This window comes from Hevea brasiliensis, chromosome 14 (assembly GCF_030052815.1).
Source record: "Hevea brasiliensis isolate MT/VB/25A 57/8 chromosome 14, ASM3005281v1, whole genome shotgun sequence".
NCBI lineage: Eukaryota > Viridiplantae > Streptophyta > Magnoliopsida > Malpighiales > Euphorbiaceae > Hevea > Hevea brasiliensis.
In genome coordinates this window covers 18,315,881-18,444,635 of record NC_079506.1, presented here as the reverse complement: position 1 = coordinate 18,444,635, position 128,755 = coordinate 18,315,881, and the positions used below count along the sequence as shown (strand labels likewise).

At 33.0% G+C, this 128,755-nt stretch overlaps 6 protein-coding genes, 1 long non-coding RNA gene and 1 pseudogene across 7 annotated transcripts; 5 read left to right on the top strand and 3 right to left on the bottom strand.

The window, feature by feature from the left end:
* Nucleotides 1-2,307: 2,307 nt before the first annotated feature.
* On the bottom strand, nt 2,308-7,525 carry LOC131172816 (probable LRR receptor-like serine/threonine-protein kinase At1g53440). The gene is made up of 6 exons (XM_058134353.1): nt 7,400-7,525; nt 3,410-3,554; nt 3,134-3,294; nt 2,955-3,068; nt 2,729-2,873; nt 2,308-2,576 (listed from the first exon to the last, which is right to left on the bottom strand). The coding sequence occupies exons 1-6, from the start codon at nt 7,523-7,525 to the stop codon at nt 2,308-2,310; spliced, it is 960 nt and encodes a 319-aa protein (XP_057990336.1).
* A 1,591-nt stretch (nt 7,526-9,116) lies between these two features.
* Nucleotides 9,117-11,322, bottom strand: LOC110638670 (L-type lectin-domain containing receptor kinase IX.1-like). The gene has a single exon (XM_021789286.2). The coding sequence runs from the start codon at nt 11,292-11,294 to the stop codon at nt 9,261-9,263; it is 2,034 nt and encodes a 677-aa protein (XP_021644978.2). The 5' UTR covers nt 11,295-11,322; the 3' UTR covers nt 9,117-9,260.
* A 14,902-nt stretch (nt 11,323-26,224) lies between these two features.
* On the top strand, nt 26,225-27,522 carry LOC131173150 (uncharacterized). The gene is made up of 3 exons (XR_009143386.1): nt 26,225-26,311; nt 26,760-26,817; nt 27,390-27,522. It is a non-coding gene; the product is annotated as an uncharacterized LOC131173150 (long non-coding RNA).
* A 3,930-nt stretch (nt 27,523-31,452) lies between these two features.
* On the top strand, nt 31,453-33,142 carry LOC110665671 (F-box protein CPR1-like; annotated as a pseudogene).
* A 29,245-nt stretch (nt 33,143-62,387) lies between these two features.
* Nucleotides 62,388-63,821, top strand: LOC131172815 (uncharacterized). Its single transcript, XM_058134352.1, has 2 exons — nt 62,388-62,672; nt 62,721-63,821. The coding sequence occupies exons 1-2, from the start codon at nt 62,388-62,390 to the stop codon at nt 63,819-63,821; spliced, it is 1,386 nt and encodes a 461-aa protein (XP_057990335.1).
* A 510-nt stretch (nt 63,822-64,331) lies between these two features.
* LOC110656171 (uncharacterized) lies at nt 64,332-65,689 on the top strand. Its single transcript, XM_058134905.1, has 3 exons — nt 64,332-64,362; nt 64,446-64,763; nt 64,852-65,689. The coding sequence occupies exons 1-3, from the start codon at nt 64,346-64,348 to the stop codon at nt 65,678-65,680; spliced, it is 1,164 nt and encodes a 387-aa protein (XP_057990888.1). The 5' UTR covers nt 64,332-64,345; the 3' UTR covers nt 65,681-65,689.
* A 976-nt stretch (nt 65,690-66,665) lies between these two features.
* Nucleotides 66,666-68,013, top strand: LOC110656172 (uncharacterized). The gene is made up of 5 exons (XM_058134351.1): nt 66,666-66,683; nt 66,805-66,915; nt 67,022-67,090; nt 67,196-67,300; nt 67,415-68,013. Exons 1-5 carry the CDS (start codon nt 66,666-66,668, stop codon nt 67,886-67,888), a joined length of 777 nt encoding a protein of 258 aa, XP_057990334.1. The 3' UTR covers nt 67,889-68,013.
* Nucleotides 68,014-74,250: 6,237 nt separating this feature from the next.
* On the bottom strand, nt 74,251-115,545 carry LOC110638674 (probable LRR receptor-like serine/threonine-protein kinase At1g53440). The gene is made up of 24 exons (XM_058134904.1): nt 115,388-115,545; nt 113,737-113,866; nt 106,706-106,774; nt 106,326-106,397; nt 106,163-106,234; nt 106,010-106,081; nt 83,271-83,342; nt 83,020-83,091; nt 82,854-82,925; nt 82,655-82,726; nt 82,479-82,550; nt 82,311-82,382; nt 81,305-81,373; nt 81,161-81,223; nt 80,884-80,961; nt 80,628-80,671; nt 77,598-77,986; nt 76,233-76,416; nt 76,002-76,130; nt 75,788-75,903; nt 75,485-75,701; nt 75,167-75,404; nt 74,941-75,091; nt 74,251-74,683 (listed from the first exon to the last, which is right to left on the bottom strand). Exons 1-24 carry the CDS (start codon nt 115,482-115,484, stop codon nt 74,474-74,476), a joined length of 2,832 nt encoding a protein of 943 aa, XP_057990887.1. The 5' UTR covers nt 115,485-115,545; the 3' UTR covers nt 74,251-74,473.
* Nucleotides 115,546-128,755: the final 13,210 nt, after the last annotated feature.

Here is a 128,755-nt window from a genome sequence, read left to right as displayed (position 1 = left end):
AGTCTCCTCTATAGTTGTATTTCTTTTTGGTAGAGCCCATGTATGTTTAGATTTTATACTTTTTGTTCATTGTACATAAACACATGATGTATTCCATTTTGAGATTGTAATATAAACTTGTAATTTATTATCTATGAATTTCTATATGAATGCAGTAGATGATATTTTTGAGATCTCATAAATAACTGTGAATGAAATGATAAAAGAGAATATGATATGGAAATGTGTGAAATGAATATGGACATGTTAACAGGTGATTAGTGGAAACTCGTCAGATACTAATAAAACAGGGGAGGCTCTGTCTGCGTCTCCACAGAAATAAGATATATATATAAAAAAAAAATTCTACACACAGAATACATATTTTAAATGACATCAAAAGTTTACAATAGATATGATAAAACAAGATAGGATGCTTCAGCACCGAATGTGGCACTTCTTGCTCGGCTATACAGTAGACGGGTAAGGGGCGTCACAGAAATGGATTTTGAGGTATTTAAAGGGCACTATAGATATTGGTTTGACATTTAACAGAGCCAAGATGAGTAATTTAGTTGTTAGTTATGTGGATTCAGATTTTGTAGGGGACCTAGAAAAGAGGAGATCTTTGATAGGTTATTTGTTTACTCTCTTTGGAAGTGCTATCAGTTGGAAGGCAACATTGCAAGCTACAGTTGCTTTGTCTATCACAGAGACTGAATATATGGCTTTAGTAGAGGTAGTAAAGGAAGCTTTATGATTATAAGGTTTGGTGAGTGATCTTGGGTTGATACAGAACATGCCAACAGTGTTTTGTGAAAGCCAGAGTGCAATACATCTTGCAAAGAATTAGATATACCATTAGTGAACTAAACACATTGATATCAGATATCACTTTATTATGGACATGATATCTCGGGGAACTGTAGTTATGCAGAAAATCTCCACATATGATAATCTAGCAGATATGATGACCAATGGAGTCTCAGTCAGTAAGTTTAGACATTGCCTACAAAGTATTTGTGGTTATTTTGTTGATGATAGAGGGAATTCAAGCTAAGAGTAAAATTTTTATTTTTATGTGGCTTGAATTTTGGATATGTCTTCATAGATTCGAATTGTGACTCTACCAGAAAATTTTGTATTGCCACCCGATTGGGATAAAAAGTTGCCCCTGTGTATAGATCAGTATAAATATTATAATATTCTACCTTTTGCGATAGAGTTATGAGATATTCGGAAATACACCGGGGTTAGGGTTTGAGAGTTCTGAGTGATTATATTTTTCTCATTTTTTCATCATAATTAAATTTTTTTTCTTTTGTCTTGCCCGTGGAGATATACCTTATGGTCAAACCACGTTAAATACTATATTCTTCTTCTTCTCTATTCTATATTATGTGATTGTGTAATTTTTGTTTGTGCCTTAGAATTAGGTGCTTGTTTTAACAAATTTTTTTCTTACCCTAAAAATCAATCAAATAAAACTCATGGAATTCAACACACTTCTCCACTTCGTGAGCTCTCTATAATACATTCCATACAATGGTTTACGAACTACACATATATATAGACTACTAAAACCTATTCTTTTTAGGAATCTAATTATTAAATTTCATAATTTAAATTCTATTAAACTTTCTAAATAAATTATACGTCCTAAACTAATTATACTTCCTAATTCCGATTGAATTTGAACTCTAATACACATATATTTCCTTTATTTCATTTAATTTTTTTTTTAATTTTTTCGGCTACAGTTGTAGGATATTATTTCATGGGGAAATAGTGGAAATAAAAGAAAGGAAAAATACATATATATATATATATATATATATTAGCGTCTATGAATAATATATTTCCAAATTATTGTGTAAATCAAAAAATATTGCTAATTAGAACACATTCACGCACGTGCATAAAATCCATGCCAACGTCATTAGAGAAAATTCACACAGAACTAATATTAATTAATGTATAACATAAAGACTTGTCGGTATGTGCATGTGTCTAACTCCTACATATGATTATTATTCAAAGGAGAACAACAGAATTATTATCTATATTAAATATAGCTCATATATATATATATATATATATATATATATATATAATAGTTATTTCTGATTTATAATTTTTCAAATAACAGATAAAGAATGAAAGTGACAAAGATTTTAATATTAAAATTGCTTTTCTAATAAGTGCTCGTTGAATATGATTGATTTTCCAATTGTAATTGAATTATGCTAAGCCTCACTTATCTTGTCAAGGAGGAAATCATTTTCCCCGTTTCGCGCATGATCTGCACTGATTTTCCCACTGACAATTTCAAGTAGAACAACTCCAAAACTGTAAACATCTGCTTGCTCTTGCTTTGATGATAGACACGAATGGATCTTCCTCACGGCAAAGCCTTGCTAATCCGATGTCCGATAACTTAGCAGTGTAAGATTTGTCAAGGAGAATATTTGCAGCTTTTATATTTCCATGAACAATGTCAAATCTTTTTTCTTCATGTAGATACTTCAAACCTTTTGCTATCCCCAAGCATATATCATGTCTCACTTTCCAATCAAGAATGGTTCTTGAATTTGGATCTACAAATTCATCAAGAAAGTATTTATGCTCAATTTTGCAACTTAATTAAACACAAATTTTATATGCTATGTTTTCTTACCGAACAAGGTCTGATGTAGGGAGCCATTATCCATATACTAATATATTAGCCGATAAAGGCCTTTCTTATCACAATAGCCATCCAACAATTTAACCACGTTCTCATGCCTCAATGATTTCAGGCTGAAAATTTCACTTTTTAATTCATTCTTCTCTTGCTGATTTATGTCAGGAGAAATCTTCTTCACTGCTAATTTAATTTCATCAGGAAGTTCAGCCTGCATGCAAAAGAATATCTCATCTCAGCTTAAAAAATTAATTTTCGTGAGACTACAATTCTTTATGAAGTCATTCATTACCTTGTATACTATCCCATAACGCCCTTTTCCAATCTCCATTTTGGAGTTAAAATTTCGAGTAGCATCTATTATTTCTTGGAGGGTGAAAGATTTGCCTTCTATGTGTATTTCTGTCTACACAAAACAAAAGATAGAAGAAGAAAATTATTGCATTACTTCTTTCAAAGATATTGGTATACATGCATGCGTGCAGTGTATAGAGTCTCACTTTGTAGCTCTTTGCTTTTAAGGCAGCCCATTTTCCACATGAATGCCAATACAAGCAATGGAGTTAATACAGCACCTACAACAATCCCTGCTATTTGTCGAGGAGAGAGCTTCTCTCCGCCAACTTTGAAGTCTGAAAACAGCAGTGGAAGTAAGCAAGAAGTTTTTTTTTTTTTTTTTTTCTCACCAATTGTGAAGTTTAAGGAAATGTAATTAAACTTTGATAATTTATTTAATTATTTATTTACTTGGGGTTACAGCAATAGCTGATATAAGAGGTCCATTGAGAAATGGCGGATATAATGGAGATGTTCCTTTGCCGGCCCAAAAGAAATGAATCTCCAATAGATTATCATGTACAAGAACAGGTAACTCCTTGGGTATCTTACGAATCTTTTTCAATTAGTTTCACATTCATATCTATTGTGGTTGATGAGTTATAAATTTTATAAAAAAGTAATGTGATTCTGTCATTGAGAAAAGTTACCATTTGTGTAGACTATTCAGCTGGGGTTTTGTTTGGTCTATAAATTTTATAATCTTGTATAATATTTTGGCTGTCTTCTGTAATTTTTCATGATTTATAGGCATGTCTAACTATTTTTCAAAAATTAGAATTCTTATTACTATCAATCCACCAGAATTTAGGAATTGAATATTTATGCATGCTCTTCTGTGTTTTTGGGTTCCAATTGATATTGATCCATTTTTCTATGTTCTTTTAATTCAAGAAGTATTATGAAGTGTTTGGATTATGTTAGAAGAACTAGACCCTTAGGTAACTATAACTAATTAGGAATTTTTATCTCTTAGGAGACTAGAGCTAGAATCCAATGTGATTTGTTATTAATATTTTCTTTACTTCATTTATTTTCTTTAGTTTCTTTATTTTTTTATTGCAAGTAAAATTGATAAATAGCCCTAAGGTAAGTACCAAAGAGGACATTTGCGAAAAGCTTATGTGAAGCTAAACGAGAATAAGTCAGGAATATCATTGTCATACTAGAACAAAATGCCCTTTTTTTAAGAATAGTTTGCCCCAATGACAACTGCAATTACAGCAAGTAAGTAACCCTAAATTCCTAAAATAACTATTGGCATGAAATTATAGTAATAATAAGATTTTTTTGTTAAAAATTAAAATTAACGTTATTTTTAATTTAACCAATTTTTACATGTAATTAAGTTAAATAAATATTTGGTAAATTAAAATTAATCTTGTTTGTAAATTAAATTAACATTGGCATATAAAATAAATTTAATTTAATACTTAGTAATTGTAAAATAAATTAGCATATTAGAATCTTTTTTAGGTTGTGATTGTTTGGGCCTTATGTGATATTAGAATAAATTACACATGTACATAATTAATTTAGTTTAATTATCCTTAGGGTAACTTAGTACAAAATTAGTTAATTAGGTTAAATAGAAACTTAGGGTTGTTTGAAATTAAATTTATTTGTAAATTAAATCTTAATAATAAATTAATTTTAGTCATCTGATAAATATCATTTAAATAATTAATAACCCCATAGATAGAAATTATTTGTGCATAAAAATTGTTTGTGAATTACTTGCGTGTATAGGATTAGAATTGCATTTTTAAGATAAAGTTTAATAGAGGAATAATAAACAAGACTTCTAGAAATATTAGTAGAGGATTGACACTCGAATTAACAAGTTTAGACAAGGCATAAAAGTTGCCTAATGCCTTCCTCTTATGTATCCACTATCTCAAACTTAGACATTGGGCTATGGTAATGATGATTATGGAAACTCTGCAAGGAGTAAGTTGTCATCAATGACCTTTGGTAAACACTGAATATGTCTCAGTTATTACTTGGGTGACGACTCCTATTTATCCATACTTTCGTGGCATAAATCCTTAGTACCGTGGTAGTGTTATAGGAAGATGGTACTTATCAGTAGTTCAATTTTATTACAATTGTATGAAGTGCATGTTTAAAAAATGTTGTCTAAGGAGGTGGTACTTAAGTGAGACCATTGTAACTTCATCATCTTTCTTGAATATTACTGGTGCATTTTTATATAATTCTAGTAGATGATATTTCACCTCATGCCTTACTATGATCCTCTATCCTCCAGGTGCACTTTCTTATCTGTAGAGAAATTATTCTATGCAACTATTGAATGTACAACAGATAAATTTTAACTATTTATTATGAAAGGATCTATGTAGAATGGACCATGATCAATAGCTATAATAAAATCATTCTATATATAATGGTTGTATCATTGAAAGTATTTAGGGTTGGTGTTCACGTTTGTCTAAGGCCGAAGAAGATGATTGAAGGCTGCTACACTCACCAAAAATGGTCAGTCAATAGTTGTTTGACCAGTAAGCACCATCCTTCTCTTTCTCTTTTCCTACTTTTGCTTTTTCCCATTTGATTCAAAATTTCTATTTTATTATATAATTTCTTTTCTTTCTAAGGCAATTGATTGAATTCTCTCTACTCTCCCATTGAGAAGAACAAAAAATACCCAAAAAAAGTTATAGTAATATGAAAATATCTTATTTTTTGTATAGTAATTATATGCATCACATTATAATTAAAATAGTATTTAAAAGATTATGGTATTAGTCATTATAGTTGTGAAAGTAGGCTCATCCTTAGTTTTATCACGATCGTAATGACTAAAGGACTATTATAACTAGTTTTGTTGCTATAGTTTTTCATTCCAAATAATCAACACAATCTAAATTTCAAGGCTAAATAAAAGATGTCATCAAGTGTAAAATAAATGATCATCCATTTTTTATTCTTTCGTTTTATAAATTTCGATATCTTATTTTATGAGAATCGATTCTTATTTTCGCTATGTTATTTTATGAGAATCAATTCTTATTGAACTTCAAATTACCATTTAAATGGTAATGGTGAGTCAATTTGGGCCTAATTATATAATTTGAGTTTAAACTTTTAATTTTAAGATTTGCAAAACCTTAATGTGAGATCTAGATGCAAAAATGGTTTCTAGATAACAATAATCTGAGGAAGCAACAGTTGAGAAATTGAAGAAAACAGCCAGCTAAGAACTATTTGATCCCGCCGAAACAAAGGAAAATATGCAGGATTTTGGGTATCATTTTCCAGTGTTCGTAGGGGAGGAGAGGAGTTATCGTCAACATGGGATACAAGATTGTAGCCATGCAAAAGAGGAAGAATTTGAGCCTTACACAGGAGGTTATTTGTTGACATAAGTTTGATGGTCAGATATTGTGATGGGTTGGGAAGAGAGGACAAACTACCAAAGGAGTTAGTCGCCCAACATGCTTGCGAAATGATCATTAGTGAAATATACAAGTGCAGATAATAACCATAAAAGATGGTTACAGTAGATATATAATACAAATCGTAGATATACACGAAAATGATAAATACAAGAAAGGATAGATACATTTTTTCTAAGTTATTTTTTTATTATAAATATTAAATTATGTAAATCTTAATAGTAAATATAAATAAAAGTATATAAAGCATTAATGAAAAAAAATTACAAAAATATTATGTATATCATAAAGGAAAATTCTCGATTACACCAAAATGTATAAGCTATTTTATACGCCCAACCAATTAAAAATTAGGAAATCATATTTTGTAGTTCGACCTATCATGTTTTATAATGAGATCTATTATGTTTTATGGTAGGATTCATCAATATTTTAATGATGTTCCGATTATTCATTGGATAGGTGCTTATGCCCTGGTGTGGCAAGAAGTTCTATGTTTGTAATGGATTGTTACGAATTTTGACTATTTATGTGTCTTTTTTTTATATCTATTTTTGTATAGAAATACTTTGCAGAGACATTGGTTATTTATTTAATTTTAATTTGTAATTATAAAATTAAAATTATTTAAATGTCATATATCTCATCACTTATGATTTTAATAAAATATTTAAATAATTTATATAAATAATATATTGAAATAGAAGCATAAATATTATTTACATATAACACTGCTTTTTTGTTTATATAATTTAAAGAGCGAAAATAAAATTTACTAATTATAATTTTTCTTTCTAATATTCAGGAAAAAGAAGCTATTTGCTATATATATAAATTTTTCTTTTTCTCTTCTCTTCATTAATCTTGTTGAAGGTTATTAATTGAAATTATTCTACTTGTAATTTAACCTTTTCTTTTTTAAGTATAATTTCGGAAATCAATGCTGTCGTGATTTGCGACAATCATTGTTGGATTAACTCACTAGGAACTCGTCCTCCCCATCAAAAGCGATACCCAAGTCCCTTCTAAACTCAATAGTGGCTTTAGCTTCAGAGGTAAGATTTAGGGAACGAATGGCACCATCGTTAGAGTATAAAAGGGCGTTCATGCGCCCTATATCACTATCTGTAACAGTCTACGATGGGCCTGCAATGCTTTCTTGTTCTTCTGAATTCTTGTCGTTTTAAGAAGAGCAATGGGCGAGTTACTTAAATTAGTTGGGCTGGAGGGTGCTAAGAGAGCAATGGGCTCATTGTTAGTGATGGGCCTTTTACATGCAACCAGTTCAGCTTCATTACCACCAGATATACCGTGTGACCCGCCAAGTCACCAACCCCAAACTTCACTTCCTGAAGATCTTCAACATGCAAACTAGGGACATTCTACAGATGTCGGCCTTGAGATCATCTCCCTTTCAAAATCATTAGCTTTGGCTAAACAAATCTGCATATCTCTAAGAATATCTGAGCTGGACTCAGCAACAGTGTCCTTGAATGTCTCGCACGAGCCTTCGGCAACAAAATGGTGTACTGCACAATTGAGGATATCGTCCACCCTGTTCCCTACTGCTCTCCTCGTGTAAAGGAGTGTCGCAGACTAAATTAGCAGCTGGGTCTTCAAAAGTTGCATATAGACATGATTGGAAGATGCGACGGCATTGGAATTCGAGAGCCCAATTTAGCTGGAACGTTGGAAGGACCCCTCAGAGCACTGCTCATCGGATCCCTCAGAAGTTTCTTGTTCATCGGCGCAATTCTGAACAGAGGATCGAAAGATCGCAAGTAAGGGTGGGTCTTCAATTTCGACGATGTTGTATCTGAGGCAATCCAAGTCCATAGAAATTGATTTATTGACAGGCGCAGGAGAATCAATTGGGATAAGCAACCTTGCACAATCAATTATTGATTTGATATGGTGGATATGTGAGTTGCCACGTAGGACCCCCAAAGATTCCCAACCAAGAAAAAAAAATTTCTCATTCCATATGTGCAGAGGGATTCCATGGAACCTTACCCAGAATTGGTGGAATTAAGCATTGGTTCCCATGGAGTGAATTCAGAAAACCATTGGTACAGCCAAGCCGATTGAACATCCTTGAAAGTGTCCATGATCAAAATTGAATCGAAAGTCAACAGTACTTGGTCACCACCCATAGGAAATATTTTAATCGAATGAACACCCTCGGTAGCGAAGTACAGTGACAAATGTTCGACTAGAATAGGGTTCAAAACGGTAGCCACCAAAGAGGAAGAGAACCACTCTTCGTTTATCTCCAATTCGTCGGCTGATTGCTTGTACCTTAAACCCGAAAGGTTTTTGCTGGATCCCATATTTTGTGGTAATTTGCTAGGATAAACATCCAATCTAGCCAAAACCTCTTTTCCTGTTTGATACTGTGAAGAGCTTCCTACCTCGGCTTTAACGTTCTGTGCATTTCGGTTGGCCAGTTCTTTCGGCCTATATTCAATAAAATATTCTTTATTGAAATCAAAAGCCTGTTTTTGCAAGCATTCATAACCAACTAAAAGCTTGGAAAATAAATTTAATTAATGTCATGAATTTTATTTATAAAATTAGTCGCATATTTCACACACCCAAAAAAATTTATATTCATTATATTGAATTAGTTATTCATATCTAATATATTTAATCCATGTATCTGAATATAAAACAATTAATCCATCCTTTAGAATTTGAAATTAAAAAGGATTACATCTGTAACAAAAATTAAATTAATGGACGAGAGTTGACAAAATAATTAAAAACATCAATTTTCTCTTATTTAAATGATATATAAGTTAATGAAAAAATTACAAATTAAAACTAAGAAACTAGGAGTTAGTTTACCGACCCACGGGAAGAGATGAAGTGGAGAGTAAAGGTTCTGTGGAGCTAGTTGAAGAGGTTGGCACATCATACTTTGGAACGGGCATCTTTGCAGGAAGATTTGGCAATGCTGCTTCAAAATTAAGAACCTGTAATGCTTGCCTCATCGATGGCCTAAGATTGAAATCTGGGTGAGCACACCACAGCCCAACAGTTAACAAGCATTCCATCTGTTCTACATTGAAATCCATGCCCAATCTCCTATCAACAACATCAAGAACCCTTCCATTTCCATATGCTTCCCATGCCCAACCCACCAATGAAATCTGAGCCTCTTCATTACTTGCTTCCATTGATCTCCTCCCACATGCAATTTCCAGGGCAACCACGCCAAAGCTGAACACATCTGATCCCTTACTAGCCTTCCCTGTACTAATGTATTCAGGTGCCATGTAACCAAACGTTCCGGCTAACCCTGTTGTCTTGAGGCCTAGCTCATTATCCATGAGCCTTGCCAAGCCAAAATCTCCAAGCTTGGTGTTGAAATTTGAATCCAACATCACATTGCTTGATTTAATGTCTCTATGCACTACACATTGTTCCCATTCTTCATGGAGATAGAGCAGAGCAGAGGCTAAACCAAGTGCTATATTATACCTTGCTTTCCAAGATAGCATATTTTCTCTTTTGAAGAGATGAGAATCAAGACTTCCATTAGGCATGAACTCATAAATAAGGAGGAACTCACCCTTTTCATGGCACCAACCCACAAGTTGTACAAGATTTTTGTGCCTCAATTTGCTAATGATCTTCACTTCTGACGTGTACTCCTTTCGTCCTTGTTTAGACGCTTTAGAGACTCTTTTCACTGCCACACTTAAATCAGACAAGTATCCTCTATAAACTCCTCCAAAACCTCCTTCCCCAAGTTTCCCTTCTTCTGCAAAGTTATTTGTGGCTCGAACCAATTCTTCATAAGAGAACCTCTTAGGCCCTGTTCCTTGCTCGAATTCATGATCCATGGAATCATCTGATTCAACATCTTCTTTCTTCCTCCTGTTTCTCCTCCAAGAAAAGATCAATATTGAGATCAACCCACCAATTGCAGCAAGTCCACCAGCCACACTACCAATTATTATACCTATGCTCTGCCCACCACCTCCCCCGCCTCCGCTTCCAACATCTGGCTTGGATGAAATTTCAGTTGAATTGAACTCCCATGAAAGAATATTATGTATCTCTGTGCTAGCACCAGTTGAAGATGAAAACCCAACAGTGACCCATTCAGGCAAAACCTTAGACAGATCAATTTCATATGAAAGGCTTGAATCCTTCCCATTGAAAACTGGATTATCATCGTAAGTCAAGAACAAACTCAAATTTCTTGTTTGAGAATTATAAGTGATCCACGCATTAGCCTCGGATCCATTTTTAATACTTCTACTCCAAGTAATGTTGGCCACTGACTTGATGGAGTTGACATTAATTCCTACATGATTATCATTGGGATCATAATCGTTCTTATAAGTATCAAACTCAACGGCTACTATTGCTTTTCCTGTAGTGTTGAAAGAAGAACAATTGCTGATCAGCGCAAGGCACCCTCCCCAAGCATCATCTGGAACTTGAGAGCCATTAGGAGCGAGGAAGAAGGCCAACCCATCGCCTCCATTTTGACGTGAAAGCGTCGATATATTAAAGGAAAAATGAGTAAGAAAGTCTGCAAATTTGCCTGTAGATCCATCCCAGAGGTGCATCTCTTGGGAGTACACAGCTCGGCCAACACTATCAATAAGATTAGAGTCAGCTCTGTTTCTGGTGAGTGATATAATTCCATCGATGTGTAAAGCATCGCCGGTTAAGTTCAGGTTTTGAGAGTTTGAGAAATTAGGGTAATCGAATGAAATTGCATATGAAAAAGGAAGATGCAGAAATAACAAAAACCAGGGTGAGAAGTAATGGAAACCAAAAGTTCTGAATCTGATAGGCATATTGAAAGAAAACGATAGGAACAAGAAAAATTTTGAGACTTCAAACATTGAAACAATCATATATATTCATTAGCATTAATTTTATTAACTTGTAAAATGGGAATTTCTTGGAAGAAATGTTGTTTCCAGACACCATGACAAATTCAAAGGCTTGGAAGAGGGGAAAAAAAAAGAAGAAATATTTGACCTACCACTTTTGACATGTTCAATTATTAATGCAAGATTTTGTGCAGAGAATGGATCAAGTTATTGTTGCTGTTGCTGTGCATATCTAATTATTAATTTAATTGTGTAATATTATTATTTTCAAATATAATATGTAAACTTTTTATATTTATATTTTAAATTCATGAATAATGAAGTAAGTATAAATAAGGTGTTTTTAGTGTTTTTATATATATATTAAAAAGTTTTAACTATTCTTATTGAAAAAATTAATTGCTCCCTCTGTCTAATTTCAATAGCTTTTTAAAATTTTTTACAGAAATTAAAGAAATAATTAGATAGCATCATTTTTATAATAAAAAAATATTAATAATTTACTAAAGTACTCTTACAGTATTATTGAAATATAGATAAGTGTTAAGAAGAGATAAATGCATTGAGAATAACAATAAATAAAGATAAAGTTAGAAAAAAATTAATTTTTTTATTTTCTAGAATAATAAATAAAGTGAGATAATTTTTTTTTTTTAAAATTATCGATTACAATGGAACACTGAGAGCAAGTAATTATTTTGAAATTCACTGATTTTGGCATTAAGAGGCAGTGTTGGGTCTAAAAGATAGGATTTATATCCTGCTTTAATATATGCAAATTAAGGAACAATTTTTATAAATTATTATTTCTAAGTTTGGAAAAGTTCAAATGCATTGAATAATGAGAAATTTTTATCTAATGGAATATCGAATCCTGCCCAAGCAAAAATTCCAACATTTTTTCAAAAAATAAACCGTGTGGACATCATGATTAAGCACCGAGACAAAGTTAATTAATTCATCATAAAAAAACAATTGGGCATTTGCATTTCTTTTTCCTTAAATAACAATGTTCTGACCCTATGAATCAATAGTTTATTTATCTTAATTTATTCTCTTTATTCACTTTTATTTATTATTTTCTAAAAATTATTTTATTTATTTTAAAAATTAAAAATATTAATTATATATATGATTTTTTAAAATTTATTTTACTATTTTTTTCTCTTTTTATAAAATAAAAGATAAGTCAAATAAAAAATATTTTATCTGACTTAATTACTTTTTTTTTAATTGCTATAAAAAATTCTTAATTGACATATAAAAATGGACGGTAGAATATTATTTAATTTTTCAATTAAAGGAGCTCAAAGTCAATTATACGGGAATAGTATTAATTAACTATATTACTTAATATATTAATTAGAATTCATTGAATTTGCCAATTTGACGAGCTACAGTCTTATGGACCACTTCAATCATAATGATTGAGCCTGTTGATTTTATCCAATTTCAACCTAAATTAGCATTGAATTTGACAATTTGACTAGCTACAATCTTATGGACCAGTTCAATCATATGATAGAACCCGTTGATATTATCCAATTTCAACGTAAAATTAGCATTTCACTTGATCATAAGTCAAGAATATCTTTGGCCATCGGTTCAAGCCTAATACAATTATATATATAATTTTATCCTTATTCTACCGAATATAATAATATATTAATTAGGCAAGTGAAATTTGAAGAAAGTATTTACTCTAACCTATAAAAATCAGTTTAAAGGCACATAATGTTAAATTTATAAATATTTAAAATTTTAAATAATTATGTGTTTAGTTAAAATATATATATATATAAGTGACTAATAAATAATTGATATGTTTGATAAAAAAAATATATTATAAACACATTTATTATTAAAATAATTAAAATAGATATTAAATGAGGTTGTGGTAAAATTTATTAATATAAAATATAATAATTAATTATTACTTTTATTATCATATATATATATATATATTAATTTATTTACCATTAGAGAAAATTTATAGAAAAATAAAATTTAAGGTCCTTTATATTTAGATATTGGTATTTTTGAAATAATTATGAATTTGAATTTTATACTTAAAGTGAAAATTTTAATGCACTTCCCTGATTCCCCACAATCTTTATTTATTTTTATTATTATTTTAATATATCAGAATAAAACACTTTTTTTTAATAAAATGGAGGCAAAAGGCATAAATTTGCCACTTTAAATTTAAAATATTTACCTATTAAAATTTTGAAAATTTTTTAAATAATTAGAAATTAAGAATAAAAATAAAGAAAAAAAAATCAAGAACCAATGCTATCATCCTAGATACTACACTTTAATGGACTTAAGCTACCTCAAACATGATCTCTTTCCACTAATTTTACTAGAAGGAACACATAGCTTAGCAACGGAAATTAACAATTTATTTAATAAATTTTCAAACGGATTTAAAACGAGCTACAATGAAATAGTTTCCATCACTAAATTCTGCAGAAAAGAAAAATCAAAATTTTGGATTAGTCAAGTTCGGATATTGGTCTGTTCAAGTTATTTTTAATTAAGATCTATTGAAGATCGAAAATGATAAGAGATCAGTACGAAATAAATAGAAGGAACTACGTTACTCAGCGAAACAAAAATGTTAAAAACTAAGAGTTTGGGGGATCAACCCTAACTTGTTCATTCGCATTCAGGTCTTGAGACCCACAAACCCTTTCGTCCTCGCTATCACTCTCAGTCCCTTTACTAGGAGCTAGTTTTTCCAACCAGGTGAAATCTTTAATGGGATAGCATTTGATCATTGAACCCAAAGATTCAGACTGGGAAGTGGACTAATCATATAGTCTACTCCAAAACCCAATCTCTAGTAGGTCGAATTCACCAGATCCAAACCCGATCCTAAGTAGATCGAACCTAGCCACAAACTAGCTCAAGTAGGGCATCAATTCATGTCTAACCATCTCCAAGCTCATAGAGATCGGTAAGATCATTAGATCATCTCTGAGTTCATAGAGATTGACCGTCTAACTAGGTAGTAGCTCAGATGATTACAAATTGATAATCAAGAGACTAGTGCTACAAAACTGAGCTCAAAATGATATGGCCTCGAAACAAATGTTGTTTTTGAGTACTGTTGACGTGATCCACCTCGGAAATAACATAGAATAACTCTGTTGCATATGGCAAAACAAGAGCTTGGGATTGGCTAAAAGAATTCTGGGATTATCACTAACTATCTCCTATCATTGTATATATAGGCCTCCAATGTCACACCTTACCCCTCCGTAAGACATAACATGATCCCGTAGTATACCTAATGAATTATCGAATTTCGCCTATCGATAACCCATTAAATACACTAAAAGGGATTTTAAACAAATTCAATTCATTTTAAATTGGAAAGTAATGTTAAAACATTATTAAAAGCCTTTAAGTGGGGTTTATGTCATAAGTGAATATTTTGGTTAATTCGATTTTTCCGTAAATTTTATAAAAATTTTGGCAGAGTGCTCGCTGTAATTAAAGAAAGCAGTTCTTCAAAATCTGAAAAGAAAGCACTTCCAATATTCATTTCACAACCCCAACTCCAAAAAATCCTTAATTTAACACAAATTCATTTCAATTAACACAACTCCATACATTTTCAATACTCATCAATTCTTAATTCAACACATTTGAAATAAACACCAAATTTCTTTTATTTAATTTGATTTACATACACAAGTCTTAGTTCAAAGGAAAGAAAACTGGAAATAATATTATTATAAATTTTATTGTACAACTGCTCAACTAATACAAAAGAAATATTTATATCAAAAGTAATTACAAGGGTATAAACAATATACCCATACAAAAATCCTCAAAATGTCCTCCTGTCACCAGAACAGCTCACTCTGCTGCTTTATCCTTTCCTCTATCTACGACAGCAAATAAAAGCCATCGCTGAGTAACTTTTACTCAGTGGTGCACAATAAAAATTTAAAATAGCTAAATATAAAAGCATACATTGAGAAACACATTTTTAAGTCCTTTCACAATCACATTTCATGAAATTAGTGTCAACTTTTACAATACCATTTCATTAAAATAATTTATAAATCACAATGTTGCCAATCAATACACAACTTAGGTCATGACACAAAATTTCCGATCAATGCCGTGTTGTACACCACGACAAATCAATCTAAACCCTACTAATCGAAATCAACGAGGGAGGTGGCTAGCTAGCTATATGAGTACTCATCTGATCTCAACCTCAAACTGGCAAGCAAGAGAGGGAGGAACATAGTGTATCTCAACCCCATAAATGGAGGAGGAATAAAATGATACTGTCATGCTAAGTGTGAATCCAAAACCAAATTCAAAATCAAGTTACTTAAACACTTCATGCAAACACTAAGCAATTTTCATTTCAATTTCCATGTGCAAAGTAGTCAACACAACATTTAACAATGCCATAATAAACACAATTTATTTACAATATATATTCAAAAGAGTTTTCAAGTAGAAAAAGAGAAGTTAAAATTTTATTGTGCACAAACCTCTAATGAGTCACCTCTCTGCCTTAACTCACTTTTTTCTTATCTTTCTCAGTGTCTTTTTCTACTGAAACACACAATTTAAAGTGTTTCAATACTCATTAAATTTATTTCTAACTAATAAATAACTCAACAACTAAATTTTATAGACTTAATCTACCCCATGCAATTTATAACATTTTAAGTCCTTTGCATTTTTGGTTATGGTAGTGATTACTATTCATTTCACTATTCAAGTAAAAAATGTTGACTTTTTCATCTTTAATAAGTGTGTTAGTTCTAATTAATCCCACATACCACATTTTGGGTCACAATTATGTTGGCATTGATTGCCAATTGAATTTCTAAGCTCCTTAAGTGAAATTCCAAAAATTCAATTTTGGGTCACTTATTTCTACTGTTCATTGGACCTTCTACTATGGGAATTTAGCTGACTTCCCTTCATTAAAGTTGTTCCTTAGTGTCCTAGCTTTAATTTCCTTTTTGAATAACTCCATTTGGAGTTTTGTACCTCAAGTTATGGCCATTTAACTATAACTGGCCAGATTGACTACAGTCCAGATTTCTAGGAAAGTTTTAGGTTCTGGCAGATTTGGTGACCCAACTTTGGGTGGCAAATCGATTTGGTTATGGTCAGAATTTTGGATTATATTCTTCATGAAAGTTGTTCTACTCTATCATAGCTTTCTAATGGTATAAAAATAAGGTCATTTGGACTTTTCTACACTAATTTATGACTATTTGAACAAGTACTGTTTATATGGTCAATTCTGTACAGTGGCAGGGTACCTAATCCGGATTTAACGTAATTTTTCACCCACTTTTGGTCGGTTTTAGGGCAGGGTTTCTATATGAAAATTGTAGCTTTGGGTCTTAATTTTCATCTCCAATTGGCCTCACACCAATTGGAGCAACAGAATTTCAATTATGGCCATTTAAATTGACCATGGTCAGGCTGTCTAGATTGAGGCAGCTTCACCTACAATCCCACTTCAATTTCCATGCATTAAATCAACTCCCAAACATACCAATTGACCACTTTAAACATCAGTTTGGTCAATTGACATCAATTCACTAATTCCCTAAATTTTTCCCCAAAACCCTAATGTCAAGAACCCTAATTTCACCAAGTAGCACAATTAATGAAATTAAAGTACTCAAATCACATCTACTACCTCAATTGAACTTGTATACATGATTAATTGAAATAAAACACATCATCTTCCCCAACATCCCATGGCTGCCGAATTCTCTATGGTTCCTTAACTTGTCATTTTGTTTCAATTTTCAACAATTCTCTTTCACTTAAATGCCTACTCATGAATATAGGAAGAAAATTAGAAGGATTTTCTACTAACCTCTTGTATAGCTTTTCAATCTTCAAATCCCTTCAAGTTTCCTCAACTTTCTTTCTCCCACACTTCTTCTTGGAGTTTACTTTGAAGGTTTCTACAATTTTCTATAAGGGGTTTAGAGTAGAATTTAGGGTTTATAAAGCTTGCAAGGGTGTGTTAATGGAGGTTGGAGAGGAAGTGGTGAGAGAGAAGAGAGAGATGGGAGACGGGTTGAAGATGAGGAAAAGAAGATCAAATTTTTTTTTTCTTAATTTGTCTTTTAATTGTTAGAAATTATCCCAAAATTTTCAATTTTTAAAATTAAAATTTATTGCATTATGCTTGTGTCATGCATGATGTCATAACTCTTTTAAATTTTGGAAATTTCTTTTCCTTTTTCATTTTCTTCCATACACCTCTTCAATTTGAATTAAATTTTCAATATTTTAATTTCTTAAATTTTAGTGGACAATTATGCCAAATGTAACACCCCAAATTTTATTATTTATGAGTATTTTTGGTATTTTAATTTTATTTGAATTTTAGGAATTTTTTTGAGATTTTTCGGATTTTAAAAATCGGGTTCGATTTTCCGAAAATATAAACTTTGATGATTTTTAAAAATTAATTTAAAGACCACGTGGCAAAACTAAAAATATATTTGGAGTCTACGTATTTTTCTGAGTTTTCGGGAATTTTTTCGGAATTTTTGGACCTCGTTTTCGGTCCCGAGGCAGAGTAAAAATTCAAAATTTTGTATTTCGAATCGAACCGGCCGAATCAAAACGGACCGGATCGGACTGGTCGAATCGGACCGGTCTCTTCTCTTTTTCTTCCTCTTCCTCCCGCGCGCGACGCCCTCTCCTCTCTTCTCTCTCGTTTCTCTCTCCTCCCACGGCCACCGCCTCCCTGCGTCCTCCTCGCGGCGCCACCTCCCACTGTCCCAGTGGCACGCCGTAACGGCCGGAAAACGCCGCGCGAAAGTCCCCTGCGCGCGCCGCGCCGCTTCAGCTTCCTCGGCCAAATCCGGCCGATCCGGCCACCGATTGGACCGGGTCTTGTGTCCAAAACCATCTACTCGGTGAGAGCTTTCCATAGACACCAAGAACGCCGAAATCCATCGAGCGGATTGTCCGATTTTAGCTCGGGAAGATTTTAGCCCATTTCGACTTTTGGGCTAGATTTCTCAAAAACCGTGAATCCCACGAGAAAACCGAGGCCACCAGCACGCTCCATTCGTCGAGAGCTTCGCAACGACATAAATTTCGAATTTTTCCGACACCGTTTTTTGATGGGTCCCACGGAACTTTGCAGTGTATTTTCGAGCACCAAATGAGCTTAGAAAATTCTGAAAAAATTTATGTACTAACCCCCGTGTTATGGGCTTCGTGTAGGTATCCTCGATTCGCGGAAATTCGGCGATTGACCGGTTACGCAAATTTGGGCGAATGCACTGTTCTGGAAAAGTCTCCGAATTGGGCCGAGGTTTTGGCTAGCCCCCCATAGTCAGACATCCCGAGCGCGCTCCCGAAGTCGGAATCGGCAAACGTAAACCAGAAACTTGTTTTAACGTAATTTTCTAGTGATTAAATAGGATTAATAATCCATAAAATATTCGTTTTAGCTTAGAAAATTACGATTCTTTTTGCTATAGCTTAGGAATATTGCTAAGGCCCGCGGGGCATAGTTTTATAATTTTTAGAGCTTTTTTGGGGTGTTTTTGCAAAGATGATCTATAATAAGTAATAAATTGAATTTTTGCGTAGTGTGATTGATGATCGATTTGATGGGCCTGGGAGGGTGTGATATGATTGAGCTGATATATGGATTGTGAATATAGAAGTGCGTTTTTAGCCCTTTTGCAGGTTGGGTAGGTCCTAGGTATAGGGGAGACTCTGCCGGATTTTCGGCACGACTTAGGACGTAATTGGTCTTTTCTTTGTTTGTATTGAGTCAGATTGTATTAAATAAATGTAATATGATTGTCAGGTGAGCCGGGACAGCCTTCTTCTTCCGCCCAGCCGCCACAGTGATTGTCGTCAAGTCTGTGAGTAAAATATTAATTTTAATTGTAATTTCGATATTATTATATGTTTAGCATGCCCATGCATCACTTATATGCATAAATTTATGTAGTTAAACTCTAGGCACGATTTATGATGCATTGATAAATGTTAAAGTGCCATGTATGTTGTTGTGGTAATTTGGAGCAGTGTGCGTGCGTTGGCGTGCGTGTGATGTGGTGTGGACTATGGATAGGACGGGTAGACACGGCTTGAGTTCTTCGCTGGGACCCGGTCCTTCGGGGTAGACACGGCTTGAGTTCTTCGCTGGGACCCCGATTTGGTAATTAAGTGGAAGTCCGAGCTGAGTTCTTCGCTGGCACCAGGTTGGAATTAAGAGAGTCAGATAGGGATCGGCTCCCATATATTATGAATGATGTTACAGGGTGCGTGAGTGCTCCAAATTACCTTTTTGATGCTATGATGTGAATATGATGTTGATGTTGCATTTCACTCTACAGGTTGCATTAGTTCAGATAGTTATAGAGATTATAGTTAAGATTGATATTTTACTCTGAGTCGAATGCTCACTCTGCTCAAAATTTTTTACAGGCCACAGGAGGATATTTTGTTCTGGGTTAACCTGCTTTTCTACCTCGCAGGTTGTTTATCAATATTGTGTAATTTTAATTACTCCTAGAATTTCCGCATGTGTTAGCAGTAATTATTTGAATTTGGTCTGTAATATTATTATCATGTTAGACCTGTAAACTTAATATTCTATGTCTGTTTTGATGGATTGGATGAGGGAGCTGAGCTCCCATTTATTATTATGTTGATGAGTATGTGGAGGGTGAGCTGAGCTCCCCAATGGATTGTTTATTGTGTTTACAGGTCGGGTGAGTCGAAAACTCCCCGTTGGAAAGTCCATTTTATGTCAGGACTCAGTAAGTTTGTTTTCTTGAAATTGGGCCCAAAAGTGCATTAGAGTTGGGTTAATGAACAGTTAGGCTTACTACGGGCCTCGGGGCTTTAAGTCGCCAGTCCTAGTGCCGGTCCGGCCCATAGGTTGGGTCGTGACAAATGTGGTATCAGAGCTTAGGCTCCAGATTCTTAGGGAATGTTTGTCTAAAGTGTTGGGAAGAGTCTACTAGGAGTCACATGCGGAAATATAGGGTCCACATTCGTCTTGCATTGTCATCTTTGCTTCTAGTTTCTGCTCCATATGTTATGTATAAATATGAGTCTATAGAGCTGTGTAATGAGCAGTTTTGAATTTTTGTGGGCTAATGTTGCTGAATTTCAGGAAAATGCGTAGAAGCAGGAGAGCTGCCACGCACTGAACCGGATGTGCCCGACGAGGTGTCGACAGATGAGGCGCCGCCCCAGGAGGCGGGGTAGGAGGCCTAGAGCTGCTCAAGTAGAGGAGCAGCCACCCCCAGTACAGGATCAGTCCTTTATGGCACAGGGTCCCATGGACCCCATGGCAGCTACTCTAGCTGGTCTGCAGAGAACCATCGACATGATGGCTCAGTATATGGTCCATCCTCCACAGCAGCAGCAGTCCACCGCACCAAGAGAGGAATCTTACAAACAGATCATAAATTTCAAGAAGTTGGTGCCTGGTACCTATGATGTGTCAGACGATGCATATCGGTTTTTGGATTCTCGCAGACGTGCAGAAATGCAATCTGATTGACTGATAGAAGATTGATAGAGTGTATGCAGCACGTCATGGGACCCATGCCTAGACAATGGATGAATGACTACGTGTTACCCCGGATGGAGGGTTTGACATGGGCTCAGTTTGTGGAACTGTTCACCAATCGGTTTGTGCCAGAAAGCTTCAGAGATCAGAAACAGTGGGCCTTTGAGGCCCTAAGACAGAATGGCAGTGCAGAGATGAATATGCTGCTGCACTTCGAATTGAGCAGATATGCCCCTACAAAGGTAGCTACGCTGAAACTATGAAGGTGAAGAGGTTCCTAAAGGGGCTTGACAGGAGATATGCAAACCTGGCCATGATGTCTGATCAGTCTTTTGATGTGGTGGTTGATCAAGCTAGACAGATTGAGATCAGTTATGCTGTAGATGACAGCGGAAGAGCAAAGAAAAACAGAGCAGAGGGTTCTTCAGGTGTTCCCCACATGGGGATTACGGATAGTGGTGGCCAAACTACTTACAGAGGAAGAAGCAGAAATAAGAGGAGTGGTTTTAGACACAAATCGAGGGTTCGCACTGAGTACGGATCCAAAGCGGTGGTAACGATTCAGGCACGCAGCGATTCGCTCGTTCAGGATCCTCTTTGGCACCGTGTGCACAGTGTGGAAGAGGACATTCAGGACCTTGTTTGATGGGATCAGGAGTATGCTTCAGGTGTGGCCAACCGGGTCACTTTGCTAGAGAATGCCCCGTTTTCAGTGAGCCGCAGATGGGGTCACAGGGTTCTGTTGCAAATGTTCCTCGCCAGTTGTATCCGGGTGCTTCCAACATGGCAGTGCCGATTCAATGGCCAACAGGCCGAGGACAAGGGGGCGTGGATTTGGAGGCGGTCAGAGGTAGAAGTCGATCGTGGTTACGCCACTCGGGTAGGGGTCAAGCTCGAGTTTTCACCCCGACCCACCGGGATGCTCAAGCTTCAAATGCGCTTGTGGCGGTATTCTTCTCGTCTTCTTATGAGGCTCGCGTTTTGATAGATCCAGTGCTACGCACTCATTTGTCTCCCTGTGTTTGCCATGAGGTTGGGTAGAAACCCTACAACTTTAGAGTGCCCTTTGTCGTTAGCTACCCCACTTAGTGACAACATAGATGTAGACATGGTATTTCCGGTAGCCCAGTGGTAGTGGATGGAAAGATCCTCCCAGCAGACTTGGTTCCTCTACCAGTAATGGATTTCGATGTAATCCTGGGGATGGATTGGTTGGCAACTCATTATGCCACCTTAGACTGCAGGAACAAAAAGGTATACTTCCACATACCTGGTGTGGAAGAGTTTAGCTTTGATGGTGATAGGAGCGTGGCTCCATATAATTTGGTGTCAGCAATTAGTGCCAGAAAAATGTTCAGGCGTGGATGCCAAGGGTATTTGGCATTGGTGAGAGATACATCTGTAGAAGGTGTCAGCATGGAAAATGTTCCTGTTGTCAGAGAATTTATGGATGTCTTCCCAGAGGAGCTTCCAGGGTTGCCACCAGAAAGGGGAATAGAGTTCTGCATTGATGTTATTCCGGGTACAAACCCCATATCCATGCCACCTTACAGGATGGCACCAGCAGAATTGAAAGAGCTGAAGGAGCAACTACAGGAGCTTTTGGACAAGGGTTTCATACGTCCGAGCACTTCACCCTGGGGTGCTCCTGTTCTATTTGTAAGAAAGAAGGATGGGTCATTAAGGTTGTGTATCGACTACAGACAGCTGAACAAGGTGACTGTGAAGAACAAGTATCCACTTCCTCGGATCGATGATCTGTTTGATCAGCTCCAAGGAGCTAGATTCTTTTCCAAGATAGACCTGCGGTCAGGCTACCATCAATTGAGAATCAGGAATGAGGACGTGTCCAAAACGGCTTTCAGAACAAGATATGGTCATTATGAGTTCTTGGTGATGTCTTTTGGACTCACTAATGCACCAGCAGCCTTCATGGACTTGATGAACAGGGTGTTCAAGCCATTTTTGGACCGTTTTGTCATCGTATTCATAGATGAAATTCTGGTATACTCTCGAACCGAGGAAGAACACGTGTGGCACTTGAGGATGGTGTTGCAGACCTTGAGGGAGCACCAGCTATACGCCAAATTTTCGAAATGTGAATTTTGGCTAGAAAGCATCTCATTCTTGGGACACGTGGTTTCTAGTGACGGTATTCAAGTGGATCCCAAGAAAATTGAAGCTGTAACTGATTGGCTTAGGCCTACAACAGTCACTGAGGTGCGAAGTTTTCTGGGTTTAGCTGGCTACTACAGGCGTTTTGTGCAAGATTTCTCCAGGATAGCGGCTCCCCTAACTAAGTTGACCAGGAAGAATGTTCCATTCATTTGGACAGATGACTGTGAGGCGAGTTTCCAGAAGCTTAAGGAGTGTCTAACCACTGCCCCTGTGTTGACACTACCTGTGAGTGGTGAAGGATACACCGTGTATTGTGACGCCTCCAGAGTTGGCCTAGGGTGTGTTTTGATGCAGAATGGAAAGGTAGTGGCTTATGCTTCAAGGCAGCTGAAGAGGCATGAGCAGAACTACCCCACCCATGATTTGGAAATGGCGGCTGTAGTCTTTGCACTAAAAATCTGGAGACACTACCTGTATGGTGAAGTGTGCGAGATATACACCAACCACAAGAGTTTAAAGTACATCTTCCAACAGAGGGACTTGAACTTGAGACAGAGAAGATGGATGGAGCTTCTGAAAGACTATGATTGCACCATCCAGTACCACCCTGGAAAGGCCAATGTTGTGGCAGATGCCTTGAGCAGAAAATCTTACAGCGCTTTGGCGCACATTTAATTCGAGAAGAGACCATTGATTCAGGAGGTACATGAGCTGATGGATCAAGGTTTAATCCTAGATCTTTCAGATGAGGGGGTATTGTTGGCTCACTTTTCAGTGAGGCCAGACTTGAGGGACAGAGTTAGAGTTTCCCAGCACAGAGACCAACAACTGATGAAGATTATAGAAAGAGTACAGCAAGGTGAAGGTGGTGAGTTTGGATTTGCCAATGATGGCGCCCTAGTGCAAGGTTCTAGGATATGTGTGCCCAATGTGGACAACCTCAGGAATGAAATCATGCGAGAGGCACACTACACACTGTACAGTGTCCATCCAGGTTCCACCAAGATGTACCATGATGTGAAAGATAGCTATTGGTGGAATGGCATGAAGAGGGACATCGCAGACTTTGTGTCCAAGTGCTTGACTTGTCAGAAGGTGAAGTTTGAACACCAGAGACCGTCAGGGAAGCTGCAAGAGCTCCCTATCCCAGAATGGAAGTGGGAAATGATCACTATGGATTTTGTGACTGGGTTGCCTCGTACCACGCGAGGATATGATTCGATATGGGTAATTGTAGACCGCTTGACCAAATCAGCTCACTTCTTACCTGTAAAGACTACATACTCTGTGGCACAGTATGCCCGGCTCTACATTCGAGAAATAGTCAGATTGCATGGAGTTCCGGCTTCCATAATATCTGACAGAGGGCCCCAGTTCACTTCTCGATTTTGGAGAAAGTTGCAGGAGGCACTTGGCACACAATTGAACTTCAGTACAGCTTTCCACCCTCAGACAGACGGACAGTCCGAAAGGACAATCCAAACACTGGAAGACATGCTTCGCATGAGTGTCTTGGATTTTGGAGGTCAATGGGATGAGCAGCTAGCTTTGGTGGAGTTTGCCTATAACAACAGTTATCACTCCAGCATAGGGATGGCACCCTATGAGGCATTATATGGAAGAAAGTGTAGGTCTCCTCTGTGTTGGACAGAAATGGGGGAAGCAAGGGTGCATGATGTAGACCTAGTGCAGTACACTTCAGAGGTAGTTCCTTTAATCAGGGAACGACTGAGGACAGCTTTCAGTAGACAGAAGAGTTACGCAGACCCCAGACGGAGGGATGTGGAGTTTGCAGTGGGCGACTATGTATTCCTGAAGGTATCTCCAATGAAGGGAGTCATGAGATTCGGAAAGAAGGGCAAGTTGGCACCTCGGTATATTGGACCTTTTGAGGTTACGGATAGAGTTGGAGCAGTTGCCTACCGGTTGGAGCTACCACCCAACCTTTCTCACGTTCATCCCGTGTTTCACATCTCCATGCTCAGGAAATACATTCCCGATCCTTCTCATGTACTGCAGCCGGATGTGATAGAACTAAATGAGAACTTGACATTTGAGGAGCAACCTGTAGCCATAGTGGACTACCAAGTAAGACAGCTAAGATCCAAACAGATCCCTATGGTTAAGGTTTTGTGGAGGAGTCAGTCAGTGGAAGAGTGCACCTGGGAGTCAGAGCGGGACATGCGTAGCAAGTACCCTTACTTGTTCAATGTATAATCATGTACTTTATTCTGCCTTGTGTAAAAATTCGAGGACGAATTTTCTGTAAGGGGGGAAGAATGTAACACCCCAAATTTTATTATTTATGAGTATTTTTGGTATTTTAATTTTATTTGAATTTTAGGAATTTTTTTGAGATTTTTCGGATTTTAAAAATCGGGTTCGATTTTCCGAAAATATAAACTTTGATGATTTTTAAAAATTAATTTAAAGACCACGTGGCAAAACTAAAAATATATTTGGAGTCTACGTATTTTTCTGAGTTTTCAGAAATTTTTTTCGAAATTTTTGGACCTCGTTTTCGGTCCCGAGGCAGAGTAAAAATTCAAAATTTTGTATTTCGAATCGAACCGGCCGAATCGAACCGGACCGGATCGGACCGGTCGAATCGGACCGGTCTCTTCTCTTTTTCTTCCTCTTCCTCCCGCGCGCGACGCCCTCTCCTCTCTTCTCTCTCGTTTCTCTCTCCTCCCCTCCCCTGCCGCCGGCCAGCCGCCTCCCCTGCGTCCTCCCCTCGCCGGCGCCGCCTCGGTATCCCGGCCCGGTAGCCGCCAGAGCAGCCGGAAAGCGCGCGAAAGTCCCTGCGCCGCGCCGCTTCAGCTTCCTCGGCCAAATCCGGCCGATCCGGCCACCGATTGGACCGGGTCTTGTGTCCAAAACCATCTACTCGGCGAGAGCTTTCCATAGACACCAAGAACGCCGAAATCCATCGAGCGGATTGTCCGATTTTAGCTCGGGAAGATTTTAGCCCATTTCGACTTTTGGGCTAGATTTCTCGAAAACCGTGAATCCCACGAGAAAACCGAGGCCACCAGCACGCTCCATTCGTCGAGAGCTTCGCAACGACATAAATTTCGAATTTTTTCGACACCGTTTTTCGGTGGGTCCCACGGAACTTTGCAGTGTATTTTCGAGCACCAAATGAGCTTAGAAAATTCTGAAAAATTTATGTACTAACCCCCGTGTTATGGGCTTCGTGTAGGTATCCTCGATTCGCGGAAATTCGACAGTTGACCGGGTCTGCAAATTTCGGGCGCATGCACTGCACGAAAAGTCTCCGAATTGGGCCGAGGTTTTGGCTAGCCCCCCATTGTCAGATGTCCCGAGCGCGTTCCCGAAGTCGGAATCGGCAAAGGTAAACCCGAACCTTGTTTTTACGTAATTTTCTAGTGCTTAAATAGGATTAAAAATTCATAAAATATTCGTGGTAGCTTAGAAAATTACGATTCTTTTTGCAATAGCTTAGTAATATTGCTAAGGACCGCGGGGCAAAGTTTTATAATTTTTAGAGCTTGTTTGGGCAGTTTTTGCAAAGATGATCAATAATAAGGACTAAATTGAAATTTTGCGTATTGTGATGGATGACTGATTTGATGGGCCCAGGAGGGGCTGTGTGATATGATTGAACTGTTGATATATGGATTGTGAATATAGAAGTGCGTTTTTAGCCCTTTTGCAGGTTGGGTAGGTCCTAGGTATAGGGGAGACTCTGCCGGATTTTCGGCACGACTTAGGACGTAATTGGTCTTTTCTTTGTTTGTATTGAGTCAGATTGTATTAAATAAATGTAATATGATTGTCAGGTGAGCCGGGACAGCCTTCTTCCTCCGCCCAGCCGCCACAGTGATTGTCGTCAAGTCTGTGAGTAAAATATTAATTTTAATTGTAATTTCGATATTATTATATGTTTAGCATGCCCATGCATCACTTATATGCATATATTTATGTAGTTAAACTCTAGGCACGATTTATGATGCATTGATAAATGTTAAAGTGCCATGTATGTTGTTGTGGTAATTTGGAGCAGTGTGCGTGCGTTGGCGTGCGTGTGATGTGGTGTGGACTATGGATAGGACGGGTAGACACGGCTTGAGTTCTTTGCTGGGACCCGGTCCTTCGGGGTAGACACGGCTTGAGTTCTTCGCTAGGACCCCGATTTGGTAATTAAGTGGAAGTCCGAGCTGAGTTCTTCGCTGGCACCAGGTTGGAATTAAGAGAGCTGTATAGGGGATCAGCTCCCATATATTATGAATGATGTTACAGGGTGCGTGAGTGCTCCAAATTACCTTTTTGATGCTATGATGTGAATATGATGTTGATGTTGCATTTCACTCTACAGGTTGCATTAGTTCAGATAGTTATAGAGATTATAGTTAAGATTGATATTTTACTCTCTGAGTCGAACGCTCACTCCTGTTCAAAAATTTTTACAGGCCACAGGAGGATATTTTGTTCTGGGTTAACCTGCTTTTCTACCTCGCAGGTTGTTTATCAATATTGTGTAATTTTAATTACTCCTAGAATTTCCGCATGTGTTAGCAGTAATTATTTGAATTTGGTCTGTAATATTATTATCATGTTGGACCTGTAAACTTAATATTCTATGTCTGTTTTGATGGATTGGATGAGGGAGCTGAGCTCCCATTTATTATTATGTTGATGAGTATGTGGAGGGTGAGCTGAGCTCCCCAATGGATTGTTTATTGTGTTTACAGGTCGGGTGAGTCGAAAACTCCCCGTTGGAAAGTCCATTTTATGGCCGGACTCTGTCCGTTTGTTTTCTTGAAATTGGGCCCAAATGGGCCTTAGAGTTGGGTTAATGAACAGTTAGGCTTACTACGGGCCTCGGGGGCTTTAAGCTGGCCCAGATCCTAGTGCCGGTCCGGCCCATAGGTTGGGTCGTGACACCAAAAGTCACATCTAAGGGTGAATTGACCAAATTGCCCCTTACCGGTCTGATCCGTTTCTCCAGTAACATTTAATATCTTTCGAAACTCTGGTTCAATTATTTGAGCTGGTTCTTGGTTATTTTCTATGGTTTTCATAATACCCTTAGCTTCGCAATAATTCTTAGGCCTAGGCTGCCACAATGTCTCACTCGAAAATAGAGTAGCGACTGACCTCACAATCACTTCCCATTTCGGTTACCCATCGCTGTGGCCTCGACTCATTTAACCCATTATACCTTGTTTTCTTGTTTTCTATTTTACTTTCATCCAATTGCTATTAATTTTTGTTTGTGACTTTTCTAGGTAACTTAAATATAGTTTTAAACCTCTTGACTGTCCAGACCGACACCTGTCACCGGAACAGTGAAATGTACAGGATTATGCATGTAGGGGTGTTACATCCAATGCCTACGACAGGTATGCTTTACATTCTCTCACAATTCTACTATTTTATGGTCAAAACTTTCACAGCACTCTCTAACTTGAATGTTGGAGTAGTTGCCATTAGACCACCAACCTCACTTTCTTTGTGATTTCAGGCAACCCAAAACCCATCTACTAGCATCCGGTAACCCAAGGAACCATGGCAATATTATCTACCTTTATGATCCACATAAGAAATTAAACCACCAAACATCAATGGAGGAAAAGGCTACACTAATAAACTCTATTAATAGAAAATCATTATCTATACTTAAAGATTAAAAAATCTTTCATCAAAAGAAATCAACAATTTATATTGTATTTCAAACTGCCCAAAAACTCATCAAATAAGGTAAAAAATAAACAAAATCTTGCTAACGACAATAAAATAGGATCTTGGGAGAGTAAGACCTTAATATTGGGAAAAAAAATTAATAAAACGATAATAAAATAAACAAAGAAAATTATTCTGGGTACCCACTCAAAGCAGAGAATAAAAAAGAAAAGGAAAAGAGGAAAGGAGAGGAGAGGAGAGAAGGAAAGGAGAGAATAAGCCACTAAAACTTTAAAACAAATATGTAATTGATGGCTTTTCGGTGGTGACAATTTTGACTTGTTCTTTCATTCAGGGAGATTCTTTTCTTAAGAATTAAGTTAAGCTTATTCGATATTAATATTATACTAGCTATTTAAAATACATACATATATATATATATATATATATATATATATATATATATATTATCATGTTCATCTAAAAATATTAATTATTGGATTCTATTTGATTCAAATGATGATTAGCCATCCTGGTTTAGAATTGATGGGAAATTCTCATATTTGTCCGCTTAAGGATCCTATATCTAATATACAAGTTAGATACTGCTTGCCTGGGTGCTTGAGGAACTTCACTGTTTTTTTCTGATTATATAATTTACGAATGCATATATTCCTTTTCTTAGCAAATGGACTTCATGTTGAGTGATTATATAATTTCTGATTAGTTTGATAATTCTTTTGTATTTTTATAATTAATTGTTAATTAATCATTCTACCTCTATTTTTCCTTTATTCTTAACTAGTTTTATCGCTATAATTAATGATATTCCTATGATTTTCACTAGTTTTACTTTTTAACTTATTATCATTTTCTTTTAATAGGTTAAAAAAAAAAAAGTAAACCGTGAGTTAATGTTATCTTTAATGCATTTTTCTAATATAAATTTAATTTATCATGGACATAAGTTGTATAATAAAATTTACATATAAATTTTATATATTTACATTTTAAATTTATAATAAATTAATTCTAAGTAAAAATTCCTTATTTTTAACATCATCTGTCATGATAATGCTTATCTAGTGCCTAGATATGCTCATGTTGTTAGTAAACCACTCTTTTTGTATTGACTAAACCACGTTTCTTTCTTTTTCATTTTTTATAAGCAATTATCTTATTAATTTTAGGAATAGAATTCAAGAAAACCTTAGCAAAATCAATTCCAATTAAACTCAATCGATAGACTGTCCTGATACACCTATCTTAGTAATTTATCTACTAAGGGGAAAAACTTGTAACAAGATTGCATGACAAACAGACCCTAAGGGGGAACAGAGTCTGAAAACACAACATAAGACACTTGTGGAGGAAATTCCTCCATCCAAATGACTTCTCCGACATCAAAACTGAGAACAAGGAGCAACTCTGTGAGAGATCCAACAGTATTCGAGTCATAAGACAACGATGAAATATCGCCAAGGAATCTGTCTCTAGGACAATGTTTTTGAAACCAGCCTCCAATGTTCGAACGAGACCAAACAAGGCAGCTTCTGCTCCGGCATCATCAACAGGGAGAGCTGAAGCTAGCTTATAACAGCCAGTCATTAAAACATCACCGCCAGAATTACTTACAACCATACCGAAGCCACAGAAAACATCTTCATATCTGTGTTAAGTTTCACCATATCAGGTGGTGGTGGCACCCACTTGACATTCTCCCGGGACAGTGTTAAGGCCTTCGAACCACCATTAAACTGCTTGAATTCTTGCAATGGCGTTTTGTATTTTACTGATATTGTCCTCAAGTGGGATCCCAACAGTTCCAACTATTTAAACTTGTAATATATATATATATATATATATATATATATATATATATATATATATATATATATATATATATATGTTATTTGAACAAGTTAGACAATAAAAAATAACTCCTTTTTTTATCAATTTAATAATTTTGTTTTATTTTTTGAGAATCGATGTTCATTAAATTTAAAATTACCATTTGTAGTACATTAATTGTTTTTCATTGAACTTTAATTGCATAATAAATAGATAAATAATCGCCATTTTAAATTCCTCAAGTGGTGGGCCAATTTGAGCCCAATTTTATTATTTGGGTTTGAACTAAGCCTATTGTGAAGGCATTGGACCAGCGAATGTAATTCTTAGCTTATTGTGTTTTTTTATCACTTGTTCAAACCAAAAGCAGATTTCATGGCTCTGTTTTCCTTTTGTTCTCTCTAATTTACAAGAACCTCTTGCCTACATCTATCCAATGAATAAATGATACATTATTAAAATAATGGTGAATCCCACTATAAAATGCCCTCATACAACTAAGAATGTTCCTCTATATATATATATATATAATTGGATCAGGTTCTTCTTCACAGAATGGGACAGAAGCAGGCCATGTGAATGGTCTTCATTACATGGCTTGGTTGTGTAGCTTTCTGTTGACTTTCCAAATGCCCCATCAATGATCTATACGCATATTTCAAATGATTTATGGATTTTTTTTTTACTTAGATCCAAGATATAAAATGCATAATAAAATTCATTTATTAAATATATGAATTTCACATAATTATATCTTAAATTTATGATAAATTCGATTTAGATAAAAATTTCTCATGATTTATACCTTCTTCTGTAGGCAATGCCAGAAAGCCAAATATATCATAAAACACTTGAACTATTAGGGAATTGTCTATTGCACATATGAACTAATATCATGACCGATTGAACATTTGAACTCAAAAAATTAATTATAATAAAATACAAAATTGCATTAGCGAAGAAATGCGAGAAACACACACGATGACATGTCGATTGATTGCCAAATGGCCAAAAAATAATCGAACATGGTATTTGGTCATATACTTACACCTTAATGACGTTGGATAGACTCGAATGACCCCGGAGCCATGTAAGTTCTGGGACTAGCCATGGCAAAAGATATGGTGCTGGACACGGCGATAAGAGATTAGGTACTAATTCCTCTATCGATGTTTATGGTCGCCATTGGCGTCCTCCGTTACCTTGTATCCAAGCTCATGTGCTCCTATCAAGTCCTCTGCTACTTCATCCTCTATTACCAATGCTGTTCTCTGAAGGTGTTATCTTCACATGCGTTCCACCATTTGTCCATTCCTCCATTCTAAGCAACACCATTCAAAACCTTATCCATTAGGTTCCCACCACCATGTTTCCTACTTTCTCTTTGCTTTTCCTTTAAGCCAAACACTCTCACAAACAGAAAATATGGCCAAAATCCCTCACGATATCATCAATGACATCCTCCTCCAGCTTTTTGTCAGGACTGTCCTTCGCTTTCGATGCCTGTCCAAACCTATATGCTTATTATTGATAGCCCAAATTTAATCGACCTTCATCTCGCCCATTACCTCCATAGCAGATCCAATCTCTCCCTCATTCTCCAAGATTGGAATATCTATACCCTCGATTTTGATTCCCTCGATGTTGTTGCTTTTGCCATCGCATTTGTGGAATCCCTCGACCACCCTTTACATGTCAATGATAGAGCTGAAGCTGTCGGTTCTTGTAATGGATTGGTTGCGTTGTGAAATTCTTAGCAAGATATCACTTTGTATAACTCGTTAATGAGAAAGTTTAAAGATTGTCAATTTTAGAGATTAAGCCACTTAATAGGTTTTTGAAAACTGGCTATGTGTTTTATGGCTTCGATTATGATTTGATTAATGAAGACTGTAAACTAGTTAAAATGGTTACTGACGTTGGGCACGATGATAGATATGTGTCTTCTGATTATGATTACTGAGATGAAGATTTATAGTTTAAAGAGTGACTTCTGGAAGAGTATAAAAGACTTGCCTTATTATCTTAGGTTCTTGCATTAACCATTTTACCAGGTTTTGCATAGGAGATGATATGGTGTTTTTGCTTGTAATGCTCTGCATTGTGTTTTGCCTCACTATCTAGAACTAGGTGTGAAAAACTCCATTATTGCTTTTGATATTGTGGCTGAGATTTGTCATGAAGTGCCCCAGCCTGAGTATGCCAATAACAAGTTAAATTTTCATGTTCATATGGGGGGTCTTAGAGGCGAGGTTATGTGAGAGGTGTAGTTATGAATATCTGTGTTAATTTGTGGGTAATGCAAGATTATGGAGAGAAGGATTCCTGAAGTAAGCTGTTTTCATTTCAAACAACTAAATATATTAGTGCTTGTATGTTTTCTGAGGCCTTTGGCTTATTCAAAAGATGTGGATAAGATGCTATTAGAAGTGAATGATCAAAAGCTTGTTTTTATGATTGGAATAGGAGAATTGTTAGAACTGTGAAGATTAGGTGTAGTTTGATATCTTTTGGTGCATAAATGTATGTGGGAAGCCTTGTTCCATTTGATAATGGTGGTGAACAGAGCAGAATCAAGCTATTAGGAATATGCAAGTGTAAAATTTTTACATCGAAAAAAGATAGAATGAATGACAGACATATAAATAGGAATGACCCACAAACTCATTGCCTTAAGGTTTTGGGTTAGATGTGGTGTCAAGTCAATAAGTATGTTCTTTCACAAGGCCTATCAAGAAGGATTCTCTTTAGGCGCTTTTGGCTTCCTATATCTCTAACAAATGGTATCAGAGCTGATAGTTCGACAAGGACGAGTACAGAAATAGTGGTCAATGATTCCCGTAATACTCTGACACGTGGATGGAAGAGTCAAGAGACTCTAGTAGGCCCAATGGAGCAGGAAGGTACTCATTTGGAGAAGAACAGACTAATAGAGTGAGGACTCTTGATACACGTGATAGTAGAACACGTGATGGATTTGGCGTGACTCTTATAGGTGTATGCTTGAGTGGGTTTGGTGAAGTAATTGGGCTCATGGTGACACCGTAATAGTTAAGAAAAAAGGCTCTCATTTGAGGGGAATAGGCCTAATAAGTCCAATGTAGAAGAAATTTACAATTGAGATGGAGATTTATTGGGAATATGCAAGTGTAGAATTTCACATTAGAAAAAGATGGGATGAGTGAGAGATATATAAGTGAAAAAGACTCATAAACTCATACCTTAAGATTTTAGGTTAGATGTGGTGTTAAGCCCATGAGTGTATTCTTTTACAAGGCTTATAAAAAATGATTCTACCTACGCACTTTGAGCTCCCCAGATCTCAAGCTCAAGAGATGAAGAAGAGAAAGACAACTCAACTCAACTCAACTAAGCATTTATCTAAAAAATTTGGGGTCAACTATATGGATTCTCTTTCTCCAATCTAAACGATTTTGGGTTAAATCCTCAGAAATGTGTAATGATTCTAGGTCATGTTATACTACTCTCCTCCAAGTCAGTTTAAACCCACCCATTTTTTTCTTTCTATCCTCTAACCTAATGTGTTCTACTTGTCTAACTGGAGTTTCTGTATGTCTACGCTTCACATAATCAAACTACCTCAATCTCCCTTCTCTTAACTTATCCTCAATTAGCACAACTCCTACCTTTTTTCTAATACTCATTACGAACTTTATCTAATCTAGTATGGCCACTCATCCATCTTAATATTCTCATTTCTGCAACTCTTAGCTTAGACACATTCGTGATTCGCGACAACCTTGAATTATTATAAAAGATAGGCAAAAGCATAAACTTTAAAAAATTATATAAAAAAACAGTTATTCTATATAATATATTTTATCTGAGATAATAATTTAATTACATGTGGACATGTGTATATATGAGTCTTAACCAATATATATATATATATATATATATATATATATATATATATATATATATATATATATATATATATAAAGTTTATAATTATCTTATTATTTTTTTTAAAATAATAATAATTATATATTTATTTATATATCTAATTATTATCCATTTGTTATTTTATGTCAAATATTAATACAAAATTATAATAATATTATATAATTTCTCGTAAATTCACCGTTACATTTTTAAATGTTTTAATTGCACGCTTACCTTTTTTTATGTCCAATTAAGTCCTTTAGATTTTTTTTTTCTTCTTATTCTTCGTTTTAGCATCCCTACCGCCTACGATATTCAATCAAGTTATTTCTATTGCTAATTTTAATTTATTAATAATTTATATTTAGAAATTTAATAATTTTATAAAATTTAAATCCAAAATCAATTGATTTCTAATCAAATCCAATCCCTTCACAAATTAAATTATATGCTACCTAAAATACCTTTTAATATCCAGCCATAACCACCTAAACTAAAATGTAATAGATTTTAGCGTATATAGTTGAAAATTAAAAAAAATATATAATAATAATTAATGAGTTTTCAAGGTTCTAAGAAAAATGGTTGAAACTTCCACCTTGTTTAAGTTTTTCTGCATTATTTTATTGACAGAAGTAAAAGTCTAAGTGAATCAATCGGTTTACAAATTTAATTGTTTATATTAAGCAAGCAGAAACACCCCATTTAAGAACACTATAAAATAAACTATGTTAAAGACAATAATTGTATTACGTAACACGAAGTTTACAATTAACGAGTGTACTTATAATAATGTTTATAAATTATATTACAGTAGCATAAAAATATATACTGAAAAATCAACCCCTGTAAAGATGGAGGAGGTGGAAGAGAAATGGCAGGGATCAAAGTAATCTGATCATCTCCTCCATCATAGCACTCCTGAGCTAATTCATCTGCATCTTCATCTACTCTTCAATCTGATCCCTTTGTTGCACCCTATAGTACCTCTCATCACCGATCTGCTGCTCCAGGTCTTTAACTTGCTACTATAAAGCAGCATTCTGTGCATCGGACAATAAAAATGACTATGTAAAAGAAGTTGAACCACCATAAGGGTAAATAGATGATGCTTCAAACCCAAGACCATACACCCTCTGTAACACCACGATTCTTAAAGCAATAAAAGTGGATGTATTTCTATCATGGTTTATAAGGATGAGAAATAATTATATATGTTTAGTTGGATTATTGGTAATATGGATATATTAGGGAATGCTTTGATTGAGATTTGGTATGAGGTGTTTGAAATAATATTTGTGTGCAGATATAAGCTAAAAATTTGTATATGTTAATATAATTGTTGAGTTGTGAATTTGAGTTTTATGATAGGAAATTTAGTTTAATTTTAAAAGGAAGTGCTATCGAAATTTCATTAAATATTTGATATGGTAAATGAAATTATGATTGATTCTAATTATAGTTATATTATTAATTTCTAGGAGGAGTTTTTGAGATTTTGATTTTAAATGGATGAAAGAGTGATATCTGTGAGTTGCTACCTATTAGTGGTATTACAATATATAGTATAAATTTGCTTTTTAATTAATTCTTGGTCATTTGAAAACTATGAATTGTTTTGATATCATTCTTATATTCCAATTATTGATTTCTCATAGTTATTTAATTTGATTCCAGGATATAGTTGCTCATTCATATTTCATGCACATAAGTAAGTCTATAAAGAGAGTTAGATGTCATGAGATAGAGGAAATATAACAAATGGTGATAAGATTAGTAGCATGTCATGGTGAGACAGCATCAAAGTTGAGCATATATGATTAATATTTTAGAGTTATGAGAAATATTATGAGATTATGAATTAGTATGATGATCGTTTAGCTACTTTGGGTAACAATAATTTGATTCAACACAATTATGTTATGGGAGTTTATGAGATTGATGGGTTATGATTTTGAGAACCATGATATACCTTTGTATCACTATGAAATATATGAGTTACATTTAGTATATTTGTTTCCATTAGAGGAATGCCAACAGTCTATTTTATTGCAGTAGTAAATTGCTGCCCACAGAGAAGTAGAGCCACCATTGCAAGGTTAACATACCATGGATATGATTTTGATATCTATTTCGATACTATAGAGCCAATTATCGATATTATTATATATGTAAGAAATATTTAGAGACTAGAAATAGTATAATTTGAAATTAATATGAAGATTCTATAATTACATAGCATAGGAACATAGGAACATGTGCTTGTTCTGTAATGGATGCTTATGAGTTATGATCCCTTGCGCCTTTCTTTTCTTACTTTTTTATTATTATTATTATTATTATTATTATTATAAAAGTGCTTTGCAAGACATTTGGCAGTATATTTTAATATAAATATATAATTAATAAAATTAAAATTATTTAAGTATCACATATCTCATCATTTATATTATTTATATATAAAATTTGTTTTGTGATTTATATTATTTGAAGTGTGAAAATAAAATTTAGTAATTATAATTTTGTTTTTAATATATTTTAGCTATTTGCTATGCAAATAATTTTCTTTTTCTTTGCTCATCATTCATCATGTTGAAGGTTATTAACTGAAATTATTCTACTCTATAAATTATATTTATTTTTTATTTTTTCTAATTATTAAGCAATCATATGATACAATATTATTTTGTAATTAAAAATTTAAAATTTTTATACCTTTTAAGAATTTATTAAAATATAAAAAAAAACAAAAACACATCTGGCCTTTGGATTAAAATAATGGAAAGCTTTCAAGAATAAGACGTGTCTATTTTCCAATGGATAAGAGGTGCGTTTGAAAACAACAGAACAAAGCAAAGTAATTTAACTCTTTCCTTTTTAATTATATTTCGGATATTGTTCTTGTCGTGATTCGCGACAGTATTGAATTTTTGCTATTTTACAAGATCCCCCACGGCCCCACCAATCAGAATAAAACACAGCAGTATTGAATTACTGTTTAAATTAAAATTTAATTTATTTTAATTTAAATTTACATAAATTATTAAATTATTTTACAAATTAAAATGACCGATCAAGTCAATGTTACAATCTAACTACTTATATTTATCCTTCTATTTTTATATTTTTATAATATAAAATTTATAATTTTAACAAATTTCACTGTCTCCATTTAAAATGTTGAATTTTATAAGAATTCAATTGAATTAATTTTTTTTGTTTCTCATATTTAAAATAAAAAGTATTTAATTCTTTTTTATTTATAAAATTTTATTTAAAAAAGTATATAATTCATATATAATTGTATGAAAATTCTTTTTTTATTTAAAAATAAAATATGAAATTTGTTGCAAATTTCTAAAGATTTTATTGCAGATTTCTCGTCCGTCAAAAGTTTCAAAACATTTTATTTTTTAAAATATTATTTAGCAATTGAATAGAAATTTATTGCTAAATTTGTAACAACCTTTTAGTTAGATGCAAATTCCTAAATTTTCTTTTTTAAATTCATTCCTAAATTTGGAATGTACTTTTAAGTCATTGCAAATTCTAAAATATTTTATTATTTTTTTAGCAACGGAATAGAAAACTGTTACTAAATTTACTCAGATTGACCACGTAGACCTAAATACTAACTAACTTAAATATTAACTACCAGTATAACCTAACTTAATTCAATTGAAAGCATATTACTTATTTAGTGGATTCAAATTCAAGAACTAACTGCCGCAACAATTATTAATTATCACCACCTAGAAGAACTAAACAAATACATAGAATAAATATGTCAATCAAATTGAGGATACTCTTGATTTCCATTTTTTAAAAAAATAATTAATACCAGCTATATTTTTACTTTTTTTCAATTTCTTAGAAAATTAAGAGATCGAAAACTCGAATATTAAGTGAATAATATGCCTTTAACAATTGAATTAGATCAAGTTAACCTTTCAAATAATTACTAATATAAAATAAAAGGGATGAAAGGAAAATAAAACCTCTTGACTTGTCTGTTTTATGAATAGAAAGTAGAAAAAAAAAATGCACTCAGAAAATTGATTGAACGCGTTGTCTATATATAAGGGGATCGTAAATTCCAGCTAATTAAGCTATTCAAGTCACTAACATTAAAGAAGGAATGAAATAAAAATTATAAGTAAAAATTAATAAAAGAAATTAAGATTACTTTAGTTACATTGCTTAAAAATTAATTAGTAATTATTTTATATTTGTAATTATTTGAAAGGTTAACTTGATCTAATTCAATTGTTAAAGGCATATTGTTCACTTAATATTAGAGTTTTCAATCTGTTAATTTTCTAAAAAATTGAAAAAAAGTAAAAATATAGCTGGTATTAATGCTAGGAAAGCAAAAGGAAACTTCATCAAGAATAACAAGAACTGACTGGCGGGGACAGCACAGTTGATTTCGTCTTCCCTCTCTGATTTATGTTAGCACAGAATTAATTAAGAGAATTTTTTTTTTAACAAAAAAATTTTTGACAATTTAAGGATCATAAGTTAAGCATAATAGAATCTTCATAGAAGAAAAAAAAAAAAAAAAAATATATATATATATATATATATATATATATATATATATATATATATATATATATATATAAAATTATAATTATAAACAATTAAAACCTTCAGTTTAGAATTTGGATAAAGGAGAGTAATTTTTTTGGATAAAGGAGAGTAATTTTTTGATTTCTTTTTTAATTTGAATGATTAAAGAAACATTTTACAACACTGCTCCTCTGAGACTTGTTATCTTTATGATCCATAGAAGAAATTAAATCACTAAACCTCAATAAACAAACTGACCAAATGGAAGCTCCGTAGCTCGTTACCTTGTTTGTCAATTTTTCATTGTTTGGAACATAGCTAGAACTTTGTTATTTAATCGAGTAGGATTGTGCTATATGATAAAATCAAGCTGTTGCCTAGCTCAAGAGGTGTATGGATCGAGTCAAAGCTGAAATGATTATTAATTATTCATAGGGAATATCTACCTATATAATTACTTGGAAGTTGAGACAAACACCCAAATCAAAATTACTCTTTTTTTTTCTTAAATTAATTTTATCTATTCATTTACAATGGAAAGATAATGACAAAAACAAAAGTTAGCCATGAGGAAACAAATCTTCAGCTAAATAAGCAAAAAGCTAATAAGAAGAATCGTTCGAAGAAGGGGTTGACCAAATTACCAAAACAAGATCAATAGAATGACTCTTATGTGTTAGAGTATAACAACAAAATTAGTCTTTCGAGCATTATGTGCAACTAAAAATTCTTAGTCCTTAGCTACAATGTCATGGCAATCTAAAATAACAGATATTAGTAGGATGAGGGATAACATCACCTGAATTCATTGGTTGAACCATGCTAAAGGAAAATTATAGTATACTTTTGGTGTATAAAAATAATATTCTCTCTCTTAAATGTGAATCCTCCATATAATATGAAAGTAGGCCTGATGCTACTAGAAGTTCCTGGGATGTGGTCCTAATGCCACATAAGCCTGCAATAAAGAAAAAGGATGAGGTGGGTGGCCTTTTGGCAAGTCACTCTGACGCTCAAGTCAGAGAACTAGATATAAAAATATTGGAAGAACTGTAATTAGATTTTGAGAATGAGAATACGTGTCTTTATTTCTGGTTACTTAGTTAGTATTTATAGGCCTTTTAGAGAAAAAGCCATTGCTTCATTTATGAAGATAATCTTGACTAATATGCCGAGATGGTCTCCATAAAATTTGCTCTTGTTCACTACTGGCATGACTATTGCTCGATACATGAGATCCAATCTTGCTTAATTACTAGCATGATTATTGCTCAATATATCTTTTGCTCACCTTATTGTGCGATTGAAAGTATTTTGTTCTGTCTTGTTTTAGTCCCTAATGCTTTGTTTGGCTCACTTAATCTTTTGACCATCTAAAATAGTGTTTGATCTTTCTGATTGCTACGTTAGAAATTTGTGTAGAATTTTGACTATTTGACTTAGATTTTGGTGAGTAGTATCATTTGTCTCCCCTCCTATCTTTATAAATATATAGGTTTGTTTTGTTGTTTGTCCAGCTGGGGTATGACATGTCTATTGTGTGTGTTTCTTTTTGGCTATCATGTTTACCCCTATGGACAGCTGTCAGGCATGCCTTAAGCAATCTTTTAGATGTGAGCTGTCATTATTGAATTTCTCTTGATATGTGAGAAGGCAATCGATGTGACGGTTCATATTTCAAAATCATTTATTGTCTCCTTTTCTTTTCTATAAAATCCTTGTTTCTCATTCTTTCTTTTTCAGTTCCTTGCTTGTCCATTATCTCCTTTGTAATTTCTGGTGGCTTTTCTTGTTGTTCTATCTTTGGCGTTTTAGTACTCTAGTGAAGGTATTTCTTTTTCTTTTTCCTAATTTATTCCTTTGTGTTCTTTTTTTTTTTTTTTTTTTTTTTTTTTTTGAGAATGAGTGATTTGAGTGACAATGGTGATTTGAGTGCTACCCCTAGTCACCAGCCATCATCTACTGCGATGATTCTAGTACTCGTGAACTATTCTCCGAATCTGACCAAAGTCTGGCAAAAGTTGTGGACGCTCCAGAAACTATGGATCCAACTATCACTAGTGCCTCTTATGCTTCTGTTGTTCATCCGATTTTAAATGGAAAGGCAAGCTTCTCCAGTCCAAATGTGCCGAGAAGGGTTTCTGAATTGCAGTCCTCATTATTTAGGTGGGAACTTTTGGATTTCTTAAAGTCTTATGGGATAGACACAAAAAGATATCAGCTCTCGCTTGTCAGTACTCATGGATAAGCTGAGAGCACTTTTCTTCACCCTATTTGGGTGGTAGTTTATAAGGAATAGTTGAAATTTGGCCTACAGTGACCACTCGACCCCCTAGATATAAAAGTTTTAAAGTATTATCAATTGTTTGTTCCTCATATGCATCCAAATTCGAGAAAGCTTCTTTTTTGGTTCTGAGCATTGTGCCGCAGGACAAGGTTGCATGCATCTGCTTGAGTCTTTTCTACTTTCTTCCAATTGAACATTTAGGAAAGCAAGGAGTATTGGCATTTCCATGCTCGGAAGGGTGTGGGTTTTTTTGTTGGTCTTCCATCCTCACTAATGAAGTGGAAAGATTGATTTTTTATTCATTAAGGACACCTTTGATAAGCACTAGGGTGGGATCTAGACATCTTAGAATTGTGTGGCGAATAAGAAAATTGGGAAATTGAGACTAAATGCCAAGGAAAAGGCAGTGGTTAGGGAGATAAAGGCCATTATTTTTTAGGACAAGATATCAATTAAAGTGTTGCTCGAAGCTAAGGCTAGATGGTGGGAAACTACCTACGTGATCGGGGATCCCGTGGCGGCCAATCATTACAATAGCTACCACTTGAGGGGAAATACTTTTGCTTTTCTCTTGATCATTTTTACTTACTAAAATTCTTTTCTTTTTGTAGAGATGGGCAGCCGAGGGAAAAACATCAAACAAATTATCTGAAAAAAGAAGAAAGTTGTTCATCTGGTGGAGGATGCCTCTCCTTTGGATCTAAAAAGGGTGAGAGTTAATCCTTCATCTTCACCCCCTCAAGCATACCAGCCCTAGAAACTCAAGCTTCCCGTCTAAAGCTCGAGCATACTACCATCGCTCCTCCACCTCCTTCGCCACGCAAATAATTGGTTGAGTATGTGTTATTTAGTGAATCAGTTATCGATAATTTGAGACTTGCCAACTGGCTCGCTAAGAAGTATACGCTTCTACTGGATTAAGCTTGATTGGAGGGGGAGCATGATGATGACTTGGCTTTGCACTCAGTGTCTCTGTTACTGGAGCAATTAGCGTGCACCCAAGTTTTAAGGGAGAAAAATCGGGCATTGTGGGGTCCTGTCTGTACCCAAGAAATCGAGCTAAATATGCTTGCTGATGCTGTGGCTACTTCCAAGAAAAGAACTAAAGATTTGGAGGGCGAGCTTTAAAAAATGAAAGAAAAATTCTTTGCTCTTTAGGATGAGTTTATTGCTGTTCGAGAGAGTCACTAAGCTATGCAAGTTTATTTAAATAAGAAAATAGAGGCCTTGGAGGGGGAGTTAGCTACCATTGATGACCAAATAGCATAAATTTATTTTAAATCTCAGAATAACATAGTCATTGAGCTACATAAGCATTATCTAGGAGATGACTTCTCCTAGGTTGAAAACCTTGGGGACTTGGGGGGAAGAGGGGGGGAGGGGGAAGAGGTTGGGGGGGTTGGGGGGGGGGGGGGTGGTGGTGTGGGTGATGATGTAGGTCCCTTTACCTAATACTTTTGTAAACAAAATTTTTTTATTATGAATGAATTATCTTTCTTTTCTTCTCATAGCATTGTTGCTCATCATAATAACATGAACTATGAATCCTCATACCAGTAGGTCGAATAAAAATGGTAATGGTTTAGGGGTTGTATTTACCTAATAATGATTTTGATTGATCAATCTTTGAACTAATCTAAACAATTGTTATATGTTTGGAAGGATTTTGTGACTTATTAGGTTTTTTCATTGTAACCAAATAATTAGTTGAAACTCAGGGACATAATGAATTTTGTTCTTATTCTCACTTGAATTATCTAATAATTAATCAGGTTTTCATCATTGACTAAATTATTCTTAATAGCCTAGTGGACAATCACCAAGGACGAGTTAAGCACCCTTGGTTTATTTAGCCAGGCGAATTATCATTGTGGATGGGCTAATCATCTTTAGTTTATTTAGCCTGGTGAATTATCGCTATGGATGGGCTAAGCACCCTTAATTTATTTAGTTTGGCAGACTATCACCGTGGATGGGCTAAGCACCCTTAATTCCAAAGAGTTTAATAAGGAATTCTTTTATTGATAGTATTTGCGCAGATTACAAATATTCCAAGTTTAGGGCAGTATTTTCCCATTTGTCTTGGCTAATTTATGGGTCCCTAGGTGGATAACTTTGGAGATAACAAAGGTCCAATCTAATTGCACCTTAGCTTTCTTGCCTTTGTTAATCCTTCTATGACATCATCTCTTTTAAGAACTAAGTCTCCAACAATAAATGCTCAGTTTTTTACCTTCCTGTTGTACATACTGATCATTTTTTGCCTATATTGTGCTATTCTAACAAAGGCTATTTCTCTCAGCTCTTTCGCTACATCAAGATTAGATCATAGATCTTCCTCTTGTGAAGCTTCCTCGGGGTGCTCTGGTTGGTTAATGGAACATTGACTTCTACTCGTATTACTGCCTTTAAACCATATACAAGTGAAAATGGCGTTTCTCTAGTTGCTAATCTTGGTGTAGTTCGGTAGGCCCATAAGATGTTCGATAGATGGTCAGGCCATGCCCCTTTTGCTTCGCCTAGTCGTCTTTTGAGTCCATGAAGAATTATTTGGTTTATGAATTTGGTCATTCCGTTCATTTGCGGGTGATAAGTCAAGGTGAAACGGAGGTCGATTCCCCACTCAGTACATAGCTTCTAAATTTTTTGCTGGTGAACTATGTGCCATTATCTGTTATGATGACTTTGGGAAATCCAAACTTGCAGAAAATATTTTGTTTGACAAAGGTGATTACTCGGTCTACTGCTACATGCTATGATGCTTCAGCCTCCGACCATTTGGTAAAGTGATTGATGGCAACAATGATGTATTTGCGGGATCCTGATGCAATGGGAAATGGTTTGACGATGTCTATGCCCCATTGGTAGAAGGGCCAAGGGTTGCCAATTGCTGAAAGTTTTTTTGCTAGCTACCGAGGAATATTACTGTCACACCCTACTCCTCTGTAAGATGTAACATGATCCCATAGTACACCTAATGAATTACCGTACTTCACCTACCGGTAACCCATTAAATATACTACAAGGGATTTTAAATCAATTTTTGTAAATTTTAAATCATTGATTAAAATCTGGTGTTATAAAAATTTTTTAAAATTTCGGCAGAGTGACGGCTGTATTTTGAGAAAACAGTTCTTCAAACCTGAAAAAGAAAACACTCCCAATATGTTTTCTCAAATACAACTTCAATAAACTTCATTTCATCTCACAATTCAATCTCAATAATCAAATCATTTCATTTTCAAACCAACCTCATCATATAAGAAACATTTCATTGATTACAAGACTCAAAAATTAATATTACAAAATTGTACAGGTAAATGAAATCTCAAATTTACATTTACAATAATTTACATTTAATTACATACCAAAATATTTTACAAGATTTTTTGTACAACTGCTCAAATAATTTACATACATATATTTACATGCATACATCAAAACCTACGTATATGGGTATACCTATGATATACCTGGAGCTTATATGAATGTGTCTTCAAAGAAGCTTACTCAATTTCTCTATGCTCTTTTCACCTGCGACAACATACAAAGCTATTGCTGAGTGGTGAACTCAGTGGTGCACAACTATAATTTAAAATATAATACAATATACCTTAACAAAAATTACAGCAAATAATTTGGAAATCTGGATACTCATCAAATTCCAAAACTCAAAATATTCATTGCCAATAAAATAAATCATTTGTATAAAATGACTTTGATTACGAAATTCAATTTATCAAATCATAACTAACCATTTAAGGTAATTCCAACAATTTATTGGAAATAAAGATTAATTCCAATAAAATCAATTATACATAAATCCCATTTGAAATCGAAATTCTTTACTATTCAATAACCATTCTTTATCTCGAAAACCATTCTTTATCTCAAAAGCCATTCTTTATCTCAAAAACCATTCGTTATCTCAAAAGCCATTCTTTATCTCACTAACTATGCAAGACTAATCCGAAAGGGTCATCTTCGGGGTGATTCTAACTCCCTATGGTTGGGGAGGTCGAATCAAATTCTAACTCCCTATGGTCGGGAAGGTCGAATCATCGTGCACAGTACACATCACAATAATGAATCTTCCGAAAGGGCCATAACATAAAACTTAGATCTAACCTCTAATTAGAGGAGAATCTAAGCCTGTGCACGTACCATGGTAATCAAAACACAACTAACTCCATTGTCTTCTCAACAAATGAGAGAAACGGGTAATAACCTAGTCAAGCATCTATAGTGAGATATAAAACAATATCACAATTCTTTTAGTGAGCATAAATCACAATATAATTCGATTTAAAGTCAATTCCAATATCCAATAATTTTTTTATGCTCATCACAATTCAAATCATAAATTTGCATTTTTCCATGCAAATTGCCCATCACAATTCAAAACATGTTCTATCACAATTTTTCAAAACATAATTTATTCAATCCACAACAATGCTTAATACTTGTGGAAATATCATTTCACAAAGCTAAATTCATACATACTATAACAATTTCAATAATCATTGAATTAAATCCAATGATTGTTAAACATAATACATAAGAAAAATATGTCATTTAATCATATGAAATATTCAGAACAAAATCAGTTAAAAACTAGTTGTGCACAAACCTGATTTGAGTGTCTCCTAGGCCTTGACTCAATGTTCTTTATGCTTCTCAATATCCTTATCAACTGAAACACATAATTTAAAGTGTTTCAATACTCAATGAATTTGTTTCCAACCATAAAATCCAATATCTAAATTTTCTTGGTATTATTCCCTTCAATTCATTTCATTAGTCAACTTATAATGTTGACCCTTGATGCACTCTAAGTGAGTCAATTATAATGTTACCAATATATTACATTTTATAGCCCTTTAGTGTTGGTATATGTTACCAATTTCATTTCCAAGTGTATTGCATTTTATTGTAATTTACTGGATTTCGGTGTACTATTTTGACCTAGCCGGACGACATAGTTTCCTCAGTTTTCGGATTTCGGTCCAAACTACAAACTTGTAGGTTTATGTCTTATTGCACGCGGAGCAAAATTTCAGGTCATTATGAGTTATGTAGACCAAGATATGGTCAATTTACCAATGCTGGACAGAATGCACTAAAATGGTAGGCTTAGGTCATTTTTAGGTCATTTTCACTTCGGCCAGTTTTGGTACCCGAACTTGTGCAAGCTATTTGGCTTGGTTCTGGCCATTTCTGAGCTTTGGTGTCTTCATAAGAATTGTAGATCTATGTCTAAAATATTCATGGTAAAAATTTCAAGTCAATTGGACCTGTTTTGAGTGAGTTATGGTCAAAAAACTAACTGCTGCTCAAATGGTCAATTTTCAGGCTTTCAAGTCACTAATCCGGATTTGGTCATTTTTCAAGTCACCTTCTAGGCAGAATTTAGGTAAGCTTCCTTCATGAAAGTTGGCACATTTTGTGGCTAGTCACACACTTAAGGTTCTAAGCTAAAATGTATACTACCCTATTACACATTGTTCATCACTTACCAATTACACATTCTATACTTACCAAGTTAACCTTCATATCAATTCTGATTTAGTACCATACCATTAGCACACATTATATCACATTTTGGTCATTTTTGGCAGCTTGTAACCATTCTCAATATACACATTATAACTCAGAATTTTCAAAGTCAAATTACAATAATTTAACCACATGAACATACCTCATTTACATGTCTAAATCCAAACAATTATACACATACACATGCTGCCACCATAAGCACCATAATTCAACAAACCATTCCATGAAACTACCCATTTCTAACCACACTTTAAAGTTGCGAAATTACCCAATTGAACATATCTCCTTCAAATTGTTTCAAACCATAATTTAAATTTCTAAATTTTAATCAATTCAATTCCTATCACTTCCCATACATATATCCATATCAAACATCATCTTTAAACTCATCTACATCATTTAAACACATCAAAATCCCATGAATTTCTTGGCTGCCGAAATGAAGGGCTCACCAAATATACATTAATTTATTCAATTTCTTCACAAATCAACTAACCCAAAGCTCAAAACAAGATCTAATGAAAAAAATGGGGAGATTAAGCACTAACCTCAACTTGAGCTTCACAAATCCATGGAATTTCCTCTTTTTTTTTTTGCTGCCCACATACTACCCATGGTATGAGGGCCACTTTTAATGATGGGAGTTTGAAGAAATATGGCTTGAATCATGGTAGATTTGAGCTTATGCATGAATGGCCATGGAGGAAGCTTGGAGGAAAATCACATTCGGCAAAGAAAAAGAATGAAGAAGAAGATGAATCTTTTAGTGGAAAAAAATCTGTCCTAGTGGTCCTTATATACTCCACTAATGCCCCACTAATCACAATTAAAAATTTGATTAATTTAAGATTTCCTTTAATTGTAATTATGCCCTCCAATTCCCTTAAATTACATGTTATCTTGAATTTCATTTTTCATTAAATTTTCAAAATATAATACCACTTATTTTTCATGGACATTTAGGTCAAAAGTCAACTCTAGGTGTCAAATGACCAAAATGCCCCTCTTTGGGTCAAATTCAGACTTTTTCGGTAACACCGATTTAATCCTTGTCCCGCTGATTTTCTTAAATTTTCGTTTTTATTTGTACTGACTTACAAATTTTTCTTGGACATTTCCAATGTCAATTATACCTCAGTAGACCTTTACTTATGTCCCGAAAATATTTTCTCAGGTTTCCCGCGGTCCAGGGCTAGTCAACGGTCCTCGCCGTAACTTCCTGGTGCGGTCACCCATCGCTACGGGTTCGGCTCATTTAACTTAGTCACATTTTATTTCTTTTATTTTTTCTTAATTTTTCTCATCGCATATTTCATTATTTTATACTTCCTCACTGTCATTACAATGTAGTTCCAGACATTCTGACTTTTCGAGGTAGGCATTAGCCGTTGGAACAGTAGGACGTACTACCGAACATAGGGGTGTTACAATTCTCCCCCCCTTAAAATAAATTTCGTCTGCGAAATTTTACCCAATAGCCGTCTTACAATATTCACACGTTTATTTTCTCTTTTCTATATGATCGTATAATCTTCTTTCCTCTGAATTTGTATAAGACTTTTAACAATCTAATATAACATTTACTTTGTTTATACAACACTAATCTTTTCTTACTATCGTTCCTTCTAATATTTCGATTCATGTTCCCTTCTTGAAAGACCATTGAGGTCATGTTAGAATTACTTATCTAATCATGGGTCCTTTGACTATTCTAGTTAACAATATTACTCATATTCGTAACATTTTTTTGTTATATTTGAACCAGCTATTCAAATTTTTACTTCCACAACTCTTTTATTTATCAATATTCTATAACTTACTTCCTTTTGTACTGAACTATAACCTTTTGATAATCTAATTTTTTAGTTTTAACTCCCTAAGTAGGATTTCCAAACTCATTTCTAATAATAAAATTTTATCCTAACATAACTATACCAATACAGATGCCATTGGCAACTATTCTCATCTTGGTGTATTATCGAGTAGTACGTAGCTCTACACAATAATCTCAAGTCAGTACTGTAATCTGCAGCTTACAGTATAAATATCAAAAACATTGCATAGTTACTATGATACATCCCAATAGATCAAATTTTCCTATATTTTATCCTTTTCGAATTTACTAATATTCAAATCTTATTCTGATTACAATATCCATTAACAATTACTAACAGTAATATCTTTGCCCTCATCTAGAGCAATTCTATTACTGTAATTTACTTTTACGTCCTCTTGTCTTACATTAAGTAGGCTTGCCGTTTAGTTTTATAATTTATGGTGTGTTAGAAAATACCTTTCGTCGATAAACTCTTCCATAAATAATTTCACTTATTATCACATTCTTTATCTTAAAGGACTAATCACTAATACATCAAAATTTATTCCCCTGTAAAGGAATAACAACAGAATATATAGTTCTAATACTAACATACAACTAAGTAGTGTTGGGATCAAACAAAAATAATTAATTGTTTCTTTCAAAAATTAAGAACTTACCAGCAGCTACATCCAAAGTTTCTGTTCTTTCCCCTTGGCACATAGTGGACACTCTAACTGATGCGCTACTATGTTCAGGTTGATTCACTATGTTATGGTTGTGAGGAGTACCAACTCTATTTCTATCTCGACCTCTACTAACTGTCTGTGAACTTTCGAGAGTAGATCGAGGTACTCTAGTACAATTTCTAACAAAGTGTCCAAGCTTTCCACAATTGTAGCAGGCTTCAGAGGCCTTATGACAAATACCTCCATGTAGCTTACCACAAATATGGTGGAAACGGGCAGAATAGGAACTTCTGGTTGTTCGACGACTAGATCTTGGTGGTCTCTACCCTGATGATCTGCCTCTGTCAGATTCCTGAGCTTGGGGCTCCTCAAATTCTTTTCTCTTCCCCAAATTACTACTCGTGCTCTGACCCATAGGTTTCTCCCTCTTCCCTATTTCACATTGCCCTTGTGGGGGTTGGGTTTGTGCTAGAGCTTGAGCTGACAGAGTATCAGCCATTTGTTGAAAGAAAGTGGCCATTTGTGCAGTAATTTGTATCGGTAAAACTGGTACAGTCGGGCCTTCGACACTTTATGGAGCTGGAACCTCAACTTGTACTTCTGCCATCACAAACTGTTCTATTGTCTTATCCTTCTCTTCCATATCTTTTCACAGGATTTTCTATTCCTGTACAACCAACACAAGGAGATTTCTCTCCATTAGATCATATTTATGATGTAAATGCACTATATGTATTAAACATTTGAGCAGTTGTATTTATCGGCAAAAAGATTTCAAATTCACAGTTCGAAATTTACTTTAAAACCATTGCTCTGATACCACAAAACATGTCATACCCTACTCCTCTGTAAGACGTAACATGATCCCGTAGTACACCTAATGAATTACCGTACTTCGCCTACCGGTAACCCATTAAATATACTACAAGGGATTTTAAATCAATTTTCGTAAAATTTAAATCATTGATTAAAATCTGGTGTTATAAAAATTTTTCAAAATTTCAGTTGAGTGTCAGCTATATTTTGAGAAAACAGTTCTTCAAACCTGAAAAAGAAAACACTCCCAATATGTTTTTTCAAATACAACTCCAATAAACTTCATTTCATCTCATAATTCAGTCTCAATAATCAAATCATTTCATTTTCAAACCAACCTCATCATAAAAGAAATATTTCATTGATTACAAGACTCGAAAACTAATATTACAAAATTATACAGGTAAATGAAATCTCAAATTTACATTTACAATAATTTATATTTAATTACATACCAAAATATTTTACAAGAGTTTTTATACAACTACTCAAATAATTTACATACATATATTTACATGCATACATCAAAACCTACGTACATGGGTATACCTATGATATACTTGGAGCTGATCTGAATGTGTCTTCAAAGAAGCTTACTCAATTTCTCTATGCTCTTTTCACCTGCGACAGCATACAAAGCTATCGCTGAGTGGTGAACTCAGTGGTACACAACTATAATTTAAAACATAGTACAATATACCTTAACAAAAATTACAACAAATAATTTGAAAATCTGGATACTCATCAAATTCCAAAACTCAAAATATTCATTGCTAATAATATAAATCATTTGTATAAAATGACTTTGATCACGAAATTCAATTTATCAAATCATAACTAACCATTTAAGGTAATTCCAACAATTTATTGGAAATAAAAACTAATTCCAATAAAATCAATTATACATAAATCCCATTTGAAATCGAAATTCTTTACTATTCAATAACCATTCTTTATCTCGAAAACCATTCTTTATCTCAAAAGCCATTCTTTATCTCAAAAACTATTCTTTATCTCAAAAACCACTCTTTATCTCAAAAGCCATTCTTTATCTCACTAACTATGCAAGACTAATCCGAAAGGGCTATCTTCAAGGTGATTCTAACTCCCTATGGTCGGGGAGGTCGAATCATCGTGCACAGTATACATCACAATAATGAATCTTTCGAAAGGGCTATAATATAAAACTTATATCTAACCTCTAATTAGAGGAGAATCTAAGCCTGTGCATGTACCATGGTAATCAAAACACAACTAACTCCATTGTCTTCTCAACAAATGAGAGAAACGGGTAATAACCTAGTCAAGCATCTATATTGAGATTTAAAACAATATCACAATCCTTTTAGTGAGCATAAATCACAATATAATTCGATTCAAAGTCAATTTTAATATCCAATAATTTTTTTATGCTCATCACAATTCAAATCATAAATTTGCATTTTTCCATGCAAATTGCCCATCACAATTCAAAACATGTTCTATCACAATTTTTCAAAACATAATTTATTCAATCCACAACAATGCTTAATACTTGTGGAAATATCATTTCACAAAGCTAAATTCATACATACTATAATAATTTCAATAATCATTAAATTAAATCCAACGCTTGTTAAACATAATAATAAGAAAAATATGTCATTTAATCATATGAAATATTCAGAATAAAATCAGTTAAAAACTAGTTGTGCACAAACCTGATTTGAGTCGCTCTTAGGCCTTGACTCAATGTTCTTTATGCTTCTCAATATCCTTATCAATTGAAACACACAATTTAAAGTGTTTCAGTACTCAATGAATTTGTTTCCAATCATAAAATTCAATATCTAAATTTTCTTGGTACTATTCCCTTCAATTCATTTCATTAGTCAACTTATAATGTTGACCCTTGATGCACTCTAAGTGAGTCAATTCTAATGTTACCAATATGTCACATTTTATAGCCCTTTAGTGTTGGTATATGTTACCAATTTCATTTCCAAGTGTATTGCATTTTATTGCAATTTACTGGATTTCAGTGTACTATTTTGACCTAGCCAGATGACCTAGTTCCCTCGGTTTTTGGGTCTGGGTCAAAACTACAAACTTGTATGTCTATGTCTTATTGCACGCAGGGCAAAATTTCAAGTCATTCTGAGTTGTGTAGACCAAGATATGGTCAATTTACCAATGCTGGACAGAATGCACTAAAATGGTAGGCTTAGGTCATTTTTAGGTCATTTTCACTTCGGCCAGTTTTGGTACCCGAATTTATGCAAGCTATTTGGCTTGGTTCTAGACATTTCTGGGCTTTGGTGTCCTCATAAGAATTGTAGATATATGTCTAAACTATTCATGGTAAAAATTTCAGGTCAATTGGACCTGTTTTGAGTGAGTTATGTTCTAAACACTAACTGCTGCTCAAATGGTCAATTTTTAGGCTTTCAAGTCACTAATACGGATTTGGTCATTTTTCAAGTCACCTTCTAAGCAGAATTTAGGTAAGCTTCCTTCATGAAAGTTGGCACATTTTGTGCCTAGTTTCACCTGCAATTGGTCTCATACCAATTGGAGTCACACACTTAAGGTTCTAAGCTAAAATGTACACTGCCCTATTACACATTGTTCATCACTTACCAATTACACATTCTATACTTACCAAGTTAACCTTTCATGCCAATTCTGATTTGGTACCATACCATTAGCACACATTACATCACATTTTGGTTATTTTGGGCAGCTTGTAACCATTCTCAATATACACATTATAACTCAGAATTATCAAAGTCAAATTACAATAATTTAACCACATGAACATACCTCATTTACATGTCTAAATCCAAACAATTATACACATACACATGCTGCCACCATAAGCACCATAATTTAACAAACCATTCCATGAAACTACCCATTTCTAACCACACTTTAAAGTTGCGGAATTACCCCATTGAACATATCTCCTTCAAATTGTTTCAAACCATAATTTAAATTTCTCAATTTCAATCAATTCAATTCCTATCACTTCTCATACATATATCCATATCAAACATCATCTTTAAACTCATCTACATCATTTAAACACATCAAAATCCCATGAATTTCTTGGCTGCCAAAATGAAGGGCTCACCAAATATACATTAATTTATTCAATTTCTTCACAAATCAACTAACCCAAAGCTCAAAACAAGATCTAATGAAAGAAAATGGGGAGATTAAGCACTAACCTCAACTTGAGCTTCACAAATCCATGGAATTTCCTCTTTTTTTTTTTGCTACCCACATACTGCCCATGGTGTGAGAACCACTTTTAATGAAGAGAGTTTGAAGATATATGGCTTGAATCATAGTAGATTTGAGCTTATGCATGAATGGCCATGGAGGAAGCTCGGAGGAAAATCACATTCGGCAAAGAAAAAGAATGAAGAAGAAGATGAATCTTTTAGTGGAAAAAAATCTGTCCTAGTGGTCCTTATATACTCCACTGATGCCCCACTAATCACAACTAAAAATTTGATTAATTTAAGATTTCCTTTAATTGCAATTATGCCCTCCAATTCCTTTAAATTACATGTTATCTTGAATTTCATTTTTCATTAAATTTTGAAAATATAATACCACTTATTTTTCATGGACATTTAGGTTAAAAGTCAACTCTAGGTGTCAAATGACCAAAATGCCCCTCTTCGGGTCAAATTCAGACTTTTTCGGTAACACCGATTTAATCCTTGTCCCGCCGATTTTCTTAATTTTTTGTTTTTATTTGTACTGACTTACTAATTTTTCTTTGACATTTTCAATGTCAATTATACCTCAGTAGACCTTTAATTATGTTCCGAAAATATTTTCCCGGGTTCCCCGCGGTTAAGGGCTAGTCAACGGTCCTCGCCGTAACTTCCCGGTGCGGTTACCCATCGCTACAGGTTCGGCTTATTTAACTTAGTCACATTTTATCTCTTTTATTTTTCTTTAATTTTTCTCATCACATATTTCATTATTTTATACTTTCTCACTGTCATTACAGTGTAGTTCTAGACATTCTGACTTTCCGGGGTAGGCATTAGCCGTCAGAACAGTAGGACGTACTATCGAACATAGGGGTGTTACAATTACTGTATTCCTAGCATTTCTGTACCAACTCTTTAGTGTCCTATACTATGGTGGCCTAGAAGAATCCTTGCTTGAATGCTTTCTTGGCAATCGTTCTTGCTCCCTTATGGGCGCCACACAGTCCTTTGTAGATCTTAAGCAAGATTAATAAGCCATCTTCTCTGTTGATGCATTTTAGCCATGGTTAGAGGTAGGATCTTCTGTATAGCCAACCATTGAGTATGTTATACCTCGCTGATCTTTGCACTATCTTTTTGGGTTTAAGTTGATTTTCTACAAGTATACCTTGGTCGAGTTAGCAAAAAATAGGTGTCATCCATATCTCTCCAATTTCAATTGGAAATGTTTCTTCCTTTCTATTTATAATTGGTATTGCTATCTCTTCTAAAGGGATGGGTTAGGAAAAGTGTTGTTTGCCTACTACTACTGTAGCCAGACTATCACCTTCTTGATTTTCCTTCCTTGGTATTTGGAGGATGTTTACATCTCCTCCATCTTCTTCGATTTGTGCTAGCATTTCTTGGATATGTAACTCATATTCCCAAGTTCTAGTCTCTTACTTGGAAATTTCCCTACAGTTGATTAACGATGAGTTATGAATCACAATAAATGTTAAACTTCTGGGCTTTTACCTCTTCACTAATTTGCAATGCCATGAAGATAGCTTTGTATTCAGCTACATTGTTTATTGCTTCACTACAAGAAAATATCAGAATAGAAACCGAATTTAGAAACGGATTTATATCGGTTTATAATTTGAAACGGATTTTGAAACGGAAATCTGGTAGAACAACTTAAATACATTAAAAACCAAATAGCAACTGATTAGAAACCGAAATTAGAAACGGAAACTCGTCGGTTTCTAAATTATGAAGAACATTTTGATGGCAAATTTAGCAACTGTTTATAAACCGATTACAAACCGATTTTTGAAACCGAATAATTTTCCGTTTCTAATATTTGTCATATTAGAAACCGAATATATCGGTTCCTAATTTCTGCACTTTAATTTAGAAACCGATTTCATTCGGTTTCAAAATAAAAGTATTATCTATTTATATTTAGAAACCGATTCGTATCGGTTTCAACATTCATATTATTTCCATTTTATTTACTAAAAATTAAAATCTGTATAGAAACCGATTCCTATCGGTTTCAATTTTCCTTTGTTATATTTAGAAACCGATTTATTTCGGTTTCAAAAAAAATCTAATCATTAATTTTATTTATTAAATTTTAAGGATAAATTAGGAACCGATTCATATCGGTTTCTAATTACCTAAAAATTTAGAAACCGATTTATATCGGTTTCAAAAGTAATGTAATTTCTATTTTATTTACTAAATTTTAAAATAAAATAGAAACCGATTCCTTTCGGTTTCTAATTACTCAATAAATTTAGAAACCGATTCCTTTCGGTTTCAAATTTTACTTAAAACGTTAGAAACCGATTCCTATCGGTTTCTATTTTCTTTTATTATATTTAGAAACCGATTTATGTCGGTTTCTAATTGAAAGTAATTTAGAAACCGATTGTTCGGTTTCAAATATTAAATTGTTCTCTAATTATATTTATAATTTCTATATTATTTACTAAATTTTCAAAATAGAAACCGAATATTATAGGTTTCTAATTTTCAACGATGCTTAGAAACCGATAACTTTCGGTTTCAAAATTTATCGATTATATATTTGATTTAATAAATTTTAAAGTAAAGTTAGAAACCGATTTCTGTCGGTTTCAAAATCAATGAAATTTTAAAATAAATTAGGAACCGATTTATATCGGTTTCTAATTCTTTTAGTTATATTTAGAAACCGATAGCTTTCGGTTTCAAAAATTAAAGTGTTATCTAATTATTTTTATTTAATTTTAATTTTAATTATATAGAATTATATTAATTTTATTTTCATAAAACTATAGGGGATAATTTAATTTCAAATATATATATTATATTAATTTTTTTTCAACTATATTAATTTTTTATACCATTCTAGAGAAATGTCTTTCATAAACTTACGCTATTAAAATAATTTAAATCAATAATTAATTATATTTATAAAAATAAAAAAATATTTACAAGTAAATACTAATTTAATACTAGCTCCATTCTATGTCAATAATTTTTAAAATTTTTTATAAGAATTAAAAAATTATTGGATAAATATTTTTATAAAAATAATATTAAAAATTAATTAAAATTTCTTTATAATATCATTGAAATGTAAAAATATGTGAAAAAAATAAATATATTGAGAATAATAATAATTAAAGTAATGTTAAAAAATAATTAATATTTTCATAATTTTATAAAATAACAAATAAAATAGAAATTTTTTTTTTAAATGAGAGTGCTAAATTACATAAAACTACGTAGTTTTAAGGATAGGTGACCTTAACAAACCTAAAACGCTCCTCTGTTCTTCATTGCCGCCCCTTGCTTCTTAAAGTTTCGATCACTCCTAGACGCGACGCCCTCAGTTGAACGAGTGTCTTGCTGTCAAGCTTGCTGTTGCATTCCTTCACGAAGCTCATCGTTCAAATTTTGTGCATTTTTACCTCTATTTTCAAGTGAAGCTCCTGTAATTTTCTATTTCCCTCTCTCTCACTCTCTTTTTTTGTTTATTTGTTTTTTTTTTATTCCTTCTTTCTGCGTTTATTCCTTCTCCTGTAATTTTAAGTGAGGTCCTTAAAATCCATTTATTTGTTGCTCATATAATGTCTTCTCTTGGAAATAATTTCCTAATGCTAATTTCCACAAAATGCTAAGTTGAAATGAGTTTCTTTGGTCGTTATTGCTCTGAAATCTACATAATGGGGTCGGTGGTTATTAGGGTTTTACCACTTGATTTGAATTAATAGCGTGAAACACAAGAAGGCTTTGTTTCCTTTTGTGTGGATGCCAAATTGGCTATGATGTCCAGGCCTGTATTTTGTTTGTATCTTTGATGTCAAATTGCTTTAATTATCATTGATTTTATTTGTAATTTGGAATTATATTTAAGAGTGATGGGTAGGCAAAGCACCATGTAATGTGTTGTATTGATGCTATGGTCCTGCATAAACTTGTGCTTTTTTATGCTATACTTGTGAGTTGTTCTGTATGAAGTAAGAGGAGGTGGATTGAGATGTTAATTTGGATCTTGTAGGTGCAGGAAATAGCTATGAGGGGAGATATTGCCAGGTTGTGGAAGTAGGATGGTATATTCTTGGTGAAAATCAACAACATGTTGGACCTTATGCGTCTTCCGAAATTTGCATGGTGAGTTTTATATATTTTGACCGAATCTTTGTTATGCATTATTGAGATATGAAGTTTTGATATGTAGTATGTTTGTATTGTTTCTTGTTTTTCTAAAAATTGTTTGATTTTTTTTTATTTGAAACTTGAATAAATAATATATTGTAAAAAACAACCTACTCTCTCCTTTGTTTTGTCTTTGGGTTCCCTCCTTTCTTAAATTCAGTTCTACTTCTACCAGTAATCAGTAGCATGGTTTCAGGACAATTGTTCCATCTGTAACTTGTTCATTTGGTCTAATGAGCTGTTGAAACATCTACTTTGCTTTTTCGTACACTGCATGCATCATTTCTTAAATGGATACATCTCGAAAGCACACTTGTATGGTCTCAAGGAAGAACAGATGGCAACCATTGTCGTCAATTCTGAATTGATATCAAGAGTTTCTCAACAGGAGCCGATTCTACCACACAGTGAAGATTTTTTTTCGGTGAAGATTTTTTTTTTCTTTTTATTGTTTTGAACTTTGTTTATTATGTATATATGTGAGCCACCATGTACATCTTTTAGGTTGTTTATTTACTTTTCATAACCATATGTAGTTTTTCCATTCCATCTCCTGAATGGGGATTCTTATCATGAGATGTTTTGTCCAGCTCGATGCCTTAAAAATGATAATGAGTTGGAGCGGCATGAAGTAAGAAAGGAGGCAAAAGGAAGCACTATCGGTTTGAAAAAGGATCTCCTTCGGCAATAAAGAGCAAGCTAATTGTTCATCTGCAGGTGTGAAAGGCTTTTATTTTACTCCTCTAACCTCCAAAAAAAAATAAATAAATAAATAAAAAACACCACAAAAAAAGAAATTTCTTTCTTATTATAAATTAAATTAAACTAACTTTTTACTTATATTTTTGAATTATTTCGTTAACTACCTCAACTTTTAGTTGATATGTAATGTTATCTCATCATAATATTGCATTAGTTTAGAGATATTCCCAATACAGATTGGTTTGAATGCACTCATCAAATTTTCTATACCTTGATCTTCCTTGCACCTTCTAAATTGAACCGCCCATAGTATTTGTTTGAATTCAATGATTTGCAAGTTTGATGGCTTAGTAATCAGACTGCAAGTGTATGCCATTTTCTTAATAAGATTTTGGTTGGGTTGTGTCTTCCAACTAGTAATCTTGAGAGGAGTAATATTATAGCTTTTGAAAATACAAAAAACCAAGTGAAAATTTCAAAGAATCTTAACAGAGTCCTATTACAAAAAGAAGAAAAGGCATATAAAAGGAGAATAATGTTTCCTCCTAAAATGAATAAAACAAAAATGAGATAAATCTGTTGAATATTCAATGAATGGTGACTAAACAACTCCTCTAAAAGCTCATCACATGACCAAAGGAAAACCAATAAAAATAAAAATGTCTAGAGTAATCGCACATGCACAGACTGTTTGATGCAGTATTAGAAGATACAATTTAGAAATTACGTTCCATGTAAAATTAGGAATAGAAGATTTCAATTATTGAAACTGGGGGACTGACGTATTGCAAATAAATGAAACAGTGGTTGATCAAGTAAAGTGTCTTGCGGGTGCTTTGAATTATCAAGGTAACTTACGATTACACAGAACTTCTTTTTATTGGTGTTGAATGCGACTTTCGCTTACATGTTATTAGCAAGGGTCTTTGATTGTGGTCTTGTTGTTCTGTATGTGTTTTTGCATTGTGGGTAATTTATAAAATAGCATGTGCATGACTTAGTATAGTCTGCATGTTATAAAGGCCATGTACATTGTCACGGTCCTTGTCTCCAGCAGAGAAAGGTTGTGGAGGGTAGTTGAATAGCACGCTTTTGAAGCGAGAAACGAGGTTAATAAATGAAATTTTGATTTCTGAAAGAACATGGAATTGATGTCCATACATTCTATGGAAATTATTCTTATACACACCATCCTAAGTATGTTTGTATCTTGACCATGATGTTCAGATGTGCAATTTATATTTAGCTGGAGTAACACAGAATAAGGTTTTCATTAAACTGAAAATCTTTAGCAAGCCTCTGAAGGGTAAAGGAAGGAGGCTTTTTTTTTTTTTTTTTATTTAAACTACATTCCCACAATTTCATATTAAATATTATCTGTCAAATTTTAATTGTTTATTCTATTTTGAATATTATTGTAACTTTTCACCTCATTCTGTTACTCTCATACTAAATATATTCTAAAAAAAATTAAAATATAGATAAAATAAATTTATTATCTTTAATATATATATATATATGGACTAAGATATATTATAGGCCAAAACTTACCATTTTTACTTTTAAATATAGGTAAAGTACTTTTTTTGTTCATGAGGCTCTGATTGAACTATAATCTGAAACTTTACAATCTTGAAAATAACTTTAATGTCACTAAATTAAAATTTTAATAATTTTTAATTATTAATGTATTACATTTTTATTTTATTGCAATAATTTTTAATTTAAATAATAATAATTATATAATAAAGTATATTATAAATTTTTGTATACACGTGCAACACATATATTTCTAAAACTAGTAATTAAAACTTAGAATTCAAACCCTGTTTGTTTTGTAGGCACTCTCTTATTATCCCAAAGTCTCATTTTTCTTCCTTGGAAGCCACTCCTCCATCTGTAAGTTAATTTCCCCCTCATTTGGTGCAATTATTTGTGGGTCCTTCATGAACTCACAGTATTTTAATGTGTATTTGTTGCAAATTTTGTTGTTATTGGATTAATTGCCTCACAAAATCCTGTTAACTTGTTATTGAGACATTGCATTGTCATTTTCTTTCTTTCAGTACACATTTGCATGTGAATTATCGCACTAAGTTTGAGTTAAGTTGACATTTTCTCTTTGATAGTGGTTTGTGTAGCCATGTGTATTCTAAAGTCTTGAATTAGGCGTGTCTTCCATCAAGGGTCTACTCCTCTTCTTTAAAATTAGTAGTTTCAGGGTTTTAGTGGAGAATGACTTGCTATTCCCTTGAAAATCATGACTAAATTAATTAAGTAGTTTGATTGCTTGAGGTAAATGAAAATTGGTGCATGACCTATCTGGTATTGTAGAAACATATGAGCTGAATTTTTTCTTACACATGACAATAATAGTCTATTTGTCACTCCCATGGTCAAGTTAAAGAAGAAAAAAAATCACCCAATACCTTACAAAAACTCATAGTTTGAATAATGATTTCAAATTCAATTATTGTCTTGCAGTCTCTGCAGTTCATGGTTGTGGTAGCTAGTTTCTGCCCATCTGCCATACACAATCCAAAATTTATTCACATTATTCATGCCATTCTTGCTTTGAGTAATGAGCTGATTGTGCTAATTACAGTATAAATTACTTAATCCTGCATCATAACTGTATATGCTTGATTTAATTAGACATATGGTTAATCACAGTAAGTGAAAGATTATCTAGAATAACAGTGCCTCCAACAAGGCCCTAGTTAGCGGCGAGATTGAAGGGTTTACTAATTGTCTTTGAGAGACATAGGCTGCAAAAATGAAATTTCATGCTAGTAAGATATCATATATCTTGATGCGTGAAATTTTCTAAGCCTGTATTCACTGGATATTTTGATCTTAATTATCATAGTTTTTTTTTTTGGTATTTAAGAGCAATTACTCAAGTATTATCTTTGTCCACTTTTATTTATTGTTTTCTTAAAAGTTATTTTATTCATAATTATTTATGTGTTGTTCTAAAAAGAGCAAGGAACATTATTTTTTTTTTAATTTTACCTTATCTTTATTAAACATAGTCTTTCTCTTAATTAGGTTAGATAAAAAGTAATTTAATCAAATTAAAGAGTATTTATTTATAATTTAGGTAATTTAATTACTTTTTTATTATCATGCAAAAATTTTCTATTAGTCAATGTGATGCAATGTGTAGTGTGTAGAGATAATTACATGAACAAATCTTCAAAGAACAGCAAAGGTTTAATCCAAAACTTCAAGAAGAAAGAGATAAAAATAAAGTAAAGAAACTTTATTGAAAATTGAAGAAATAAATAAAATTACAAATAAAAGATTGTATGTTTATTTTATTGCTATACTAATATCTATTTTTTCATGTCCTTTAATTTTAATGATTATTATGTTTTTTAATTTTATACTATTATGCCATATAATGTAGTTATTTATTTATTTATTTACTTTGAGGTGTTAAATTTTATACAATAATTTACTGACGGAATTTCTTTTTTTTTTTTTTTTTGAACTCTGATCTGTCTCATTCTCTTTTGGTCACTATCTCTCGTTATTTTGTCCCTTGCTTTCGATTATCACGGGTAAGTAATATTTTAATATGGCGTTTTAATTTGTAGATGCATGCATATCAATTTTTGAGGTGATAATTTTTCTATTTGTAGAAATTTTGTAACATCTCTCATTGTTCTCTGGTGCAAATTTTATGTTGTGCACTTGGAGAACTAATGGGAGATCTTCTTTGAATTTTTACAAATATATGACATGTCATTATCCATGCATTATTGGTAGAGATGATACAATTCTAATTGGGTTAGGGCCTTACCTTTCAACGCATGATTGGGGATATGATGTAATTCTGATATATGACATATCATTACTAATATTCACTTAATTATTACACAGCTATTAGGAAAATGGGATCAGATCGGAGATGGATGTATGCTAGGTTAAAAGATGGTCTATTGACCTCAGAATTCATAGAAGGTATTGAACAATTCATAACATTTGCTAAGCACCATCCAGTGGATGGATGGGGATAAATCAAGTGTCCATGTAATCATCGAAAGTGTCATAATCGTAATTATGATGATGAGAATACAATTCGGTTACATTTGATGAAGCATGGATTTGTGCCATATTATTATAAATGGATTCTACATGGGGAACCCCGCACAAGTAATATTGATAGTCAAAACATAAATGTTATGATAGCGGAGTCTGTTCAAGAGGTTGATAATAGCACAAGCAATACCTATGAGCAAATGGTAATGGATGCAGCAGGTCCTGATTTCTTTCAGGATGTAATGGAGGAGCCTCCAAATCCATCAGCTCAAAAATTGTATGACATGTTGCAAGCTGTTAATCAAGAGGTGTGGCCAGGTTGTGAAAGCCATTCGCAGCTCTCAGTTGTTGCAAGGATGTTGAACATCAAGGCAGAACATCATTTGTCAGAAAGGTGTTTTGATGACATTTGTCAACTTATGAAAGAGGTGTTACCGGATGAAAATTTAATGATCAAAACTTTTTACTGACTGAAGAAGTTGGTTCAAGCATTGGGCCTACCTGTTGAGAAGATTCATTGTTGTACTAATGGATGTATGTTATATTGGGCTGAAGATAGTGAGTTAACGAATTGCAAATTTTGTGACCATCCACGGTTCAAACGACATAGTCGAGGCTCTTCTAATTTTCAAACCAATGTGCCACATAAGAAAATGTACTACTTTCCTCTCACACAGAGATTGCAAAGATTATATGCTTCGAATGCAACAGCAAAAGAAATGAGATGGCATGCTGAGCATGACCATGAAGATGGGGTAATGTGTCATTGTTCAGATGCAACTACATGGAAGCATTTTAATAAAACACATCCTTCATTTCTTCTTGAGGTTCGGAATGTAAGGCTAGGACTGTGCACCGATGGGTTTCAACCATTCGGTCAGTCTGGACAACAATATTCATCTTGGCCAGTCATTGTCACTCCTTACAATTTGCCTCCTTGGTTATGTATGAAGGAAGAGTATATGTTCCTAACGGTACTAGTTCCTGGTCCGAGAAACCCAAAAGACAAATTGGATGTGTACTTACAGCCCCTTATTGCAGAGTTGAAACAGTTGTGGGAAGTTGGAGTTGAGACATATGATGCATCAAAGAAGAATAATTTTAATATGAGGGTTGCGTTATTATGGACAATAAGTGATTTCCCTGCATATTCAATGTTATCCGGTTGGAGCACAGCAGGCAAGACTGCTTGTCCATATTGTAGGGACGATTCAGATGCATTCACATTGACAAAGGGTGGTAAACAATCATGGTTTGACAATCACCGTAAATTCTTACCAGCTAACCATCCTTTCAGACGGAATAAAATTGCTTTTAGAAAGAACAAGACAGTTACAAAAAGTGCTCCCCCCATTCTATCTGGTGAGGAAATTTTAGAACAAATAGAACATCTAGGATTAATGTGTGTCACAGATATGGGTGCAGATGAGAATAACAGTTGCAAAGCAAAAAACACGGGTTGGAAGAGACGGAGCATTTTTTGGGATTTGCCATATTGGAGTACTAACATGCTTCGCCACAACTTGGATGTCATGCATATAGAGAAAAATGTATTTGAAAATATTTTTAATCTTTGATGAATGTTGAAGGGAAGACGAAGGACAATGCAAAATCAAGAGAAGATTTGAAAGAGTTTTGTCACCGACTGAGTTAGAGAGGGATATGGCAGAAAGTATCCTAAAGCATGTTACACATTAGACAAACAATCAAAAGCAGTGTTGTGTGAATGGCTTAAAAATCTTAGATTCCCAGATGGTTATGTGTCAAACATGGGTAGGTGTATAGACATGAGAAAACTAAAGTTGTTTGGGATGAAAAGCCATGATTGTCATGTCTTTATGCAAAGATTACTCCCAATAGCATTTAGGGAATTGCTTCCAAAAAATGTGTGGCAAGCATTGACCGAATTGAGCAATTTCTTTAGAGAGTTAACTTCAACAACACTTAGAGAAGAAGCCATGTTACACTCAATGAAGAGATTCCTATTATATTATGTAAACTAGAGCGTATATTCCTCCAAGTTTCTTTGACTCCATGGAACATCTCCCAGTGAATTTGGCTTATGAAGAATGGATTCTTTGGTCCTGTGCAATATCGGTGGATGTATCCATTTGAGAGGTAACTAGTTTAATGTATTGTTGTATACTATCATTACATGGAGAAATAAAAACTTTGTTGTGACTAAATAGTAAATGGTACAGGTACCTTAGGAAGTTAAAAAATAATGTGAAAAATAAAGCCAAAGTGGAAGGTTCCATATGCAATGCATACTTAGTTGAAGAAGCATCGTCATTCTGCGCTCATTATTTTGAACCCCATGTCAACACAAGGCATCGAAAGGTTCCACGCAATGATGATACAGTCGAACATATGGATGAACATCTAGGGAATCTATCAATTTTCACTCATTCCGGTAGGCCACTGGGAAAAGGAAAGGTTAGATATCTCACAGAACAAGAATTTCAAGCAGCACAAATGTACATCTTGTTGAATTGTATAGAAGTAAAACCGTACATTGAGTAAGTTTTTCTAATATTCAATTATTATAATTGTTGCAATGCCATTATTGATTCCAAACATTTAATTAACTATTTTCATTGTGTGCAGCATTTTTGTTAATGAGTTACACATGGCCAATCCAAATATCAATGATAAACAAGTTGATGAGAAACTAGAGCGTGAATTTGACAAGTGGTTCAATAAATATGTTCACAATCCCTCCAACAATATATCAAGCCAGTTTTTAAAGGATCTATCAAAGGGTCCATTAAGAAGTGTTATGTCCTACAATAGTTATGTAGTTAATGGTTATAAATTTCACACTAAAAGTCATGGTTCGCATAGGGCAACGATGAACAGTGGGGTATGTATCAAGGGGACTAATTACAGTACTAATGAAAGTGACTACTATGGACAATTAATTGAAGTGCTACGATTGGAGTACCCTGGATTACCAATCAAAAGAACTGTATTGTTTAAATGTGATTGGTTTGATCCAACACCAAATGTGGGAACAAAGATTCATCCAAAATATAAACTTGTGGATATTAATCATAAAAGATCCTTCAATAGGTATGAACCATTTGTTCTTGCTATCCAAGCTGCTCAGGTGAATTATTCCATATATCCAAGCTTAAAGCGTGACAAGGATGATTGGTGGGCCGTGTTCAAAATCAAAGCGAGATCTGTTATTGATCTTCCTGAGCAAGTGAATGTGACAACCCCCCCTGCACGGGAAGAACCATTTCAAGAAGATGAAATGGAAGTCCCTTTGATTCAAATTGATGATGATGATGATCAACAACAATATTTGAATGATCAAAATGGTGTACTAGTTGAAATTAATGAAGAGGATGTTGAAGATGAAGAAGAGCTTGAGTTGGACTCAGAAAGCGATGAGGAATGCGATGATGTATATGATAGTGATACTAATTAGAATTAGGTATTTCTCTTAATGAATTTATATTTCTAAACTTGAAGTATAAATTCTAACTATTGGAAAATTTCATCTGTATTATGTATCATAAGTTGAATGAAGCTAACTTGTTAATACAATTATTTATGCAGATGCGAGGCAACGATCGCGGGGAGGTTTGTTGGGTCATTCACGGTCAAGGCGATTACATGCGGGATGAGTCCAATGATCAACTAGACCAATCTACACAGGTCAGCCTCGTGTTCCTTCACGATCCACCGGGAGGTCGACACCGGATCCGGAGGGTCTCTTGCTTCAACACACGAGATCGAGCTACACCTCCACCTCCACCGCCACCACCTATTACCCCATCTTCTGAGCCTGCAATTGGATCAACCTCTGGTCATGAAGGTCATTCAGTTGGGGCATCACCAATATCATCAATGGATGGTCTATCACTCACTACATTTGGAAGAAAGAAACGAATAAAGCTCATTAATGGCACGTAAGTATTAAAAATTAATTAACTTTATCTATGATTTGGTAGTACATATCATTGGCAATTGAAGTACCATGTTTCTACATTTACATAAAATCAATATATTTGCTGTCTTTCTTTTGTACAGGTTACATCCATCTGAGGAATGTGCTAAGAAGATGAAGAATATCTTCAAGGAGAGGATGGACCCAGAGGGGCACTGTTGGAAAACTATCACGCCTGAAACAAAAGAGTTTTACTGGGATGAATTTCAGGTAATAAAATAAATATTTAAATATAATTATCTATCAGATAACTAATTTGCATAGTTTATGAAACCTCAAAAAAGAATGTTACAAACAAATATCATTTAAGTGATGAGAATTTGTGAATTAATGTAAAAGAACACAATTGAAGTATATTAATGCTTAAATGTTCTATGTACAGCTTGTGTGTTGAGGATGTTGAAAATATATATTGTTGTGAGTTGTTGTAGTTGGGGTGGATGCTATTTGTTGTTGAGAATATATGAAGTGTTTTGAACAGGTGCAATTAATACCAAATAACTAGGCTGGATTGTCTAAAATTAAGGGAAAATGCTGTCAATATTTTCTAAAATATTATCATACTAATACAACTGTCTTCATTTTTATTTGTTTTATAACAGAACTACTTTGATTGGCAAGAGGTGACTCCACTGGTAAAGGAAGCTTGGAGGCGTAAGGCTGCAGAGCGCTACAAGGCGCTAATGTGCAATGTCAGGAAAGGAAAATCCAAGGTCATCGTGCCTAATAGTACAATGCAAAAATGGAAGGAGGCATGGAGTAGCCCAGAGTTTAAAGCCAAGAGCCATCAGTTCACTGCTAACCGCTGTAGTGAGATAGGGGGAGTTGGGGCTGCCATCTCTAGACACCACAGGGTTCATTTCACATGCTACTCACGCAGATAGAATGGTAATGATTTCATATTTCTTTGGTTTTTTTATTGTCTGTCTACATATTAGTAGCAAATAATCGAACATTATTATAAACATCACTAAAATCATTATATCTTTTCAGGAAGCCAAGCTTGGCCGAAGACCTTTTCCTTATGAACTTTTCCATAAGACCCACACTAGGAAAGGCACCTCCGATATGGTTGATTCACGAGCGCAATCAATTAAGGTAAGTGAACAAGTATTTTATGTCTTTCAATTATACGAAAAAAATGAATAAGTGAGTTTGTTTATTCAATTGCCAAGAAAAATAAATTTAAAATATGTGTATTAACTTATGCAGGATGCATTTTTGGCGCTTAAGGAGCAGTCGTCTCAACCACAAGAGGGGTGCAATGACCCTCCTATTGTAGATGAGGTCGCACTATATTATCAAGTTGTGGGGGGGGAGAAGAAGAACAGGGTTTATGGCATTGGATCTCAAGCATCAATTTTTTACCCTAGCTCATCACATGGATCATCTTCTACTGCATCCTATTGCGCTCAGTCGGAGGCAATGGAGGAAGAGATTCAACAATTGCATCAGACTGTTGCAACGCTCAAGGATAGTTTGGTTGCAATGGAGGAGAGAGACCGACAACGCGAGTTGATGCTAGAGGAGAGATATAGACAACGTGAGCAGACACTGGAGGAGCGCATGCAACAAATGATGCAAAACATGATGGCACAAATGATGCAGAGTACGCAGTTTACAGCCCCAACTCCAGATGCGACTCATCAGGATGATGGTAGAGAGGCTGATAGTGGTGATGAGTGATGATCTTGTTAATGACAAGTAGCTTGTTTTTTTTGTTATTATGATATTTTATTTTTCCATACAGTACATTATTGTCATAACCCTTCACTGTCATATTTATATATAATATTGACTGATATTTGATATTTGACAGCCTGATATTGTAAATATTATGATGTTGAGCATTTAAAATTAATATTATATTATATGCTTCAATACAGGAAATAATATATTAAATAAAAAAATAAAAATTTTCTACTAGTAATTTGAAACGGATTAAAAACGAATTTTTCCGTTTCTAATCCAATAACACAAGGATCGGTTTCAGAATTTAGAAACCGATTTGAAACGGAATTTCTGTTTCAAAAAAATTGAAACCAAAATATCCGTTTTTAAATTAAAACGGAATTTGAAACCGAATATATGTGGTTTCTAAATTTGAAACGGAATAGTGGTTTGAAAATAGCTTCAGAATTTGAAACGGACGCCATTTTCCGTTTCAAATTTATTTAGAAACTTGTGGATTTAAAACTGAATATTTCGGTTTCAAATCGGTTTCTAAATGTATTTAGAAACCGATTTTCACTGATTTGAAACCGAATATTCGGTTTCAAATCTCCTTTTTTCTTGTAGTGCTTGGAATGTTAGCTTTGCTGCATACTTTAACTTTGCTTTGTGTGATCATTCTAATATTACACCTATTCCTATGTCGGAAGAGCTTGATGCTCCATTTGACCATATGTTCCACTATTTCATGAGTTCATCTTCTCTTTCAGGAACTAAAGTTAGCTCAGCCATAAAATTTGCAAGTATTTGTGCCTTTAGTGCTGTCCTTGGCATGTATTTGATGCATAAGCTCCAAGAATGACTGACCATGGTGCTAAATGTTCAGACGTCTCTGGTCTGTGTAAGATATTTCGTAATGGTAATTTGTTCGGACTTCTACGGTGTAGGCTTCAAAGTAAGGCTTTAATTTGATTGCTACTGATAAGACTACATAGTGAGCTTTTCCAAGATTGGTTAATATCATCATAGATAGTACACTTTAATGGACTCAAGCTCCTTCAAACATGCTCTCTTTCCACTAATTTTACTATAAGGAATACATAGCTTAGCTATAGAAATTAACAATGTATTTAATAATTTTTCAAACAGATTTAAAATGAGCTATAATGAATTAGTTTCCATCACTAAATTTTGAAAAAAAAAAAAAGAAAGAAAAGCAAAATTTTATATTAGCACCGAAATTTATCAAGTTCAGACATAAGTCTATTTAATTTATTTTTAATTAAGACCTATTGAAGATCGGAAATGATAAGAGATCAGCGCGAGTAAATAGAAGGAACTACATTACTCAGCAAAACAGAGTTGTTACAAACTAAGAGATTAGGGGATCAACTCTAACTTTTTCATTCACATGTAGGTCTTGAGACCCACAAACCCTTCATCCTCATTATCACTCTCAACCCCTACTCTAAGAGCTAGTTTTTCCAATCAGGTGAAATCTTCAATGGAATAATGTTTGATCACTGAACCTAAAGATTGAAACTAGGGGAGGGTAGTAATCATATACTTTACTCCAAAATCCAATCTCTAGTAGGTCAAATTCACTAGATCCAAACCCAATCCAAAGTAGATTAGACCTAGCCACAAACTAGCTCAAGCAGGGCATCGGTTCAAGTTTAATCATCTCCAAGCTCATGGAGATCGGTAAGATCATCAGATTATCTTTGAGTTCATAGAGATCGACTAGATCATCTAACTAGGTAGTAGCTTGGATGATTACAAATTGATAAGCAAGAGACTGTAGCTATAGAACTGAGCTCAGAATGACATGGCCTCAAAACAAATGCTATTGAGTATGGTTGACATGATCCTCACTGGGAATAACACAGAACAACTCCATTGTGTATGGCAAAATAAGAACTTGAGATTGACTAATAGAATCCTAGGATTAGCGCTAGCTGTCTCTATCACTGTATAAATAGGCTTCAATGCCTACTCAGGTATGCTTTACATTCTCTCACAATTCTCCTGTTTTATGGTTAAAGCTTTCACCGCACTCTCTAATTTGAACGTCGAAGTGGTTGCCATTAGGCCACCACCTCACTTTCCTTGTGATTTCAGGCAACCTGAGACCCATCTACTAGCATCTGGCAACCCAAGGAACCATGGCAGTATTAGCTATCTTTATGACCCACATAAGAAAGTAAACTATCAAACATCAATGGAGGAAAAGACTACACTAATAGACTTTATTGATAGAAAATCATTATCTATACTTAAAGATTCAAAAATCTTTCATCAAAAGGAATCAACAATTTATGTTATATTTCAAACTGCAAAAGAGCCCATCAAATATAGTAAAAAAATAAACAAAATCTCGCTAATGACAATAAAATAGGATCTTGGGGAGTAAGACCCTAATATTAGGGAAGAAAATGTAGATCCATTCCTAATAAATATAGATATGAGGGGATAAACATAAAATTGTGAAAAAAAAAATTAATAAAAAGATAATAAAATAAATAAAGAAAATCAATTTGGGTACCCAGTCAAAGAAGAAATTCAAAGAGAAAAGGAAAAGAGAGGATAGGAGAGGAGAGAAGGAAGGGAGAGAGTAAGCCGCTAAAACTTTAAAGCAAGTATATAATTGATGGCTTTTGGGTGGTGAAAATTTTGACTTATTCTTTCATTCAGGGAGATTCTTTACTTAAGAATTAAGTTAAGCTTCTCTGATATTAATATTATACTTACTATTTTTTTTTTTAAATATTATCATATGCATCTAAACATATAAATTATTGGATTCTATTTGATTCAAATGATTATTAGCCATCCTGCTTCAGAATTGAAGGGAAATTCTCATATTTGTCCGCTTAAGGATCCTATATCTAATATACAAGTTAGATGCTGCTTGCCTGGGTGCTTGAGGAACTTCACTGTTCTTTTCTAATTGTATAATTTAAGAATGCATATATTCCTTTTCTTAGCAAATGGACTTGATGCTGAGAGAAAGTAGATAATTCTTTTGTATTATTGTATTTTTATAATTAATTGTTAATTAATCCTCAAACGAAATTCTACCTCTATTTTTCCTTTATTCTTAACTAGTTTTATCGCTATAATTAATGATATTCCTATGATTTTCACTAGTTTTTACTTTCTAAATTATTATCACTTTCTTTTAATAGGTTGGTAAAAAAAATAGTAAAGTAAACCGTGAGTTAATATTATCTTTAATGAATTATTCGAATAAACTTGTAACAAGAGTGCATGAGAAACAGACCCTAAGGGGAAGCAGAGTCTGAAAACACAACATAAGACACCTGTGGGGGAAGTTCCTCCATCCAAATGACTGCTCCGACATCAAAACTAAGAGCCAATTTGGCAAGGTAGTGAGCCACATTAACTCTGTGAGAGATCCAATATTTGCAAGATTCGAGTCGCATAATAAGAAGACAATAACGTTTCTGTCTCTCGGATAATGTTTTTGAAACCAGCCTCCAATGCTCTACCGAGACCAACAAGGCTGCTTCTGCTTCGGCATCATCAACAGGGACAATGAAGCTAGCTTACAACAGCCAGTCATTAAAACATCACCACCAGAATTATGTGCAACCATACCGAAGCCACAGAAACCATCTCCTTGGATTGCTGCATATCTGTGTTAAGTTTCACCATATCAGGTGGTGGTGGCACCCACTTGACATTCTCCCCGGACAGTGTTATGGCCTTAGAACCACCATTAAACTGCTTGAATTCTTGCAATGGCGTTTTATATATTACTGCTATTGTCCTCAAGTGGGATCCCAACAGTGCCATTTATTTGAACTTGTGGTGTGTATATATATATATATATATTTATTTGAATAACTCATTTTTTTTATAAATTTAATAATTTCGTTTTATTTTTTGAGAATCGATTTTCATTAAATTTAAAATTACCATTGTAGTACATTAATTGTTTTTCGATCATTGAGCTTTAATTGTATAATAAATAAATAAATAATAGCCATTTTAAATTCCTCAAGGGGTGGGCCAATTTGAGCCCAATTTTATGATATGAGTTTGAACTAGGCCTATTGTGAAGGTATTGGATCAGCTAATGTAATTCTCACCTTTATTGAGAAGAGAAAAAAAAAAAAAAAAAAATTGGAAGAGCAAGAGTGACCAAATACCCAAAGAGCAAGAGTGACCAAATTTGGCGCACAAGCTACTCCGCACGCAAATTTCCTTCCCAAATTACACTTTAATAATTTACTCAAAAATAATTATTGACAAAGTAAACTTTACTTTATAAAAACTAAAAATTATGATAGAAAATCCATATCTAAGTTAAAATAACAACAAAAATAAATTGTCTTTTATATAATAATTAGTTGAAAATCTCATCAATATTTTTTAATTTGCTTTTTTTAATAAAATTATTAAGAAGGAAAGCATATATATATTAAAGCATATATATATATATATATATATATATATATATATATATATATATATATATATATATATATATATATATATATATATATATATGTATATGTAACGTGTATTGCACATTATGTTACTTAATATATAGATTCATGATTTAATTTTTTTTATATAATTTTTTGCAAATTTTTATATATGATATAATTTTATTATAGTGTTATAAATATTATATTTAATTATTTAAATTAAAATATGAATTTTAATGTTATTTTAATTAATTATATAAATAAAATATTTATTAATTCTAGAATTATTTTTTTTATTTGAAAGTTATGTGTTATTTTATTAATATATAAAACTAACTTAATTACAAAATTAAATGTAATATATAAAAAAATTATAATAATATTTTTTAAAAAATAAATGGGTGAAAATACTTAAAAATTTAATTAGCTCTATTATTTTACTTTAAAAAAAGTTTGATTTACTAGCTTAATTACAAAATTAAATGTAATATATAAAAAATTATAATAATAAGTTTTAAAAAATAAATGGGTGAAAATACTTAGAAATTATAATTCATTCAAACTCTATTATTTTATTTAAAAAAAAGGTTTGATTTACCTATATTTTATTGCGAAAGAAAATTATTTATATAATTAAAAAAAATTATAAGATTTCAAACGTATTTTGAAGTTTAAAGTTTAGTATATTATCATTATAAATTTTTATTTTCATTACATTGATTTTTATATTATCATATTGTTCAATACAAATAATTTTAAAATTTATTTAATATGTTATATAATATATTTAATAAATATTTTTATTTTTTAAATTATAGATTATATTATATATATTATAAATATATTATAGATTAAAACATGAATATAAGTTTAATAATGTATTTTTAATTACTTATAATAATTATAAATTTTATACTCCCATGTAGTGAATTTTTTTTTCTTTTCCTTTTTTATCTTTCTCTCGTTTTTATTATTTTAAAAATTTAAAACATAATAACGTAAAATTAATATTGAGAGAAATATAATTTCTTACATAAATATATGCAAAAAAATAATTAAGTTTTCTTATAATCTCATCGTCAAAATCAACAATTTATCTAAGATTGACTAATTAATTTAAAAAATGAAAAATATGTTTATACACATAAAAACATTAACAATTTATAATTAATTTACATTTAAACTAAATAGAATGAAGAAAATTAAAATCTCATACCATCACATATAAAATGCACTTTTATGATATTAATCATCCAAACATTATTGGATGCGTCAATATTAAACAAGAAATGAGAAAATAATATATTTTAATTTATATAAATATTATTAAATTTGGAAGGATGTCATTTGATATTGGCAATAATTACAAAATCTTCATAATCATATTCACATGTTACTATAGTCATAAGAGTGATACCTATGACATACAAAAATTCAAAAAATTTAAAAACTTACAAATAAATTTTGCTCCTCAGATAAAAAAGACACATAAATATAGTGAAAAAAAAATCACATTATAATAAATATTAAGTAAAATTTATTTGTTACTATTTTTTTTTAAGCTACAAATTTATAATGAATAAAATATTTATCACTGAATAAAATTAGAATTTCATATTAACTAATAATAATTTTTATTAGAAGTGAGTTTCTCTCATTTTCTATATACTCCTTTAAACCAAAAACAGATTTCATGGCTCTCTTTTCCTTCTGTTTCCTCTAATTTACGAGAATTTTTTGCCTACACCAGGGTGTATACACTCATCCAATGAATAAATAACACATTATTAAAATAATGGTGAATCCCACCATAAAACACCCTGGTGCAACTAAGAATTTTCATTCATATATATATATATATATATACACAATTTTTTTTTCTTCCAAAAATAGGCTATAGCAGGTCATAGAGCAAGAACACATCCACACCCAAGTAATAAATCCATTGGAAATGCAAATTATGCACTTATACATCCGTGCCAAAGTCACAAGAAAAAAAAAATCACAAGAGTTAATAATAATATTCACAAGACTTGTCTATACGTGCATGTGTACAGATAAATCGATCCAGCACGATATATAGCAATCCCAAACTCCAACACATGATTATCATTCAAAAGGGGAAGTATCTCAATTTTGCTCATTAAGAAGTGTTGGCTTTGGAAATTTGATCAAGGGTTATTTCTTCAGACAGTACACCCACAACTTCAGACATTGTAGGCCTGAGAGTAGCGGAGTGATTGATGCACGTGATTGCTAAATTTAGCACAGTGATAGCTTGCTTTCTATCATAATTGGATAACTTCTTATCAACCAAATCCAGAATCCTTTTCTTGGTGTGCAAAACCCAAGCCTGTAATCACATAGCGGAATTATTATCTATATTAAATATAACTCACAAATTTGTATGTATATGCATATGTGAATTTTTATATGTATATGTGGCTTTTTCTGCTTTATAATTTTTCAAATAACAGATAAAGAATGAAAGTGACAAAGATTTAATATTAAAATTGTTTTTCTAATAAGTGCTCTTAGGGTACTGATTAAGGAGCAGTTGAATATAAATGATTTTCCAATTGTAATTGAATTATGCTAAGCTTCACTTACCCTGTCAAGGAGGAAATCAATTTCCCCATTTCGCGTATGATCTGCACTGATTTTCCCACTGACAATTTCCAGTACAACAACTCCAAAGCTGTAGACATCTGCTTTAACGGTGATGACCTCTCCTCTTGCATACTCAGGTGCCATATATACTCTATAATAACATATTACCTCTTAATTAGTCCTCTCTCTCTCCCTATATATATAGAGACAGAAATTAACAGATTACCTTGCTGCTCTTGCTTTGATGATAGACATGAATGGATCTTCCTCACGGCAAAGCCTTGCTAATCCGAAGTCCGATAACTTAGCAGTGTAAGATTTGTCAAGCAGAATATTTGCAGCTTTTATGTTTCCATGGACGATATCAAATCTTTTTTCTTCATGCAGATACTTCAAACCTTTTGCTATCCCCAAGCATATATCATATCTCACTTTCCAATCAAGAATGGTTCTTGAATTTGGATCTACAAATTCATCAAGGAAGTATTTATAATCAATTTTGCAACTTAATTAAAGACAAATTTTATATGCTATGCTTTCTTACCGAACAAGGCCTGATGTAGGGAGCCATTATCCATATACTCATATATTAGCAGATAAAGGCCTTTCTTATCACAATAACCATCCAACAACTGAACCACATTCTCATGCCTCAAAGATTTCAGGCTGAAAATTTCGCTTTTTAATTCATTCTTCTCTTGCTGATTTATGTCAGGAGAAATCTTCTTCACTGCTAATTTAATTTCATCAGGCAGTTCAGCCTGCATGCATACCATATGTAAGTAACATTTCTCTTTCACTAATCTTGAAAAAGAGGCTACCAAATCTTGATGAAGTCATTCATTACCTTGTATACTATCCCATAACGCCCCTTCCCAATCTCCTTTTTGGAGCTAAAATTTCTAGTAGCATCTATTATTTGTTGGAGGGTGACAGATTTGCCTTGGACCTCTATGTGGATTTCTGTTTACACAAAATGAAAGGTAAAAAGAAGGAAATTATTACATTAGTCCCTTCAAGGATTTATTGAACATTCATGCATGCAGTGTATAGAGTCTCACTTTGCAGCTCTTTGCTTTCCAACCAGCCCATTTGCCACATGAATGTCAATACAAGCAATGGAGTCAGTACAGCACCTACTGCAATCCCTGCTATTTGTGGAGGAGAGAGTTTCTCTCCGTGTTTGAAGTCTGAAAAAAACAGCGGAAGTAAGCAAGAAGTAAATTTTTTTCATCAACTTTGAAGTTTAAGGAAATGTAATTAAACTTTGATAATTTTATTTAATTATTTACTTGGTGTTACCGCGATGGCTGATATGAGAGGTCCATTTAAGTCGATTTGAGATCCTTTGCCAGCCCAAAAGAGATGAATCTCCAAGAAATTATCTTGTATTTCAACAGGCTGAACCTTGGTGACAATTCTGTTTGGACCATTTGCCTCATATTTTATGTTGAAATCCTTTAATCTTCTCTCCCCCTGTAATGAAAAGAGTAATTCCTTAATTAAATACATGTTTGACAAACAGTAATGAAATGCAATAGAGCTATAATTTTTTTTTTTCTAAAAGGTTAATTATAAAAAAATTTCTTGAATTTTGCCCTAAAAAACACTTATATTAATTTCTGCTATTTCAAAATTGGCGCTTTGAAAAGTACAAAATTTTAAACAACTAAAAGGCTTTATCACTATAATTTTATAAAACATCAATGATCATAGAACACTGGAAGGTTCGTAATTTTTTTTTTTTAAGGAAAAAATTTTGAAGTTTAATTAGCAACATTTTACCGTAGCATAAAAAACTTTAATTTAAATTTTGATTTTTTTTTAATTAATATAGTTGTATAAGAATTCAAAGTGCTAATTATCGTAGAGTGTTTGACCTAATTTATGAAAATTAATTTTTAAGCATTTAATATTTTTTAATAAGCAACAGAAATTTATCAACAAAAGCATTTTTGTTTTGAAGCTGCAACCTATAACATACTTTTGAGAAGAAGTTTACTTGTCAAATTTTTAGAAAATTAGTAAGTAGATATTAGTAAATTTATTTTTACCATTTTATTGTCTCGGTTTATTTGCTTTAATTTACTTCCAAATTAATTAATACCATTATTACTGTTATGTTCATCAAGATATCAACAAGTATAATGAAATTATTATTACATTATCATTATGCATATGATATAAAAATAACAATTTAATTTTTTAAAGTTTAATTAAAATTTGAAAAAATAGTTTTAAGTGTTTTTCCTTTATAACTGGTTTCCAATTATTTTTCAAATCTAAAACAATCATGATTTTTTATTCTCCTATGAAAATTGAATTGTATTAGTCGAACTATTTTTTCTCTATAATATCATGAATAAATTTTTTCTCTATAAATTTTGATTCAGTTAAAGATTTTTTTTTTTTTTGAGAAAATAGATTTTTTATGCAAATGCAATTCTTTCTTATAAATAAATATTGAAATTAAAAACTAATATATATATATATATATATATATATATATAGAGAGAGAGAGAGAGAGAGAGAGAGAGAGAGAGAGAGAGAGAGAGAGAGAGAGAAATGTAACAATATGTAATAATGAAATAAAACTAAATAGAACAGTCTACTGAATATTTACGAAAATAAATTGAATACAAGGATGGAAACATTACCTGAATATAAACATCAAAAATACGTTCCTTTAATTTGCTGTAGTCATCATCATCCATGGCAAAAGTATTTTCAATAAAGTGAAGTTTGACTGTGTAGTTGCCTTTCCTCATACAGAAGCCATGGTAAGAGAGTGACACTGGACAAAGGCGAGCTGTTTTGTACAACATTCCGTCATTTTCAAATATTGAGCTTCCGTTTGTAGTTTCTCTTATGTAATCACTTCTATTGACATAGTTCGAAAGATAGTCCAAGAATCCTCCTGAACAAGCGTAAGCCCATTTTCCATCATGATCTACATTAAAATTCGATCTTGCATTATCTCCATCGTAATCAATCCCCTCAACACGAATTTTCTCGCCGCCGCAATTTATAAATAGATTATTATACTCTGCAAGAAACATCTGTAGAAGATTATGTGGGCACAATACAATACCAGCTACTATCGTTGCAATTTGCAGTGTGTCATATACATCTACAAAGTGACTATGAGATAGAGTTTGTTAACCTATCTTATTAAGTGGTTGCAACAAGGTTCGTTACATGGATATCCCTTATCAACATCATCGTTGTTATTAGAAATTATGTGTATTTTTAGATTATAATAATGATTTGGTGTGTGTTGAGTTCAAGTTTAAACAAAATTAGGATGATAATTAGGGAAAAAAAAAAAGAAAAAAAAAGCTAGTATAATTCTGTGTTGATCGAATTATAATTGTAGTGGGATGTTATCCAATCCTTATTGAACTTGGATTTGGTGAATGAAACTTGTTCTCCTTTAAGGTTGTACTGAAACGCCGCTATTTGAAAACATAATTGAGAGGTGATTTTTTGTGTATTGTGTTAGCGGTAATGAGATTTATTTTTCGATAATCCAAATTTATTATTAATGAAATAAAGTCAGGAAAACTTAGCAAAGAACCCTCGATTCCTCTGGCTAGCAAACCTCCCCAGTACACCCAACTTGAAGGGAAAAAAGCTGAGTGAAAAAACAAACATCAAGAGGCCAATGAGATTAAATTAGCTTATGAGCGAGTTTTTAAGTTATTAATGCTAGTAATTTTTTTACAGCGAATATGTTTGTGAAAATCATTTTAAATTTTATATTTTTTTAGATTTTAGGATATTATTTTTATAATAATATATATGTGAAAACTTATTCATGATATCATCTAAATTAATTTGAGAATACTCCTAAACATAAATATAAATAAAAAAGAAAAATACTCCAACGCGGTTCGGCGGCCAAATCTGACGAAACCACCGACATTGGACTCTAGCAACATAGCTTTTAGATGGGACCGACGGTTCTCCGATTGGTGGCCATTTTCTGCAACGGTGAGGAAAGAGAAACATTGACTTTCGGAGCTGACTCTAATCAATCCAGTCATCACTCAAACAATTTAAGACCACCAATGGATTCACCTCATCATGGGCTTCGATACTTTGATTGGACATTGATCGGGAACGATGCTTGTCAACCAATCAGTGAGATTTTAATCCCCTTCAATTACTGTCTAATTTCTAAAATAATTCTAACTTAATAAAAATAATTTAATTGACTCTAATAAATTAAACGGCATTAAATTGGACTTCTAGGAATATTTCTAAAATTTTTAGAGCTAAATGGATAATCAATTATTGGACTATAGAGGAGCTAAACACTCGAGTTGAGTATTTGAGAATTGGATATATAAATAAGATTGCTTGTAGACCCCACATGAAAATTGTAATACTGTTATGAGCTTGAGGCCATATTGTTAAGTTTTTCTTACATAGAGAATAGTTCTAGTTACTGAGAAGATTCTATCAAATTGTTGTTAGAGCCTTAGAATAATAATTCTGTAATTACATGAGTATAATTGGTTAGTGTCTAATAAAGTGTCAGTATGTCTATATAGGTTAGTTGAACTAGCTGTGTTGGCAGTTCCAGCAAAGCTAGTAGTTAATGGGTTAGTCTATGACTGGAAACTACCTTAAACATTTTTATAAATGAATTTGCTTTTAAATGAATAAATGTTTCTTTAAATTAATGTTTCTTATATGTAAATGTTCTTCAATGCATTCATGTGCATTCATGCATTATGACTTATTTTATTAGACATTCTTGCATTCCTAGGACAATCTATATAAATGTATGTATTTCTAAAATGTCGCGGAGGTGCTGCATCTAACATTTACGTATGTAGTAGTTCATGGAAGACCTACCGGCTCCATTCGAAAAGGGAAGAGAAACAATAAATAAAGAAGAATAAATGAAGGAAAGGAAAAGAAAGGAATAGAAAGGCATGCATGCAAGATGAGCTCATCGAAATGAAAGTAAAAGGATGTCAGGTAAGGTAATTTTATGTGTCTCTGACATCTGGGTACCCAAAGTCCATACCAGCTTCACAAGGTAAGACTAATTTTATGTGTCTCTGGCATCTACCAAGTTACGTAAACTCAAGAGAAAGATAAGATAAATTAAAACATTATAAGATACAGGGTAAGGGGAGCCACTATTGACATGAATAACCCTGTATGTATTGTTTGTTTTATGGAAGTCATGTGAATGCTGGTTTCATGTGCTTGTAAATTTTATTACTGCTTTATTTATAAATTCTCTTATGTAGTTTCTCTACTTGTTGGGATTGGTCATCTTAATCCTCGTCTTCTATCTCTCCTTCAAGGACAAGAGTTGAAGACGTAGTTAACAAATTTTGACACTAAGTTTAAGTGGTTTGTTGCCTCATTTTGCTTATGGTATATTTTGTATTTTGTGGAACTCCTTTTTTGTGATGTGTAATTTTGTTGTGCTTGCTATTCCACATTTTGAAATAGTAAATGATTTTACGATTTATATTATTTAAAATATTTTATGACTCAAATGGGCCCCAAGAAAACATGTTCAGGCTTACTACAAGTTTTCGTGTCCTTAAGCTTACCTATTCCCTACAGCTTGTAGCAATCTTGAATTTAAGTCTTTACAAGCTTACCCATTCCTTAGTATTAGTAATAGTATTGAATTTGAGTCATTACATATAAAAACATACCTTTTCCTTGACAATGCTTATCTTTCAAATCAAGTATAGTTCTCCTGGGAGAGAAAATTAAAAACCAAACAATCATAAGAACCAATTTATAATCGTATTGATATAGAGTATAGACGACATCAATGATCATATATATTCATACCTGTTTGGCTCGCTAGTTGGCCACAAGCATCCCAACAAGAAAAGAAAATTGTCACATATTGATAATGAGAATTCAACAAAATTGCACAAAAAGAAAATACAATTAATTCCTTACACATTTATCTTAAACCCATCTAACTTTGTCTTTGTGATGTTGGACGATGAATTTGTAAAATTGTTATATGATAAATCCCTGCAACATCAATAGATTTTGGCATTAATTCATCATGACCTGATTTTACACTGATTAAAGTTCATAATTTAAATGAACGAAACTAAAAATGATTAGCAATAATTCACGAAAATGTTTAAAATTCTTGACTTCAATGTGTCTTTATTAATCCAAACCAAAAAGAAATGTAGTTTGAAATTTTAGATTATTGGAAACGTACGCTCTGTCGAAGCTGGAAATCCAGGAAGGAATCGGCCCACTAAGCATATTTCTCGCGAGAAACCTGACCAAAAATCAAATGTATCATAGTTTTTCAATTAATTGGCAAAAATCAACTCATCAGAAGATGGATTGATTCACTCACAACATATTTAAATTTTTGCTCTTGATAGTATCTGGGAGGCCACCAATTAAATTGTTGAAGCTCAAATCACTGGGGAAAAAAATAATAATAATAAATAATCTAGAATTTGATAATCACATGTTTTGTGATTTTGACAAAGAATATTATGTCATCAATTTCTGACATAAAAAAAAAAAACATAAAATAAAAGAATGATGATCAAAATATTTTCATAATTTTCACCATAAAGATGAAAATAAATAAATAAAGGATTCAAACTTGAGATACTCTATACTTCTTACAAGTAACAATCTTAAAATTTGTGAGAGCCTCAAAAATAAACAAAATAATCACGTGTAATATAAGTCAGGCTATGGAAAGCGACCAACTTAAATACTTAATAGAAAAATGTGTAAGTAAAATTTCTTACCTTTATAAAACTTGTTTTGCAATTATCATTCAAAATATTGTATAAGAGAAAAATGATGATTGCGTTAAAAATATCTTTACTTTTGCTATGTTAGTACATATATAGACCTAAAAGGCCATTAATTTAGTAGGTCTATTCTCTAATAATCATAGCAATTTTAAAAATAAAATTATGAAGAACATTTTCTTCATAATTCTTTTACTTTGCAGTACTATATAATGGATCTAAGGCAGTAATGGAAAATTGCTACTATATATGCTTAAATCGGAGTCATTAGTCAATGACAGCAGTTTGAAAATGGTTACATCTGCCTCCACTATTGTCACATAAAGTAGCAATTGGATAACATTTTTACAGTGAATAAAAATTGTTGCCTTGAATAGACATAAATCATTGTTATTATAACAATTTTAATAGCAATTTTATTAAATTTTTTACATAATTTATTAATTTATTTGCAATAGTTTTAAACTATCACAAAACTGTTGTTTTATATATATAAAGACAACAGTTTTAGAACTGATGCTAAGGAATCGTTGCCTTAAATCTAATATGCAGCAATGTTGTTTTAAGGAAAAAAAAATATGAAGAACTTACAGTTGCTTTAATGAAGGCAAATAAAAAATGTACGGGGGAATTTGACCAGCAATTGAGCAATTCCTCAATGTCCTGTAGGAAACATTAAATAATTATGGATGGGATTCATTTATATGTTGGCTGCGTTAATATAAGAAATAACCAATTTAACATGAGATGGCCACTTACAGATACTCCATTTGTGTGATATTTGCACGATTAGGAAAAGAGACACTAGAATTTCTTAGATCACTAATTCTCCTGAACGTATAACCGCACTATTTAGAAACGTTCATAAAAAAAATTGTGCACTTTCTAATTGAAAATTATAAATAAGAAGCAACGATATTTGGAACTGTACTTACAAAAGCCAAAGATTTGATAAATTAAATATTTCCAAAGGCAGGTCACCCTCAAAATCATTTCCAGCAAGATTCCTATGATCCAATCGATAGAAGATCAATATTGTACAGATTTGACAGGTTGATAGAAGGTCAATATTGTTAGGATTTGAATATCTTAGAAATACCTAACAATATTTGCAAAGAACAAATGAATGCTTACAAGTAAGAGAGACTCGTCCATTTTGCAAAGAAGTTGGGTATTCTGCCAGTGAAACTGTTTCCACCTATTGTACTGCATTTGACAAGCTAAGTTTCCTTTAATATAAAATAGTATAGATCGGAATTTTTTTTCTCAGGCTTAAAGAATAACAAGGGTTTGCACATACAACATCACCAAAGATGTAAGGTTGGCATATTCTTTCGGCAACTCTCCAATTAACCTGTTGGATCCCACGGAACTGCAACAACGAAAAGGCTCTTCTAAATATATTGAGATGAGAATTTACCTAAAACTAGATCTAGGAGTATCAAAATTGAAATAAAAATAAATTTACATATATTAATTATTCCTTCATTTCATATCTTTATCTGTGCAAAAGCCTAATGTTATTCTTCTGTAGTTATAACGAAAACTTACAGATATTGAAGCCTGCTCAAGCTTCCAAGTTCTGGTGGAAGATTGCCGCTAAGATTATTCTGTGATAAGTACCTAATGGAAACATGTAAAATAAATGGCTATTGTTCAATTCAAAACTATAAAATTAAATCAGATTAAATTGAATTAAATAATATTTTTAAGTTTAAAGCTTATTTGATAAAATTATCAGGATTTTATTAAAGCCTGTCTTTCTGTCTCATATGTATTCTTAACCAATTTGATAAAAAAAAAAAAAGTAAATATGTGAAAATAAATTTTAATTTTTGACATTTATTTCAATTAAAAACAGTGTATATAATTAAAAAAATTTTAATTTTATTAACTTAAAAATTAACCTTTGATATTTATTTCAATTTTAATAATAAGTTATTTATGTGAAATAAATACAAGCACCGACATGGCATATTAATTATGAGAAAAAATTTTAGATTTTATTGATGGGTTTCATATTTCTCATTAAATATATATATTTTTTTGTGATTTAAATATTGTGTGTGCTAATGACTAGTTTACAGAAACAAAATTCTATTTATCCGTTTCAAAATAATTAAAATATAAAATTATACTTTTTTTTTTAAGTCCTTTTATTTCTAAACAATGCATTTGATGTCATTCAATAAAAATAAATTATTTGTTCTGGCGTTCTACACATTTGCCCTACTAATGATTCAGTAATTTTTAATTTAATATAAATTAATGATTATTTATCACCAATAGTGATTATAATTCTTAACAATTTGTTTAACACAAATTTTTACAAACACTAAAAAAAAAAAGTTCTACAATATTTTTTTTATAGCCAACTGAAATTAATTGTTATTGGTAACCAATTTTACAATCAATTTGTGATTTTAACTTTTTTTTAGTAAAATAGCTAATTTTTAAAAATTTAGTAATTAATTCAAGAATCGGTTAGCAATAATAACTGATTTATAATTAGTTGCTAAATCGGTTGATAATCAATATTAGAAAATCCTTGAATATATAATTAGCAACTGATTTTAAAATCGGTTACTATTCAGTTACTAATAAAATTGATTATTAAATTAAAGAGTTATTTTAATTAGCTCCAAATTTTAACAACTGATTTACAATTAGTTGCAAAAATTAACTGCTATTAGCAATCAATTTAAGTCGGTTGTAAAAATCAATTGTTAATAGTAATCGATTTGCGTATTGATTGCTGATTACAATATTTTTTTTTAAAGACTCCAAATTCGCAATCATTTCTTTATCGATTGCTATTAGTAATTAATTTTTGTAACAAACTTAAATCGGTTGCTAAATTTTCTCCCAAAAAATTCCCTTCAAATTTTTTGTTTTTCTCTTTTATTTATAACCGATTTGAGAATTGATCGCTAATAGTAATCAATTTTTGCAATCGGATATTGCTATTAGCAACCGATTTTGTAACTAATATCATTGTAAAAATTTCTCCAAAAATTTCTATCCAATTTTTTGTTTTGTTTTTTTTTATTTGTAACCGATTTGTGAATTAATTACTAATAGTAATTGATTTTGCAATCGATTGTGAATCAGTTGTAAAATTTTGCCCCCAAGTTTTTAAAAAAATTAGCAACCAATAATTAATTGCTAAAATCATTTACTAATCCATTTATATAAAATACTACTTATTTTCTTTCCCTGCTACTCATTTCTTTTTCTTCTTTCTTATCTTTTATATCATTTAATTTCTTCATCATATTTTTCTTTTTCATCTATTTTATTTATCATTTTTTCATTTCTAATCTATTTTCTTCATTATCTTTTTCTTTTAATTTATCTTCTTCTTCATCTTTTTCTTTTTCATTTTTCTCCTTCATTAATTTTTTCTTTCTCATATATTTTCATCATCTTTTTCTTTCTTATATTTTTTATTTAATTTATTTTTATTATAATTTTTTTGTTCGTATATTTTTTGTTAGTAAATTATTTGTAGTAATAATTAAATTTTTCTTAAATTTTTTGTTATATATATATATATATATATATATATATATATATATATATATATATATTCATTTTTTTACTAATTTATCTTATAAATATATTTTTATATTAATTTTATGGTACTAGTTTTTCATTAATAAATTATTATTTTTTAATTTTTAAAATATTTTTTTATGAGAATTTTCAATTGTTATTTGGAAATTTAATTTTTTATCTTCTTTTAAATTAGCATCTGATAATCGGTTGCTAAATCAGTTGCAGATAGCAACCGACTTACAAAATAGTTGTAAATTTGTCAAACTAAAGGCATTGAGTTTTTTGCAATCGATTATGTATCGATTGTTATTAGTAACTAATTTTGATTACTAGTAGCAGCTGATAATTTTTAATCAAAATTTTATTTTTTCCTTTTAATTTGATTTTTGATTTAGTTTTTGGTTGTTATTGGCTGCTACTAGCAACCAATTTATCCGTAGGTTGCCAATCGATTAGCAATGTAACAACTTGAATTTTTCTTTTTTTTTAAAAAAAAAAATAATAATAATAATAATAATAATAATAATAACATTAACATGTTTAAATAAATTTTTAGAAATGTTTATAATTAAGATATTTTATTATTATTATTATTTTTTTTTTTTTTTAAAAAAAAAAACATGTTTAAATAAATTTTTAGAAATGTTTATAATTAAGATATTTTATTATTATTATTATTATTATTATTATTATTATTATTATTAAATGAAATTAAAGGTGTTTTTGGAATTGAGTTATTTATATTAAATAAAGATTATTTTATCATGCATTTATGTAAGTGGTTGATAATATAATAATTAGCATTTTATAATTTTGAATATTTTATTATAGTTGAAATGTTTTAGTTTTTAATTATTTTAAGATTGTAAAAAAAATAAAAATAATAATTTTATTATATATTTTAATATATAAAAATAATTAAAAATTAAAAAAATTATAAATTTATTACAAAATGAATCTGGGCATCAACTACGTCCAGATTCAAAGAAGTCAGATTAGTTTAAAAAAAAAAAAAATTTTGAAATGTTACAGCCCAAACCCCACCACACCCCCACAGCCCCTTCCCCATTTTCTCTTTCCCTCTCACGTTTCTCTCCCTCCTTATTTTGCTTTGGCCAACATCACACTCATGGATAGGGGTGGCCACGGTCCGATTTCGAATCGAAACCGAACAAGAATCGGTTCGGTCAAAATCGAACCGAAACTGATTAAAATTGGAACTGGCTTTGAATTGGACCGAAACCGTCCTTCTACGGTTTGGTTCAGGTTCATATTTTTTAGAAACTATGAATCGGCGGTTCTGAACCGGATTGAACCGATGGTTCCAAACCGAATCAAACCGGCGATTTAAATATAAAAAAATTCAATAAATACCTCACTCCACTCCTAATTTATTTATATATAAATATATCATTAATTCTCTATACAATTATTCTCTACACTCTTTTTAATTCTTAATACTCTTTTAATTTCTCTCAAATTTTCTAAATAATTATTTTCTACACTCCTTTTAATTCTCAGTACTATCACAATTCCCCTACTTTATTATTTTATATGCTCACTGAAATTTTTAATACTATCTTAATTACTCTGTTATTATATTATATCTTCAATAAAATTTTCAATACCCTCTATTTTTATTTTTTTTTCTTTTATATTTTTTTAATTATCAATTATCATATAATTTTTTAAAAAAGAGCAAGTAATACTCAACTCAACTCAACTAAGATTTTATCCCAAAAATTTATTGGGGTCGACTATATGGATTTTCTTTCTCCACTCTAAACGATTTTGGGTTAAATCCTCGGAAACGTGTAATGCTTCTAAGTCATGTTGTACTATTCTCCTCCAAGTCAGTTTAGGTCTACATATTCTTTTCTTTCTATCCTCTAACCCAATGTGCTCTACTTGTCTAACTGGAACTTTCCTATGTCTACACTTCACATGACCAAACCACTTCAATCTCCATTCTCTCAACTTATAACTAAAAATTTTGATTCCTCTAAATTCTAAAGGGATACATAGGCAAAATTAAGTTCATGCACCTTTTGTAATTTTTTTTTTTAAATTAATTTCATCTCTAGTTTTTTAATAAGTTCAAGTCGTTGCTTATTAAATTTTTCTTAAAAATAAGTTTTTTTTATTCTTTTTTTTTATTTTGATTGAAAGATTTCTAAGAAAAATTAAAATATTTTTACAAATATAACTTAAATTCTAAATCAATAAAATTTTTCTCTAATTTTTTCCTTTAAGTCGCTCTTAAACCGCCCCCAAACTGTCCTCCAAACCGTCTTGAACTGTCTTTTTTCAAACCGTCCTTTAATCCGTTTTAAACCGGGGCTCGAACCGAAACCAATGGTTCAGGAACCGTCCCATGACGGTTTGGTTCAGGTTCATAATTTCATTGAACTTGAACCGGCTATTCCTGAACCGTGGCCTACTCATGGACGGTGATCGACCGGCGAGTGACTGGACACTTTAGATGACGCCAACAAGCCAAGGATCGGTGGCAATGGGCAGCAGTAGTGGTGGTTTTTTCTTTTTAAAGAGGGAAAATGGGTCCCAAATTTTAAATGTTCATATCCGATGACCCCGATGTTCGATCAGAGTGATTCCAGTGGCTACAAACTCCTAGTGGAGAGCTCTTTCAAATGGGATCAACCACGCTAAAATTGGTGGCTATTTCCGACGCTGGCGAGGAGAGAGGAAATGGGTAGATTCAAAGCTTTTCTGTTAGATTCTAGATGAACTATCGGATCGATGATTCGAAACCACCTTTAAACTCAGCACAGTGAGATCTTCGAGATGGGACTAACCTCGCTCTGATCGGACACAATTGGAAAAAGGGGATCATCGGACTGTCCAGATTGCACAATGAGATTTTGGAGTTTTTTCGATTCTCATAAATTAAAAATAATTATATGATAATTATTAACAATTTATGGGCTTCGTTTAGGCATGATCGGATTGGCGGCAGCTCACAAGCACTCGGGATTGAGTTTTTGGGCCAGTCAGAGCGCTATGTGGGCTGTCCCGAAAAATTGTTGTGTTTATAGTTATTTCCAACATTTTCAGACATTTCAAACACATTCCAAAGAGCAAAATTCACAAAGGTAATCCTAAACTCAAGTTATATAATTTTTACCTAGGATTAAGCTAGCTAATTAATTTGTGAAATATTCCTAGCATGTTAAAAATAATTGAAATAATATGTATGGGCTTTAAGATGATGTGAAGGAATTTCAGGAATATTTTTGGAATTTTTGTAAGGTATTTGATAATTAATTGGACAGTAGTGAAGTATAGGGACCTAAACAAGATATGGAGAATTGAATCTAGATTAGGCTTCTTGTATGCCCCAAATGGGCATAGTATTTGTTGTTGTGGGCCTGAGGCCCTGAGTGTTGCATTTTGATAAGTTTTCTTGCAGAATGTTAGGTCCTGTTATAGGAAAGTTTCTATCAAAATTTTAGCAAGAACCTAGGAATAATTCTTGCTTCTTTAGTTTAAATTAATTAATCATCTTGTCAGTAAATTGATGGAGGTCAGTGTGTCTGTATTGGTGTTTAGTGCCAGCCATTTTTCTTTCTTTCAGTCAGACCAACTACAGTCGAGTTGACCAGTCTATGAGTTAGATATTGATTATTTTTGTAATTTGAATATTAATTATATATCTAGCATGCTCATGCATGTTATAAATATTTAATTATGCACATAAATATTAATATATTAAGAGCATTTTAGTTACTGTATATTTAATTATTATTATTTATTTGTGATTGACATCCTAAGGATAATTTGGAGCTGAGTGTGTTATTTATATATAGATATGAATTAGACGGGTAGTTGCAGCTTAAGCAAGTCTCGCCGGAACCTAGTCTTTACGGATATGAAAAGTCGGGGTGAGGTGCGGCTTTGAGTTGATCTCACTGGCCCCTGCACTTAGATTTAAGCAAAAGTCCAGCTTGAGTTGAGCTTGCTGGCGGGATTTGGATTAAGAGAGCTGTATACGGGATCAGCTCCCATATTTATATATTGATATGATACATTGGGTGTGTGAGTAGCTTCAAATTATCTTCTCGTGCAAATATTAGGTGAATTGTTGTAAATGTGTTGGATGTCCATTACATAGTAGAGTTGCACTATTTTTAGATGGTTATAGAAATTGCATGTATAATCAATGTCTAAACTGTAACGCCCTCACCATAGGTAGTCCTTACATTTTACTGTTTCGACGACTAATGTCTATTGGGACAGCCAGAATGTCTGGAACTACACTTAAACTATAGTGAGGAGGCATAAATTGAAGAAATAAATGTTAAGAAAATATAGAAAAAATTTTGAGAAAATAAAATATAATTTAGAGAATTTATTAATTGGTATAAAATAATAAAAATGACCCGATATGCACTATGAAGGGCATTTTGGTCATTTCACCCCCAGAGGTGAATTTTGACCTAAATGTCAAATTAAAATTTGGAAATAAAATAATTAACATAAATTAAATTTATGAATTTGAATTTGGAAAATGAGAAGAGAAAGAAGAGGAAAAGAAAAGAAAGGAAATAGACTTATGAAATTTAAAAACAATAAAGTACAATAATTATAGAATATATATATAAGACACAAGATGACAAAAGCCACCAACTCACCTTCTTCTTCCTCTTCTTTCTCCTTTGTGCCGCCCACTTTGGTCTTCTCTCCACCATTTTTTTCAAGCTTAAAGCTTGAATATTCCTTCATCTACCCATCAAAACCTTTAGCACCCTTCACAAAAAATACTCTGCACTCCATCAGGAAGCCATAGATACCCATAAGAAGCAAGAAAGTTGAGGTTTGGGAAGCTCAAGTGAGGTTAGTGCCCTAATCCATCTTTCCTTCTTCATTAAACATGAAAGGCATGTTTAGCTAGGAATAAATTTCATAAAATAAAAAAGTAAACCTTGAGGGAAGAATCTTTATTTTTTTTTGTAGCCCTAGGGAAGACATGAAATTAATGGTTTTTGTTGGTTTAAATTAGGTTAGGGAAGTAAACTAACAAGGTATTATATATTAGAATTGGTTTGCATCTAAATTTCATGAGATTGAAATTTGTGAGTTAGGGTTTGACCTAACTTTGGTACTTTTGTATTATATCTTGCAATTGGGATTGTTGAGATGTGTTGATGATATATAGAAGTGCTATGAATGTCAAATTGAAGTAAGGGAGTTGGAGGAAATTGATATTGGGAGTGTTTGATTATTTGCAGGTTGGGACTCAATGAATCCATAACAGAAAATGTAGGACTCTAATTGGTATGAGGCCAATTGGAGGTGAAATTAGACTCAAAATAGCCCATTTTTCATGCGGACACCATGCCCAAATTTTGTCAAAATCATGACCAATTCTCTGCCCAAACTCGGATGACCAAACACTGAAACCTAGAAAATGACCAAATGAACAGTACATGTTCATTTGGTCATAACTCTCTCTATATTGGTCCAAATGATCTAAAATTTACATCAATGGAAAGCTTAGACATAGGGCTACACTTTTTATGAGGATCACTTGACCCAGTTTTGCATTTAACTAAGTCAAATTATTAGCACAATTTGGGTCACTAAAACTGCCAACCCAGAAATTGACCAAAACACTGTTCCTTTGGTATGCTTGACCAGTTTTGGAAAAAATGTCATAACTTGGTCTCCAAAGTTGCAAATTGAGTGAAACTAGTGCCAAAGATCTTATAAGACATAGCTTAACAATTTTTATGTTTTGACCAAGCTCCAAAACCCATTGCATCCTAGGAAAAATATTAGCCAAAGTTAGGAATTGAAATCTGGAAAATGTTAAGTTGAACCTAGAATGCCATTTGATACCCGTGTGTTCATTTGGCCATAACTCCCACTAGGAAATTCCATTTGAGATGTGCCAATATGATCTGGAAACACGATACTTAGGGCTACAACATTGATTTCAGACACCTTTGCCAAATTCTAAGTGTAAAGACCCTAAAAAGAGGGTCAAACATACTGCCCTGAAGTTTGACTATTGCCTTTATAGGATTAAGAGTCTAGGTTAATACATTGACCATAACTCACTATACCAAGCTTAAAAAATTATGAAATTATACTTGGGAGTCCCTAAGACATAGAGAACAAATCTTATGAAGGAACCTCAGTCTAAAATGACCATAAAATGATCAAATGACTAGTCAAAGTTTGTTGACCAGGAATTGCCAATTCTGGACAGCTTAGAGGCAAATGGACCAGTTATGGTATTTTGACTATAACTTGAGTTCTATAACCCCAAATTGAGTGATTTAGAAACTGAAATTCAAGTTTAAACATAGAGGAACAACTTCCATGAAGGAAGTGTGGCCAAACAGTGGCTGCAAACTGATCAAATGGATAGGTAAAAGTGAGACACAAAAATTGAAAACTAAGAAAGGTCAATGAGATAAATTATCTTATGGTAGGGAATTTAACCCTAACAAGCTATTGAACACTAAACCATATGAAAGAGGTATGTGAGACCTATTATCCCACTATAAAGTGATAGGAACATTCAAATAAATATGTAATAATGTGTAATTGCCCATAGTATACTTAGACTTATTTATTTAGTTTGGATCGATTGGTATACCAATTAGGGACTACAGATAGCAGTACTGCCTACCTAGAAAATCATGAACTAACAATATATGTCTGGTATGATTGTTCTACACGTTATATACCTACTTATTGGCCATTGTGCCAAACTTTATTCTAGCTTTACAAGCCTGACAGCGGGCCTCGTGCCTGACAGATATATACTGGATAGTCATATGGCTGTCTAACTAGTATACATCCGTGTATCCACCTTTGATAATTTGTTATAGGTTTCTTAGGCACTAATAATGATTAATTAATACTGAATATACAATAAGTAAATAGAAAAGATCCCAATAATTTCTATTGTTTCTAACGTGCAATAAAAATGTAAAAGACCCAGAAATTATGAATTGCAATTATTATTTCAATTGTTAAATTATTGTTATTATAAATTATGCACCACTAAGCGTTATGCTTAGCACGTTCGTTTTCCATCGCATAGGTACTGGAGATTAGTCCTAGCAGCCGCAGCAGCAGCAGTAGTAGTGCTCATACAGAGACCGATCAGATCTGCCAGTGTTTACTAGTCACCTCTAAAGTTGTTTTTCTTTTTGGTAGGGCCCATGTATGTCTAGATTTTGTACTTTTTGTTCATTGTACATAAACACATGATGTATTCCATTTTGAGATTGTAATGTAAACTTGTAATTTATTATCTATGAATTTCTATATGAATGCAATAGATGATATTTTTGAGATCTCATAAATAATTGTGAATGAAATGATAAAAAAGAATATGATATGGAAATGTGTGAATTGGATATGAACATGTAAATAGGTGATTAGTGGAACCCACTAGATGCTAATAAAATAGGGGAGGCTCGATCCGGGTCTCCACAGAAATAAGTTATAAAAAAAAAAATTCTACACATAGAATACATGTTTTAAATGATATTAAAAGTTTACAATGGACATGATAAGACAAGATAGGGTGCTCCGGCACCGAATGTGGCACTTCTTGCTCAGCTATACAGTAGACGGGTAAGGGGCGTCACATTTAGTGGTATCAGAGCAGAGGTTTAGGCGGTCCTAGACCTAAATAGTTAGAAATAGATAGAGTGCATCACATGCATGGGCCTTTAAATAGAATCGAGGTGACACTAATGCAGATCTGTTCTTTATCTGTTTTATAGGATCGATGGCATCTGATCCTTCAAAGCACAGACCCCCAGGACCGATAGAGGAGGAGGTAGAGAGTCACGCACCCGCACCTGCTCCTAGTCGGGGGCGAAGTAGTAGTAGAGCGGAATCATCTTGAGGTGTTGTGAGTAGGGCACAGCAGGCCTTCTATGAACAAATGACACAGCTGCTCCGTCAGGTCACCGAAGCCATCCCACAGCCACAGCCACCCCCACCTCCACAGCCAAAGCCACCACCACCACCACCACCTGTACAGCCACCTCCACCTCCACCCCCACAGCCACAACCTGTACACAGATCCCCACTAGAGAGACTGCAGAAGTATGGAGCAGTCAACTTCAGGGGTAAGAGGGATGATAATCCAGCCACAGCAGAGTATTGACTGGAGAGGACAGAGAGGGTATTTGTAACGCCTTCACCATAGGTAGTCCGTACATTTTACTGTTTCAATAACCAATGTCTGTTCGAACAGTTAGAATGTCTGGAACTACACCTAAACTATAGTGAGGAGGCATAAATTGAAGAAATAAATGTTAAGAAAATATAGAAAAAATTTAGAGAAAAATAAATTAAAATTTAGAGAATTTATAAATTTGTACGAAAATAATAAAAATGACCCGATATGCATTATGAATGGCATTTTGGTCATTTCACCCCCAAAGGTGAATTTTGACCTAAATGTCAAAATAAAATTTAGAGAATAAAATAATTAACACAAATTAAAATTTATGAATGTAATTAGGAAATGAGAAGAGAAAGAAGAGGAAAAGAAAAGAAAAGAAAAGAAAAGAAAAGAAAAGAAAAGAAAAAGGTTTATGAAAATTTAAAACAAATTAAATACACATAAATATATATATAATATAAGAGACAAAACTCACCAAACCAAGTCATCTTCTCCATCTTTTCTCTCTCTCTTGCCGTCCACCCTAGTCCTCTCTCCCACCATTTTTGTTCAAGCTTCAAGCTTAAATCTCCCCTTCTCCACACACCAAAACCCATTGTCCCCTTCATTAAAAATCCTCCCCACACCCTAAGGAAGCTATAGATACCCATAAAGAGGAGAAAAGTTAAAGTTTAGGGAGCTTGAAGTTGGGTCACCACAAATGTTAGTGCTTTAAACTTTTAATCTCTTATTTAAGCATGAATATCATGCTAAATCAAGTGAAAATTTCATGAAATTGAAAAGAAAATTTGAGGAAAGAATTCTTGAATTTTTGGCAGCCATGGAACCTTAAGGTTTGGTGATTTTAATTGATGAAAATGGGTTCCATGAGAATGTTTAATAAGTTTATATGTTTGGGAGTTTGATTGTGTAGTGTTTGTGCAAATTGAAACTTTGAACCTAGGGTTTGTGTACATGATTTGGGGATTTTGTGACATTTTTGAAATTAACCTAATTAAGTTGTGAATGATGCTTATAGAAGTGCCATGTATGCTTATTTGGAGTTTGGAAGAAGGAGGAGATTGAAATTGGGAGTGCTTTTGCTTACAGGTTGTGTTATTATTGAATCCAGTAGTTTTTTATTGCCATATCTTCGTTTGCGTTGCCCCAATTGGTATAAGGCTAATTGTAGGTATTTTGGGACATCCAAACCTTCATTTTTCAAGAAGAAACCCTGCCCAAATTCTATCAAAATCATGACCAATTCTCAGCCCAAACCCGAATGACCAAACACTGAAACCCAGAAAAATGACCAAATGAACAGTACGTGTTCATTTGGTCATAACTTTTTCTATACTGGTCCAAATGACCTAAAATTTACATCAATGGAAAGCATAGACATAGGGCTACACTTTTCATGAAGACCACTTGGCCCAGTTTTGCCTTTAACCAAGTCAAATTGTTAGCACAAACTTGAGTCACTAAAACTGCCAACCCAGAAATTGACCAAAATAGTGTTCCTTTGGTATGCTTGACCAGTTTTGGAAAAAATGCCATAACTTGGTCTCCAAAGTTGCAAATTGAGTGAAACTAGTGCCAAAAGTTTTATAAGACATAGCTCAACAATTTTTATGTTTTGACCAAGCTCCAAAACCCATTGCATCCTAGGGAAAAATTAGCCAAAGTTAGGAATTGAAATCTGGAAAATGTTAAGTTGAACCCAGAATGCCATTTGATACCCGTGTGTTCATTTGGCCATAACTCCCACTAGGAAATTCCATTTGAGATGTGCCAATATGATATGGAAACATGATACTTAGGGCTACAACATTGATTTAGACACCTTTGTCAAATTCTAAGTGTAAAGACCCTAAAAAGAGGGTCAAACATACTGCCCTGAAGTTTGACTATTGCCTTTATAGGATTAAGAGTCCAAGTCAATACATTGACTATAACTCACTATACCAAGCTTGAAAATTATGAAATTGTACCTAGGAGTCCCTAAGACATAGAGAAACATATCTGGTGAAGGAATCTAAGTCTAAAAATGATCATAAAATGATCAAATGACTGGTCAAAGTTTATTGACTAGGAATTGTCAATTCTGGATAGCTTAGAGGCAAAGGGACCAGTTATGGTATTTTAACTATAACTTGAGTTCTATAACCCCGAATTGAGTGATTCAAAACTGAAATTCAAGTTTAAATATAGAGGAGCAATTGTTATGAAGGAAGAGTAACCAAATAGACATCCTAACCTAGCCAAATTTCGAGATAAAGATAATACATCAAAATGAACCTAAAGAAAGGTTCATAGAAAAAATGCTATACATGGTAATTAAAATACTCATAAGGCTAATTAAATATTAAAAATGATATGAATATGTAAATTGAGACTAATGTCCTATTAATATGAAATTAATGGTACCACTGAATAGTACCAAAAAATAGTGACAGTGAATAGTACTAAAATAATTAAAATCATGTTTAATTGCCTATAGTATACCTAGACTTATTTATTTAGTTTGAATAAATTGATATACCAATTAGGGACTACAGATAACAGTACTGCCTACCGAGAAAATCATAAACTGATAATATATGTCTGATATGATTGTTCTATAGGCTATATGCCTACTTACTGGCCATTGTGCCTACTTTATTTCTGGCTTTACAAGCTTGACAGCGGGTCTCCTGCCCGACAGCTGGCCTCGTGCCTGACAGATGTATACAGGGTTGACATATAGCAGTCTAACTTGTATACTCTTGCGTATCCAGCTCTTATAGTCTGTTATAGGTTTCTTGGGCATTGATAATGATTAACTAATGCTGAATATACAATAAGTAAACAGAAAAGATCCCAATAATTTTTATTATTTCCAAAGTGCAATAAAAATGTAAAAGACCCAGAAATTATGAATTACAATTATTATTTCAATTGTTAAATTATTTTTGTTATAAAATATGTACCACTAAGCGTTATGCTTAGAGCGTTGGTTTTCCATCGCGTAGGTACTGGAGATCAGTCCCAGCAGCCGCAGCAGCAGTAGTGGTGCTCACACAGAGACCGATCAGATCTGCTAGTGTTTACTGGTTACCTCTACAGTTGTATTTCTTTTTGGTGGGGCCTATGTATGTCTAGATTTTCTACTTTTTGTTCATTGTACCTAAAAACATGATGTATTCCTTTTTGAGATTTGTAATGTAAACTTGTAATTTATTATCTATGAATTTCTATATGAATGCAATAGATGATATTTTTGAGATCTCATAAATAATTGTGAATGAATTGATAAAAGAGAATATGATATGGAAATGTGTGAAATGATTATGAACATGTTAACAGGTGATTAGTGGAACCCGCCAGATGCTAATAAAACAGAGGAGGCTCTGTCCGGGTCGCCACAAAAATAAGTTATAGAAAAAAAAATGTCTACACATGGATTACTACTTTTAAATGATATTAAAGGTTTACAATAGATATGATAAAACAAGATAGGGTGCTTCGGCACCGAATATGGCACTTCTTACTTGGCTATACTATAGACGGGTAAGGGGCGTCACAGTATTGCAACAGTTGCACTGCACCCCAGAGTAGCAGTTAGAGTGTGCTCTGTCACTACTACAGGAGGATGCTTATAGATGGTGGGTGACAGTGTCGAGAGTGGTACAGCCTGTACAGATCACATGGGGGTTCTTTCTGGCTGAATTCAAAAAGAAATACATCAATCATGTGTACTTGGAGGCCAGAAGGAGAGAATTCCTGGCATTGAGATAGAGATAGCTTACAGTCTCTGAATATGAGCGGGAATTCATGAGACTTAGCAGATATGCATTGAAGTTGTTGCCCACAGAAACTGATAAGTGTCGAAGGTTTGAGGACGGACTGAATGACAACATCAGGCTAATAGTGACATCTCACCACTTCACAGATTTCTCTTTGTTGGTAGCATCAGCCCTTGATGTGGAGAGAGTCAGAAATGAAGAGCAGTCCAGGAAGGATAGGCAACACAAGAGGGGTTCTGGGTCTGGTCAGTCAGGTTCAGCAGACACAGGTAGTAAGAGGCCCAAGGAGTCTCAGGGTTAGACTCAAGGTCAGGGCAAGAAGCAGAAGTCTCAGTTTGCTCCAAGGAGAGGAGGAGGACAGTCTGGTGCATCAGTGGCTAGTTCACCTGGTGCAACTACACAGGGATCATCCCACTACCTGCTTGTGTATATTGTGGCTGACCCCACAGAAGAGAGTGCAGATTGTTGACTGGCGAGTGTTTCAGATGTGAGTCTACAGATCACTTCCTGAAGGATTGTCCATAGAGGAACACTAGTGTTTCCACTGCTCCACCTCAGATGGAGAGGTCTGCCCCAGCAGCACAGAGGGGTAGGAGACCTGCGAGGCCTGATACAGCTGGTACATCACAGAGGCCTACTGTAGAGACAGTGCAGAAGCAGGAGACTAGAGTAGCACCTCGTGCTTATGCTATGAGAGCTCTAGATAAGCCAGAGCCAGCTGATGTCATTAGAGGTACATTTTCCCTTTATGCTCTGCTAGTATGTGCATTGATCGATTCAGGTTCCACACATTCATATGTGTGTATCACACTGCTAGTTGATAGAGGGGTACAGATAAAGGAGTTAGAGGAGGACATACAAGTCACAAACCCTTTAGGCCATAGTGTCATGGTAAAAAAGGTCTGCAAGGGTTGTCCTCTGAGGATACAGGGTTATGAGTTTCCAGCTGACTTGATTAAACTACCATTCCATGAGTTCGATGTGATATTGCGTATGGATTGGTTATCACGTCATCAGGCGATGGTAGATTGTTGGCTAAAGAGGATGTCACTACAGACAGCAGAAAGGGATGAGATTACAGTTGTGGGTGAAGGAACGGGTTGTCTTTCTGCTATCATATTAGCCACAACAGCCAGAAGAATGATAAGAAAGGGGTGTGAGGCTTTCTTAGCACATTTAGTTGACACCAGGAAGACTAGCCAAAGCATACAGGAGATCCCCACAGTATGTGAATCTCCGGATGTGTTTCTGGAAGAGTTGCCTGGTTTACCACCTGATAGAGAAATGAAGTATGCCATAGAGGTTATACCGGGTACTGTACTAATGTCCATTGCTCTAGATAGGATGGCACCTACTGAACAGAGAGAGTTGAAAGTTTAGTTATAGGAGCTACTAGATAAGGGTTTCATACGCCCTAGTGTGTCACCCTGGGGAGCACCAGTGCTATTTGTGAAGAATAAGGATGGTACCCTTCGGCTATGTATAGACTACCGGCAGCTGAATAAGGTAACTGTGAAAAACAAATACCCTTTACCTAGAGTAGATGACCTGTTTGATCAGTTGAGGGGAGCTAGAGTATTCTTCAAGATAGATATCAAATTTGGCTATCACTAGTTGAGAGTGAAGGAGACAGATATTCCAAAAACTGCTTTCAGGACCCAGTATGGACATTATGAGTTTCTAGTGATGCCATTTGGGCTAACAAATGCACCAGTGGCTTTTATGAACCTAATGAACCGCATCTTTCATCCCTACTTGGATCGGTTAGTTGTAGTCTTTATAGATGATATCTTAGTGTATTTTAGGAACCGAGAAGAGCATGATGAACACCTGAGAGTAGTACTACAGACACTGCGGGAAAAGCAGTTGTATGCCAAGTTGTCCAAGTGTGACTTCTAGTTGGATGAGATATCTTTTCTTGGACACATTATGTCAACAGATGAGATCAGGATAGATCCAAAGAAGATTGAAGCAATAGTTGAATGGAAGCCTCCCAAAAATGTAACAGAGGTCAGAAGCTTTTGGGGTTAGCTGGATACTATAGGAGATTTGTGAAGGGATTTTCCCTTATAGCAGCCCACTGACTAAGTTACTGCATAAGAATGCAAGTTTGACTGGAATGATAAATGTCAAACCAGCTTTGAGAAGTTAAAGGCTATGCTTATAGAAGCTCCAGTGTTGACACAGCCAGAGTCAGGGAAAGACTATGTGATCTTTAATGATACCTCTCACAATGGGCTTGGATGTGTTCTGATGCAAGAAGGGAAAGTAATTGCCTATGCTTCTAGACAGCTAAGGCCACATGAAAAGAACTACCCAACTCATGATCTGGAATTGGCGGCAATAATATTTGCATTGAAGATATGGAAGCTTTACCTATATGGTGAGAAATGCTACATCTATACGGATCACAAGAGTCTGAAGCATTTGCCAACCCAGAAGGAACACACTCTGAGACAGAGGAGATGGATTGAATTCCTTAAGGATTATGACTGCGTGATCGACTATCATCCTGGGAAGGCAAATGTAGTGGCTGACGCACTGAGCAGGAAGTCCATGATGGCTTTGAGAGCATTGAATGCTCGGTTGTCTTTAGCATAGGATGGGGAAATTTTTGCTGAGTTGGTTGTAAAGCCAAACATGCTACAACAAGTATAAGAAGCACAGTTAAGGGATGAAAAGTTGCTAACTGTTATGGGCAGAACTCAAGAGGGGAAAGAGACTGACTATGAGTTGAAATGAGATGAATGCTTATATTATAAAGACAGAATATGTGTACCAAGAGATGAGGAATTGAAGAAGAATATCCTGAAAGAGGCACACAGTAGCTTCTATGCTATGCACCCAGGAAGTACCAAGATGTACCAAGACTTGAAAAAACATTATTGGTGGCCTAAAATGAAGAAAGAGATTGGTGATTTTGTGACTGGATGTTTGACATGCCTGCAGGTTAAGGTTAAGCATCAGGTTCCATCAGGGTTGTTGCAACCTATATCTGTACCATAGTGGAAATGGGACCGCATCACCATGAATTTTGTCACTAGGCTACCATTGACACAGAGGAAGCATGATACTATATGGGTGATTGTGGATAGATTGACCAAGTCAGCTCACTTCCTACCAGTTAGAACTGACTACTCATTGGAGATATTAGCAGAGATTTATATAGATGAGATAGTCTGGCTACATGGAGTACCAATATCTATCATATCTGACCGAGGCTTGAGATTTACTTCGAGGTTTTGGAAGAGGCTACAGGAGTCTTTAGGCACTCAACTGCACTTCAGTACGACTTTTCATCTACAGATGGATGGACAGTCAGAAAGGGTGATTTAGGTAACCCTTAAAACTTAATGAATTACCATAATTATTAAAGGAATGATAATAATAACCTAATACAAATGACATGAATTACATGATATGATAGGTATTGGAGGATATGTTGAGAAGCTGCATCATTGATTTTGAAGGAAGTTGGGAGAAGTATCTTCCTTTAATAGAGTTTGCTTACAACAACAGCTACCAAGCCAGCATAAAAATGGCTTCATATGAAGCATTGTATGGGAGGAGATGCAGGACTCCCTTATGCTAGACAGAAATGGGTGAAGAAAAGGTAGTGGGCCCAGATTTGGTGAGACAGACTAAGAAAAATGTGAAACTTATCAAAGACAATTTGAAAGTCGCCTTAGATAGACAGAAGTCACATACCGACCTGAGGAGAAAGGATATAGAGTATGAGGTTGGTGATAAGGTGTTTCTCAAGGTATCACCTTGGAAGAAAGTGCTGAGATTTGGTAAGAAGGGTAAGTTAAGCCCTAGGTTTATTAGTCCATACGATGTCATTGAGCGTGTGGGTCCAGTAGCCTACAGGCTAGCTTTACCACCTGAGCTGGACAAGATTCATAATGTGTTCCATGTGTCAATGCTCAGGAGATACAGATCAGATCCTTCACATGTCATTTCAGCAGAGGAGATAATTGTGCAACCTGATTTGACATATGAAGAAGAACCAATCAGAATCTTAGCACAGGAAGTGAAAGAACTCAGAAACAAGAGGATCCCATTAGTAAAAATCTTGTGGAGACACCACAACACAGAAGAAGCGACATGGGAGAGCGAGGAGACGATGAGGCAGCAGTTCCCTCAGCTCTTCAAATCAGGTAAATTTTAAGGACGAAATTTCTATTAGAGGGGAAGAATTGTAACGCCCTCACCATAGGTAGTCCGTATATTTTACTGTTCCGACAACTAATGTCTGTTTGTACAGCCAGAATGTCTGGAACTACACTTAAACTATAGTGAGAATGCATAAATTAAAGAAATAAATGTTCAAAAAATATAGAAAAAATTTTTAGAAAATAAAATATAATTTAGAGAATTTATTAATTGGTATAAAATAATAAAAATAACCCGATATGCACTATGAAGGGTATTTTGGTCATTTCACCCCCAGAGGTGAATTTTGACATAAATGTCAAATTAAAAATTGGAAATAAAATAATTAACATAAATTAAATTTATGAATTTGAATTTGAAAAATGAGAAGAGAAAGAAGAGGAAAAGAAAAGAAAAGAAAAGAAATGAAATGAAATAGACTTATGAAATTTAAAAGTAATAAAGTACAATAATTATAGAATATATATAAGACACAAGATGACAAAAGCCTCCAACTCACCTTCTTCTTCCTCTTCTTTCTCCTTTGTGCCGCCCACTTTGGTCTTCTCTCCACCATTTTTTTCAAGCTTCAAGCTTGAATATTCCTTCATCTACCAATCAAAACCTTTAGCACCCTTCACAAAAAATACTCCTCACTCCATAAGGAAGCCATAGATACCCATAAAAAGCAAGAAAGTTTAGGTTTGGGAAGCTTAAGTGAGGTTAGTGTCATAATCCATCTTTCCTTCTTCATTAAACATGAAAGGCATGTTTAGCTAGGAATAAATTTCATGAAATAAAAAAGTAAACCTTGAGGGAAGAATCTTTGTTTTTTTTGGCAGCCCTAGGGGAGACATGAAATTGATGGTTTTCGTTGGTTTAAATTAGGTTAGGGAAGTGAACTAATAAGATATTATATATTGGAATTGGTTTGCATCTAAATTTCATGAGATTGAAATTTGTGAGTTAGGGTTTGACCTAACTTTGGTACTTTTGTATTATATCTTGCAATTGGGATTGTTTGAGATGTGTTGATGATATATAGAAGTGCTATGAATGTCAAATTGAATTAAGGGAGTTGGAGGAAATTGACATTGGGAGTGTTTGATTTTCTGCAGGTTGGGACTCAATGAGTCCAGTTCATTTTTTGAACCATAACTGAAAATATGGGACTCCAATTGGTATGAGACCAATTGGAGGTGAAATTAGACTCAAAATAGCCCATTTTTCATGGGGACACCATGCCCAAATTTTATCAAAATCATGACTAATTATCTGCCCAAACCCGAATGACCAAACACTGAAACCCAAAAAATGACCAAATGAACAATACATGTTCATTTGGTCATAACTCTTTCTATAATAGTCCAAATGACCTAAACTTTACATCAATGGAAAGCTTAGACATAGGGCTACAGTTTTCATGAGGACCACTTGAACCAGGTTCGCCTTTAACCAAGTCAAATTGTTAGCATAAGTTGGGTCACTAAAACTGCCAACCCAGAAATTGACCAAAATATTGTTCATTTGGTATGCTTGACCAGTTTTGGAAAAATGCCATAACTTGGTCTCCAAAGTTGCAAATTGAGTGAAACTAGTGCCAAAAGTTTTATAAGACATAGCTTAACAATTTTTATGTTTTGACCAAGCTCCAAAACCCATTGCATCCTAGGGAAAATATTAGTCAAAGTTAGGAATTGAAATTTGGAAAATGTTAAGTTGAACCCAAAATGCCATTTGATACCCGTGTGTTCATTTGGCCATAACTCCCACTAGGAAATTCCATTTGAGATGTGCCAATATGATCTAGAAATATGATACTTAGGGCTACAACATTGATTTAGACACCTTTGCTAAATTCTAAGTGTAAGGACCCTAAAAAGAGGGTCAAACATACTGCCCTGAAGTTTGACTATTGCCTTTATAGTATTAAGAGTCCAGGTCAATACATTGACCATAACTCACTTTACCAAGCTTGAAAATTTATGAAATTGTACCTGGGAGTCCCTAAGACATAGAGGAACAAATCTTATGAAGGAACCTAAGTCTAAAATGACCATAAAATGATCAAATGACTGGTCAAAGTTTATTGACCAGGAATTGCCAATTTTGGACAGCTTAGAGGCAAATGGACCAGTTATGGTATTTTGACCATAACTTGAGTTCTATAATCCTAAATTGAGTGATTCAAAAGCTGAAATTCAAGTTTAAACATAGAGGAACAACTTCCATGAAGGAAGTGTGGCCAAACAGTGGCTGCAAACTGATCAAATAGATAGGTAAAGATGAGACACAAAAACTGAAACTAAAGAAAGGTCCATGCGATAAATTATCTTATGGTAGGGAATTTAACCCTAACAAGCTATTGAACACTAAACCATGTTAAAGAGGTATGTGGGACCTATTATCCCACTATAAAGTGATCGGAACATTCAAAAAAATATGTAATAATGTGTAATTGCCTATAGTATACCTAGACTTATTGATTTAGTTTGGATCAATTAATATACCAATTAGGGACTACAGATAGCAGTAATGCCTACCGAGAAAATCATGAACTGATAATATATGTCTGGTATGATTGTTCTACAGGCTATATGCCTACTTATTGGCCATTGTGCCAAACTTTATTCTGGCTTTACAAGCCTGACAGCGGGCCTCGTGCCTGACAGCTGGTCTCATGCCTGACAGATGTATATTGGATAGACATATGGCTGTCTAATTAGTATACTCCCGTGTATCCACCTTTGATAATTTGTTATAGGTTTCTTGGGCACTGATAATGATTAATTAATACTGAATATACAATAAGTAAACAGAAAAGATCCCAATAATTTCTATTATTTCCAAAGTGCAATAAAAATGTAAAAGACTCAGAAATTATGAATTGCAATTATTATTTCAATTGTTAAATTATTGTTATTATAAATTATGCACCACTAAGAGTTATGCTTAGCGCATTGGTTTTCCATCGCGTAGGTACTGGAGATCAGTCCTAGCAGCCGCAGCAGTAGCAGTAGTAGTGCTCATATAGAGACCGATCAGATCTGCCAGAGATCTGCTAGTGTTTACTAGTCACCTCTACAGTTGTATTTCTTTTTGACAGGGCCCATGTATGTCTAGATTTTATACTTTTTGTTCATTGTACATAAACACATGATGTATTCCATTTTGAGATTGTAATGTAAACTTGTAATTTATTATCTATGAATTTCTATATGAATACAATAGATGATATTTTTGAGATCTCATAAATAATTGTGAATGAAATGATAAAAGAGAATATGATATGGAAATGTGTGAAATGGATATAAACATATAAATAGGTGATTAGTGGAACCCGCTAGATGCTAATAAAACAGGGGAGGCTCTATCCGGGTTTTCACAGAAATAAGTTATAAAAAAAAAATTCTACACATAGAATACATGTTTTAAATGATATTAAAAGTTTACAGTGGACATGATAAGATAAGATAGGGTGCTTCGACACTGAATGTGGCACTTCTTGCTCAGCTATACAGTAGACGGGTAAGGGGCGTTACATAAACTCTCGGAGTCGAACGCTCATTCCTGTTCAAATATTTTTTTTTCAAGTTGCAGGAGGTGTAAGTTTATTTTTGGGTCTAACTTGCATTTTTATCCGCAGGTTGTGGTACTTTTTAATTAATAGTTTTTATAGTTTTTATTAGTTTATCTATTTGTTTAATTATTAGAACTCTATTGGATACCATTTTATATATGTATTATATTAATTAATGGAAATTAAGTGGTTTGTGCATGATGGATAAAAGGGCTGAGCTGGGCTTTTTTAATTTTGTTTTTCTAATAGTTATCGGGTTGAGTTTGGCCAAATAAATTTATAGTATTTATATTATTTTATTTCCTTTTTGTGCGTGTTGGGCCCTGACTTTGGGTGTGGTTATGGGTTAGTGAACAGTAAAGCTTACTACAGTCTTCGGGGTTTTTAAGCTGACCCAATACCTAGTGCCGATCCGGCCCATAGAATCGGGTGGTGGCAAGCAATCAGTCTTATTGCAATCGACTAAATCAATTGCTAAATCGGTTGTTAAATTAATTAGCAACTGATTTTAATGGATTAGTAATTGATCTAATTAGTTACTAATTTTTTTTAGTGATATATTTTAATAATGTTTTTATAAATTACATAAAAGGTAAACTGAATTAAAAAAAATGAACTTACAAAATTATATACTAATTTTTTGAACTGAACATATATATTAAAAAAAAAAAAAAAACACAAAACAGGCAGTTCAGAGTCTGTTTGATATTTGATGGAATAAAAATTAAGACTCAATTAAAACTTAAGATGAAAGTTTCAAGGAGTAAGCTGAACTTTAAAAGGAGAAGATATAATATTTGAACATATGAAAATAGAAGTTAATTCTTAATTAGAGTTTTTTTTTTTTTCATTTTGGTTGCAGGAAAAGTTTTATGATTTTTATGTTTATTAATTAACGATTTTAAATTTTAATATATTTTCTAAAACCTACTATTAATTATTTTGAAATTATAATTTTAAATATTATGTAAATATATTTTTATTGATATTCGATTTTCTTGGTACTAAAAAATTGCTTTCATGAAATATAATCAAGAAGTATGAGTAATGATTTTACATGGTCCTGAGATTGGAGAGATTGCCCAATGCCCGAGGAATTGGACCTGATAATGAATTGAAACCCAAGTGCCTGAAAAATACGTAATTAATTAAAATAATCATAAAATTTTCTACCCTAATATGTATTTTTTATTATTCTCATGACACTTACAACCCTTCGAGAGATGACAAATTTCCCAAAGATGAAGGGATAGAGCCTGTTAGATAGTTATGGTTCAAATCCCTGAGATAAGAAAACAATGCAGAACTTATTTAGCATAAAATTTGCATTGAGAAGGCCATAATAAAACAAATCAAAGCATGGCAAAACTTACAGTTGTTTCAAAGATGGCAGTTTCCCTAGATTATCTGGGATGGATCCAGTCAACTTATTCCATGAAAAATCTCTGATCATTATAGTCATTGAATTCATTTATCATTCACTATGTTTAGAAATTTAGAAAATAAAGAGGAAAACAAATTAAGAAAACAATAGACAAATAAAAGGAAATGAAGAAAAATAGAAGCAAACTAAAATAAATTAGAAAGACAAATAAGCACAACTTTTTTAATATTTATTGTTATTTTTTATATTTCAACTTATCCAAAAAATAAATACAATGTAGTATTTTATATAAATAAACACCAAGATTTCCAAATTTGTAAGATAAGAATTTAGTGTAAATCATACAAATTTTATTATAGGAAGACATACATGTATTTCAAAGCCGACAGATCCTCCCAGTTGCCTTGTAGGTCGAACTTCCTCGTGTAACGCATAGATCTAATCATTACAGTCAATGATTTAATTTGTCATTAGCTATATGATTCGAAATATAAAAAAATAAATAAACAGAAACAGAAAATAAGAAAACAAAAATTTATTTCTAAATGCCTTGAAGGATTAGGCTTTATGATATATTGGTAATAAAATATTAAATTAAACTCAATTCAGTCGAGATTTCGATTAAAAATTTTTAAATTCATATTCGGTTCTTGTAAAAAGGACACTGGTTCTGAACTTGCATAAACACGCCCTTATTTTTTTCTTTCTTTTTAATTTAAAAAAGTTTATTCATATTCATAAAACTCAAATTAAGCCTTTATCTCAAAAATTTGAGGTCGGCTATATGGATTCGCTTTCTCCACTCTAAACGATTTTGGGTTAAATCCTCAGAAATTTGTAATGCTTCTAAGAAGTCATCTTGTACTACTTTCCTTCAAGTCAATTTAGGTCTACCCCTTTTTTTCTTTCTATCCTCTAACCTAATGTGCTCTACTTGTCTAACTGGAGCCTCCGTATGTCTACGCTTCACATGACCGAACCACCTCAATCTCCCTTCTCTCAACTTATCCTCAATTGGTACCACTCCTACCTTTTCTCTAATACTCTCATTACGGACTTTATTCATATTCATAGTTTGGTTTTAATATTTTTATTTTGAAACGATTTAATTATTCAAATTGAAAATAATAAAAAAAAGCCCCTTTTCATCTAAACTCTTTAAAAGATATATCTGAAAAAAGAGTTTCTAAAATTTCTCTCCAAAATTTAACAATCATTCATAAATCGATTGCCAAATTTAATGCAAATTAAAAAAGCTTGACAATTTAGCAACTGATTTTGATTGACAATAATTTGTGAATCAATTGTTAATTAAAAAATAAAAAAAAAAATGAGCTTTTAAAAATTTGATGGAAATTTTTTCTCTATAATTTAGCAACTGATTATATTAGTCTATTTTGCAATGGATTTGTAAATCAGTTGCTTACAATCGGTTGCTAATTGTATATTCAAATATTTTTATAATGTCAACTAGCATAGAATTTTAGATAGAGAAGGGAAAATGATTGGGACAAAATTGAAGAAACTAAGTTCAGGGGCTTAATTGAAAAGTATTTGGACCTCTTTAAATAAAAGTCTTAGGCGGCACCAAAATGTAATTTTGCACAAATAAACGTGAAGTTATGAATGGCCCCCTTAGCTTTTTCTTCTCTCTGCCTCCCCCCACGCAGTCTCTCTCCTCCAGATTTCTCCCCCTTTCAGCTTTCCCTTTCCAGCCACACCCATAATCACCCATTATCCTCAATGCACTTCCTCTTCCCCGGCGAGCCTCCCAGACAAGGGCTAAGAAACCCGCCAGAGAACATTGAAATCTTGCGAAACGTGGTAAGTGGACCCTTGGAGCTGCTAGGATAAACCAGTCGTTCGAGCCATCATCCATCCACGCCACCACTCCCATTCGATGCATCTCGATGTGGGACATCTTTTTCGACTAGCCTTATCACCAACAGTCTCTGAAATCATGTAGATCGAAGGGAGAAGAAAAACAGCCTTTGCGAATTTTTGGCTAGATCTTGGCCAAACTAGGAATCCCCAAAACGATCCACTACCATCAATAGATTTCTCATATCAAGAGCTTCAATTTAAGATCAACTGGGATGATTTCTGTCTCCAAAAAAGTCAGAGTCACCCACAAACGTGAGCGAGAGTAACTCTACCTATGAAAGATAAGTTAGAAGTATTCCACCTTAAAATTTTTCGTCTTGCTCCATCTAAGATGTACCTGTATGTTTTCTTATTCATAAGTTTAACAAGGGCATACCCAAATAGTGGTCCAGGTCTAACGAATCCACGCACCATCCCTAACTCACCACAAATATCATTCCTCTCTTGCAGAGGACTATTGATCAAGAAAAAAACTTGAGTTTTCCCCAAACTCACTTGCTAACCTGAGCAATTATAGAACTCTTTCAGGACGCAATTATATAATTCGCTTACTCTTTGATGCTTTTACAAAGAGTTATAAGTCTTTTGTGAAAAACAAATGAGTAAGCAAAGGCCCTCCCTTATGCAATCACTCGGCTTCCAATGTCCCTTCTAAACTACTCTCTCATTGCCTTGTGCTAACCACTCTATAATCTAAACAAAAAGATAAGGAGAAAGTGACTCACACTGCCAAAGAGCTGTCTCCAACTAAAAAACCTTAGAGCACCTCCATTCTATAACAGCTACATCGAGCTCATGGAAATACAATCAAAATTACTTGAGAAAGCTCCAAAGTGATACATGCATCAATGACAGCTTAAAAAAGGAAATTCCATCTCACTTGGTCATAAACTTTTTCTAAGTAATTTAATAACCATGAACCCCCTTTTTATTCCTTTATTCCTTTTCATTGAGTGAGCCACTTTTTAGGTAATAACTATTTTGTCTGTTATATTCCTTCCCAAAACAAAACTAGCCTAGATAGGACCAACTATGATAGGCAGAATTTTCTTTAACCTGTTTGTAAGAACTTTGGTTATTACCTTATACATGCACTACCATGCACAATTTAATTGGATGCATCTGAGCAAGATTTTTTGGAGCATCTACCTTCGAATAGTGTTTTGTTCATCTCCTCCTCCATTAACCCCCATTACAAACTCTTCAGACCTCTTCCACCACCTAGGTCTTATTACATTCCACTGGTGTTGGTAAAATCCCACAAGTAAAATGTCATGTCCCAGTGCCTTCTAGGACTTCATCTCAAACAAAGTAGTCTTAACTTCTCTTGAGAATATTGTTGATAATATAAACCATCTATTCAGAAGGGATCATTGGAAACTTACCCCTAATAAGGAAGATAGAACCATTAGAAAACTCTTCAGTAAAAAGAACTGAAAATTTTCATTGCCATTTCCAGAAGCACTTCTAAATCATTAATCTACTCCCCAATATTCGACTTCTGCATCTCAATCTTATTTCTTTTCAGTCAGATTATCGTTTTCATGAGAAAGAAAGAACTATTCTGATCACCAAATTAATCCAATCTACCCTTGACTTCTAAAACAAAACAATTTCCTCTTGAATACAAATGGCATTTAGTTCTGCCAGCAAATCGCTCTTGATACCTATTAGGTTCTTTGAAGAATACAATTTTAATACTCTCTATACCCACCCCCCTCGACCTTAGCAAAAAGACCATGCTCCTTATACCCACCCCCCTCGACCTTAGCAAAAAGACCATGCTCCTTCTTAAACATGTTCCCATAGACATCCATATCCCATCTCTTCAAAATTTTCAGCAAACTGATGCATAAATATGCCCTCACTCTTCAAATTTTCTTGCATAAAACTGTTAAACTCAAGATATGTTAACCACATTATTTGAAACCTTAATGGATTAGTTGAGTTTCTTTTCCATGAACATTTTGAAAACATAATAGAAGAGGCATGTGATCCAAATTACCTTTTGGTAAATGAAAGACAGTTACTTCAGGAAATTTTAATCTCCACGTCGAGTCGTACGAAGCTCTACCCAAACCCTCACGAAGTGCCAGTCAAGCTCAAAGTAGAATCTCTACATTGATCCATATTACTTAGCCTTATTTAGTTGATTCCACTATTGAAACCACCTTGTGTTATGTTCATGTAAGGTTGTTTCCATTTGCATAACCTTATTTCTATTGAGTGGGCTCAAAGTATTCTCCATGAAATCACCAAGACTTGCCAGATAGGACTTCCCATTTAATTATCCTTACTTATATATTTGGTTTTGCAACCCACATGAGCCCTTAATGTTTTTCTTATTCACGTTACCTCCTTCTTTCTGCATGCGAGACCTAGATTCTCGTAGGTTTCCTTCACTTGCATGCATAACTTCCTTTTCGGATTACACCACATTAACAGTAAATCCCTCCTCATCATTATTAATACCTTGATTTTCAGGCAAAATATTGAATCTAGAGCCCTGTTTGAGTACAACAACATCTCTTCTTAGTGGGTTCTTTTAGCAGTGGCTGGAAGCCACCATCCGTGGCCTAAAGTTCTTCTTTGCCACACCATCTTCATGAGCTCGGTTAAGAGCTATCATCTTCTACATATTGTCCCTCATCTTATATGGAAACAGGTCCCCTCTATGCCTATACCGACCACAATCAAAGTATATTTTCAGCAAACCTTCATATTCAACCATTTGTTCTTGCCCATTTAAACTAAATTTTGTAAGATTTTGCCTGTAATTTTAATAATTAAATGGGCCAAAATCAATTGCTTTAATGTGACTTGATATTAATTGATATTTACTTTAATTAAAATAAATCCTAATTGTATAAGGATATTTAATAGACGTATCAAATTATTCACACACACATATATATATAAACCGGTTGTCTCTCTACCCATAAGGTTACACACTCTCTTTCATAAAGTCAGAGATATTAGAGTCATCACAAGAAAGGCCTTTTTCATAAAGTCAGAGATATTATAGTCATCACAAGAAAGGTTTCTATCACTAAAATTTTGTATATGAATTAAGAACGGTCAAGAGAGAGAAATTAGTTTATTGAATCGAAGGATTTCTCGATTACTGATATGGCTTAATCAAACTTCGCATCAGATACGTTTTTTAAATTTGTGAGAATTTAATTTATTTAAGATCCATTGTTAGAGTAATAGTTAAATCTTATGTTTATAGTTTATTATGATGTATTAAGAAATTTTACAAATTTTGCTAATAGCAGTTCATTCAGATTAACCAACACAACAATCCATGTTAACTTGCCCCTTAGAGCATCACTCGTTAGGCAATCCACCTTCACCATACTCCTAACAACATCTCCCACTACTCTAAGAACCTATTTGTTATACAAATATAAAGTAAGCCCTGGCAACCGAATCCAAGCCACCACTAAATTGATAGACTTCTCAAACGCATTGAACTCTAGTTACCAGGGTTGAACCAAAAAATAACTACCCAAAGGCGTCCATGGACCATCAAGTAAGACTCTACAGAACTCCTCCTCAGTCAAGAATTTAACTAGGTAGTAATTGTTCCCTAACTCCCAACTATTTCATGCCATTAGGGTTCCAAATAGATTGCAAGCGAGAGCTCAGAGCCTTGACGTCCCGCCATTTTAATATTTTTATATTTTTCCTTTCTTTTAATAAATTGATTGTTAATTTATTATGCTGTTTTTGTAATTATTCACATTAAAGTTTAATAATTAAGGTTATATATATAAATATACACTATTACTTAATTATTTATTTTAATTAATAAATTAAAATTTGAATATTTATTAATAATTAATAAGTATGAATATTAGTCCTACTCAAGTATGAATAAGTATGAATATTGAACTAAGGGATGTAAGAGTCCTTTAGAAATAAATGAGGTAGTAAAAGTAAACCTTTTAAGGTGAGTATAAACTGCACTTGAAATTCTTCAACCAATGGTCTCTTTGTGCATACAATCTCTTGCACCAAGAAAATTATTTTATACATGTGTGCATGTGTGTGTGTGCGTATGCACAACAACACAAATGTGTTGCATTTATTAATTGTGATATGTGATAAATTATGGATGACCCACTAATTCCAAAATGAAAAAGGAAATGAAAGAATGAAATAACAAGTATGCAAATGAGCTTAATGTTACATAAAGTTATAGGATATCAAGGCAAGGCAATCTGTGTCTCCGTCATTCAATATATTATGTGTCGTATAAGAGGAAGTTCTAACGAGCTCCTATAGAATGCTAGGCACATTGAAATAATGGAATGAAATGTTTGAGGAAATCATTGGTGAGATGGCTACCATTTATGAATTGTTTGAATTTGTGTAAACCATGAGTATGCTGCATTTCATGTACTTGAAAATTTCTTTAAATATTATTTTTGCCTCTTTCTTAGTTTCACTACTCATTGAGTTTATATACTCACACCACTACTTCTGTCTACCTCTTCAATGCGAAGAGTATAGAAGATTAGGTCAACAGATTTTGGATAAATAAACTCTAAGATTTGATGTGACACTTTTTAAATATTCTTATATTGTATTCTTTTAATGGAGCTTCTTTGAAACATGTGTGATTTTGATCATCTTTTTGTACTGTCCTTGCTACTATTGATTTTGTATTAATGAGCTACTTTTTATGTTTTGCCCATTTTATTGGTACTATGACTATCGTATGATATACTATGCATAGAGCACTTATTTACCTTGATTCTACTCATAAAAAGGAATGTATAATTAAGCACGCTTATGAAACATGAATGCCCAGTTTAGAAAGTTTATGAATATGTGATAGATGTGAAATCTGGTTGGTAAATATGTGGGTCCATGGAAAATTTTTATGATAAATGGATCATAGTATCAAATATGTTGTCACATACATATATATATATATATATATATATATATATATATATATATATATATATATATATATATATATATATATAAGGTATGAGTAAAACGGGTTAAGGTTTAGGTTTGTTATAGGTTCGGTAGCCTTCAGTCTACACAAACTCGTATTTAAGTCGTTGTAATGATTACCCAAAATAAATATAAATATTTGATATAATAATTATTAAATTTATTTTCAAAGATTAAGTTTATAATAATTATATTTTAATATATTATTTTTTTAATTTGATGCACGTGTAATGCACATATTTCAATAACTAAATTACTTATAATAATTAGATTATGCAATATATAATTTTAATGAAATATTATTTAATGAAAGATATGATAATTTCTAATTTTTCTTTAAAAATAATTTTTAAATACTAAAAATAATTTTAGATTAATGAATATTTATTTATAATAAAATTAATTAAATTAATATTTATGTATATAAAACAATTATAAATTATTTAATACACGTATAATATATATTTTAAAAATTAGTATAATCTAATAAACACCAAGTGCTATGTAATACTCTATATAGAAGCTTTGAAAGAGTAACCTACAACGCCGTGACGTGGCAAACGGTGTTATTCTTATAGGTACAATCGCAATTCACGTCTACGCCGGCACTCCAAAGATTCCTATCGTTGCAATAATTGCCAGATTCGCCGAAGAAGTCTAAGAGAAAAGCCTCTGCAGAATCAACAATTATAAAATTTAAATATATTAGTTTAAAAATTTTATCATTTAAAATTCACACCTATTTAAATAAAATCCAAATTTTTTTTAATAATAAAAAAGAAAAATTATTTCATATTAAATGATTATTTTCAAATTTATTTTATTTTCACTTAAAATGTTTGTAAGTTTTTTAAGTAAATGTCTATACATATTTCAAAAGAAAATATATAAAATCTAAAATTAATCTTTTATATTTAAGTCTTAATTTTTTTTTTTTTACAATGAAGTCCTAAATATTTTTAAAATCACTTACTCTGCCAACCATATCAATGATATATTTCATTCATAATGGCATATAGTATTCTAATTTTTCATTTCACTCTTAAACTATTTTTAAAAAAATTATACTTTTTTCATTTTGCTTCTTTTCTGATTTAAAAATCCCCTTTCTTCTATAATTTTCAAAACAAAGTGCATTAAATTAAATTATATAGAAAATTAAGGATTTTCAATCAAAGAATAACAACAAAAAAAAATAACAGATAAACAACAAATAAATATATTTTAACGTCTTTAAGGTTTTTTTAATATTGATTAGCAGCCGATTTAGCAACTAATTATAAATTGATTGCTAAATAGCAATCGATTTTAGCAACTAATTATAAATCAGTTATTAATAGCAATCGATTATTGACTTGGTTGCCAAATTTTTAAAATTTGACTATTTTATTGAAAAAAAAAAACAACAAATAGGTTACAAAATTGATTGTTAGTAACAACCGATTTCAGTTGGTTGCTATAATTAGTTGCAAAATTGATTATTTTTTGTAGTGAGATTATTTTAGATTTATTAGTTTAAATAAAAAAATAGTTATATAATGAATTTAAATTGTTGTTTTGTTGGATTATTTTAAAAACTTGATGAATTTTAATTTGTAAGTTTGAGTAATATATCGCACATGATATAAGTTGTCCAACTTAAAACTCAAGTAAAATCTCAGGAAAAAAAATTATAAATTTAGGAAAACTCTTATTTAAATCCAGTTCATTATATATTTAAAATATAAATATGTGAGACTTGTGTATTTAATAAGTTGGTCATACTATATATTTTGTATCTTAAATTTATGATGAATCAGAGTTAGACAAAAAAATTCATAATTCTAAAGATTATGAGTTACTATTTGAGCAAAGAAAATTTCAAGGCAAAAATCTTAATCAGTGGTTATTGATGTGAAGTTTCTTTATCTCTTTATATGATTTTTGGTGGACAATTAATGTTTTACCTCTTTTACCCCTATGCAAATTAGCGAGGAAAAACAGTTGGAAAAAAAAAAGAAAGATCTATAATTTTGTTTTTTCAAATTAAGCTTGGAATGAGAAGAAACTATCTTTATCTTTGGGTAATAAAAAAAAAAAATTGACTAATGAGCACGATTATTTGGTGAGTGATGAGCTATATACATTTCATATGAAGCACCAGAAATATATTAGAACAAAATGATCTATATGCATATCTCAGATGATTTATACCTTCTTCTTTAGGCAAAGCTGGTTGATGAACTCCAGAGCCCAGTTCAAAGAGTAGAAGCAGAAGGAGGGTGAGGAAAGGAACAAGCTTAGTAGCCATTTTTGTAGCTTATGCTGCTGAGCAATTTTTTTTTTATCTGCAGACTACACACACAAAGCTACAAAAGTTTGGAGGTTGATACATAGGAGAAAAGAGAAAATAAATGAATAAATAACCCACTAGGAAAAGCCACTTTATTCTCTCTCTTTCTTGTTTCAACTTTATATCTTAGGAGCCACAGATATCACAACGTGTGTTTGCTCCGTCATGGATGCTTTATGCTTATGAGTTATCACCATTCAAGCTTCTGTTTTCTTTCTTTTCTTCCTTAATTTTAATAAAAATGTTTACTTTAACTACATTTTTATGTGTTTTCAGGAAAAAAAAAACTAAATTTTTATGTAAATATATAATTAATAAATTAAAATTATTTAAATATCATATTTCATGTGTTTCATAACTTATAATTTTAATATAAAATACTTAAATAATTTTAATTATATAAATAATGTATTTATATGAAAATATATATATAATTATTATTTACATGTAGCATTATTCTTATTTTATTTATATTATTTTAAATTGTGAAAAACAAAATTTATTAATTTTAATTTTTTTTCCTTTTCTAATATTCGCAAAAAAGAAGCTATTCGCATGTAAGCAATTTTCTTTTTCTCTATCAATCAACCATCATGCATGTTGAACGTTATTAATTGAAATTATTCTAGTCAATAAATTTTATTTACTTTTCATTACTTTTATTTTTTATTGAAATTATTATGTTATTATATAATACAATATTATTTTATAATTAAAAAATAATACTTATAATAACCTGTACACTGTGGTTTGATGAACGGTGCTTAGCTCATTTCTCTTGATCTTTCTCTTCTTTTTTGTCTCCAATACCTATTATCTCTTCTTTCGTTCCCTTGCCCTTTCCTCTTGGAGTCAATTCAAGGCATATCCAATGCCACTGCTCCAGATCTCACACATCTTAGCCATCTAGGATATCCCCCTTGATCAATATCCAATGGCATGCATGCAAATGGGCTTAATGTTATAAAAAGTTATGAGATGTTGGAAAAAGACAATTTTGTATCTCTGGCATCTACTATGTTATGTGATGAATGAAAGAAAGTTCTTATCAAACACATTGGCAAAGTGAAATAACATGTTAGGAGGGAATCATGGTAACATGACTATCATATTTAAATTATTTGTAGTGTCTAAACTCATGTATATATTGCATTTCATGCGCATGAAGGTTTATTTTATTTCACTTTTTTGTAGTTTCTCTACCCATTGAGTTTATAGACTCACTCTCCTATTTCTATCCACCCTTTACGAGGACTAAGAGATGCAGTTATCAAATTTGGTAGGTTTTATATCATACTTCTTTGCTATATATGATATATTATATTTCGTTGGAGCTCCTTTTTATGACATGTATAATTTTAGCAATCTTTTTTGTTCTTTGCTTGCTGATGTTATTCGGGTATTAATGTACTCTTTTGAGGGTTGTTCCATTTTGTAGATGTTTATGTTATGAATGTTCCACGTTTTACCTTGATTTCACTTAAAAATGAAATGCATGATGCTAATTAACTATATTTGCCTATGATCGATAGCATAAAAGTTATGGCTGTTATGTTATTTTATGTTTATGTGAAACATACTTACGGTAATCCATGGTGATCTTAAGCCTACCTGTTTCCTGGCAGATACGGTCCTATATCTGGTTTATTACAGTAAGTGTGCTATCCTCTTTTTGATTGGTCCAAATTTCTTTTCTTTTTTTTTTGAATAAAAATTTCATTTTGATCCTTGGAATTTTCAAGGTTCTTCACTTGCCCCAAACCCTTTTCAATTGAATCCGTATACATTTTAAATTAATTTTCTTAATCTCTAATTTGATTTTTTTTAACCATGAAAATATTATTAAAAATTAAATAATTTCAATCAATTATAAATAAATATTTTAAGACTAAAATTTTTGAATATTTAAAATCTAAAAAATTTCTAAATACATATTAAATTTATAATTTTAACCCATTTTGGAAATTTGAAACTAAAACACTCTTCATGTTCTTCATCACACGGCCTGGTCGTGTGGCTTTGGGTGGTACGGCCTGGCGGTATACTTACTATTGATGTAATTGAATCAGGATTTTCTCCACTGAATGGGACAGAAGCAGGCCTTGTGAATGGTCTTTAGGGGTGGCCACGGTCCGGTTTTGAATCGGAACCGAACCGGTTCCGGTTCGATCAAAACCGGTCAAAACCGAAACCGACTTTGAACCGAACAGAAATCGTCCTTCTGCGGTTTGGTTCAGGTTCATATTTTTTAAGAACCGTGAACCGGCGGTTCCAAACCGGATTGAACCTACGATTTCGAACCGGATTAAACTGGCGATTTAAATATAAAAAAATTCAATAAATATGTTACCTCACTCCTAATTCATTTATATATATTATTAATTATCTACACAATTATTCTCTGCATTTTCTTCAATTCTTAATATTTTTTCAATTTTCTTAAACTCTCTAAATAATTATTTTTTACACTCATTTTAATTTCCAATACTCTCTCAATTTTCCTACTTTATTATTTTATATACTTACTGAAATTTTCAATACTATCTCAATTACTTTGTTATTACTTTAAATCCTCAATAAAATTTCCAATACCCTCTATTTTTTTTTTCTCTTTTATACTTTTTAATTATCAATTATTATATAATTTTAAAAAAAATGCAAGTAATAGAACTAAAAATTTGTATTCCTCTAAATCCTAAAGAGATATTTAGGCAAAATTAAGTTCATACACTTTTTGCTAATTTCTTTAAAAAAAATTAATTTCATCTTTAGTTTTTTAATCAGGTTCAAGTCTTTATTTATTAAATTTTTCTTAAAGATAAATTTTTTTTTTCTTTTTTATTTTATTTTATTTTGATTGAAAGATTTCTAAGAAATATTAAAATATTTTTACAAATATAACTTAAATTTTGAATCAATAAAATTTTTCTCTAATTTTTTTGTCTAAGCTACCCTTAAACCATCCCTAAACCGCTTTCAAACCGTCCTCCAAACTGTCTTGAACCATTCTTTTTCAAACCGCCTTTCAAACCTTTTTAAACCGGGGCTCAAACCAGAACCGGCGGTTCAGGAACCGTCTTCCAAACCATCCTCTGATGGTTTGATTCAAGTTCATGATTTCATTGAACTTAAACCGACGATTCAAGAACCGTAACCGGCGGTTCCTGAACCGTGGCCACCCCTAATGGTCTTTATATTATCCCAACGGCGAGAAGTTCACGTCTTGATTGATGTAGTTGCTTGTACGAGTGGGTTAGTGTGAAGTTAAACGCAGCAGGGGCGTTTAATGCAAATATCAAGAAAATGTAAAATATCTTACGGTGCCATATAGGTAATAAATAGTTAATTCACTTATTTTCTTCTCGCGTGATATCATGCTTCATGCTAATAATTTAATTAAAATAATTTTTAAAATTTAAAAATACAATAAGTCGTAAAATAAATTTACAATAGATAAAATTAAAATAATTCAGATATGTAATGATATATTTGTCCGAATAACTCCATATTTAAAACTTGCAAAACCAAGTTCAACAAATAGAACAAGAAGGAAGGGAGAAGGGAAGGAACAAGCTTAATAGCCATTTTGCTCCTTATCATCTGGTCTGCTGAGCAAATTTTCATCTACAGCAACCAATTAAAGCTGAAAACTTGGAGATCGATGATAAATCATACATTGAAATGGAAAAGAAAAAATAAAAAAAATAAAAAGGAACCCATTAAAGAAAAAGAAAGAAAAAGGGAAAAAAAAAGAAGGAAATTCCACTAAGAAAAGCCATTGTTATCTTTTATTTCCAGAGATATTGGAACATGTGCTTGTCTGTAATGGATGCTTATGAGTTATGACCATTCATGCCTTTCTTTTTTTCCTTTTTTTTTTAATATTTTTACATTGGACAATATATTTTAATATAAATATATAATTAATAAAATTAAAATTATTTACGTATCACATATCTCATCACTTACGATTTTAATATAAAATATTTAAATAATTTATACAAATAATATGTTTAAATAAAAATAAAAATATTATTTATATATAAATTTTGTTTTGTGATTTAAATTATTTGAAATGTGAAAGTAAAATTTAGTAATTATAATTTTTTTTAATATATTAAGGAAAATGTAACTATTTAATATATAAATAATTTTCTTTTTCTTTTCTCATCATTCATCAAGTTGAAGGTTATTAACTAAAATTATTCTTCCCTGTAAATTATTTTTATTTTTTTCTTATTAATGAAATTATTTTGTAATCATATAATACGATATTATTTTGTAAATAAAAAATTAAAATTTTATCCTTTTAAGAATTTATTAAAAAAAAAAAAAAACATATCTTATCTTTGGATTACAATAATAGAATAAAGCAAAGTGATTTAACTTTTTCTTTTTTAATTATACTTGTCGTGATTCGCGACAGTCTTGAATTATTAATAAAACACATCAACGTGCATTTTATGAAATATTGGCAAAAGGCATAAATTCGCCACTTCATCTTTGGCTGTCTTAATTGCACACTTATACATATATAGATATATATAATTTTTAAATTTTCAATTAAATCCTTGAAATTATATTTTAGTTTAGTTTAACTGTTGATTTCCATTGACTAGAGTATGTGGGGTTAAAACAGTAAATAATTTTCATAATTTTTAATATTAAAAAAGTAATTTTAAAAATATTTACCTATTAAAATTTTTAAATATTTTGAAATAATTAAGAATAAAAATTTAAAAAAAAAAATCTTCAAGAACCCAACAGTATCATCTCGCTAGATTTGTTTACCCTCTTCTTATGTTTTTATGTCCTAGATGCTCCTTGATGAGAAGCTCTTTCATTTTTTAATTTAAAAATAACTTTATTTTTTAATTAATTTCATATTAATATTAGTTATATTTAAAAATTAATATGAAAAAAATTAATATTAATATGAAATTAATTAATTAATTTTTTCATATTTATAAATAAATATCAAAGTACCGTGACAAAATTAATTAATTAATGCCTAATCAGCATTTGCACTTTTTTTTTCCTTAAATAATGTGTTGACCATATGAATCAACAAATTTTGTATGTTAATTTATTACATAATTTTTTTTAGTAGTGTTATAAAAAAGCTCATGTTTATATGAGAATGCGCATATAATATAAATCTTTAGATTAAATAATTGCATATAAAATTATATATATATATATATATATATATATATATATATATATATATATTAATTCTACATACATTTCAATATAAATATTTAATATAAAAATTATTAAATTCATTAATATATAAGCTAAAACTTATATTAAATATATCTTTCCATTTTGATGAGCTCAAGATATAATTATATGGGAAAAGTATTAATTATATTACTTAATCCATTGAATTTGCCAATTTGACTAGCTGCAACTCTATGGATCGACCAATTCAATCCTATGGATGAACCCATTGATTTTATATAATTTCAATGGGTGAATATTATAAGTGATGACTTAATTTTATGAGTATTTTCATAAAAATTATTAATTTTTTTTATAAAATTTATTAAATTTCAATTTAATTTCATAAAAATCACTGTCACCAAAACTAAAGGTTTTTATATTAATTTGTTGACCTATCAATTGTTTTACAAATAAAATTACTTTATTTTATTAGTTTCTTAAAAAAATGTATAAAACGTATTTAGTTACCCCTTATTATTAAACCATTCCCTTTTCTTTGTTTTTTCTCCACCAATAATTATTGATTAGATAATTTTATTTATAAAATAATTGATAGGTCAATAAATTAATCGAAAAATTTTTAATTTTTTGATTAAATTAAATTAAAATTTAATAAATTTTATGAAAAAAATTAAAATTTAATAATATTTATTAAAAGACTTATATAATAATATTAAATTACCGCGTGCGATAATTACTTCAATTTCAACATAGGATTAGCATTCGCATGAGACTTGATCATATGTCATGATTGTCTTTGGTCATCGGTTCAAGCCTGATCCAATTTTATGTATATTTTAATCCCAATTCTACCTAGTTTAATAACGTATTAATTAGACAAGCCGAATCTTGACAATGATATTAAATGAGAATGCAGCTTATTACATATATATATATATATATATATATATATATAAAATTAAATTCAGCCATTAAATTTAAAATATAATATTTAATTTTATTATCATAAATATTAAATTAGTTGATATATAATTTTAATGTAGTATTAAATATAAATAGCTTATTATTTGACATTTCCATTTATATTAATTAAGCATAAAGTAATTTATCCTACTTTATCCATATATATAAAATAGACAATATTTTTATGATTTTGCCACATAAGATTATTCATTTATGCTAAGTAACAATTTATTTTAAAAATATAATTTATTTAATTGTGCCACATAAGATTATAATATACTTATGTTTTTTTTAGTATTTATAAGCAATAACTGTAAGTAATAATGGTACTATAAGTAAATTCATTATTATTTCTTATAATTTTAAATAAGAATAACGATAGGAATAGGGTTATTAATTTTTGTTAGAATAATACTAATCTTATTAGTAAATATAATGTTTAAATATTTTATATTTCTTTAATATAATAAGAGGATATAAAATATTTTGTTATTTTTAAGTGACAAAAATGATTATATTATGTAACCAATTCCATATTTTTAATTTATATTTCTAATCTATTGCTATGTTGTTTTAATTATTTTTATTTTTGTAATATTAATTATGAAATTTTTATTAAAAATTGTGAAATAAAAAAATTTATTCTACATAAGAAGTAGTAAAAATAAAATATAGAATTATTAACATTAAATTTAAAATATCATTTATTTTTCATATACCAAAATAAAAAAAATAAATAAATGAATTAAAATTATTAATAACCACGTATTTTGCTTGTGCAATACCTCTCTCTCTCTCTCTCTCTCTCTCTCTCTCTCTCTCTCTCTCTCTCTATATATATATATATATATATATAATAGGTAGAGTTTTTTTTTTTCAATGTTGCCATGCGAATATATTTTCTCTTAATGTTGCTATATGGCACTTATCATATAATAATTGTCATGCTTTATAATTATAATAATTATTGTCTTTTGTGCTAAGTATTTAATTTTCTTTTTATTATTATTAATTTTCAATATAATTATTTTTAAATTTTAGTTAAATAACCATATTTTTATGTAAAAATCATCTCTCAATTATATTTTTGTGTAGCAGTAGAATTAAAAAATGAATGGCAAGTTTGATTACATTGAAAATTTAAATAAAGATGATCGAAAAATTAAAGTTACAGTATCAAATTTATGTAATCTATTTTTTGAAAAAGGATATGTATTTATATTTTAATTTATTAGATTAATAGAAAATAATGAAATTTCAATATATATATATATATATATATATTTAAAATTTTAATTTTTAGAAATCATATATCTTATATCATAAATTTATATAAAGCGAAAATATTTTTATGAAAGAATTATTTTATAAAAAATATATCAGATCAATGAGAATGAAAGTTACACTTTACAAATATTGAAAGATGTCACGACCCAACCTATGGGCCGGACCGGCACTAGGACCTGGGCCAGCCTAAAGCCCCCGAGGCCCGTAGTAAGCCTTAACTATTCATTAACCCAACTCTAAGGCCCATTTGGGCCCAATATCAAGAAAACAAACGGACAGAGTCCGGCCATAAAATGGACTTTCCAACGGGGAGTTTTCGACTCACCCGACCTGTAAACACAATAAACAATCCATTGGGGAGCTCAGCTCACCCTCCACATACTCATCAACATAATAATAAATGGGAGCTCAGCTCCCTCATCCAATCCATCAAACAGACTTAAAATATTAAGTTTACAGGTCTAACATGAATATAATATTACAGACCAATTTCAAATAATTACTGCTAACACATGCGGAAATTCTAGGAGTAATTAAAATTACACAATATTGATAAACAACCTGCGAGGTAAAAAGGCAGGTTAACCCAGAACAAAATATCCTCCTGTGGCCTGTAAAAATTTTTGAACAGGAGTGAGCGTTCGACTCAGAGAGTAAAATATCAATTTTAACCATAATCTCTATAACTATCTAGAACTAATGCACCCTGTAGAGTGAAATGCAACATCAATAACATTTTCACATCATAACATCAAAAAGGTAATTTGGAGCACTCACACACCCTGTAGTATCAATCATAACATATGGGAGCTGATCCCCTATCTGACTCTCTTAAATCCAACTGGTGCCGGTAATTACTCAAGCTCGGACTTCCACTTAATAACCAAATCGAGGGTCCCGGTAATTACTCAAGCCGTGACTACCCCTCGAAGGCAGGTCCCAGAATTACTCAAGCCGTGACTACCCCGTCCTATCCATAGTCCACACCACATCACACGCACGCCAACGCACGCACACTGCTCCAAATTACCACAACAACATCCATGGCATATTAACAGTTATGAATGCAACATAAATCGTGCCTAGAGTTTAACTAAATAAATATATGCATATAAGTGATGCATGGGCATGCTGAACATATAATAATATCGAAATTACAATTAAAATTAATATTTTACTCACAGACTTGACGACAAATTACTTTGTGGCGGTGGCGGAGGAAGAAGGTCTCGGCTCACTGACAATCATATTACATTTATTTAATACAATCGACTCAATACAAACAAAGAAAAAGACCAATTACGTCCTAAGTCGTGTAAAAATCCAGCAGAGTCTCCCTATACCTAGGACCTACCCAACTGCAAAGGGCTAAAAACGCACTTCTATACTCACAATCCATACATCAACAGTTCAATCATATCACACAGCCCCTCCCGCCCATCAAATCAATCATCCATCACAATACGCAAAATTTCAATTTAGTCCTTATTATTGATCATTTTTGCAAAAAGCGCCCAAACAAGCTCTAAAAATTATAAAACTTTGCCGCGGTCCTTAGCAATATTACTAAGCTATTGCAAAAAGAATCGTAATTTTCTAAGCTACCACGAATATTTTATGGATTTTTAATCCTATTTAAGCACTAAAAATTACGTAAAAACTAGGTTCGGGTTTACCTTTGCCGATTCCGACTTCGGGAACGCGCTCGGGGCGTCTGACAATGGGGGGCTAGCCAAAACCTCGGCCCAATTCGGAGACTTTTCCGGTCCAGTGCATGCGGCGAAATTTGCGGTCGGTCAACTGTCGAATTTCCGCGAATCGAGGATACCTACACGAAGCCCATAACACGGGGTTAGCACATAAATTTTTCAGAATTTTCTAAGCTCATTTAATGCTCGAAATTACACTGCGGTTCCGTGGGACCCACCAAAGCGGTGTCGAAAAATTCGAAATTTATGTCGTTGCGAAGCTCTCGGCGAATGGAGCGTCTTTGGTGGCCTCGGTTTCCTCGTGGGATTCACGGTTTTAAATCTAGCCCAAAAGTCGAAATGAGCTAAAATCTTCCCGAGCAAAAATCGGACAAACCGCTCGATGGATTTGGCGTTCTTGGTGTCTATGGAAAGCTCGCCGAGTAGATGATTTTAGACACAAGACCGGTCCAATCGGTGGCCGGATCGGCCGGTTGGCGGGCCTGGAGCGGCAGCGCGGAGGAGGAGGAGAGAGAAAGAAAGAGAAAAGAGAGGGGACGCAGCGGGAGAAGAAAAAGGAAAGGGAGCCGGTTCGATTCGACCGGTCCGATCCGGTCCGGTTCGATTCGACCGGTTTGATTCGAAATACAAAATTTTGAATTTTTTACTCTGCCTCGGGACCGAAAACGAGGTCCAAAAATTCCGAAAAAATTCCGTAAAACTCAGAAAAATACGTAGACTCCAAATATATTTTTAGTTTTGCCACGTGGTCTTTAAATTAATTTTTAAAAATCATCAAAGTTTATATTTTCGGAAAATCGAACCCGATTTTTAAAATCCGAAAAATCTCAAAAAAATTCCTAAAATTTAAATAAAATTAAAATATCAAAAATACTCATAAATAATAAAATTTGGGGTGTTACATTCTTCCCCCCTTACAGAAAATTCGTCCTCGAATTTTTACACAAGGCAGAATAAAACACATGATTATGCATTGAACAAGTAAGGGTACTTGCTACGCATGTCCCGCTCTGACTCCCAGGTGCACTCTTCCACTGACTGACTCCTCCACAAAACCTTAACCATAGGGATCTGTTTGGATCTCAGCTGTCACTTGGTAGTCCACTATGGCTCTGTCGCTCCTCAAATGTCAAGTTCTCTTTTAGCTCTATCACATCCATTCGATGACATGAGAAGGATCAGGAATGTATTTCCTGAGCATGGAGATGTGAAACACGGGATGAACGTGAGAAAGGTTGGGTGGTAGCTCCAACCGGTAGGCAACTGCTCCAGCTCTATCAGTAACCTCAAAAGGTCCGATATACCGAGGTGCCAACTTGCCCTTCTTTCCAAATCTCATGACTCCCTTCATTGGAGAAACCTTCAGGAATACATAGTCGCCCACTGCAAACTCCACATCCCTCCGTCTGGGGTCTGCATAACTCTTCTGCCTACTGAAAGCTGTCCTCAGTCGTTCCCTGATTAAAGGAACTACCTCTGAAGTGTACTGCACTAGGTCTACATCATGCACTTTCGCTTCCCCCATTTCTGTCCAACACAGAGGAGACCTACACTTTCTTCCATATAATGCCTCATAGGGTGCCAACCCTATGCTGGAGTGATAACTGTTGTTGTAGGCAAACTCCACCAGAGCTAGCTGCTCATCCCACTGACCTCCAAAATCCAAGACACTCATGCGAAGCATGTCTTCCAGTGTTTGGATCGTCCTTTCGGACTGTCCGTCTGTCTGAGGGTGGAAGGCTGTACTGAAGTTCAACTGTGTGCCAAGTGCCTCCTGCAACTTTCTCCAAAACCGAGAAGTGAACTGGGGCCCTCTGTCAGATATTATGGAAGCCGGAACTCCATGCAATCTGACTATTTCTCGAATGTAGAGCCGGGCATCTTGTGCCACGAGTATGTAGTCTTCTGAGTAAGAAGTGAGCTGATTTGGTCAAGCGGTCTACAATTACCCATATCGAGTCATATCCTCGCGTGGTACGAGGCAACCCAGTCACAAAATCCATAGTAATCATTTCCCACTTCCATTCTGGGATAGGGAGCTCTTGCAGCTTCCCTGACGGTCTCTGGTGTTCAAACTTCACCTTCTGACAAGTCAAGCACTTGGACACAAAGTCTGCTATGTCTCTCTTCATGCCATTCCACCAGTAGCTATCTTTCACATCATGGTACATCTTGGTGGAACACAGGTGGAATCTTGTCTGCAGTGTATAGTGTGCCTCTTGCATGATTTCATTCCTGAGGTTGTCCACATCGGGCACACATATCCTAGAACCTTGCACTAGGGCGCCATCATTGGCAAATCCAAACTCACCACCTTCACCTTGCTGTACTCTTTCTATGATCTTCATCAATTGTTGGTCTCTGTGCTGGGAAACTCTAACTCTGTCCCTCAAGTCTGGCCTCACCAAAAGTGAGCCAACAATACCCCTCATCTTAAAGATCTAGGTTTAGACCTTGATCCATCAAATCATGTACTTCCTGAATCAATGGTCTTTTCTCTGCTGAAATGTGCGCCAAACTGCCAGAAGATTTTCTGCTCAAGGCATCTGCCACAACATTGGCCTTCCCAGGGTGGTACTGGATGGTGCAATCATAGTCTTTCAGAAGCTCCATCCATCTCCTCTGTCTCAAGTTTAAATCCCTCTGTTGGAAGATGTACTTTAAACTCTTGTGGTCGGTGTATATCTCGCACACTTCACCGTACAGGTAGTGTCTCCAGTTTTAAGTGCAAAGACTACGTAGCCATTTCCAAATCATGGGTGGGGTAGTTACGCTCATGCCTCTTCACCGCCTTGAAGCATAAGCCACTACCTTTCCATTCTCGCATCAAAACACACCCTAGGCCAACTCGAGGCGTCACGATTACCACGGCGTATCCTTCACCACTCACAGGTAGTGTCAACACAGGGGCAGTGGTTAGACACTCCTTGAGCTTCTGGAAACTCACCTCACAGTCATCTGTCCAAATGAATGGAACATTCTTCCTGGTCAACTTAGTTAGGGGAGCCGCTATCCTGGAGAAATCTTGCACAAAACGCCTGTAGTAGCCAGCTAAACCCAGAAAACTTCGCACCTCAGTGACTGTTGTAGGCCTAAGCCAATCAGTTACAGCTTCAATTTTCTTGGGATCCACTTGAATACCGTCACTTGAAACCACGTGTCCCAAGAATGAGATGCTTTCTAGCCAAAATTCACATTTCGAAAATTTGGCGTATAGCTGGTGCTCCCTCAAAGTCTGCAACACCATCCTCAAGTGCCACACGTGTTCTTCCTCGGTCCGAGAGTATACCAGAATGTCATCTATGAATACGATGACAAAACGGTCCAAAAATGGCTTGAACACCCTGTTCATCAAGTCCATGAAGGCTGCTGGTGCATTAGTGAGTCCAAAAGACATCACCAAGAACTCATAATGACCATATCTTGTCCTGAAAGCCGTTTTGGACACGTCCTCATTCCTGATTCTCAATTGATGGTAGCCTGACCGCAGGTCTATCTTGGAAAAGAATCTAGCTCCTTGGAGCTGATCAAACAAATCATCGATCCGAGGAAGTGGATACTTGTTCTTCACAGTCACCTTGTTCAGCTGTCTGTAGTCGATACACAACCTCAATGACCCATCCTTCTTTCTCACAAATAAAACAGGAGCACCCCAGGGTGAAGTGCTCGGACGTATGAAACCCTTGTCCAAGAGCTCCTGTAGTTGCTCCTTCAGCTCTTTCAATTCTGCTGGTGCCATCCTGTAAGGTGGCATCGATATGGGGTTTGTACCCGGAATAACATCAATGCAGAACTCTATTCCCCTTTCTGGTGGCAACCCTGGAAGCTCTTCAGGGAAGACATCCATGAATTCTCTGACAACAGGAACATTTTCCATGCTGACACCTTCTACAGATGTATCTCTCACCAATGCCAAATACCCTTGGCATCCACGCCTCAACATTTTTCTAGCACTAATTGCTGACACCAAATTATATGGAGCCACGCTCCTGTCACCATCAAAACTAAACTCTTCCACACCAGGTATGTGGAAATACACCTTTTTGTTCCTGCAGTCTAAGGTGGCATAGTGAGTTGCCAACC

Excerpts from the sequence above, each read along its gene's own strand:
- LOC110638670 (XM_021789286.2), bottom strand. The coding sequence starts at position 11,294 with ATGATTGTTTCAATGTTTGAAGTCTCAAAATTTTTCTTGTTCCTATCG.
- LOC110638674 (XM_058134904.1), bottom strand. The coding sequence starts at position 115,484 with ATGGCTACTAAGCTTGTTCCTTTCCTCACCCTCCTTCTGCTTCTACTC. Across the intron at positions 80,962-81,160 it reads ATTTCCAGCTTCGACAGAGC|GGATTTATCATATAACAATT; the intron begins GTACGTTTCCAA and ends TTGATGTTGCAG. Across the intron at positions 80,672-80,883 it reads GATGGGTTTAAGATAAATGT|GAGAACTATACTTGATTTGA; the intron begins GTAAGGAATTAA and ends TTTCTCTCCCAG.
- LOC110656171 (XM_058134905.1), top strand. Across the intron at positions 64,764-64,851 it reads GAAGTAAAACCGTACATTGA|CATTTTTGTTAATGAGTTAC; the intron begins GTAAGTTTTTCT and ends CATTGTGTGCAG.
- LOC131172816 (XM_058134353.1), bottom strand. The coding sequence starts at position 7,525 with ATGAACGCCCTTTTATACTCTAACGATGGTGCCATTCGTTCCCTAAAT. Across the intron at positions 3,069-3,133 it reads TATACACTGCACGCATGCAT|ACAGAAATACACATAGAAGG; the intron begins GTATACCAATAT and ends TGTTTTGTGTAG. Across the intron at positions 2,577-2,728 it reads TAAATTGTTGGATGGCTATT|ATCCAAATTCAAGAACCATT; the intron begins GTGATAAGAAAG and ends ATGAATTTGTAG.
- LOC110656172 (XM_058134351.1), top strand. Across the intron at positions 66,916-67,021 it reads TCAGGAAAGGAAAATCCAAG|GGGGAGTTGGGGCTGCCATC; the intron begins GTCATCGTGCCT and ends GTAGTGAGATAG. Across the intron at positions 67,091-67,195 it reads CTACTCACGCAGATAGAATG|GAAGCCAAGCTTGGCCGAAG; the intron begins GTAATGATTTCA and ends ATATCTTTTCAG.
- LOC131172815 (XM_058134352.1), top strand. The coding sequence starts at position 62,388 with ATGATAGCGGAGTCTGTTCAAGAGGTTGATAATAGCACAAGCAATACC. Across the intron at positions 62,673-62,720 it reads TTTGTCAACTTATGAAAGAG|AAGTTGGTTCAAGCATTGGG; the intron begins GTGTTACCGGAT and ends TACTGACTGAAG.